This window comes from Nelusetta ayraudi, unplaced genomic scaffold (genome assembly GCF_046127955.1).
Source record: "Nelusetta ayraudi isolate G7.1 ecotype Tasmania unplaced genomic scaffold, CSIRO-AGI_Nayr_v1 ptg000070l, whole genome shotgun sequence".
Lineage (NCBI taxonomy): Eukaryota > Metazoa > Chordata > Actinopteri > Tetraodontiformes > Monacanthidae > Nelusetta > Nelusetta ayraudi.
This window is the reverse complement of record NW_027466120.1, coordinates 4802429-4940252: the sequence shown is the minus strand read 5'-3', so window position 1 is coordinate 4940252 and position 137824 is coordinate 4802429. Positions and strand designations below refer to the sequence as shown.

The 137824-nt window shown below is 42.0% G+C and overlaps 14 protein-coding genes and 1 long non-coding RNA gene across 23 annotated transcripts in view; 6 read left to right on the top strand and 9 right to left on the bottom strand.

The window, feature by feature from the left end:
• Positions 1–2244, top strand: part of LOC142898889 (uncharacterized) — a 2691-nt gene extending 447 nt beyond the window's left edge. Inside the window, exons 1-2 of the long non-coding RNA XR_012928656.1 lie at positions 1–365; positions 1064–2244. The exon at positions 1–365 is cut by the window's left edge and continues 447 nt beyond it. This is a non-coding gene — a long non-coding RNA (uncharacterized LOC142898889). The remainder of the gene's footprint in view (positions 366–1063) is intronic.
• On the bottom strand, positions 1203–4299 carry slc60a1b (solute carrier family 60 member 1b). Its single transcript, XM_076042161.1, has 10 exons — positions 3960–4299; positions 3666–3864; positions 3203–3433; positions 2965–3127; positions 2684–2799; positions 2358–2531; positions 2088–2235; positions 1922–1992; positions 1701–1821; positions 1203–1586 (listed from the first exon to the last, which is right to left on the bottom strand). The coding sequence occupies exons 1-10, from the start codon at positions 4187–4189 to the stop codon at positions 1492–1494; spliced, it is 1548 nt and encodes a 515-aa protein (XP_075898276.1). The 5' UTR covers positions 4190–4299; the 3' UTR covers positions 1203–1491.
• A 12234-nt stretch (positions 4300–16533) lies between these two features.
• Positions 16534–21492, top strand: lemd1 (LEM domain containing 1). The gene is made up of 11 exons (XM_076042267.1): positions 16534–17349; positions 18074–18179; positions 18266–18373; positions 18468–18529; positions 19318–19365; positions 19444–19599; positions 19789–19875; positions 19996–20073; positions 20229–20318; positions 20891–20964; positions 21156–21492. Exons 1-11 carry the CDS (start codon positions 17092–17094, stop codon positions 21490–21492), a joined length of 1404 nt encoding a protein of 467 aa, XP_075898382.1. The 5' UTR covers positions 16534–17091.
• A 771-nt stretch (positions 21493–22263) lies between these two features.
• pm20d1.2 (peptidase M20 domain containing 1, tandem duplicate 2) lies at positions 22264–26642 on the top strand. 2 transcript variants are annotated; one of them, XM_076042076.1, is made up of 13 exons: positions 22264–22535; positions 22667–22753; positions 22981–23216; positions 23346–23432; positions 23528–23661; positions 24128–24247; positions 24337–24412; positions 24498–24559; positions 24675–24753; positions 24858–24929; positions 25022–25187; positions 25813–25912; positions 26061–26642. In XM_076042076.1, the coding sequence occupies exons 1-13, from the start codon at positions 22289–22291 to the stop codon at positions 26188–26190; spliced, it is 1596 nt and encodes a 531-aa protein (XP_075898191.1). In that variant the 5' UTR covers positions 22264–22288; the 3' UTR covers positions 26191–26642. The 2 variants fall into 2 exon arrangements, with proteins under 2 accessions (XP_075898191.1, XP_075898192.1); XM_076042077.1 differs by lacking the exon at positions 24858–24929.
• A 1361-nt stretch (positions 26643–28003) lies between these two features.
• Positions 28004–32738, bottom strand: LOC142898954 (chitinase-3-like protein 2). Its single transcript, XM_076042266.1, has 10 exons — positions 32718–32738; positions 32077–32315; positions 31940–31996; positions 31539–31707; positions 31307–31425; positions 31088–31211; positions 30818–31000; positions 30557–30673; positions 29688–29815; positions 28004–28148 (listed from the first exon to the last, which is right to left on the bottom strand). The coding sequence occupies exons 1-10, from the start codon at positions 32736–32738 to the stop codon at positions 28004–28006; spliced, it is 1302 nt and encodes a 433-aa protein (XP_075898381.1).
• A 2516-nt stretch (positions 32739–35254) lies between these two features.
• On the bottom strand, positions 35255–38209 carry LOC142898953 (uncharacterized). The gene has a single exon (XM_076042265.1). It carries the CDS (start codon positions 38059–38061, stop codon positions 35482–35484), a length of 2580 nt encoding a protein of 859 aa, XP_075898380.1. The 5' UTR covers positions 38062–38209; the 3' UTR covers positions 35255–35481.
• Positions 38210–38305: 96 nt separating this feature from the next.
• Positions 38306–41552, bottom strand: LOC142898952 (uncharacterized). Its single transcript, XM_076042264.1, has 2 exons — positions 38434–41552; positions 38306–38359 (listed from the first exon to the last, which is right to left on the bottom strand). Exons 1-2 carry the CDS (start codon positions 41518–41520, stop codon positions 38306–38308), a joined length of 3141 nt encoding a protein of 1046 aa, XP_075898379.1. The 5' UTR covers positions 41521–41552.
• A 2003-nt stretch (positions 41553–43555) lies between these two features.
• LOC142898951 (chitinase-3-like protein 2) lies at positions 43556–46752 on the bottom strand. The gene is made up of 8 exons (XM_076042263.1): positions 46329–46752; positions 46184–46240; positions 45506–45671; positions 45273–45391; positions 45059–45182; positions 44583–44765; positions 44336–44452; positions 43556–43705 (listed from the first exon to the last, which is right to left on the bottom strand). Exons 1-8 carry the CDS (start codon positions 46559–46561, stop codon positions 43556–43558), a joined length of 1149 nt encoding a protein of 382 aa, XP_075898378.1. The 5' UTR covers positions 46562–46752.
• A 7889-nt stretch (positions 46753–54641) lies between these two features.
• Positions 54642–57359, top strand: LOC142898950 (chitinase-3-like protein 2). Its single transcript, XM_076042261.1, has 7 exons — positions 54642–54666; positions 55100–55301; positions 56069–56192; positions 56277–56459; positions 56619–56735; positions 57016–57148; positions 57307–57359. Exons 1-7 carry the CDS (start codon positions 54642–54644, stop codon positions 57357–57359), a joined length of 837 nt encoding a protein of 278 aa, XP_075898376.1.
• Positions 57360–58569: 1210 nt separating this feature from the next.
• LOC142898680 (acidic mammalian chitinase-like) lies at positions 58570–61318 on the bottom strand. Of its 2 annotated transcripts, none has more exons than XM_076041760.1 (11): positions 61188–61318; positions 61080–61106; positions 60778–60985; positions 60656–60712; positions 60401–60566; positions 60194–60318; positions 59984–60107; positions 59609–59791; positions 59404–59520; positions 59154–59286; positions 58570–59056 (listed from the first exon to the last, which is right to left on the bottom strand). In XM_076041760.1, the coding sequence occupies exons 1-11, from the start codon at positions 61210–61212 to the stop codon at positions 58788–58790; spliced, it is 1434 nt and encodes a 477-aa protein (XP_075897875.1). In that variant the 5' UTR covers positions 61213–61318; the 3' UTR covers positions 58570–58787. The 2 variants fall into 2 exon arrangements, with proteins under 2 accessions (XP_075897875.1, XP_075897877.1); XM_076041762.1 differs by having other exon boundaries at positions 60778–60982; positions 61188–61306.
• Positions 61319–61801: 483 nt separating this feature from the next.
• On the bottom strand, positions 61802–75968 carry nfascb (neurofascin homolog (chicken) b). Its single transcript, XM_076041758.1, has 27 exons — positions 75443–75968; positions 72527–72654; positions 72327–72432; positions 72038–72228; positions 71105–71227; positions 70722–70940; positions 69816–69927; positions 69529–69716; positions 69311–69442; positions 69069–69212; positions 68736–68847; positions 68442–68605; positions 68206–68353; positions 67975–68099; positions 67774–67875; positions 67480–67677; positions 66730–66800; positions 66426–66648; positions 65769–65884; positions 65120–65330; positions 64893–65015; positions 64317–64490; positions 64099–64230; positions 63945–64014; positions 63071–63082; positions 62843–62878; positions 61802–62755 (listed from the first exon to the last, which is right to left on the bottom strand). The coding sequence occupies exons 2-27, from the start codon at positions 72609–72611 to the stop codon at positions 62524–62526; spliced, it is 3549 nt and encodes a 1182-aa protein (XP_075897873.1). The 5' UTR covers positions 72612–72654; positions 75443–75968; the 3' UTR covers positions 61802–62523.
• Positions 75969–76110: 142 nt separating this feature from the next.
• On the bottom strand, positions 76111–80999 carry LOC142898679 (calcium-independent phospholipase A2-gamma-like). The gene is made up of 8 exons (XM_076041759.1): positions 79555–80999; positions 79314–79466; positions 79057–79214; positions 78651–78745; positions 78342–78513; positions 78023–78080; positions 77672–77866; positions 76111–77241 (listed from the first exon to the last, which is right to left on the bottom strand). Exons 1-8 carry the CDS (start codon positions 80917–80919, stop codon positions 76783–76785), a joined length of 2655 nt encoding a protein of 884 aa, XP_075897874.1. The 5' UTR covers positions 80920–80999; the 3' UTR covers positions 76111–76782.
• Positions 81000–83147: 2148 nt separating this feature from the next.
• On the bottom strand, positions 83148–86478 carry LOC142898753 (uncharacterized). Its single transcript, XM_076041931.1, has 3 exons — positions 86094–86478; positions 83570–83758; positions 83148–83396 (listed from the first exon to the last, which is right to left on the bottom strand). Exons 1-3 carry the CDS (start codon positions 86235–86237, stop codon positions 83196–83198), a joined length of 534 nt encoding a protein of 177 aa, XP_075898046.1. The 5' UTR covers positions 86238–86478; the 3' UTR covers positions 83148–83195.
• On the top strand, positions 85378–92615 carry slc16a7 (solute carrier family 16 member 7). Of its 3 annotated transcripts, XM_076041930.1 has the most exons (6): positions 85378–85527; positions 87923–88154; positions 88240–88383; positions 89601–90467; positions 90593–90792; positions 91081–92615. In XM_076041930.1, exons 2-6 carry the CDS (start codon positions 87938–87940, stop codon positions 91081–91083), a joined length of 1431 nt encoding a protein of 476 aa, XP_075898045.1. In that variant the 5' UTR covers positions 85378–85527; positions 87923–87937; the 3' UTR covers positions 91084–92615. The 3 variants fall into 3 exon arrangements, with proteins under 3 accessions (XP_075898045.1, XP_075898043.1, XP_075898044.1); XM_076041928.1 differs by having other exon boundaries at positions 90593–92615; XM_076041929.1 differs by lacking the exon at positions 85378–85527 and adding an exon at positions 86542–87816 and having other exon boundaries at positions 90593–92615.
• A 19781-nt stretch (positions 92616–112396) lies between these two features.
• Positions 112397–137443, top strand: LOC142898921 (chemokine-like protein TAFA-1). Of its 5 annotated transcripts, none has more exons than XR_012928662.1 (6): positions 112397–112566; positions 113964–114105; positions 134672–134812; positions 135975–136099; positions 136233–136327; positions 136486–137443. XR_012928662.1 is itself a non-coding variant. In XM_076042216.1 (5 exons), exons 1-5 carry the CDS (start codon positions 112492–112494, stop codon positions 136263–136265), a joined length of 519 nt encoding a protein of 172 aa, XP_075898331.1. In that variant the 5' UTR covers positions 112397–112491; the 3' UTR covers positions 136266–137443. The 5 variants fall into 5 exon arrangements, 1 of the variants encoding a protein (XP_075898331.1); XR_012928661.1 differs by having other exon boundaries at positions 113961–114105; XR_012928664.1 differs by having other exon boundaries at positions 112417–112814.
• The last annotated feature ends 381 nt before the right edge of the window (positions 137444–137824 follow it).

Below are 137824 nucleotides of genomic sequence, written 5' to 3'. Positions count from 1 at the left end.
TGTTGCATTCGCACCAGTCTGCAGCTGCACCCTGTCAAACTCCACCTACTGCCGTGTCATAACACCACAGAACGCCTTTGTTGTTGTTTTTTCTCTCCAGCAAATCAATACGGGTAATTTTGGAAACTAAAGCTGTCGTGTTCGGTGACAGTGATAACAGAGTGAGCTTGTTTATCACTGCCTCACAGACGTCAGATGAGCACTGCAGATGTGTTGTGAGGCTGTCATTAACACCGCTTTATGAAAATGCAGATCCTTTTTCCTCCAAATGGTGAAACTTGGGTTGAAAATGAGGCCCAGCATGTGCCAGATGCCAGCAAGAAAATCCGTGGGTGGAATTTAACTTCAACAGCCTTGAGATCAAGGTGAGAGAACAACAATTAGTTGTTTGAAAAGCTTAAAAATCTGTTGGGCGTTTTTTAATTTTCTCTGAGCTAAAATGTTTTTCTTTTTCTTTCACAATCTGTCAAGACTAAAGTCAAGTACTGTTCAATTAGAAAAACATCACTCAAGTCGTGTGCTGGAGACGCTTAATGATATGTGTCCTGACTCAACCAATACAAATCACTTTTGGAACTGTGGCACTTGGCCAGTGTGCTTTTAATCTAATCTTTAATATCAACTGTTATTGTTATTCTCGCACCAGGTTAAAGTTATAGATTGACTATTTGTCAATCGGGTTCAACTTTCTTTGAGCACGAAGTCCGACCTGCATCTCTCTACTGGATGAGTTTATTGAAAAGCAAAGAAAACGTTGGATGGAGGAGGATCTGCATTGATTTTTCTCTTCTTGATTACAGAAAGTTGTGGGACTGGTTGTGGGTAACTGGCAGACATTGTCGCCCCTCATTTGAAAGGCTTATTCAGTTCTTAAAGGATTGCTTGAGAGTCCCACATATTAAACCACCTGTGGGGAGCAAAAATACAAGATAGGATATTCCTTTATTAGTCTCACAGTGGGGAAATTACGGCAGCTTAAGTGGAAATTTTAGAAAGAAAAACCTACAGGCGGTCCTCAAGAGTACCCCACCCTATCAGAAAAGCTGTTTTGTTATGCTGATAGACTGACATCCACTGTCTGAGAACCTTCACAATCAGAGGTATGATTTCACCTGCACAACTATTTGACATATATATTTCAAAATATAGGCAAAAAAAAGTAAAGAGCACGATGAAGAGAAACAAGATAACACACAGCAAGCTAACGGTTGTGCATTCTCAATGCAATCTTTATTATAATACTTAATTTTCAACCTTTGATGTGATGTAAAACAGAAACAACAATCTGATGATTATTCTTCACCAAACTTGAAAAAGAATTCCAATACAATCTCCATCAGCAGGCCAATATTTACAAAACAATGTTATTTCAAGCACAACAACAGTAAGTCTGCTCAACGTCCGTTTGCGAGAAATTGGTCGCGAGTGTGAATTCTTTGCGGACAAACTGCAAGTGAGGAGCGACGACGACAAAGACAGCCGGGACGGACCTCAGCTGGTCGCGCTCTCCTCTTTCTGTTCTGTTCTGGCTGATCCATTCTGCTCCGTGACTTGCTCCTCGACCATGGCAGACTTTTTCGTCGTTCCTGTTGGGATTGCAGAGCGAGCGGGTTAGAGGGCGTGGAGGAGTATGAAATTAATGAAGGAGGAGGAGATTAGCGGCGGCGCAACGGAGGAGGATGCCGGTGCTAATGATGTACCTGCGAGGTAATTTCTGTGCATTCGATGGAACAGCAGGAGGCCAATGAAGAGGATAAAACCAATGCAGGCGATGATCATTCCACACAGCAGGAAGCTGTAGCTACCTTTTGTCTGCATAATCTTGGGAAATTAAATCGCACGTTAAGCTATGAAAAATGAAATCTTGCTTTCTAATCAGCTTTCTCTTACGCTTTCTCCCCTGAAAGTATTCCTCACTTACCGAGCCAACCAGAACCTGCATTACCATCTCTCCCATGCCGGCACTTGTTACCAGGACTGATGTGGCGCAACCTGACAAAAGAAAAGGATGGTCTCATTTCCCTTTACCTTCTGCATTTTCATTCTCAAAAAAAAAAAAAAAAAAAGGTTGGAATTCATTCACGAACCCTGGTAATCAAGGATGTCTTCAGTATAGGCAAGCATGCAGGGGAATATGCTGCTGAGGAAGAGCCCGCATAGACACGTCCCAACATACAAAAATGTAGAACTGGTGTAGAAAATAAGCAGCATCAACACAGTAACGATGGCACCCGCCTGTAAGAAGAAGAAGAAAAAAGATAGAGGATGAGCAAGGTGGATTTAAAATGGCAAAGTATTTAACGCTGTCATTAAAATAAATAAATAAAATGGCTCTCCATGTGTTGCATTGGCCTTACTAGATTGAACATCAGCAGTCTCACAGGCTGGAATCGGTAGGAGAGAGGAATGGATAACAGACGACCAGCAGTGATAGCCGCCCAGAAGATACTTGGAAGATAACCTGCCATCTTATGAGGCAGTGACAAGGGTGGCTGCGTCCCGTAGGTGTACACAAAGCCAGCATATGCGCCCTGCAAGACGAGGGTGTGTTTATTCATTGACGTGCTCCACTTTTTGTGGCGTATAATGCAAAAACAGATCTGGGGGTGCCCTCATAAATTCTTTGGCCGAATGTCGTCTGCGATATGCGAATTTTTATCACGTAACCGCACTCCTCACTCACCACTATACCATCGGTCATGAAGAGCACCATCCCTCCAAGGATATGAATCATAAAGAAGGACACTGGCAGCCCACGCAGGTTATCATTCTGACAGCAGCTAAAGATATTGCCGTGGCCTGTAATAGAGCAAAATGTCAAAAAATGACAGATTGTCCCGTGCAAAATGACATTTATTTATTTATTTTTTAAAAAAGGGCAAAAGCAGCACAAAGACAGGTTCAAATTATTCATCTCAAAATAAGTATCTTCTATTAAAAATAGTTCCCCTCCCCTCCTTTCACCTCCAGCTTCGTGGTTCTTTTGTTCCACATCGGGACCCTCTGCGCCTTGCTGGGTTTCCATGGCTAGTTCATCTTTGTCCAGGAGTCGGGGGGTGCCGCTGGGACAGCATGGGATCAGCTGTTCCCGGTACATCAGGAACAGGACGGCCATGGGTACAGGTAGCTGAGGGTGAACAAATAAGAATCAGCTTGAAATCGGGATAAAGAAACTACAACAGCGACTACAATATCGTCTTACATTGATAAACGCCATGATCCAAAATGCATACTGCACATTGGAGTCCTCATGGGACATGTGGCTCTGATTTATGTTGTGCTCCACAATCGGGCTGTTTCTCAGCATGTTTCGGAAATGATGTATGGTTTCGCTGGCGTTCTCTGTGTGGTTCCCGCAGCCTGTCTCCGAGAGGAAGGGATCTGCAATCAGCGGGCTCACCAAGGCTCCGAACCCGATGAAAAAATGGAGAGCCTGCAAAAATGCAGAAAACCAAGAGGCAAAGACACAACTTCCTTTATTATAGCATGAGAATGGCTCTCAACTATTGCAGTTATTCTGGAGCACATTCCTGTTAAGCTAATATGATGGGAGTAAAGGTCAATTCAAACAAGCCTGTTGCTATTAAAACAATCTCTAATATAAATGTATGAATGTCAATACTGTTTGAAAACTTCAGCTATGCAGATAATAAGAGATTCTTCACCTGCAAGAAAACAGCAGAGTCCCTCTGATAGATGGTCACCAGTTGAATATTAGCAATGGTATCAATGATCCCCATTGCCAGTCCGGAAACAGCCATGGCGATCGCAAGCAGGAGAACATTGGTGCACAGAGGGATGATGGCAAATATGACAGAGATGACAAGAGCGGAGACAAACAAAGCGGCAAGGGCACTGAACAGCCTTGGAGAAAGAAAGTAGACACATTCATTTATAATGAGACCGGGTTATTCAGAGTTTTGGTGATATCTGAGTGTGCACGCAAATCGTATCCTTACGTCCTCTTGAAAACGCCTCCTATCGAGCTGCCAATCAACAGGCAGAACTGCTGGGAGAAAAACACCCACGTTATCTGACTGAGGGTTGAGTTTGTTTGACACTGCAGGTCCAAAATTGTAGGTCCGAGAAAGGCAATGCAGAGTCCAAAGCTGAAGAAGACGCTCCAGTAGGTCAGTGTGTGATGGGCATTCCTTTTGAACAGAGTCAAGATCCGCTCGTCCACAAACATGTTGGCTCAAACGTCAATGGAACAGGCGTCAAGGATGTCGAGGATGTGAAGGCAACCTTGTGTTGCAGTGCAAGGCGTGACAACAGCTGCCTGTAGCTGTATGTTGAGTTCATTCGTGCTTTTTAAAGCCACTCACTCCCTCCTCTCTGGATTGCTTAACTGAAAAGTGAGTTCCTGAGTTAATGGGTGAAGTGACGATTCATCCAACAATAATATGACCATTTCAAGAGGGTCAATGATTAGTGGTGAAAAGACTCTGTTGAAATGCTACCAGAAAGCCTATATTTGTGGCTCGGCCCACCTCAAAAACCCATCAATGGAAAAGGAATCAATGACGCATCAACCCCTGCAGGACGAGATGTTTCGCACCTTGACAAACGAGTGGCCAATGCGTCAAAAGAAACTTTCAGGAGGACGATTAGTTGTTGTTGGGTTTTTTTTCATCAATGTTGCAAATAAAGGCCACTTTCAATAAGCAAGAAAACAAAAAATGTTGTTGCATTGTTCAGTGTGTGAATACATACACACACAACAGCTTTATTATATATTTATAATAAAGCTCTGGCCCTCTTGAGTTCTTTAAACATGTTCCATACAGTATATAGGATTACCATACATTTATTTATGAACTCAACAAAGTTAAAATATCTTATCATCTTGTCTGATGCAACAAAACAATACAATATGCATCGGGTCTAAAATCTGTATCAGTGAAACTTTTTTTTTTTTTTTTTTAAATACTAAACTAAAAGTGAAAAGAGAAAAAAACTTGTTGCAAAATGTTGCCTTCCTGCTTTACACTTGCAAAAAAGTATTCCCAAGTGAATGTGTCTGAAGTTCACCTCTTGAAACTAGACAGTACGTGCAATGTGCAGCTTCAGTTTACCTTGACCCCCTTTTGGAATGGAGGGTAAAAAAAAAGAAAGAAAGACAGAAGCTGAGCCTCTCCAACTTAATGCATGATTTACATACAGCACACACTGTTCTCTGGATTTAAAAAAGGGTGCTGACTACTGAATAATATAGACTGAAGTGTGGTATTACACTACCACATTTACATGGCTAGAAAATTGGATTTAATATCAAATCTCTGTAATGATTATGCGGAAGAAACCAAGCCAAATATGGGCTTCCGCCATTGCAGGGGAAGACAAAAAAAAAGAAAAGAAAGTGCGAGTACAAGCACAAGCTGTTGATTTCAAATGTCTATTAAGTCATGGCCACAGTTACATTTAATAAAAGACCGGGGAAACAAACGGGGAAGAACTTTGTCTATTGTGGAGTTGCAGGACGATGACTCAACATCGACTTTTTTTTTATTTTTATTAAATTATCTTCATAGTTGCAAGGCTCTAAGTTTCTACAGCGAGCCATTCGTCCCATTATGGATGGCTGGAAGTCACGCAGCGCGATGATATCTGTGCTAAATAAAATATGCTCTTCTGTCATTTGCATTGCATTTTCCTCTCCACAGACATCTGCCAGGATGCGAGTGCCAACAGGGCTAAGCTGTGTAACTGATTTGCCAACTCGCCATGCAAGGAAGAGATGCTTGTCAGGAAGCAAACTGAGGAATACAGCTGTTTATACAAAAGGCATTCATTAACATTCACTTCCTCCTCTGGAGATAGAGCAACACTCGACGGCTTCTCCAGGTAATTGTCAACTACCTGCGTGTGTGGAAGAGAGTGTTAACAATCAACACGAACTTCTAGTTACTGAAGTACAACATCAGTTAACTTTTTTCATATGGGTTGGGTTAAAAAAAAAAAAGAAGAAAAAAAAAAAGAAGTCCTTCATGTTCCCATTATATGGGAAAGATGAATCAACACCCGTGTAATGCGTTACTAAATGGACTGGAATAAATAAAACAACAGCAACTGCCAGTTGCAAAGATAATAATACATTAAAAAAAAGAAAAAGAAAAAAAAGAAGTGAACATTAAAGTCGTTCACAACACCGAACTGATCGAACTACTCTTGGGTTTGTTTCTAAAAGAGGCGTTTGCAGTCTTCAAGCAAAGCGCGTTGCTTTAAAATAAGTGAACTGGCGCGTTGCCCACACAGATTCAACACTAGATGGCAGACAAGTACCACATTGTGTTGCAATCGCAGGGAGGGATGCAGCCTGTGAGCTTGACAGGCACGCAATAATTACAGGAGCAATATCTACAATATGTCTCATTCCCCGTTAATTTCATTTGTGGATGAAGCCACAGCGGGGATCAGCGTTCGTGTTGGACGACCTCAGGCTATTTGTAATGCTGCACCAACGTGCAGCTCAAGTGATGTCTTGACATCAAAAGACCCGGGGGGGGTATTCCATTCCATTTTGTTCCCCTCTTTATAATTCACATGGTGAGAATGCAGCATATCCTTTAGGATGAGAGGCGTGCTTTGCAGCCCAGACATCCATAAGAGGGTCTCAAGTGCACAAAAAGAACATTGCGCAGCTCTTCACTCATCTCCATACCCTGACATTTACCCAAGTCTTTCAGTTGGAAGCCTGAGACAGAGCTGAGACAATGTGACAAGAATCATAATCTACTTCCCTTACACTTATCTACCCCTCTAAGATCTCTTCTTTGTAGAAGTCGCAATATGTTTATGGACTTATGTATATGGATTTTTTTTATTTTTTTTTTTACCAGTCATCTTAAGCAGACATATATTATGCAGCACAAATATGGGGGAGTTAACTAAAGTAGGCACGAGCTTTTCCTGGCGCAGTTAGAGATGTATCTGTCACCTCCCTGTAGACCTGGATTGGAATGCCCTGCCAAGCACCCTCAATACATATCCACAGGCTCAAAATAGAGACGGGGAGAGGTGGCACGAAAACCAACATCGCTGCTAGGCAAAACAGTATAGGGCACACTGGGAAGTTTTGGAACCTGATACTTGTGAAACTGAGAAAATGACAGATGTTTGAAAGGGAAGATGATATCTCAGTGTTATGATTCACATGAATTACCAATGATCAAGCCCTGATCTACCGATGTGCATTGTAGTCCATTCAATTCTGTAGGCGTCTAAGTCAACCCACCCATTGGTAACTGTGCACTTTGTCAAAATTATTAAATTTACGTTTCCTATTTCTCAGCATTATGCAATTAGCATTTCCCTGTTGGCAACAGGTATATCACACCTGTATGGATATTAATGTGTTGTTCACTGATGGGATTATTGACATCAACAATATCGCCAGTGTTTCTCTTCGAAGTATTAAAGCATATAATACCCGCATTAAGCTTGTTTTATCACGTGGCATCATGTTCTCCTCAACATATCTGGATAATAACATTTCCTGTTCAAGTTCTCACTTTTTAATCAATCTCAAAATCAAATCAAGTGTTATTTGATTAGATTTTGGCCCAGGTTTGCCTGTAAAGGGCTTTACATTCTCGACACATGCATCCCTTGAATGGAGTGAGGAAAAACCTAGATGGCAGACAGATCGCAAGCAAGACAGAGATGAGTAGTGCACTGCATACAATGAAAAAGAAGATTGTTAATGCTGGACGAGTCCCTATGTCCAAAGCCATGTATGAGTCCAAAAGTCTAGAAGCATGTGAGTAACGACAGCTGACAGCACAGCTGACACCAAACAAGTGTAAGAAGCCACAGCCTCAGTCTCAGCTAAATAAAATGGCTCATAAAACACACATCAACCACAAGAAATGCTGGAGAATTAAACAGAATTAAATATTATGAACACCTTCATAATCCATACAGCAAAGACTGTGGAACTAATCTGCTACAGATTTAGAGAAGAGTTAAAAAGTTGACAATAGAAAGGCAGTGGTTCAAAATAAGACTTGTGTGACTTGATGCAGGCTGGAGCTTACACTTCATCTCATAGGGTGAAAACAGGTAAGGTGCTTATTCATCACGACTGGCATATAGAGACACACAAGCATTCGCACCCACATAGTGGAGGAGCTTAATGACCTTGCACGTCGTTGGACTGGGGAAGTTGGGATACGCTATTGAGTGGTGAGGTTCAATATGCAAAATGCATTGAAAGCAAGAGGAAAAACTAATGAGGAAGTCAAGGGCTGGATGCAAATAGACTCTAAAGACAGGAGAGCCAGGAAACTCTGCCAAAAATATGGGCCCATCTCATTCTGCATTGTGTTGAATATGCAATTCGCTTTCATTACCATAGATTTCTCATTATGTTCATAAAAAAACAAACAGATGAAGCAACAGACAATCTTCAAACAAACAAGCATTATGTGTTGAAAATGAATATAATCAGCGATGAGCAGCAAAATAGGCCCAGTCTGCATGCCGGAGGAGATGTTATGAAGTACGACTTTTACGTCACCCAGAATCTCACACACCCACATTCAGATCTTAACTTTTTCCAATCCCGGGCTCCAATGGAGCATTCTTTTACAATGTATTATCCATGACAGAAAATATTTTTGCCTTTTCTTTTTTAGCAAAAAAAAAAAAAAAAAATGCTTGGCTTCAGCTGTCAGCTAAAACTGAAGCTTTGCTGTGCCTTCCACATCCACAAAATCTGGTGAGTGTTGTCACTAACCTGGGAGAGTCATCAGTGTCCTTTGCATCCATGGTTGTCTTTGAGCATTTTCTGCAAAACAGGGGGGAGCTAAAAAAAAAAAAAAAAAAAGTGATGGATGGACTTTTGTAACATATTGTTTGTAAACATCAAATTTTGCTAGAATGAGAATGCCCATTGATTAATGAAGACGGTGACACAACTGTAACAGATATCAATCAATCTGCCCAAATGTGACTGACAGTTTGTCCGATCACTTTCCAAGATTTGCCTCCGCTTTTCCCCTTTTCCAGATTTGTGTGCTCTTTTTCTCCAATGGATGCATGTCAGCGATCTCATGTATCCAGGATATGACACAGGGCCAAAAAAGAAGAAAAGCCAATGTCACACTTTCAGTGAAAAGATGAATGGAACTTTTCAAACAAACTTAATGTAGTCCAGGAAAGAAAGTAGTTGCCTCCTTTGAATGTTTTATCAAATTGTTTTTATAGAGCCATGAGAAAGAGCAGTGAGAGAGCAGTCACTCAAATGCAACAAACCCTTCTGCACTTAACAGTGAGGCCTACAAAGTAAAAAGGATCGTAAAAGTAATTCAAAGCCAAAACAAACACTCTTTTGGGCCTTTTAAAATTAGAAAATAGCTTAATGCTGATTCAATCCAAGTTAATCTTTCACAAGCAAACTGGTTGTTCTTATTCTGGCACTTCTTACACGACAGAGGCTAACACGTCATGTAAATTAAAACATAGAGCAAATTAAAAGCTCATTAGGGCTGTGTTTTTCAATTCTCAATATTTATTCACAGAGATTTAAAAAAAAAAACTCCACAAAGCCTACCTACACTCAAATTATGATTCTGAAGGTTGTCCCTTTGTATTATTTGTGAATATGCTTCACAGAGGCCCCAAAAATGAAAATTACATCTATAGTTTTTTTTCTGAAACAGATGCAAAACATGGTGCACGAGGGACATATGAGGACTGAAGAAAGACAGCGCCGGCATAAAAATGAAGCCCTTTGCCTATTTTCACGGATGAAATCCTTTGTGAGTCTATCAGCGCAGATAACGACTGTACGACCTCAGAGGGTTTAATGAGAAGCAAGTGATGGATCCACATCCCCACAAAGGGAAACAGTGCTTTTGTACCCACGGCAGAAGATGAAGATTTTTCTGCCAGGGGCCAGAGATAACACAACACAACACATGCAGCTGTCTGGTGATGTATGTTTGGACACAGAAAACACATCTGTGATTTATGCTCCTCTATCATGAGACATCTCGTGCGCTTCCCTTCCAATTCCCCCCCCCCCCTCCTGACACAGTTGTGGCGAGCGGCGCAATGATGCGTGTCCAAGTGAAACCTGGTGAATAGTAATGAACACAGCCTGTGTGTTTATTTGAGGGAAAGCAAGAGGAAGACAGGGAGCGGAGGGAAGGGTTTGTGGGAAAGGGGGAGGAGGGAGAGAAGGAGGAGGATGGGGGGGTGGTGGGGGGGGTAGACTGTGAGCGAAAACAGGGCTTCTCTTGCGGCACTGATGCAGCACGAGTGGCTGTGGGAAGCACGGCGGTGGCTGACAAGAGATGCTTTTAATTCTTTACGCCTCTATATCCCTGTAGCATTGTGTCGGGGCGCTCATCGGCGATTCCGCTCAGGGTCGCGGGCGGGCCCTCATTAAAAGGCCCTCATCAAACTGTATATTTTCCCCGGGTGTGATTGCTGTGCTTCATTATACAGTAGCTCATTCTCCCGTCTCGAACCGCCCTCCTCACATCAATGGCAGGAGGAGGCTTGTGTTAGTTGAGAAAACGGACTGGTGTGTGTGTGTGTGTGTGTGTGTGTGTGTGTGTGTGTGTGTGTGTGTGTGGGGAGGGGGGTCTGCTGTGAGTGAATCTGACTTAGAGAGGGGCAACAGCACCTGCTGTCTTCATCACGGATTCACCAGGAAAAACAGCACTCTTGCTTTACTGATGAGCTGCTCGGAGGACAAAGAGAGGAGAGGCGCAGGCAGAGACGGACGCACTGCGAGGCACCGCCATCCTCAGATGACGGCGAGCGACCACTTGGTATTTCAGTCATGTGACGCCACATTAAAACTTACACTCGGAGCGTTTGTGGCGTACGTACGCCCGCAACAAAGTTTGCGACATAGCAGGGAAGATAGGGGGGGGGCCATTCATCCAAACGTAAAAGGACTGAAAAGCGGGGCCCAGTGCGAAGTGGAGGAAAGGAAATATTCTGCAACTGGCTGCAAAGATCAACTAAAGTGCCAGGACTAAAAGGAAGGGAACAAACACAATAGAAAGCCCCCCTACCTCAGCCCCTCTTTTATCCTTTTCCATCCAGGGCCCATGGGCACTCTGCCAGCTCTGAATCTTAAGAACTCATTCAAAGAAAGACAAAGAAGGAGACTTGTTTAAAAGCAGAATCCATTTTCTCACAGTCCCTTGTTTTTCCTTACATTTCCCATGTGAAGAGGGAATTCTGGTTGCCGTTTTCTTGACATCGCAACTAAGGAAAGGGAGCGATTGGGGTGGGGGTGTGTGTGTGTGTGCTTGAGAGTGTTCAAGAATTGTCATTCATGTAACGTTTCGTCAGATTCCTGTATTGCAACTGAATGATCTCCCTTTTTCGCCCGGCCCCCCTTCCTCCCTCTCTCCCACCCTCTCCCCTCCAGTTTTCATTCTGCTTTTACTCTCTCCGTCTCCCCCACCTTTGCTCTGGCTCACATAGTAACTCCTCCCCCCACTATCCATTGTCTCTTCATACAGTATTAGGCTGAAGGGATGCCATACTCTTTCCAGCAAGGGACGGAGGAGGGAGAACAAGGAGGTAAGAGAGAGATTTATAGGATAGGAGTGCCCCCGGCACTAAATGCTGGTTACTGTTACTCTGAGAAGTGTAAAGTGAGCCGTATAGCACAACCATTTGTTTTAATCAAGACAGTGAAGAGAGGAAGATGCTTTGCTGGAGATTTCATATATTCTCTGCTTTGTGTGCATATGTTTTAATGTGTTTTGAACTGGAGGGTGCACCGGTGCTTTTTGTACGAAGGAAACGTAGGATAAGAAATCAGATACGTGGCATTTACATTTTTTCTTTTTATGTTCAATAAGTGTGCCTGTCATGAATTGTCTGATACACGCAATTTTCTGCATTCTTAAAGATCAAATGCACCGTCCTTACAAACAGAATACGTTCCACACGAGAAAGAAAGGGCATGCTTTCAAATGTGCAATAAACATCAACATCTAACGGCATTAAATGCTTTGGGCTACTAGAAGTGTCCTGCGTTGAGCGACCATGCACAATGCTTGGGGATTATCACAGATCCTCCCTGTGGATGAGAATCACCATCCTGTCTGGACTGAGTCTGACATAGGGGCTTTAGTAATGTATGCTGAGACATGCAAGCACACTGGCTCTGGGGAACATGGTAGCAGCAGTCTTTTTTTTTAAAAAGGTGGGGCGGAAAAAAACAGAAGGACTAACTCAGTTAACACTTTCCTTCAATTAGTAAGCAATGATCTTTGCCACCATCATCAGGTCGTGTCGATACCCAGTATATTTTGAGCCAGTATGCCCTCAGCATGCCGGCAGTTTGGTGTTTGGTGAGAAGAACAGCTTTGGAAAAAAAAAAAAAAATCAAGCCTGATCATAGTTTAAACTTCATGCACCATGATGGAAGCTGCAGCATTTGCTCGTCATGTGGTCCAAGGTATCATAAAGAGAGAGATACCAAGGGGCAGCGAAGATCAAATGCAAATAAAAAGAAATCACGTTACATCACCACATACGGATTGGACAAGTGGTTTTGTGACTGCTAGGTCTGTTGCAGCGTTTTCTTGCCTTTTTTCCCCCAACTTTAAAAGTAACCTGGTGCACCTGCTCAACTCAACTTGAGCGCAAATTGGGAGGCAACGACTCAATGCATTTTGACATGCAAATGTGGTCAAGATGACCTGCCAGAGTTCAAATTGAGCACCAGAATGGGGAAGAAAGGGGATTCAAGTGACGTTGAGTGTGGCATGGTTTGTTGATGTCAGACTTGCTGGTTTCAGTATTATTTCAAAAGCTGCTGATCAACTGGGATTTTTAAGCACAACCTCTAGAGATTAAAGAGAAATGTCAAGGGGGGGGGGGGGGGGGATGAATTGAGTGGAAGAATAGAAGGCTGGTTCAAGATGACAGAAAGGCAACAGTAACTCAAACAACTCCTGGTCACAACTAAGGTCTGCAGAGGACCATCTCTGAATGCACAACACACTTGAAGTAAATGGGTTACAGCAGAAGACCAGCAGGTGCCACATCTGATACCTAAGAACAGGCACATGCATTCGTCTCAACAAAATTAGGCAACAGAAGAATAAACTTGGCCGGCCTGTACACCTTGCCTTGCTGTGTGCTCTTCCAAGCATGTGGAAGGTAGAGCAAAGGATCAGCTTCAGCAGGAAACTGAAACCTCAGCTGTGCAGACTGAAAACAAAGGACTAAATCTCTGGCAGAGTGATTGGAAGTGTTTCAGTCTGCATCCAGAATAAAAAAAAAAAAAAGATACATAAATAAGTCTGATGTCAAACATTAAACTTCCAATGTCCGACTTCCAACATTGATGTCATGCCAAGTCCTTATTATTATTTTTTTTTTTGTAATGTTTGCTTCTCTATAAAGAGGAGTTGTCAAGAACACCTGGATTAATATTCCCTCCAGGGTTATCAGTGAAGTATTTGCCTGCCTCATGTGATTCACGGAATCAGCGCTAATTGGCTCCCACAAAGCAATTTTTCCCCCACTAAAGCTGCACATTGTAGACTTGTGCCGCTTGTTTTCCAAAGCATCTATTTGTCATGCCGGGCAATGTGTTCATCGGGTTCCCTGGAGTGATTACTCATCTCACCATGACTTTATACATAAAATGAATGAATTTCCCTCTGGAATGTACACTGCCAAAGAAAGTAGTTTTACCTGCACAGCAGAGCAAATTGTGCCTCAAACAGGTGCATCAAAGCACGGCCACATGTGGTTCCCTCAGTCTCGGACAGTTGCAGGCTAGTACAGGAAGCTTTGTGTGCTTGTTCTGAGAGAAAAAAAAATGGGGAGCCTGTCTCAATGGGGCTTTTGTTATTTGAGCTGGGGAGCACAAGAAACACAGACAAAATACCTGGACCCTCTGTGCCTCAAATACCTCAGCATTGCACTTGATACAATGTCAACACATGCCTCCTCTGTCTGCTATAGTAGCAAGCTTCCTTTCTGTCCGCAACATTTTTTTTCTTCCATAAAGGCTACTGTTTTCAGAGCAGACATTCGAGCGAGCTGCGTTTGCTTGTTTTGTCGCACTGCAAAATTTCTTTGGCTCATAAAAGTCAAAAGCACCTATGACAGTTTGGTAACTAAAACTCTGGAAAATGCTTAATTCCCAGTTTAATGGGTATATATAAAGATTTTAAATGTAGTCAATGTCATTTTTATTTGACCTAAGCATGATGTAGGACCGAAAGAGTGCTAATGAAATTGAAATCCATCCAGTGCACGAGCTGAATTCCACTGCCTAATGATGCTTTGCCCTTTAGCGTGATAGCTAGGACACAACACCGAAGGATGGAAAGTTTCTAACTGGTTGTTAAGTAGTCAGTGCCAGTGGTTGCATTAAAATGCTGAGGTAATGATCTACTTGGTGCATGAAAAAAAAAAAGTCAAGCAGGGGTTGCTGCAGATACAGGGACTTTACATAATCTGTTTTGAATTCAGAAACAAAATCCTTTTGATTAACATTGCACCTTTTCCCCACAGACACTGATTAAAAACTGCATTCTTAATCAAAGATTATTCTGCAAAACCCTTGAGGAATTGAATAGCTCGCAGTAAATTGCTGAGAGAATCAAGCACCAGGATAGGGGTCGATTTATTTGAGCTGGTGCTGTGCAAAGAAGCAATTCCTTCAGTCTAAAGACTCTCAAGACAGTTTCATTTTACTCCCTCTGGGCCAAGGATGAACACTTCCCGTCTCTTTGGTTAATTATTCATGTGGATGTGAGTTTTAAATCCTGCCTGTTGTCTGCACCCAGCCTCTGTTTTTTTTTTTCCTTTGTTGTTGAGCTTCAGTGTGTTGTTTCTCAACTGCATGGAAGACCAGTTTCCCCTTCCAAATCCAACCACAGCTGTGTCTTATGGCTTTCTATTCCTATGTGACTTCTCTCTAACATGTCGTGTAGGGTTTAAAGCCATTGGATGCACAGTGGGAATTCAACCAAGGAACCCTTTGAGAGACTCTCATGTTTATTGTTAGAAATATAATTTACTTATTAATTCAATGATATTATACATCACTTTCAAAGTATGATAATTGAAGCATCTACACTTTACTGCACTGTCATCAACAAAAGCCTGTGCTTATAAATCTGTATCATAAAATGTTCTAAGCATCAAACTTGTGGAGATGAGAGACCGATATTTGGCACGAAGATTATTTTTCTGCAGCTGTTTAGGGAATTGGTTTATTTTCATTAAAGCAGACAGATGGTCAAAGAAATAAAACGGTACTTTATCAAACAATCTATACGTTCAGAAACAGCTCGACGATCTCAGCACTGGGAGGCTGGAGGCAGAAGAAACAAAGCCATACAAAGATGTGTTCATTTTAAAAGGCACCACGTAATGCAAAAACGAAAAACTGACTGCGTTTTCAAGCATAAATGCACTTTATCTCCACAACAGCCTGCCATTTGACTTCCCCAAAAAAGAGAAAAGTCCAATCCTCCTTTGCTCCTCTGCCACTTATTTTTCAGAATGTTCTAAATTGCGGAGTTATGACAATGAGCCCTTTTTTGTTATCACAAGGGCAGATACCCCACTTAATACACAAGCCAGGTGTTCATGTCAGAGCCCTAATGTTCTACTAGTACCACAAATTAGAATGTGGGCCGGCAGCTGACTTTTCTTTTCATCTGAAAGTTGCTAAATATACAAGTGGGTTAAAATTCTGTAACCTGAAAATGAGCTGTTTATCAGCAACAGCGTAATATGGGAAACCACAAGATCAAATAGTGAATTACCTCATATAAAACTTTCAAATCAACTTCCAAATTCCCCCCCACCCCCTTATCTCTTAACATGAATCAAAGAAGTATTTGTTTTGTTTTTTATTCATCTTTTCACTTTGACAAGGCAGGCTACCAATTGTGCATTTCTCTCTCTCTCTCTCTCTCTCTCTCTCTCTCTCTCTCTCTCTCTCTCTCTCTCAAAAAAGCCCACTATGGATCAGTCCCTCCATGTTAAATAATGCATTCAAAGAAAATTAAATTGTTATCACGACAATCCTTTATAATTATTACTAATTATTTATTGTTACTAAACTTCTTGAGAACTTTGTCATAAATAACTTGCATTTAGTTTGTTGACCTTTCTGACACGTCTGACAGTATCATCATAGAACTGTGTATACAGCAAGCTTTATCTGATTGTACATAAAAAGCCCTTCAATCTTTTCGAGCCCAACTAGCAAACAGCATTGTGACTTTACTTCTTCTTTTTTTTAATCTTTTAACAGGCGCCATGAAGTTGTTGTTACTATCTATGCTATGGAAGCACGAGGGGAATGGATCAATGAAAGTTGAAATCCAGCAGCAGCACCACATCGCAATGGGCAAAAGCTCTGGTAAAACCTGAAGTGGAAGGTATTATTTGAAAAGGAGGAATTATCATTATTGTTGTTGTTGTTGTTGTTGTTGTTTTTTTCACTTTTGGACTCAATTTGAGGGATCAATCACCGGGCTCCTTGTCAGGATCATAGTTTTGATACAATGCTCGAAGTAAACAAACATTACTCAAACTGCTTTGGACAGTTTTCGAGATTTTGCTACTGTTTACTAGCAACCTCTTTCCTTCCTAAACAATTCAAATGGCCTTCTTCTTAATTAACTTTAAAATAAAAAAAATATATATCTATTTCGTTTTTTGGACGGTTTAACGTATAAAGTTACGACTTTATGTGTTTTTATTATCATATTGTATGCATATCTATTCGTTGTACAGAGTTTTTATAAAACAATGGAGACGATTCCCTTGTTAGCTAACGATGATTAAACTAGCCAAAATAAAAGCACGAAAGTCCCATGTTCTTCTTTTAAAATGAGGCTTTGAAGTTTATTACCTTATCAACTACGGCAGCCAAGGTTCTTCACACAAAATAATAATAAATATAGGTAAGTATGTTAAAACTGAGCAAGGAAAATTCCATACTTTTGGATGTGGTTCGTCGAAGCGAGGCTCATTAATGGGCTGTCAATCAAGTCGTTCGGTGGCAGCTGTCCCCAGTGCAGTCATTGAAATAGTCAGGACACTCGGCTGCAGAAGCTAGTCGAAGCAGTCCGGCTTATGAGGGCAGATACAGGTACAACTCTACATATCAAATTTGAGCTACTCCTTTACCTCTGTGTCAGCATGCCGCTGTTTGAAGACCCTGTTAACTTCTCTAAATCTAGATTAAAGTCCGATTTAATCGCTCACAACGTCCCGCTACCGCCAACCAAAAGTAAGAAGGAGGTTTACCTGGAGTTGTACTTGAAACACATCGGGCAAAAAAACGCAACTGATCTTTCCAGCGACGAAGAGGATCAAGTGAAGGATATGCCTGTGAGTTGAGCAGCGACTTTACATATTCGTAAATCTAAAAACACTTTTCTTTTCTTTTCTTTTTTTTTTAAAGGTAGGTAGGGCAACTTCGAGGCAACTTAATGTTTAATGGTGTGAACTACGTACATGATGTTTTTAAGTACATCTATCATATAACCTCATAAAAACAAGGATTCAATTGTTGTCAACAACACAAACAACAACAACAACAATAATCAAATCTATGTTTCCATAAGGAGAAGGAAGGAAACATTTGGGTCACAATCAAACATCAGCTCAGTTTTCAATAGAATTCAAGGTCCTTGACCACTGAGCTTGCAGTTGTATAGATTCACATCAGACGTGACTCTAGCTTGTTGCAGCCCTTGCACTCGTGCACACGTGCTTCTAGCACCTGTCACACTCATTTATGAATGTGTAGCCTTCCGTGCAGATCACTCGCTCCTCAGAGCTGGAAACTGTTTTCACACCAGATCATGGGATAGAAAGGCTTAAAAAAAAAAAGCTCAATGCAAGACAGCATCCTCTAGAACTTCCTCTTCAATAAATACATTTGAAGTACGAAGGGGCCTGCATGATCTCAAGTCCAAAAATTGAATTACATATCCAAAATGTGTTTGTGGAGGGAAGAGGTCAACTACATTTGGTCAAGATAATTCCAGCTATGTTGCTGCTTCATATCTCACACTTGTATTATTATTATTTATTCTATTTGTTTTGTAAGAACAAGAATAAGGTGATTGAAGATGAGCGGGACCCAAAATTTCTGACGGACGGTGACCTCAAGGCCGCTCTGCTTCGACATGGGATCACAGCGGGGCCCATTGTTGGTGAGGGTACAACTATATATGGAGCTTTATTGAAAACTCACTTTTTCAATACATGTAATATTTGTACTCTAAACTATTTCTGCTAGCTTCTACAAGGGCCTTGTATGAGAAGAAGCTAAGAAGACTACTTCGAGTTGGACGTCAAGATGGAATAGAAAATAAAGCGTACTCTGACAGCGAAGAGGAGGCGGAATGTATGACCAAATACTGCAATTTTTTGTTTGTATATATATTTTTTGTTTCTTTGTTTTTCCCTCATTTGTGCTTCTCTTCTTCTGAATTTTAAAGATCCTGAAACAGCAGAACAAGATGTTAGAAGACCTTACCGGTCCCAACAACAAAATAGTCAGGTGAGATTTGAGTGAAGCAATTTATTTTGGCTGTCAATTTATTGTTTTTGGAACTGAATACTAAACTGAAACTGAATTACTGAACGTTGTGACCATTCAGTATGAATTCTCTGTCTGTCACATTACCTAGTTTCCCACAAAATATACATTTAAGGTTGACTGCACATTCCTGTCATGATCGGCCTACGGAATCTATCAATCTGTCATTATCTGCCATAGATAGTTGACTATAAATGACATTTACTCCCTCAGAAGGCTTCCTTACACATTTCACACATTTAATAGTTAATTATCCACAATGTGGAAATTTGTCTTTGGCCTCATAAAACAACCAGCAGGACAGCAACACACATTTTCGGGTAAAAAGCAGGACAGCAGTGGCAATTACAATTAAAACGCATCAACGAGACATGGTATTCAGTGCTCCAGTGGCATTAGGAATGAAAGAATACAGTAATATAGTAAAATGTGGTACAGCAGTACTTTTATAAATCTAAAATTATCTTAATTATTACAAAGGAAAATGACAAAATGTAGGTTATAAGTACACAGAAGATTTAGATCTATTCATTTACCAACGAGAACAGTTTGATGTGATTTTATTAAGCCTATTTTGGAACAAAGAATTCATTGAAACTGCATCACTTTAGGTGGGACATAATTTCGAAACAGTGCCACTTGGTGGCTGTATACCACAACTACACAATTAAGTCTAAACGGAGCAAAGTATATAATCCCTTGAACACTCTTGTTGCAGTGAGTTTAAGGGTATGCATTTTCTTTTCCAGAATGGTGGTCTTTTTTATCCCCAGTGCTTTTTACTCTCATCAAGAATGGTAATCAACAAAGGTATTTATTTTTTCAAATTGTTAAAAAAAAAAAACACTAAGAAAAAGACTCTTTTTTTTTTGTAGCGTGCTCATGGTCCTAAAACCAGAGAACCTTCTCCAAAGAGGAATTTGGGGAATTCATTACAATCGGCAGACAGGAGTCAGTCTCGCAATTCCGAGATTCCAGCAGGAATTAGTAGAACATCCTTCGTAGATCAGCACTCAGGATTAAGACCATGGGTAGGCCGGTCTTATTTCTCATCCCTCTTGGATTTTGCATTCCCTGCATTCCTTGCTCTAACCAACTTCATTGTGCACCCTTTTCAATAGGCCTTTAAACTGACATTAGTATTTCACTGGTGCACAGTCGGCTGTGTGATGAATGATTCATGTTTGCTTTTAACATAAAAACACTACAAATGTTTGCAGGTTCCATCTGGACAACAGTCAGCTATGACTAATAGCTGCTCACCATTTTCTTCTCAGACCTTCAGTATCGCTCAAATGGTTGAGGAGGAAAGTTATTCCATCATGTCCTTAATCCCACAGTTTACATTGCGACACTTCGTAATTTGTCCTGAGTAATCACAGCAGAAATGCTCACTTAGCTATGTGCACTCTCACCCAAAACAACAGATGGAAAGTCGGGGATCGTACATAGAGAGAGAGTTGAATAGTAGCAATGTGCAGGAGCAGCAGTCACGCTCCAACAGGGTCAGTAGTGCTCACATTGTTAAGTCACACCTGAGGCTCTTTGGTTGTTGTTGGGAGCGTTGGAGAGGTTCACTTGAGGTGGAGGAAAGAGCACCATAAAGTGTGTAGCAGAGGGAGTTCAGCGTTTCATAACATGCTGCATCTCTTTTCCCCAGCTGGACACGCCATTAGGGGGCATGGATACCATAGAGAACAAGTCCTTCTACGCCATTCCTCAGGCCTTCACTTCTAAATATGAGAGAAAGGCAGTTATTTTTTCATGGTTTTTATTTCCCCCCTTGTCTTAAGGTCCCATATTATACACAATTTTATTTTCATGTTTTTGTCTTTCATCCTGATCATGAGCTCACATGATTAAGCCCCGATCTTCCTGTTTTGAAGGGGGATTAAAATCAAGGTGGTTTTATCTGTATCAGAAGTATCTGCTATGCTTTGTGCCATGACAAAGGGATCATCCTCAAAATTAAATGTTTTATCGCACACTTTCTGAAAGGTAGAAGTGAAGAATAGACTTTGGTCATTCACAGGGAGTTTACTACATGCTATATCTGACACTTGTATTGGCCAAGTCAAGTGACTTTCGCATAATATTGGACCTTTTTATTATCATCACTGTGGTGAAATGTGTTTGCATCTGCAGCTATCACATCATCTGTTTCTTGGGTGAAGGGTATTCTTTATTCTGCTCTCTTTTAGACCCAGGCTGTTTTTAGGCCAAATACACAGCTGTTCTCATGTATACAACTTAGAAAAGATATTTTATGCATTGGTTGTGTTTCTCTAGTTCATCTTCTGCAAATGTTGTCTTCTTTTACAGGTTCTTGTGAAGTGTGTAAATAATGTAATAGCAGATACAAACCCTGACACTACAGCCTCACCAGCAGGAATCTAGTAAGTGTAAAAATATTATAATGGAAAACCTGCTGTCTACTTATATAGGTTATTGGACACAATTCAAATGAAGCATTGGAAAGGTTGGTCATTTGGGACTGATGACACAAGGAAAACTTGCATGCTTGTAAAGCATTCCTGGCACGTTGTAGGACTTTTCTGATTGTAGCACAATACTTACTGTATTTCAGTGTTACAGCAAGGAGACCAATCAAGGGCGCTGCAGGGAGGCCCATCCAATATGTGCACCCAGACATTCCTACTAGTCCCATTCCTCCTCCTACCCCAGCTACTCCAACAAGTCCCACCACCATGGAGAGACAAGAGGTGGAGCGCCGCCTTGTGCCTGTTTATATACAAATTGTATTCTTCCTCTTTGTGGTGGTGGTCTTATATGTCAGTGTTTTCACTGAGGACGGTTCGCTTACTAATTTACTTGACTGTCTGGGCCTGTGGTCATACAGTGACGTGTGGCGATTGCCTCAGTCTGAGACGGAAGGCATATCTGCACCTAAAGAACTGGAGTAGTGTTTTTTGTTTGTTTTTTTAAGTCTTATATTGACTCACAATATGGATGCACTCGTGGATGGAGCACAGTTTACCTCCCACTGTGTTTCTGCAGTGACTGAAAGTGAAAGAATAATGAAGGCTTAAAATACTTAAATGTCCTACTTCATTAAGTGCTATTATAAAAATTAATACAACGTTTTTGTATTTCCGCTGAGATTTTACAAGATTGTGCCTTTTTATCTATAATTGGAACTTTTCTTTTTAACTCAATTTCAATAAAGGATGTCATGCTTAATAATTGTGGAAAATATGATTTTCAATAAAGGTAAACAAAACTATGCTGCTGTCTTTCTCACCAGATTTTTCAAGTTATATTGGCGCTTTGCCTTACACTTGGATTGATGTACAGTATTCTTTTTTAACATGTATTTCTGACTTGACGATTGGCTTGGATTTTGTTTTTGGGGAAACATGACACTAAAAAAAGAACTGTAACCCTGACCCTTGGTAAGTTGGAACAAGTTGATATAGGTTTATTATTGATATAAACAATGGTGAAGATGTAATGACACGTGAAGACATGTACTAAAATACAAACTACCACAATGAGATTGATTTTTGCTTAAAAAGTAACGTACACAATTTTCTACTCATTGCCGCTCCTGGGTGCCACTTGTGCTTGGTTGTAAAACCATAGCCATGAAGCCGCCAACTATTTCCCGCTGACGGTAGGTGAACGTGCACTTTCTGTCCAGCAGGTGGCTCTCATTCAACAGCCCTGAACTAATTCCGTCAGCAAACACGCCACACAGTGATGGAGTTCCGCTCTAACCAGACCGCAATGACAAACACGGGGCCAAAGTTCAAAATACTCAAGTTTTTAAAAATAATCTCCGTTAGCTTTGGAGTTTTACTCCTGGTGCTGTTCATCGTTGCAGCTCTCAGAACTCTTTCGCTGGACGTAAACGCGGAACTCCAACTCGCTCGCTGGGAAAAGAGGAGCAACATCTCGCTCGCCATAGACGACCGTCAGCGAGAGGAGCTTCTCGCGAATCTTAAAGGTAACACCGGCAGCCCTGCGGCTTGCTGAGACGGACAGGGACGTCGATGTGAAAAGCCGCTGATTGTTTAAAATGTGATGAAAACGCCGCCATTGACGGACGACAGGTTGACTGTGTGTGAATCCTTGCAGAGGCCGTGCGGATCCCCACCGTGTCGTTCTCAGAGCAGGACATCAACACCACTGCGCTGCTGGAGTTCGACGGGTTCCTCCGTAGAGGTAAGAGCACGTCGGTTAGAGCTCCTTGGTTTTGTAGCGTTTTTTTTTTTTTTTTTTTTTTTTTTTTTTTAGCGTGTGTGGTCACGTGACCCACCGTCTGACGTCCCAACATTCAATAATTCGGACTCACGTGACGTGACTTAGCCTGACAGTTGTTGCCCAAAACAGGGCAGTGTCTGATAACGCAAAAACACCTCATCTAATCGTCGCCATCACCGTGTCCCCAGTCTTCCCCACAGTTTTCTCCTCCAGCTTGGTCCGTCATGAACTGGTGGCCGATTACAGTCACCTGTTTTGGGTGCAAGGATCACAGCCAGACCTGGCTCCGTACCTGTTGCTGGCCCACATCGATGTGGTACCTGCCACAGAGTCGGATGGCTGGGAGGCTCCGCCGTTCTCCGCACAGGAGATGGACGGTTTCATTTATGGCCGAGGAACCATAGATGACAAGGGCTCGTTGATGGTATATGACCCCCCCCCCACACACACACACACACACACCTTTTTATTTTTCTATTTTACAATCCATGATGCACCTTTATACAACAGTCGATGAAAACAAAAAAAACAACAACAACACTGTTTCTTTCAGGGAATACTTCAGGCACTGGAATACCTGCTCATGAAAGGCTATGTTCCACGCAGGGGATTTTACATTGGTCTGGGACATGATGAAGAAGTACTGTAATTAATTGCTTTAACATACATATAGTTTTTTTCTTTTTGGCACTTATAAAATCTGAAACCTGCATATGTTGATGTGTGCGTTTATAGGTCAGTGGACACAAGGGGGCGATGAGTATTGTTCGTTTGATGAAGCAGCGAGGCGTGCAGCTGTTATTTGTCCTGGATGAGGGCCTGGCAATACTTGATGGAGTCATCAGCGGGCTTGAAGGACCTGCAGCTCTGTAAGAACCTGACTTACTCTTGAGCCATGAGCTCTGTTTGTCTGTTTTTTTTTTTTTTTTTTTTAAGTTTAGCCCTTTACTGATTTCTTTTCTTTTCTTTTACTTGTCTTGTCTTTTAGCTGTAAAGCCTATTGTCCTTGGGTTTTTAGATCATTTTATATTTTAGCATTTTGATTTCCATGCTTCTTAAATATGTTTTTACCCCACTGTCTTATAGCTTTGAGATTCTTTATTATATATACACAACAGCACTTCAGTTAAATGCTGTTTTTAATCTCTATTTTTTATTTTACTTTTATTTTTTGTCAAGCACCTTTGGTTGCATTTTATGTATGAAAGATGCTATACAAATAAACTTTGATTTGATTTAGTGTCTAAAATCAGATGCCTGATGCCACGCCGGTACTTTTATTCATGATGAATCAATGCAGAGTATGTGTTTCACTCTGTTTCTGATGTTTTCCAGGATTGGAATCAGTGAAAAAGGTTCGGCCACTGTGAAGCTGAGTGTGTCTACCGTTCCCGGTCACTCATCAATGCCTCCCAGCGAGAGCAGTATTGGGATTTTGGCTGCAGCCGTCAAACGGTGAGAAGAAGTTCTCAGCAGAATTTGGTTTCCTTATTCAAATAGTTTTTGTTTGATGTGACCTAAACTGAGAAATGTAATTTTCTCAGACTAGAGGAAAATCCAATGCCAAGATTGTTTGGTTATGGACCTGAACGCAAGACCTTCGAGCATTTAGCCCACAAGGTAAAGACAGCTCACTTTCTCTGTTTCATATTAATATAAGTAACATTGTAAGTCTCTCAATGCAATTAATTACATATTCTTTCAGTTCAGCCTGCCATTGAAGTTCATAATGTCAAATTTGTGGTTGTTTTCTCCTCTACTTGGAAGGTAATGGTATCATGTCACTCAACTTCTCTTCCCATAATTGCATCATGAATTAAATAATTTTCTTGTGATCATGTACTTTGCTGAGAGAATGGGTGTTCTTGCCAATATGTTGCAGGGTACTTGAGAGAAAGCCGGACACTAATGCTTTTGTCAGGACAACAACAGCAGTCACCATGTTTAATGCAGGAATTAAGGTAAAGATATTCTTATTTACTTCATATATGCCAGACACACTATGTAAGCTGCAATATTTAAATGCAGTTCTGCATAACTCCAAAGCATCTTTCCAAAAATGCAGGTGAACGTTATCCCTTCGCTTGCAGAAGCCTATGTAAATCTACGAATTCACTCTGCACATTCTTTACAAGAGGTATATCAACTTCTGTCAAATGGGTCAGTTGAATGACATGCCATGTAGATGAAGATGTTCAAAAGATGTTTCATTTTTTTTTTCTCATCCAGGTCATAGACCAAATTCACTCCACAGTGGCAGACCAGCGAGTGAAGATAGAACTCGTGGAAGGCTTTGACCCTCTGCCTATCAGCTCTACTGATGAAAAGGCCTTTGGCTTCCAGATTATTAAGAAAACTGTGTTGGATTTGTTTCCATCAGTAACAATTGCTCCAGGTAGAATTAAGGAAGATGTTGCTTTTCTTGTGTTCTTGCAAAACGTTTTTTTAGATTTATTATTTCCCATTTATTGTAAAATGTCTGGGATTTACTTTTTTTCTTCTTATATAACTGTATTACCCCATACCTTACTTGTGGGGTGTTATAGAAGTCTATAAGAGTGACAACCGAAGGTTTTTCTGAAATTCTGCATGGAAATTCTTTTTTTTTTTTTTTTTTCAAATAGTAATGGTTATAGATCCGTTCGGCCTGGCCCTGGCAATTCCACAGGTGCGCAACAAGGATGCACTCAAAAGCCCATGTCCATGCAGTGGCTGGAATTTCATAAATGCTCTTTCTTTATCTTTAACTAATTCTCCAACCTTACAAAGCCCAGTTGTATGACTGCTACCAGTCATAATAGAAAAGGGGAACAGAAACCGTACATAGCTGTTACTGTTGTGTTTAGAAGCAAAAAGAAAAACACTTGGCCCGTTTATCTCTCAAAAGTAAAAAAAAGAGAACAGGTGCCACCTGATGATGTTGCTCCTAGGTGACTCAATATACATCTTAAAGACACATTATATTAATTTGACTGTTAAAAAATGTACCCTTTATGTTTTGCTTTTTTAATCACATACAGGTATTTGTATTGGCAACACAGACAGCCGGCACTTCAAAGATCTGACCAGTGATATTTATCGCTTTGCCCCTGTTTGGTTTAAACCAGGTGATGCTCAGAGGTAAGAAGTATGCATTTATGTAAAGTGGGCTGATTATGTAAAAAAAAAAAAAAAAATGTCACTGTGATATTTGACAAACTTCAGGCACATAATTTGAAACATCAAGTTTGCTTTTGATTATAATCAGCATTCCATATCTTCTTCTTAGATTCCATGGCATCAATGAAAGGATTTCCAAAAAGAACTACGAGGAGCTGCTAATGTTTTACTTCAATCTTTTTCAGAATTGCGACATTCAGAGGCTCCCTGAGCCTCACAGCTCAGCTCATGAGCTCTAGATAGTAAATACACTGCACAAGCAGTGTAAAACAGAGTAGCTCAAGATATCATGTCATGTCAACGTCATGCATAAAATGAAATGCACTGCAACGAGAGAATCAGTTTTAATTATAGTCAATAAACAGTGACTGCCTTGTGAACAGACTAGGCTCCAAATATGAAGTAGAGTTGTCTGATTTATGGAAGCTATTTGGGAAGAGCTTGGAATGGTATCCTTATAATGTATAGTAATACTTGAAAAGTGAATTTAAACCTGCAATGGTTAACATTCCTCAATAATCAACATCGACTGCTTAAAATAGGCATAAAGTGAAACCTCCTTACTGTGAATGTGCAGAATGGCGAAGAAAGTAATATGGTGTGAAAATTTTACATAATGCTGCTCTATCAGTTAATCATCAAGAATAAGACTGATTTGTAGTGTTTCTTGAATAAAGTATATTTAATTCCATAGGTGTCATTTTTGTATTAAGACAAATCAACAGTTTCACAGCAAGTTACTTAATTTTATTCTCTAACTAAAATCATAAAAAAGGTATACATAGAGTTACAACCTTCTCGGGTGTAACACAACATTGCATTAGATACATCAAACATTACCCTTTTTAACATAACATTTTGCTATTGAAAGAGAACAAAGTGAAACTTAATTTCCAGACACTCAATCACCTATTGAAAACCATACAAACAGAAACTAATCCTTCGTAACTGTTGTTGCAGTATTTCTTGCTCCTTCCTTTCCTGCCCTCAATGTCTCCTACAGTTCCAGTTTTCTTCAGAAAAAGATACAATTGTTTATTTTTATTTTTTTGCATTAGTTCCTGTGCTTTGAGTGAGGTGAGTTTACACGAGACTGTGTGCACAATGACTCCTATGATGACTACTACGAGGCTGGGGGATATGCACATCTAATCATACACCAGGCCCTTGAGTTACCCTATGATATCCAGAAAGTCAAAATCTTTTGTTGTTTGCTTTTCATGTGTAGATTGAGATTGAGTTGAGAAAGTGTGAGGAACAACTGGTGGTGTTTGTGATGCTAAAGCTGTTGGGAGAGTTGTCTGAATCGTTGGTGGATTTGAATTTGTAGTTATTGGCTCCTGAAGCCCACTTTTTGTTGCTGCAGATGTAGTTGTGTTGAGTGTTGTATTGTGTTGTGAAGAGTTGGTAGAGGGAGCTGTTGACATGGTCATAGCTGGTTGAGTTGCCAAGAGAGATGATGAAGTTGTAGAAGGAGTTGGTGAATTTTTGGTTGTAGTCACTGATGTATATGCTGTAAGGGAGCTTGAGGATGTGACTGAGTGAGTTGTCCCAGCTGAAGGTGTAGATTTGGGTGTCAATGGGATAGATGAGGGAATTGGAGAGACAGTTTTCGACGTATCAAAAACACTTGTCTTTGTTGGTGATGTAGTTGTGTGAAATGTTGATGAAATGTTGAGCAACGTTGTGGGTTTCGCAGAGGAACTTGTCAGGTCATTTGAGGATATGGCTGATGGAGCTTTTGTCATTATAGGTTGAGTTGTGAAGAGTGTTGATAAAGATGGAAACACTGGCTGCAGACTTGTGCCTGTAGCAATGGGTGTTGAAGACATTTTGGGTAGAGATGTCATTGTTGTTGATTTGACTGGCGTGGATGGAGATGTAGTTATTGTTGTAGAGGCATAAAGGTTGGATGCAAATGGAGTCTTTGGCATTTCGGCACCATTTGTCTTTGCTGGAGATGTAGTTGTATCCAGAGTTGGTGAATCTTTAGTCATAGTCACTAATGATGTGGGTTTTTCCAAGGAACTTGATGATGTGTGTGTTGAGGGCCTAGTCAGTGGAATTGCAGTCATGGCTGGTTGAGTTGTCATGAGAGATGATGAAGTTGTCGAAGGAGTTGGTGAATTTTTGGTTGTAGTCACTGATGTATGTGCTGTAAGGGAGCTTGAGGATGTGACTGAGTGAGTTGTCCCACCTGAAGGTGTAGATTTGGGTGTCAATGGGATAGATGAGGGAATTGGAGAGACAGTTTTCGACGTATCAAAAACACTTGTCTTTGTTGGTGATGTAGTTGTGTGAAATGTTGATGAATTGTTGAGCAACGTTGTGGGTTTCGCAGAGGAACTTGTCAGGTCATTAGAGGATATGGCTGATGGAGCTTTTGTCATTATGGGTTGAGTTGTGAAGAGTGTTGATAAAGATGGAAACACTGGCTGCAGACTTGTGCCTGTAGCAATGGGTGTTGAAGACATTTTGGGTAGAGATGTCATTGTTGTTGATTTGACTGGCGTGGATGGAGATGTAGTTATTGTTGTAGAGGCATAAAGGTTGGATGCAAATGGAGTCTTTGGCATTTCAGCACCATTTGTCTTTGCTGGAGATGTAGTTGTATCCAGAGTTGGTGAATCTTTAGTCATAGTCACTAATGATGTGGGTTTTTCCAAGGAACTTGACGACGTGTGTGTTGAGGGCCTAGTCAGTGGAATTGCAGTCATGGCTGGTTGAGTTGTCATGAGAGATGATGAAGTTGCAGAGGATGAATGTGGAGTTGTGGGTGTAGAAGCTGGAGTTGATGACATTGTTGATGGTGTCATCCTAATCGTGGATTCTGGTACTGGTGTTTGAAATATAGATGTGGGCACTGTAGAGGTAATTGAGGTATATGGAGATGAGGGTGTTGGCGTTTCAGGTCCATGAGGAGTTGAGGAACTTGTGGATAAAGTTGTTGTCAGCAAAGGCACCGATGTATATGACATTTTTCTTGTTTCAGAGAAAGTTGTGGTTTCAAAAGTTGTGGAAGGTTGAAATAATGATGTTTTAGGCTGAAATGTGAGTGTTGCTGTGGCATTAGTTGTTTTCCTTGTTGATGTTATGAGTGGAGGATACTGAGCCGTCATAGGTGAAGTATTTGGTGTAATGGTGCTGGTTGAAGATATGGTTGTTAAAGTTATAGATGTATCAGGTGAAGCTAGGCGCATCATAATTGTTTGTGAGTTCATTATAGGTGTAGTACTAGCTGTAGTTGAAGCAGCTGTTTGTGTCAATAGTGAAGCTGTCTGTAGTTTTTGAGGAATATGTCTTGTGGGAACGAAAGATGTTGATTTTGGATCTGGAATTGTTGGTTTATTTAAAGATATCTTTTTGGTGGCCACAGGACTTGTAAGTATTGTTGGAGAAGATTTCATGGTAATAATTCTGTTGCTGCGGGTAGTAGGTGCCAATGTCTGAGAGTAAAATGGAGTGGTTGTTGAATTTACAATGTAAGGGACTCCTGAAAAATAGAATATCAAATATTTGTCACTTTTTGTTTTAGTAATGATTCTGTGAGTTTATCTACAAGTCAGGCACAATATATTGTTTCATAGAATACATTTGTTAGCTTTCCTAAATAAATAAAAAAAACAACCCTCAATTAAAGGATTACATTCATGAGAATCATTTTGTCAAATGCACTCTGAAAACACTGAAAGAATTGAATAGAAATAGATTCTATTTTGTTTCGAGGTTACCTGACTTCAGGAGAGCATGCAGGTGGCTGATAAAGGGATAATTGCCCTGTTGACAGAACCTTCCATGGAAGTCATCCAAATCCAGAGACCAGACATAGGCTCCCCCAAAGTTGTTAGTTTTTAGGTAACTGACCTAAATGAATGGTGGGAAAATATTTAATCAGCCACATTGGTGGATTCTCTTGGGCCCTGTTTGCACTTGGTCACTTGTAACTGTTTTGGGGGATTGGATCACGAGAACGGATCTCGAAGCATCTGTTCGCACGTAGCATTAACATGCGTCTCGAGCGTGCTATTTGTGATCGCATTACACCCCCCCCCCCTGCCGAACCTATGCAAATGCTACATGCGTCATTTCCGTTGACGCGCAAAACCACGTCGAGTTTTACATGACAGCGAATAAGAATCAACTTCCTGTTTGCGGACTATATCAAGTCACTCGTTTTAATTCTACTGCAGCTCGTATGGATCCGAACGAGGAGTAACAACTGGTGGGACAGAGTGGTGACGACTTTATTTTCGGATCAACAGTGGCTGGCAAATTTTCGGATGCAACGTCGCACATTTAATCTCAATGTTTTTTGCCGATCGGAATACGAAAAACGCATGAAATGACCAAGTGCAAACAGGGCCTGATGTTGTTTTACCAGCCGTGACACCTGACGACCAGTCCGGAGAACAAAGTTGAAAAGGTGAAAAAATATATACATATATCTTTTGAAGTACCGCTGTTGTTGTTGGGTCTCATTCTATTGCCACTTTTTGGAAATTCATATTGCAGGTTTCACAAGCACGCTACTTTGGCATGTAGCCATTATAATAAGTAATGATTTTCAAATATAATTTTTCCAAAAGCATGTTGATTTTGGCCTACCTTAGTATTAAGGCTCTCCATGTTGTCATATCCAACCCATTGATTTTCTGTGATGGCGTATGGAACCCTCTGATCATAAATAGCATGACTCCTAACATCTTTGAGATACAGGCAAACCTGCCAACAGGATTGAGGAAAAAAAAAATCAATCAAATTAAAATTAAAAACACGGAATTTGGCTTGTTGTATACAATAATCTTATCAATTGACGTCTTTGAAAATGTTGCTTAAGATTATTGTTATAATAGCGTTTCTCCTCACCTCATAGACAGCCCAGAATCCATCTTTTCCTGTGTAACAGCCCTCCTCACCAGCACCGCTGGCTGGTGCTCCAACATGAGTGAATTCAGAGGAGAGGGTGAAAGCTCGGCCGTAAGCGGCAAAGCCCATGTTGAGTTTGTGAGGCGGTGCTCCCAGGTTCACCCAGTGCTGCATGGCTGAATCCTACAAAGGTGAGGAGAAAATAATTACCTGTTAATACAAAACACAGCAAAGTATTTACGCTGTAAATATTTGGAACCTTGTTCTTACTATGTTAAGGTGGATACTGTCCCCAGTGTCCAGAGTCCCACGGTATAAAGGGCTATGATGTCCTGTGACACTTTCCCAGGGGCCGTGAAAGTCAAACGTCATCACATTCATAAAATCCAGGTACCTAAACACAACGGATGATGTTTGATCAAATGAATTCACAATTGATAATGAATTTAAAGTTGTTGGATTTTTTTTTTTTAATTAACCTAACTTTACTTTGCAATTTCTGGCACTTCATAACTGGCATTGACGGTTTTTCTTTCGGGAGAAACAGTAGCAGTGACGATGAGTCTGTCACAGTCAGTTTCCTCAGCCTCAAATGCCTCTTTGAGCTCCTGGACAATGCACCCATTGTTAAAGCTCAGTAAAAACTGGTTGTGATAAATTTGCTTCATAGCAGTGATAACATGGCATTCGTATGACTTTGTGGAAAAAATGAAAATCCAACCTTAATCAGTAGTGTGAAACTGAGTTTTTCTTTTTCTTGTTGGCATTCAGGGTCTCCATGGTTCCTCCAGTGAATGTTAATCCCATCAAACCTATATATCCGCAGTAATTTGATGGCAGACTGGATAAACTTTATTCTTTTTTGTTGTGTTGACATCATTGAAGTAAATCTATCAAGAAATTAATCAATACAAGGTCAACTTTATTGTTGAAAATTTGCACAGCTGCTCAATCTTAACAATTTAAGATATTGATAACATAAAACAATTTTACATGATCTTCAATGCCCATCTACACACAATAAAGATAAATCTGACTCATGGAATTAAGTGTTATTTAACTTATTCTGTTAGTTTTTTTATTTAACATTCAGAAAGACTAAAATATTCCCAATAGACTTACTTTCGTTTGTCCAGGGCTACACCACCAACAGCCAACAGAGTTTTCAGCTTTGGATTTCTGGGGTAGTATAAACATTTCAAAATTCACAATTATTTAGTCAGGGTATTTGCTATGAACACATTGGGCAAAGCACTAACCTGGTTTTGAGGCTATTAAAGGACCAATATTGCTGTCTGTCAGCCTTATGGGTGGGGACCAACTCGTGTTCCTCATTCATGTCCGAAAAAGCATAGACCAGGTGTGTACACTTATTTGGGTCAATGTCCGCAATGGTGAACCTCCCATAAAGCTCTCGATTCTCAGCCGAGCTGTCATAATAACACACCAGTCTGTAACAAGAGGCTGAAACAGAGAAAAAAAAAAGTGAAAAAAGGTTCTAAAAGCTTTTTTCATCTATTTTGTGCCAAACAGTGATTATGATGCATGCATGCCTTTAACATACCGAAACTGACGTAGATTATTAAGCCGAAACCTACAGGATGACAAAAAAGATCAGCATTTGCTAGTACAATGCTTTGTGTGGTTGCTCATGCAGAAAGCTTATTTTTTTGTGTCTTAAAGGCTTATTTATGTTTATTTATTTTTATTTTTTAACCAACAATTCTTCTTTATCCTTCTTATTTTGCTGATGCATATGTATATTAAAGAACACAAAAAAAATCTAAAAGAAAAAAAATGGCAAACAACAAATTATCGGCAAAACATATGTGTAGATTGTATGCAAATGCAAACAGAAAATCTGTGGAGAAACAATATTTCACTGGTATGCCTTACTGACAGTCAGCTTGAGGTTTGTCATGTTACTAAGTGAAGAAGAAAAAGGAGAAAGAGAAACAAATATTCAGTGAAGCCTGTGTAAATAGTAGTCTGTCAAAAACACAAAAGTTAAATAACTGCTCATTTTCATTTCTTTATTTAAAATGTAACCTCAAATATGCCGCTAATATTTGTCTGTTATTTGCATCTGTGAAATACCACATTGGAGCCAAGAAAAATAATAAATGGAATACTTACAAAAGTTGTGGCAACAGAGGAATCAATCTCTCCTACGTGAGTCAAGGATAATGTCTGGCCGAGCTGCTTCATTCTCCACAGATGGTTTTTAAAAGGTATGCAGTTACATGGGGCGTGTATAATGACTGTAATTTCCCCTAAATCCTAGGATTTAATAAAACAATTATAACACTCATTTAACTACGTTTTGCATAAAACAGACTAGCGTGACAAGATACAACTATGCTTCAAGGAGTGCTACAGACAAATGCATGCCCTATTTTGTACATTCCTATCACATTACAATCGCAACACAAATAACTTTGCGGTTTGCTCACAACACTTGTTGAATAGAAAACAGAAAACTTCTTTTATTTAGGATTTAACTTCATCGTTTGCGTATTTAGACAATTGATGTCACAGATGTCACAAGACTTTATTGTTACGTTGCACTTGAACAGAACACTGACAAGATATATGAAACAATGTTAGTATTGCCACCACTGCCTTAATGGACATTACCTAATGATAGCAGTTGATCATCAAGTGATCGATCTTGTTCAGGTCTTTTCTGTTTGGTTTTGGTCATTCCCAAACCTGCTTCCCAATAACCAGGATGTTTGATAATAATAATAAAAAAAACACATCAAGTCCTTCACCACTGGCATTTATTACTGTACATGGTTGCCCACAGGACTCTCATAATTGTTATTGCATGCTAAATAAATTGATACTTTGCCCAAGGTTACTAGTATGTTGCTGTTTTTTTTGTTTTTTGTCTTCTGTTTGCCTCGGATGCAGCCAAATTGTCTGTCAAAGATCTGGGTTGGGTATTTTCATGAGCCAGACAGGAGTGCTGTTGACAAGACAGAATGTGCTACGGTCTGGCGCTGACGCAGTCTTTCAGCTCCACTTAAGTAGCAGGCCAGGTCTGATGATTGCAGATGTTTTGCAGCTGGCTCCACCTCCTCCTTATACGGCTGGTGCTGGATATGGAATCAGACACAGGAGGAGGGGGAGAGAGAGACTTCATGGCAGGAGGAGCCACAGACCTAACAATTTTCATGCCTGGTCCTACCCTTTATTAGGCTGCGTGTAGTTTGTGATGTCATATATGTGCGACAGCGTTGCTTGTTGCGATCGATACATGCCCTGGAGTTTCGCTTGAATGGAGCGATCTCCCCACAGACTGATGAGGCACTAGTTTCCTCCTCTGTCCAGGGACTGCTGTTTCCTACTTCTTCTGTCCGCTCCATTACGTTACAGCTCCGATAGTCTCCCTCTTGAAAGTCGCTCTCTAGGTCTGGCGCATTGGGTGACGTCACAGACAGTCAAAACCGTTCTGTGTGTTTGGAGCTGTTCAGACTGAGACGCATCTGTCCAAATGCAATATGAAACTACCTCCCAAATTTGGTTTCAATCTGTCTTGCAAAAATCGGATTTCATGTGGTTTTTGACTGTTCAGACTACAAAAGAGCCATCCAGTTTCAATCTGAATGGGCGAAAAATTGGATTTTGGCTGGCAGTCTGAACGAGGTCTTAGTGTAAATGCTAAGGAACCAAAATGAACAAGTACTAACAGGTATTGGTCATATTTATGAATGAATCACAGTCACAAATTCCTGAAAAGGGATTTATTTATTTATTTTTATTAAAAAAATGTATTCATTAGTTACTGTACTTCTGAGCAAATATGGAAATGTGAAAAATGCAAATAGTGCCTCAGGATAACCTACGAACACATCAAAATGTCAAATATAATAACGAAACAACGATGTACACAAAGCAAGATGAGATTGCCTGCAAACAGAAATAGACAGGACAGAGCCATAAAGATTGACTATGAGATGTTTTCTCATAGACACAGGAAAGACAAGTAGAATTGCAAAAACACTGTCAGACCACATTCAATACAGGTTGTTTAAAATGTATGCGTTTATTTGAAAAATAAGAATACAACAAGACAATTGCAATTGTGACTTTTTTCACTTTGTTAGTTATGCTAGAAAGTCCAGCACAAGTGTGTGAAACAATCTAGGAATGTGTCAATTAACCCAGGTACTACATAGATTGGTCTACTTAAAGATGTGGAGATGAGTTGGGAGACCTATTAACGTGACCAGAGGGCCAATGGCTTCCCAATAAATATTGTGCTGAAAATGGAAAACCTTAATGAATGATAGATTGTTTACACGTGACGACACCGGGCTCAGATGGAGGGCAGGTTCCCGAGGATCTGTCATATAAAAAAATTCTCCACTTCTAGTTCCTGCCAGCCTCCATATGAATTCACACCACCTTCACGTGTCATTATAACCACATGGCTGAAACCCAACTATTGTGAATCCGTAACCACAGAGCTGTTAGCCCTCAGCTCAAAACAATTAATTTTAGTTTTTTCTTTTCTAAAAATACTGACCAGAAACTTAGTTCTGAGCTAACTCAGTTCAAAGTATTGAAACTTAAGGAAAAGGTCCAACAATAACAAGGGTCTGTATACTGGATCTAAATAAGAGGACAAAGTACAGTGTAATTGATGGAATCTACTATCACCCAACATACTGTCTATAATAATCCCAATAATGCCACCATGAGTTCCTTTTTCTATTGCTTAGTTTCCCTCTTTTCTTAGGCGGCCGCCGCCCTTTTTTATGGTGTCTTTTGCTGCTATGGTGAAATTTGCTTTTCTTAAAATGGTGAGTTTTTGTCGTGGAGATTGGAGAAAGAGAATCTCTTTCTGTGGAGGATTGAGAAGATGTTGAAGGTAGGTTAGACATAGTTGAGATTGTAGTAGCAGAAGTAGTGAGTGATGTGGAGGGCGTAATTTCAGTTGTGGGTGAAATTGTGGTCATGGATAATTGATTTTTTGGGGTGGGTTGAGGTGTGAGTAATGGAGATGTCCTAGTAGAGTTGGGGAAAGTTGAGAAGGTACGAGGTATAGTAGTAGTCTTCAGCTGTGCAGACTGAGGAGTTGCATTTGGCTGAGTTGTGATGGTTGTAGATGTAGTGGTGAAAACTGTCTGTGAAGTTGAAGATATTGTTTGATGCGCAGTGGGTAGTGAAGATGTGGTAGATAGAATTATTGTGGCATCTATAGTTGTCGATGTTGTATCGGGAGTAGGGGGACTGATTGTTGAAGTAACAATAGATTTAGCTGTGGAATTTAAAGTTGAAATGGTGGTGGTTACTTGAGGAAGAATATTGGATTGTTGACGATTATTTATATTTGGTGGAGTTGTTGAAGAAGATGCATTTGTTGAATGGATAAAGTTGTTTGAACGACTCATGGGTCTTGCAGTTGACAACGATGTGGATGGTTGAACTACCTTTGTTTGTGGTAATTCAGTTGTAGGAATGGTGGTTATTTGGGTTTTGGAAGTAGTTGGTATCGTTGACAACGAGGGGGATGATTCTAGTAGGTTTGTTGACACTGCTGCCATGGTAGTAAATGCTGTAGATGTTTTCTGTTCAGTTGCTATTTTTGGTGAAGTTGACAATTTTATAGCTGAAGTTATAGGCATAGTTGTTGATGTGGACGTTACGAGGATTGTGGATGTTTTTTGCATAGCCGATGCAATTGGAGCTGAGGTGGTTGTAGGAGGCTGATATGTCAGTATGGTAGACAGAGTGGTAGATGACAATGTGGGTGGCATTGTAGATGTAGTTGGTGTTTTTGGTGATGACATGGTAGGCTGGGTTTTTGTTGTCAACTGATCTGTCAACATTGTTGATGCTGTGGATTGCAAATGTGTTGGGGATGATTTTAGCATGGTTGTTGATGCTGTTGTATGTTGGGTTATTGTAGGGGGTTGACTAGTTAATGTTGGAGACTTACTGATAGAGTTTGCCTTTGTAACTGTAGATGTTATTAGCAAAGCTGATGATTTAATAAGCTGGTCTGTTGTAGTAAATGGCTTGGTCTGCATTGCAGATTTAACTGTTGGTACATTTGTTGATGTTGATGACATTGTGAATGTTGTTGCTGGTGTTGTAGGCAAGGTTGTCGTTTTTGTAGCAGGTGCAGTTAGTGTTGTTAATGATGAAGTAGTTTGGCTGGTTGAGGAAGACTGAGGGGTTACCTTTGTCGACAATGTCGGATTGTTGGTTGTGGGTGTTGGGGATGGTTTTAGCATGGTTGTTGATGCTTTTGTAAGGGGTTGACTAGTTAAAGTTGGAGACGTACTGATAGAGTTGGACGTTGTAGCTGTAGATGTTGTTGGCACAGCTGATGATTTCAGAATCTGTTCATGGCTAGTTATTCTTGTTTGTGTAACGGTTGATGTGGTAGTTGATGCTGTTGATGCTATGGCTGGCGAAGTGCTATGCTGGGCTGTCATAGTAGGTTGAGGTGCGAAAGTTGTAAATTCATAAGTGGAATTTGAAGGTGAAATAGTGGAGGTGTTTTGACTAGAAGTATTGGATTGTTCACCACTTCTTAGATTTGGATTCTGTGAAGCTCTTTGTAATGGAGAGGTTGTACTGGTGGAAAGGAAAAAGTTGTTTGGGCGGCTTGTGGGTGTTGTGGTTGACATGGACGTGGAGGTTCCTTTTACGTTTGTTTGTGGTATTGGCAGTGTTACAGATGTAGTTGGAGGAATGGTTGACATTTTTGCTGTGGATGAAGCTGGAATGGTCGATGACGATATATGTTGGGTGGATGTTGAGGACTGAGGGGTCAATTTTGTCGATGTTGTGGGATCTTTGGTAGTATGTGTTGGGGATGATTTTTGCAAGGTTGATGCTGTTGTAGGTTGGGTTGTTGTAGGGGGTTGACTGGTCAATGTTTGAGACATACTGATAGAGTTTGTCATTGCAGCTGTAGATGTCACTGGCAGAGCTGATGATTTCATAAGCTGGTCTGTTGTAGTGAATAGCTTGGTCTGCATTGTAGGTGTGTTTGTTGATGTTGATGAAATTGTGAATGGTGTTGCTGCTGTTGTAGGCAAGGTTGTCCCTTTTGTTGTGGGTGCAGTTGGTATTGTTAATGATGAAGTAGTTTGGCTGGTTGAGGAAGACTGAGGGGTTAACTTTGTTGACAATGTCGGATTGTTGGTTGTGCTTGTTGGGGATGGTTTTAGCAGGGTTGTTGATGCTTTTGTAGGGGGCTGACTAGTTAAAGTTGGAGACATAGTGATAGAGTTGGACGTTGTAACTGTAGATGTTGTTGGCACAGCTGATGATTTCAGAATCTGTTCATGGCTAGTTATTCTTGTTTGTGTAACGGTTGATGTGGTAGTTGATGCTGTTGATGCTATGGCTGGCGAAGTGCTATGCTGGGCTGTCGTAGTAGGTTGAGGTGCGAGAGTTGTAAATTCATAAGTGGAATTTGAAGGTGAACTAGTGGAGGTGTTTTGACTAGAAGTATTGGATTGTTCACCACTTCTTAGATTTGGATTCTGTGAAACTCTTTGTAATGGAGAGGTTGTACTGGTGGAAAGGAAAAAGTTGTTTGGGCGGCTTGTGGGTGTTGTGGTTGACATGGACGTGGAGGTTCCTTTTACGTTTGTTTGTGGTATTGGCAGTGTTACAGATGTAGCTGGAGGAATGGTTGACATTTTTGCTGTGGATGAAGCTGGAATGGTCGATGACGATATATGTTGGGTGGATGTTGAGGACTGAGGGGTCAATTTTGTCGATGTTGTGGGATCTTTGGTAGTATGTGTTGGGGATGATTTTTGCAAGGTTGATGCTGTTGTTGGTTGGGTTGTTGTAGGGGGTTGACTGGTCAATGTTTGAGACATACTGATAGAGTTTGTCATTGCAGCTGTAGATGTCACTGGCAGAGCTGATGATTTCATAAGCTGGTCTGTTGTAGTGAATAGCTTGGTCTGCATTGTAGGTGTGTTTGTTGATGTTGATGAAATTGTGAATGGTGTTGCTGCTGTTGTTGGCAAGGTTGTCCCTTTTGTTGTGGGTGCAGTTGGTGTTGTTAATGATGAAGTAGTTTGGCTGGTTGAGGAAGACTGAGGGGTTAACTTTGTTGACAATGTCGGATTGTTGGTTGTGCTTGTTGGGGATGGTTTTAGCAGGGTTGTTGATGCTTTTGTAGGGGGCTGACTAGTTAAAGTTGGAGACATAGTGATAGAGTTGGACGTTGTAACTGTAGATGTTGTTGGCACAGCTGATGATTTCAGAATCTGTTCATGGCTAGTTATTCTTGTTTGTGTAACGGTTGATGTGGTAGTTGATGCTGTTGATGCTATGGCTGGCGAAGTGCTATGCTGGGCTGTCGTAGTAGGTTGAGGTGCGAGAGTTGTAAATTCATAAGTGGAATTTGAAGGTGAACTAGTGGAGGTGTTTTGACTAGAAGTATTGGATTGTTCACCACTTCTTAGATTTGGATTCTGTGAAGCTCTTTGTAATGGAGAGGTTGTACTGGTGGAAAGGAAAAAGTTGTTTGGGCGGCTTGTGGGTGTTGTGGTTGACATGGACGTGGAGGTTCCTTTTACGTTTGTTTGTGGTATTGGCAGTGTTACAGATGTAGTTGGAGGAATGGTTGACATTTTTGCTGTGGATGAAGCTGGAATGGTCGATGACGATATATGTTGGGTGGATGTTGAGGACTGAGGGGTCAATTTTGTTGATGTTGTGGGATCTTTGGTAGTATGTGTTGGGGATGATTTTTGCAAGGTTGATGCTGTTGTTGGTTGGGTTGTTGTAGGGGGTTGACTGGTCAATGTTTGAGACATACTGATAGAGTTTGTCATTGCAGCTGTAGATGTCACTGGCAGAGCTGATGATTTCATAAGCTGGTCTGTTGTAGTGAATAGCTTGGTCTGCATTGTAGGTGTGTTTGTTGATGTTGATGAAATTGTGAATGGTGTTGCTGCTGTTGTTGGCAAGGTTGTCCCTTTTGTTGTGGGTGCAGTTGGTGTTGTTAATGATGAAGTAGTTTGGCTGGTTGAGGAAGACTGAGGGGTTAACTTTGTTGACAATGTCGGATTGTTGGTTGTGCTTGTTGGGGATGGTTTTAGCAGGGTTGTTGATGCTTTTGTAGGGGGCTGACTAGTTAAAGTTGGAGACATAGTGATAGAGTTGGACGTTGTAACTGTAGATGTTGTTGGCACAGCTGATGATTTCAGAATCTGTTCATGGCTAGTTATTCTTGTTTGTGTAACGGTTGATGTGGTAGTTGATGCTGTTGATGCTATGGCTGGCGAAGTGCTATGCTGGGCTGTCGTAGTAGGTTGAGGTGCGAGAGTTGTAAATTCATAAGTGGAATTTGAAGGTGAACTAGTGGAGGTGTTTTGACTAGAAGTATTGGATTGTTCACCACTTCTTAGATTTGGATTCTGTGAAGCTCTTTGTAATGGAGAGGTTGTACTGGTGGAAAGGAAAAAGTTGTTTGGGCGGCTTGTGGGTGTTGTGGTTGACATGGACGTGGAGGTTCCTTTTACGTTTGTTTGTGGTATTGGCAGTGTTACAGATGTAGTTGGAGGAATGGTTGACATTTTTGCTGTGGATGAAGCTGGAATGGTCGATGACGATATATGTTGGGTGGATGTTGAGGACTGAGGGGTCAATTTTGTTGATGTTGTGGGATCTTTGGTAGTATGTGTTGGGGATGATTTTTGCAAGGTTGATGCTGTTGTTGGTTGGGTTGTTGTAGGGGGTTGACTGGTCAATGTTTGAGACATACTGATAGAGTTTGTCATTGCAGCTGTAGATGTCACTGGCAGAGCTGATGATTTCATAAGCTGGTCTGTTGTAGTGAATAGCTTGGTCTGCATTGTAGGTGTGTTTGTTGATGTTGATGAAATTGTGAATGGTGTTGCTGCTGTTGTTGGCAAGGTTGTCCCTTTTGTTGTGGGTGCAGTTGGTGTTGTTAATGATGAAGTAGTTTGGCTGGTTGAGGAAGACTGAGGGGTTAACTTTGTTGACAATGTCGGATTGTTGGTTGTGCTTGTTGGGGATGGTTTTAGCAGGGTTGTTGATGCTTTTGTAGGGGGCTGACTAGTTAAAGTTGGAGACATAGTGATAGAGTTGGACGTTGTAACTGTAGATGTTGTTGGCACAGCTGATGATTTCAGAATCTGTTCATGGCTAGTTATTCTTGTTTGTGTAACGGTTGATGTGGTAGTTGATGCTGTTGATGCTATGGCTGGCGAAGTGCTATGCTGGGCTGTCGTAGTAGGTTGAGGTGCGAGAGTTGTAAATTCATAAGTGGAATTTGAAGGTGAACTAGTGGAGGTGTTTTGACTAGAAGTATTGGATTGTTCACCACTTCTTAGATTTGGATTCTGTGAAGCTCTTTGTAATGGAGAGGTTGTACTGGTGGAAAGGAAAAAGTTGTTTGAGCGGTTTGTTGTGGATAACATGGACGTGGAGGTTCCTTTTACATTTATTTGTGGTATTGGTACTGTTGCAGTTGTCGTTAGAGGCATTGTTGTAGTTTTCGCTGTGGATGTAGTTTGTTTGGTTGTGGTAGGTCTGGTCGTTGTAGTGGCCTGAGTGGTCAATCTCATTTGTATAATGGTAGATGTGGTAGTTGATGCTGTTGATGTTGGAGGCGCCTTTGTAAATGTTGCTGGCATAGTAGCGAATGCATTGGTTGGCTCAGTGGTCACTGTCTGCTGAGTGGCCAGCATTGTAGCTGTCCTAGTTTGAGTTGATGTCGCGGATGCTGTGTTTTGAAATGTAACTGTTGTCGCTGATAAAGTGATAGATTGTGTTGTTTTGGGTGGGCTTGAGGAAATTGTTGGTGTGGTATCTGATGAAGTGGAATTTTTGGTTGTTTGGGTGGTTTCAGTTGAAATTGTTGTCGATGTTGATTGACTTGTAGGTGTTATCGATGTAGCCACAAAAGTTAGCATTGAACTGGAGGAAGTTGTTGGTTGGGTTGCAGTTGTTGATGACTTGAAAGATTCAGATATTGTGACATTTGGAATTTTCAGTGATGTAGAGTCAGTTGTGAGAGTGTCAACAGAATTTGTGATTGTTTTAGGCTGGGTTGTTTGAGTGGCAGTTGTTGCTGAAGATATCGGAGTTTGAGTTATTGTGGAGGGATGAATTGTTCTGGTAGCGGAAGTAGGGGAGGAAGTTTGTCCAGTTAAGGGAGGCATGGTTGTAACAGGAGGTGCTGTGATTGAATTTGGGGTGCATCTTCTTAGCGGCGATTCATATGTTGGAGATGGAGCATTGGCAGAATTTCCGTTGCAAGGAAAACCTAAAAACAAAACAAAAGCAACTGTAATTCTTGTGGCTCAAAGATGTCACTGTTTAAGTTACCATTGTTGTTTTGTTTGATCAGTAGAACAGATCGTAGGTGCAATCCTGAGGGTTTCGCCTGCAGTCTTCTTTACAAGTGTCTACTGACAACTGCTAATGTGGCACAGGGGTTCAAAACAGCTGTTCACATCAGCGGCCGTCAGTGGACATTTGTGTGGAAGACTGCAGATGAAACTGTCGGGTAAAGACTGCAACTACTACATTACATGTCTGATCAAACAAAACAACAACACTACTACTGCTACTAATATCATTATTATTATTATTAATAATAATAATAATAATAATAATAATAATAATAATAATAATAATAATAATGATGAATTAAACTTGACAAACTTGACTATATTGAAGATGCAGTCTGCTATCTTCAGTATATACTGCAGTTTTAGGAGAATAATTTCAAAGTCACTGAAATCACATTGTCAAGTTTTATGTGTGTTTGTTGATTTAGGTTTCTCCTCCTAACACCTCAAGTTATTGCCAACAGTAAAGGATTAATTTCTTCTGCAAGATGTAATTGCACCAAACATACAGTGTTTAATTTTTAGTGTGCTCTTCCTGGACTTAAAACCAGAGCCGCTAGCCGCTCTTGTACATCTATTCTATTCTATTCTGTTCTATCTAGAATTTGCCCTTGTCTTTCACCACAAATTTGTACTGATCTGTCATCATTTTTACACACAAGTCAAAGTAGATGTTTACGCATGTCTCTATGTCAGAGAAAATCATTTATTAGGGTGGCAGATGCTTTATCATCTGCACAGCCAGAATTTGGGAAACCTGCTACACACGTCACTAATTAGACAAGGTTGTATCTTTGTGAACTATTAAGTGTCATTGTTGGCTGTATGTGTCAACACCTGCTTCAGAAATAATTGATGACTGCAGGTACTGTAAGATCAGGGGTTGTGGGCATTTGTTCATATCCTTTCATCAAAACATTTCAATTCCTCTGCAGACTTTTTACAACCTGGAGTTCCCTTTTATTTCTATGAACATTTCTATGATATTCAGAGAAACACAGGCCTTCTTGAGTAGCGTGACTGTGCAACGCCAACCCAGAAGCACATCTAAATCCCATGCCAGGGAAAGGAAGTCCAATATAGACAAGAGCACTTGGTTCCACATATAATTAGCAGACAGAAAATCAATGTATAGAGGCCATGTCTATTATTCATCACACGACTGACCGTAACACAGTGCTCCAGAAGATTATATACACATTTTATATGAACTATAATATATAATGTATATATTCATCCTTGCTTTTATGTTTGTATACTAGAATAACTCCTGTTAATACATTCAGGACAGAGAAGTTATGTTTGTTGAATGTGTTTATACAGTATGTATAAACTTCATAGATTTTTTTTAATGCTGCACTTAGACACATTATTTTGTGTTGTCACCTGACTTCAGAAGTTCATGCAGATGGCTGATGAAGGGATAGTTGCCCTGTTCACAGAACCTTCCATGGAAGTCATCCAGATCCAGAGACCAGACAAAGGCTCCTCCAAAGTTGTTAGCTTTTAAGTAACCGACCTGAATGAATTATGAAAAAAGATCAAAAAAGCTGTTGTTTCTTGTCATAATTATCTGAAAATATATTCCTTTGTGGATATTGAATTCTAAGAATATCTAAAAAAAATAAAAAATAAAAAAATGATTTTCTCATTTTAAAAGAAATGATGTGTAAAATGACAGTGAAAGCCATGCAAAGTGTCACGTTTGTTATAGATAGCAAGAGTACAAACTAAACTGATTACCACATTCCTTAACCAACGCCAATTCTACATACGGTTCAGCCTTCCGGCTCAGACCATTTTCTTCGTCCTGCCGGATTCTGTAGCCTGCTAAGGCCTTGTTGAATTAAAATACTTCTCTAATTTTTTGCCCTTGTCTCTCTATGCAAACTTGGGTCCAACCCAACCAGTTGCCTAATAGGATGTCTTTCAATTCTACCAAATCTTTTATCTCTAGGCATGTTATTGAGCCAGAGCATGCTGCTGCACCAACTGATAGACATCACTATTTCAGATTTTTTTTTGTTTTGTTATAAAGATAGGCTATGTCATTATCACTGAGGGAAGAGATGTAAAGTTGATAGGAAATGATAGAGATTCATCTGCACAGTGTAAAATAATTTTTAACCATAATGAAACAGGTGCTTACTTTGAGCTCCAGACTGTCTTTGTCGTCATATCCGACCCATTGATTTTCTGTGATGGCGTATGGAACTTTCTGCTCACAAATGGCCTTGGCATTAACACCTCTGACATACAGGCATATCTGACAAAAGAGTCAAATTTTCACATTGTACATGAAAATGTGTCACAGCACTTGCCCATTGACATGATGGTGACCACCATTTGACCAAAGATAGGTAGTCATAGATTCAAATTACACAGCTTACTAGTACCTCATAAAAAGCCCAGAATCCTTCTTGTCCCGTATAACAGCCCTCTTCACTGGGACCACTGGCTGATACTCCAACACAGGTGCTTGAAGAGGAGAGGGTAAACGCTCGGCCATAAGCTGCAAAGCCCACGTTAAGCTTTTGTGGCGGAGCTCCCATGTCCACCCAGTGTTGCATGGCTGAGAACTTGAATGTTTGGAGAGAAAAAAACAACAACATTGGTGTAATATCATGGTATCATGGCATCATGGTAAATTATTTTTCTCCATCTAACCCCATCCTCTGCAACCTCTTCTCTCATACCAGCTAACTTCTCTTTTATCACATCCTTTTATCACATTTCCTCTTTGGTCTTCTCCCAGTCTTCCTGCTCACCATTTCCAAACTCTATTACCTTCTACCTTCTTACATGTAACAATGACCCAAAAGGAAGAAAAAAAAATGTTTCAAGCATAAATATCCAACTTCCTGAAACTTACAATGTTAGAGTAGATACTGTCTCCAGTGTCCTGGGATCCACGGTATAAAGGGCTGTGATGTCCAATGACTGTTTCCCAGGGGCCGTGAAAGTCAAACGTCAACACATTTATGAAATCCAAATGCCTAGTCAAATGCAAAAGAGATTCTTTTAGATGAAACAAGACAACAGGCAATCACTGAAAAATTGATAACTTTACAATGACTTAGTTTTACATTGCAAGCTTTGCCACTTCATAACTGTTGTCGATGGTTTTTCTCTCGGCAGATACAGTGGCAGTAGCAATTAGGCGGTCACACTTGGTTGCCTCAGCCAAAAAGGCCTCTTTGAGCTCCTGTGGAACATGCGCACGTACATTACAGATTATGGCAGTCTAAGTAAACAATATATCATTCCACGATGTAACGTTTTTGTGGCTTTGTGCCAGTCGAAAGACTCCAGATCTGACCTTGCACAGGAGTGTGAAATTCACTTTATCATCCTGATGGCATTCAGTGTGTCTGGGGTCCCTCCAATCCAGGTTTATTCCATCAAAGCTATATGTTCTCAGTAGTGTGATTGTGGACTGAATGAACTTAATTCTGTTCTCTTGAGTTGACACCATTGAACTGAATCTGGTAAATGGAAAACAAAACAGGCTTCAGAACACAAATTACCTACACTGACAGACTGTATCAAAGAGTGATAGATTATTTTTTTTTTTTTACTGTGATATTCGTACTGCATATTTTTCTTTTTCTAAAATTTAAATTTACTTTATAAGAACTATTTGTAGCGCCCCTGGTACAGGACAGGACTCAACTGCAGGACTCTCAACAATAAATATATATTTTTAAAAAACAATAAGCAAACAAAAACAGCCTCAAGGGAGGGAAATGCTGGAAAGACAAAACACTTCTCAAAGAGAATCAAAAAGGAAATCCAAAACGAAGGAAAAGAAAAAGAAAGAAACAACTTTCCCACAATATGAGCTCTTGATAAATAAAGAAAGGTAATTTTATACTGTAAAAAAATGCAGGTACTCTATTTTTTTGTTTCTCTCTCTCTCCCCCTGTGTCAGGTATTTCTTGACCTTTGTTGTACCTAATATATTTTGTGATTGAACCACGTCCCACTGCTAACTTACTTGCTTCTGTCAAAGGTTGGGCCACCAACTGCCAACAGAGTTTTGAGTTTCGAATTTCTGTGGAAAATAATGAATAAAGTCTGTTCTTTTTACAGTCACAAGATATGACACTAATTACCACACAAACAGTGGCTGTAACGCTTACCTGGTTTTGAGGCGATTGAAGGATGGATAACGTTGTCTGTCAGCATCAGAAGCTGGGACCAGTTCGTGTTCGTGACTAATGTCGGAAAAAGCATAGACCAGGTGTGTACACTGGTTTGGGTCAATGTCTGACACAGTGAACCTCCCATAATGCTCTCGAGTCTCTGCTGAGCTGTCGTAGTAGCACACCAGCCTGTAGCAAGAGGCTGAGACACAGAAAAAACCCAACAGCATACTATGTGAAATTATTTTGTTTCTTCAGAAAGAGACTATTGTTTTTCTTTCTGATCTGAGAATTCTGCTGACTTTGTGTTATAAAAGAGTGATATTGCACATGAGGGAATGCTGTTGTAATAAATATTTATAGAAATTCAATTGAACATCGTAGTCCTTGGTGTGTTCTTTCAACCATTTACCATACCTGAGCTTGCGGCAATCAGAAAGATTCCTGGAAAGTAAAAGTGATGAGTTGGTTCAGATTTAAACTTGACTGACATTACGGAACATTGCGGATATATTTCGAGTGTGCCTTACCTGCGGTTAGAATGATGTTGAACATGCTTATGTGGACATGCCGGACTAGAAAGATTGAACTGAAAAAAAGATGAATGTGATAAATATGATCACAAGGTCCCTAATGAGAGGATTTAAAGATAGAAGAGTTGACTGTCGTTGCACCAATTTGCAAATGTGCAAACTCAGAATGATAAAGTGCCATTTTGTCATGCTTGTACATGTACCCTCGTACCTTTTCCACTTTCCCAAGAGCAACAACTATGACAAGTTAAAGTCCCCGTGATTGTCACATCCCGAAGGATGCGAAATTTGTCCTCCACATTTGACCCATCCCCTGAGGGAGCAGTGGGCAGCTGCAGTGCTGCACCCAGGAAACCATTGGGTGATCTAACCCCCCAATTCCAACCCCGAATACTGAGTGCCAAGCAAGGAGGCAATGGCACCATGTGTCTCTCACTACTGCTGCCCCTGGTGTTGCGATGATCAATGACATCTAAACTCGAGCTCTAATTTTTGCTAAATATATGATGTTGACTCCCACTGACTATATTTTCACAGAAATAATTGGGGTCACAAGTTTAGGCTGCAGTGAGACTGTCTGTTTTTGTCAAACATGGCAACAAGTTGCTTAATAGAAGTGTTGTACCTAGCTGCTGAAGTGAATGATATGACACCACCTTATATTAATTCCAATATATATGTTGTATATATATTTTGAGAGCTGTATTCCTCTTTACATTACAGAGATGATGCGTCTGTATGTATGTGTGTATGAGTTCCTTTGTCCTTAACATTCTTCTAAAAATGTGCATTGCTCCTTCAAGCTTGTAGTGCTTGACCTCTTAACAAGCCTTCTTTTCACCCATTCAATATTTCACTGTTGTTGTTTCCATAAAAAAGCAAAACAAAAAAAATCAGTTGAAGGCCAGTGTGACTTGTGACATAAGAAATGGTTTGGCCTTGTTGCCTTGTTCAGGCAAGGTCTAACGTTTGAGGAATATAAGAAAAATCCTGACCCAATTTAAAAATAATGTGTGACAATGAGAATGAAATGATTATGTGACAAAACATTTCCTTAAAAGTTAAAATACATTTCCCGTAAGAACTCAGACAAACTTTGGATCAGGATCTTAGATGTAGGAATGCATTGAGAGAGCCAAAGATGACAGAACGACAGAACTTTCCAGTTATTCAAGATAACTGGAATTCTCATGCAGGTCTACTGTCACTTCTTTTTTCTTAGACTAGGCTGAAATCAATGAAAAAAAAAAAAACTTTTTAAATCTATTCTCACATCACATGAGAGGGCAAAGTGCAATCCAACCTACAATCCAGTCCAACCTAATTTCAAAAAGCAATTATTACTGAAATTGATTAAAAAATATATTTTAAATGCTGAATAATATGTCACAATGCACCTGCAGTACCACAGCTGATGACCTAATGACCAACCCAAAGTCTGAATACAAACATTAAAAAAAAAAGACAACACAAAAATGACAGTAAAGCTAGCAAACAACACAGTTTGCTTCAGATTCTGGAAAAGTCTGAATCTGTGTCAGTGAAGTGAAATTGATTGACATACTCACAGAAGTCAGTGGTTGAGGAAGCATGCGCTCTGTCTGCTGACTGGTTGGGAACTGATGAACTTGGTAATGATGTCTGGCTGTGGGATTTTTTAATGACTATTAGTCGAGAGGGTGTGGAAAAATAAAATCATAGCTATGACACAGCTACACAACAATTAGTGTGCTTAATTGTTTGAAGGGTGGAGGCATTGAAACTTTAAAAAAATATATATATATTTTTTTTTTAAATATTTGCATTTTAAATCTTTTCAAATCGTTTTAAATCTTTTCTCAATTTTTGGTGTAATATTTTTTTTTAATTTACTTTTCTTGTGAAACTGACATGTTTACCTTTATGGTGGCAGATACTGTATGACCTAAACTCACTGGCAACGTTATGAGACACAATTGCTAATGTTGTTTTGTGCTACCAGAGGTATGTGGACATAGGGAAGACAAGTGGCTGAAGTTGAAAGTAGCTTCAGAATGCCAATGGCAGGGGGCTGAAGTGACTTTGAACGTGGTGTGATTGTTGTTGTGGGACGGGCTGTCCTGACAATCGGCTAACTGCTGATCTACTAGGATTTTCTATACTCACACAGCCATCCCGAGGGTCTACAGAACATAAAAAAAAAAATATTTGTTTATTTTCTTTTTAATTTCCATATGTTTTTGCAATATTGCAATTTGACCCATTCACGCCCACAGAAAACTGGTTTCTACCGGCCACTTTTACAGCAAAGAATAAAATCTAATCGACCCTGTGCTGGTAAAGTTAAAGTGAAAGCTTGCCAGGCAAACTGACACATGTAGGTTGTAGGTTTCAGTCAGTTACGTATTTACACCCAGGATTCAACAAACTGTTTTTACTGTGAATGGTGAATTGTTAGGCTATTTAACTCAGATGGTATGTGGCATTTTAGCCTTAAAAACAACATATGCCTAACCCTAACCGGAAACCATTGTCATAAAACCTTCATGTGCACTGTTCACAATAAAAAGCAATAAATCAAAGAATGTCATCACCCAGTGTTGTCAGAATCTCTCTCTGCAGAATGATGGATAGAAACACAGTGTCACACAGATGTAAACTCTCCATATTTCATCAATGGTAGCTTGTCTATTTTGTGCATGCAGTGGATCTTTGCAGTATGGTTGCAAACATGTCAAGTGCACTAGGTATAGTCACCTCCCTTGAACTAATTTGAATGAAATCCTTCACTTTGCACAAGAGCTTAAGGTAGATTACAAAGATTGAAAATTATCATCAATAATCATCAAGTTACAAATTATTAAATTGTCCATACAGTCTAACAAACAATAGAGTCATTAAAACTGAATAGACTTAATTTTATTTTTATTTTTTTAAATTTTACATTTGACAGCCTCTGCAAAGTTGAGGGACTTTTATTGTTTTAACAGAGAACATGACAAGGATTTTTTTTTTTTCATGCTTGATCTTTACTGGCAAACGACTACAATGTGAGGTTTCTGTCAGTATTGATATTACACAACAAACGCATAACACCATGATTTTTATGTAGTCGTCCTCCTGGCCACACACACTTCATTCTTCAAAATGTCAATGTCTACACAGGTGCAGCAATCTTGTAGTCTGTGCAAGACAGGCACGATAGTGAGCAGTTGTCTCATAAAATACAATTAGTGAATAACATAAATCTAGTAGTCCACACAAACACAGGTATTTTTCAAACTGTTGTTTGGCTTTTGGTTACAAGAGATTCCCGTCCACTCCAGTGGTGTGACCTTTATCCACATGTAACCGCAAAATCTGCCTCAAGCAAGATGTTATTGAAAGAAAGAAATTATTGCGGTTTTCCTCAGTTTTCCTGTACACACATGCCTACTATAAATAGACTTCTCGAAACAGTTCATCTTGGACTGCGGTTACAAAAAACTGTTCCTGTTTTAGGAGCCTACAACTGCAGTCACGTGTGGATAAAAGGTCAAACTGTGAAGAAAAACGCAGTTTTGAAAATAGCCGTGTTGGTGTAGACGGCCCCTTAGTGTTATGATATTTAACATTATTGTTAATGCAATACAATAACAATGATCAAACCATTAATAAAGATTTGTCTTCTTTCTTACACTTTTTTGTAAACATTTTTTTTTAAAATTTCTTTATGTCTTTTTAATTTACTCTTTGCACACTCTGATTGAAACTTGGCACAGATAAGAAGGAGCCATGAACACCTTTCCTTGGAAATAATTAAGCACATTCCTTTGTTAAGACACCACTTAATCATTTGTATGTCTTAGATATCAATGTAGCATGTCTGGGCACATTACAAGAGCACCCAGTCATCAAATGTTTGAACAAAGCCAGTAAAAACAAGGACAGTTTTGCAACAAAGTCATACTTTCAGGCTTAGATTATGACCCTCTCATTTTTATTTGACAGTAGCAGTTGTGTAAGTAAGCAAGTAAGTAAGTAAGTAAGTAAGTAAGTAAGTTAGTAAGTAAGTAAGAGTTTATTTATATAGCACCCCTCACTGCATGAATGCACAAAGTGCTTCACAGCAAATAATTATTATAAAATTAAAATAAAAAAGTCAAAATATCAAAGAAATAATAAGTAATAAAAGTGCAAACATGTTAGGACATGATACAGATAACAATTTAAAATACAGGCTAAAACTAGCTACCAGCTATCATGAAAGTAAAGTGCAGAGGGCTGCTTGTGCTCACTGCCAAATAATGAATCTGTTGAGGAAATACTTGTTCAGGAAATACATGTGACACGTGACAGTCAGAGGTAGGGTGAGGAGAATGTGCATCAGGGTGCATGGTGCACCATAAACCAACTGGGGTTCTGGTTGTAGCGCTAAAATCGCTACTAAAGTAAAGTAAGGAATACCAAAAGAAACTCATTTTTACTACTACTACTACTTCTACTGAAATTGTATTATAATCACTTCAACTTATAGTATAAAAATTGGGCAGAATGACCGTAAACCTTGTCCAGGGCCCTGTGGTTAGCTCTAGCTTGTAGCCTCAGTGTCTGGCTAAAACTGCGACAAAATGCTAGGTCTGTAATTATATAGTATTTTATTTTCTGAAATGTATGATCAGCTTTTAGTATATTTACTTTTAGTTTGCTTTCATTAGGGATGCAAAAGAACCAAGGCGTTTCTCAGAATCTTTGAGTCTTTGAGAAACTTTGTTTTACGCATTGAGGAAAAAGGGTAATGTCTTAGCCGTCAAGTAGTGCAGCGCAGAAAGGAGTGGGAACGACATTTCCCATTGGCCTTCGTGTAAACATCTACTTTTCCACTGGGATACTTCCAAGGTTGGGCAGGTGTATAGAGCAATCAGCAATCAGAATGACCTTAGTTTCCACAGAAAATGGATTGGCCCGCCGCCAGCAAAGGTGCTTTCAGAGTAGAATCTCCACTATGTTGGACGAGAAAAAAATGAAACCAAACAAACTGGAGTCAGCACCTAAGCGTGCATCGACCCAAGCGTATTGCACAAATAATTTTGTTTTTGATTGACAGCCCAATTATCTTATCATTGCTGGGAAATAGCAGCAGCTGCTGCCAGTTTTGAATCTGAAACAAGGAAATGTTTTAGTTTGACTTGTCAAGTAAAGAAAAAGTAGGTGACAGGATGAGCTTTGATGACAGTCGCTTGAAACAACAACAGTCAAACGTCAAGATGATTTATGTGAAAGCTTTCAGACATTGATGATGTACATAAAGGACAAACAATACAAACAGTACAGTTTGAAGCTGTTAGGGCTCAACAAAAATAGTGCAAGTGCAATGCCGCAATGATTCTGTGTAGCTGTTGTGGACCCTCTTTTTTGTTTAAAGCATGCCAGTGTTTGCATGTTTGCAAATAGCCTTGATACAGCTGCTGACGTACCAGATTACCTTAGGAAACAGGCTCATTCTGATGTGAATGCACCCTTATGGAGCTTTCCAAATCCAAACGTATGATATCTCCTTTTGCCAAGCACCCCACTTGTTCCACAAGGTCCCACAATGTAGAAGAGTTAAGTTGAGGCAACTGGATGGGTTTTCGCCTCTCATCCAAAAGGCTTCTTCAGTTCTTCAAAAAAAAGGATGAGCCCCATGTACTTAACCCCCAGGAGGAGGTAGTAGGTGGGCCTAAAGACTGTTGGTCCCTCCTATTGGCAAATGTCCTATATGCTAATAGGCATTGGCAATCAAGTGATTAAATACATGTGGCTCTCCAACTTTTTTTTTTTTTTTTCTTTCAGGACTGAAGAAGCCTCTCGAACGAGAGGCGAAACGTCTTGAAGTTGGCAAAACCAGTCCAGTTGTCCCAATTTAACCCCCTGGACAACTGAGATCCTTCACAGACGAAGGTTCCATGGTGCCCGTCAGAGAACTGCACCCCCTTTTTCCTTTCTGTGTTTACGGCAACAGGCCACCGGCATCCCGAACCACTGCAATCTGTTACAGCAAGGGTGCCAGATGTTCATACCTGCTAAACGGGATAGATTCAGCACCATGTACGTTGTCAATTAGATGCTCAGATTGCATAGAGAGTACGTACTTGAACAAATGGAGAATAATATTTGGCAATCATGGCCATAGTTGCTGCATTCCCCCAATCAAAAAATGCTTTGCGATGCAGTTTAGCTTTAATGCTGCCCTGTGCTCACACAATCGCCTCATCCAGAGATTGACAGAACATGTTATCCGGCTTTTGTCATGTCACCAGGCAACGGTGTTTTTCTTTCCAGAGTTTTAAGACGTCACGCTCACTGGGTGTGAACTGTTGGCAGGCTTCAGCTTTGCAAGGGCAGGATTAAGAGCATCTTTCATTCCGCAGTATATTTCTCCACCCTTCCCCCGGAGAGGCCTAGAGAGAACTGAGTGCACTTGACGCAAACTCCCATTCATGCATTCCAAGGCCGAAATAAACAATTGTTTGAGCCTTAAGTGCAGCAATTTGATAGATCACTAGATTAAAATGCATTTTTGAAAGTGCATCACCCACGTCACTGAAGACACTTCTTAACCATAGCACAGAAGTGAGTTTTTGACGTGGCCGTCGACTTTTAAGCATACTGGAGGGTAAAATTCTGAAACGTGTCGAATCTTCAGTGGTTTACCAGCTTTTTCCAAGGAAGAGATACCTGTCATCATTTTGTCATAGCCCTAGGTAGAGCGAGATTTGAGACGGGTGAATAATATTTTTCATCAGCCATCAAGTGTTAAAAAAAACGTATGGTATTATAATTTAACAAATCTGGCTCCACATAGACTCGATACCAGTGAAGACAACCAACCTGCAGGAGTCATTAAAATTTGTAAAGTTTAAAATGTTACCCAGAGTTCAAACACTGGTAGATGTGGAATGTTCAGGAGAAAAGAGAACTAAACTAAAAACGGCATATTTACAATCAGTTTATAGATCTGAAAACCTCTACATATTTTACACTTCCCCAATCACTAAAGGTTTATTTAAACTGTCTATAGTAAAACGTGTTGGCAAGTATCTGTATTGATATGTATTACACCATACATGTAGGCAGACTATACATGGGGATGTATGTCAGTCAGCCAGCAGTGGCCTGAAAATCATTTCAGGGCACTGCAATATCCAATATTCTCCGGTGTTCGTGTCTTACTGGTATCCTTTTTAATGTGAAAGTTAACCCAGGCAAGCAGAGCAGCAAGAATGTTTGCCGTTGTTAACCTATATTAGTTACCTGTGTGTGTCCTATTCTATTTTAATTGCATTGTTAAATCCTAAGACATTAAACACTGTGAGACTCATGGGAATTATCTCCACCCATACTAATTGCTGCAAACTGCTCTGCCTCTCCAGTTTAAAAGTGTCAATCACAGTGCTGTCATTTGCAAGTCACAGTAGAAAGACTCCAGTCACTTCAGCTACCACTGTCTCTGTAAGTATGACTTGAAAACTGACTTTTACTAGACTCTTTTGACCGACCTCGGTTTGATGGTTCCGCAATGTAATCAAGACTTGATACACAGCAGCTAATGTTGGAATAGCAAAAAGAAAATAAATACGCAGGAGGAAAAAAAGAACATCTGCTACAAAATAACGAAGAGCTAACTACACAATGTCTTTTAAGTAGAGTTTTAGATTAAAATATTATTAAGATAATTATTTTTAAGGTACATTGTTGGCAGTTTAACAAAGTATGACAATTATAACGACTTGAATTTAAGGTTGTTTTGCCTATTTTTGTTTTACATAGCTACAAGATGTACAAGTTAAGGCTGATTGCAGGTAAGACATGTTTATTTACAAAAAGATTCTAGTGTTCTAATTGGCTTCACCTACATATTCACGTATTCACGTAATGTTTCTTGAAGAACAGCGAGTAATGAATACATAGTGGCAAATCACCTGATCATTCAATACAGTCAAGAAACTGGTTCCTACACTTTGTAAAATATGATAAAGAAACTTATTTTGCAAGTGGCCTGAAATGTAATAACCATGTTTATATCTGATACTCTGCACCTAAATAAACACTAGGCATTTTTTTTTTCTCTTTAAAGGTTTCTGTTTGATCCTCGTCCACTTAGGTAGGTTTATGACTGAACATATACCATAGTACCAGAATTCTACTGTTCTTAACGCTTGTTATTACTCTTAATATGCTCATTTAACTGTAATTATGTTGTTGCTTATGTTTATTTATATGTTCCTATCTCAGCCTCCTGCTGCAGGCTGGTGTGCTACTATGACAGTTTGGCTGAGTCCAGAGAAGGGGATGGGAGGTTCACGATTGCAGACATTGATCCAAACAAGTGTACCCACCTGGTCTATGCTGCCTCAGACATTGAGGAATATGAGCTTGTTCCTTTTTGTCAGACTGACACACAGCGCTATTTGGCCTTCAATGAGCTCAAAACCAGGTCAGTGCAAGGGCTGTTAATGTTCTGCTGTTTCTACTTTATATTACAGTTACTTTTTTAATATATATAATTTGAATTTCCAACAGAAATCCAATGCTGAAAACCCTGTTGTCAGTTGGTGGTCCAGACCATAAAAAGTGAGTGACTGTTATATTTTCTTGTTTTGTACCGTTTTCCTCTTTTGAGTGCCCTGTGTGAGTAAGACTGGAACCTCTGATGCTGTTTGGCATTGTATCGTCATGCAGCAGCTTCTTAACAGAGCTGTTTTGTCCAACTTCTCACTAGATTCAGTTCTATGCTGTCGACAAAACAAAACAGAGCAAAGTTCATCCAGTCTGCCATCAAACTACTGAGAGTTCATGGCTTTAATGGGCTAAACATTGCCTGGAAGAATCCCGGTGACGCTGGATGCCAACAAGACGAGAAAAAGCTGAAATTTACACTCCTGATCAAGGTCAGTTGTCCGGTTTTAGCCGGAAAAGTGAGACGGCCACCTTCATGTCATGCACGCAAATAAAACCCTTCACATCTTACTGAGCATTTAAGTGTGTATGCTTGTACAGGAGCTCAAAGAGGCCTTTGTGGCTGAGGGAACTGACTGTGACAAACTCATCGTCACTGCCACTGTGTCTGCTGATAGAAAAACCATCAATGCCAGTTATGAAGTTGCGACAATTGCAATGTAATACTGAGTTCATTTGATAATTATGTCATAGTCCATAATCTTGTCACGTTTTAATCAATGTGATCTCCTCCGCACGAACCAGGCACCTGGATTTTATAAATGTGATGACGTTTGACTTTCATGGCCCCTGGGAAGGTGTCATAGGCCATCACAGTCCTTTATACCGTGGATCTAAAGATAGTGGAGACAGTATCTACTCTAACATTGTAAGTATACGGTTGCGTATATTTAGAACATGGACACTTTGCTGTACTTTGTATCGACCACAACTTGGTTTTCCCCTCTTTTAGGATTCAGCCATGCAGTACTGGGTGGACATGGGAGCTCCGCCACACAAGCTCAACATGGGATTTGCAGCATATGGACGAGCTTTTACCCTCTCTTCTTCAGATTCCTGCGTTGGAGTACGGGCCAGTGGTCCTAGTGAAGAGGGCTGCTACACGGGACAAGAAGGATTCTGGGCTTTTTATGAGGTGAGCAGCGAGATTGGCAGAAATTGATAACAAAAGCTTTATTATTGTACAACTGCACTAGAAAAGCACTATACGACTACGACCCATTTACCATTTGACTACTTTAATGGTCTGTTTGAGACTCAAAGTATAAACTGATATTCTTTTTTCAAATATCAGATTTGCCTTTATCTTGACGGTGCCACGACCAACATGATTCCTGATCAGAAAGTTGCATATGCCATCACAGAAAATCAGTGGGTGGGGTATGACAACACAGAAAGCCTGGAAACCAAGGTAAAACACAACTCTTTGTTAATGTATAGTTAAAGCTGACATACATACGCAGAACACCGTATTTACCTGCCAGTGGGGAAAAATGCTCTGCAGATTGATGATGCTGCACTACATCCATAAACATTTTCACAGTACAAGTATCTTGTTGCTTCACATCTTACGTTAGTCCATAATAGCTTGGAATGGTTGGACTGTTTTTTTCTTGTTCTGCTATCTCATTTAAAACATCTACTACTAACATTATTGCTGTTTCCTTGATTTTTTATTTTTTATTTTTTAGGTTGAGTACCTAAAATCTAAAAACTTTGGAGGAGCCTTCGTCTGGTCTCTGGACTTGGATGACTTTCGTGGAACAATCTGTAAACAGGGCAAATACCCCTTCATTAGCCGGCTGTGGACCAGGCTAGTTTCAGGCAAGCATATCTGACCGAACGCCATGTAATCCTGGAATAATTTTAGCACCGCATTTTAATTAATGCAGTCAGACCTTTGATCATTATTAGGTTCACTTTCCCGCAATACAAGACATAATTTCTTTTCTTTAGGTTGCTCTTGTGCTATGACTCATCAGAAAGCTACAACTACGACAACTACTTCAACAACTGCCTCTGCCCAGAGCTGTAATGAACACACAACTGCATCTACCACACTCCCTAAAACTACTGCACCTATCCATAACTGCAATAAAGATCCATCCACCACTACGACACCTACCACCACTTCTACTGCACCCATTCATATTTGTAATGAACGCAACACTGAAACTACCGAAACAACTGCATCACCCACTTCACCGACTCCTCAGTGTAACAAACACAATACTCCCACAGCTACCTCTAGTACACCCAGTACTATGCCAGCTGCACATATAACTAATTCTACTACACCCACAGCTTCTTCGAGTACACCCAGTACAGTGCCAGCTGCACATATAACTACTTCCACTACACCCACAGCTTCTTCTAGTTCACCCAGTACAGTGCCAGCTGCACATATAACTAATTCTACTACACCCACAGCTACAGTTACTACTCCCACTGCTACTTCTAGTACACCCAGTACTATGCCATCGAAACCCATAACTACTTCTACTTCTTCCGCAGCTACTTCACGTTCACCCAGTGCTATGCCATCTACACCCATAACCAATTCTACTACATCCACAGCAGCTACTAGTACACCCAATGCTATGCCATCTAAATCCATGACTAATTCAACTACATGTAACCAGTAGAGATGAACTCAGCCCCTTCCTGTTTTTTGATTGGTACGTGCTTATCCTTTACTCAGGGGAATCTGTGTAACACTATCAGTATGTATATACATATATATATATATATATATATATATATGTATATAAATATATATATATATATATATATATATACATATATATATATATGTATATATGTATATATATATATATGTATATATATATATATATGTATATACATACACATACACATATATATATATGTACTCTTCCTCAAGCATGTGTATTATTTCTTGTCTTGATGGAATTGTAATTTTATTATAGTCAATTTCTTGCTCTGTTTTTTTTTTTTTTGCCACATATACTTGTCTTGTTCAGTTGCAATTATTTATTCACATTATTCATTAATAAACTCCAAAGTCTTACTCTGTGTGTGTGTGTGTGTGTGTGTTTTTTATTGATAAAATGGCTTGAACAAACACATCCCTTCTCAAATTATGTTGCCCTTAATTGCATCACATGGAATCTCCAATGGGATGTAAAAATGAATTAGAATACACACACACACATCCACACAGACTCACACACACACACACACACACACACACACACACACACACACACACACACTAAAAGACCCTGGTTACAAGTAATTTATGTGACTTACATATACTCAACAGTTGAGACTAATTCACATATAGAAATAATTGCGTTATTTCAGATTAAAACATGACAACTCTCACCCTAATTGCAAAAAGAAGTCTGAATCTGCAATAATGAGGATCACTGTTGAAGCAACACGTTCAATCTGATTTCTTCAGGAATGGCATGCATTTCTCTCAAGGATAACTGCAGCAAAGGCAGCTTTCCAGAAAGACCAAATTGGCTGGGCAAGGCATAACCCAGGTAATTCCGTTGAAACAACTGTAAAAAGAGCCTGGGTCATCAGGTTTGGCGTAAACCCCTTCAGCCTTTGATGCACAGAAGTTCTCTGGGGATTGGGGTGGATATGTGACTGTCGGTCTGGGTTCAGATGTGGTGTGAGGTGGATCTGGGTTTGGAGACGGAGTCAGGACATTTTCTGCTGATGTTGGAAGAGGAGGAAGCTCTGCAGAACAGAAATGATCAGCAGTGGTATGATTAGTATTTTGGGTTTTATTACTTCATTGTTTCCACCAAATCATTGTGTACTGCCAAAGTTATACCTGAGGCTAAAAGAGAGCGGAGATAGCTGATGAGGGCATAATTTCCCTCCCCGCAGAATTGCCCTTTAAAGTCATCCAGAGCCAGACTCCATACAAAAGCTCCTCCAAATCGTTTTTCTTTCAGGTACTGAACCTGAGAAAGTTGCATAAATGAAAACAGTGGACACATCTTTGTCATGCATTGACCTTGACATTGATATTTTGGTGTTGGGCAAAGTCAGCGAAGAGCCCCTGTTGAAGCCGTGATTACCTTTGTCTTAAAACTATGTCTGTTGTCGTATCCAACCCATGCACCTTGTTTCACAGCATAAGGAACTTTCTGATCCTCAATCCAGTGGACTGTGGCGCCTTGAAGGAATGTGCAAATCTAAAAAGAGTTACAATAACTTTAGTTTAAAACCAATGCAAAAACAAATTGCTCCATGACGTGGCTCCATGATAAAATACGTCATTACCTCGTAATAGGACAAGACACCAGCCTCCCTGGTGAAAATACCAGCAGCAGCTGGGCCACTGATTGGTGCTCCTTGTTTGTCGGATTGAGTCGATAGTTGGAATGTTCTCCCATATGTTGCAAAGCCCATATTTAGTTTTTCAACTGGGGTTCCCTTGTCCCGCCAATATCTCATGGCAAAATCCTTAAATGTGGAATGAAATGCATGCACAGTAATTATCAATTATTTAAAGGCTCCATATTATGCAAAGCTGACATAACCAGTATTTGACAACATGTCGACGAGTCTATTGACCCCTAAAAATGAGGGTAGTCCTGCCATTACTCAAGTGAAAAAGAAAATTCTAAAAGAAGAAAAACAAATCCTAGTACTCACAGTGTTTGCATAAACATTGTCTCCAGTGTCTTGGGAGTTCTTAAACAAAGGGCTATTGTGTCCTGTCACTCCCTCCCACGTTCCATGAAAATCATAGGTCATCACGTTAATGAAGTCCAAGTACCTATATGCATTGCACGATACACCAGGGTTAACGTGGCACGGTCACAAATAATCTCAGGTTAACAAAGCAGCAATGTTTTAACTTACTTTGCAAGCTCTGCCACTTTATAACCGGCATCAATGGTTCCTTTCCCAGAAGCCACAGCTGCACTGATCAACAGCCTGGCTCGGCCTGTTGCCGTCCCCTCTGCCTCATATGCTTCCAGAAGTTCCTGTTCATGAAGGAATTATGGTAGCTGGTCCCAGTTCAGTTTCAAGGTGAACATCTGGTGATTATCAATTTGAGTTGGATACCTTGCACAAGAGAATAAATCGCTCTTTATCCTCTAGTGGACTTCCCCTGGCAACAGGGTACTCCCAGTCCAGGTCAAGTCCATCAAACCCGTATCCTCTCAAGAACTGAATGGAGGACTGCACGAATGTATTTCTGTTGGCCTGTGTCGACACCATTTGAGTGAATCTGTAAAGCACCCACGAAAAGAGCAGCGTTCAAAGGAGAACATCTGAACAAAACAATTGTTTTATACTCTTGTTTTGAATATGTCTTACTTCTGAGTTCCCATGGCCCAGCCCCCAACAGCCAACAGTGTTTTGAGGTTGGGATTCCTATGAAAGCATTGCATTATATTTCTCTTTGTGCATCAACAGTGGTTAGGAACGCTGGATCTTACCTTAGTTTGAGTCCATTGAAAGAATTGTAAAGGACTACATCATTCCATTCAACAGTAGCCAACTGGTTAGTTGCATTAATATCAGCAAAGGCATAAATCAGGTGAGTGCATAGATTTGGATCAATATCTGTTGGCAGAAACTTCCCAAGGCCCGGTCTGCTTTGGGACCAGTTTGTATAATAGCACACCAGCCTGGTTGATGAGACTTCTTCAAAGAAGAGAAATGCCACAAAAAGGTTTCAATTTAAATTGTATTTTTAAAAATAATTTTTAGTGTTATTATTTAGAATGAATATACTCACCCAGATAGCCAAAGGACAGACAAATACCTTAAAAAAATTAAAGGTCCAGTGAGAAAAAAAAGACCAAAAACCAACTTATTGAGAATTTCCTGCATTTTGATTACTTACCCGTAATCAACAGGAGCTTTTCCATTGTTGTTGCAGCAATAAGAACTCCGGGCTTGTCAAAGATTCAGCTATGATATGCTCCATTTTAAACCAAACAAAATGTTAACTATTAACCAGCGAGGAAATCTATCAAGGCAAAGGTTGGACCACCAAAATATCTCTCAAGCTTTTATTTAAAATTCTGACCTTTTATTTAAAACACACGCGTGTGTGTGTGTGTGTGTGTGTGTGTGTGTGTGTGTGTGTGTGTGTGTGTGTGTTTTTAAAGCATGAAAACCACACATATTAGGGGCTAGATGTGACTTTCATGTTTTGTTTGGTGGCAGTTCTGTCACCAAACAAAACAAGAATTAAGTCAGAATGTTTTTTTTTTGTGGATTATTTTTTATCAACTGTGTACAATATTTAAAGTTCATTTATCATGTTTTGATCATGTCCTGTGTCATATGGTAGGCACTTTTATGGAGGGTCATTTTAGTCTCATTGCACATAGTGGAATTTAATCTTTTTGGGCATTGTGCAATGACAAATAAGTATCGATTGATCACTTAGAACATAGTTTTTGCTCTAAAGACATTCCTCTCTAGTTGTTGCGGTCTCAATAAAGATGTATATAACGGAGACACGCTTTTGTTGTATTTGGAAATATTAAACAAGCCACTTCAAATGAAGAAACTATGATGGAAAAGAGTACAAAATTATATGATTAAAACACGTTACAAATATTTCTCTTTATTCACATTTCCAACGCATGTTTGTTACACACGGATGACATTAGTGGCTCAAGTTGTGAGAGCCAGAAAACAGGGAGACAAATCAAGCTAATCTATAAGCAACATAATGCTGGCTGTGTTGGGGAACATTCCTCCCATCTTAAACAGAGAAATCATTAGTCTTCCAAAACACTGTATCCTTAAAAAATATTTCATACTCACTTTGCTGGTTATGAAACAATGTTATGCTGTGTAAATTCAAACATTCACTTTGCAGAAATAAAACAAAGTTCATTAATTGCACTGGAGGGGGGAAAAATAGTTAATAACAACTGATCCTTGCAACTGTATTTATCAACATGATAAACTGATCCAACGTTTGTCTACTCTGATGTGCAGTCCGTCTCCACTATACATCTAATATGTCTTGGCACGAACAAACAGCAGTTTTATGTACACAAAATGCAATATGAAACACACCTGAAGGTAACGCTGTGATTTAATATGGCCCCGTCGTCTTCGCCATGCTGTGACCCAGAGGCTGACGTCTCTTCAGGGGGCAGGTGTGATGCCGCACAATTGACAAGGCAAAACAGGGCTGAAAGCACTTTGGCTCTCGGGACTTATGCCAAAGAGTAGATGGTATTCAACGGAGAATGGAGCTCCAGACTTGCACCAAAGTCCAGCTCCCTCACGTCTCTCCTGGTCCCTGTGTACTGGCCGATGAAGGAGCCGTCCTCATTGAACGGTATCTCTGCCCCGTCGCCGTAGTCGACCAGACTGTCGTCGCTGTCCGATCGCCTCATTATCGCCTCCGTGGAGGGCTGGCTCCGCTGAAGCCCCTTTTCCTCCTCACTTACAAAAGCGCAAAAGATGTGAGAGCGAATTTAGAGGAGCGAGAGGGTGATGTGAAAATCGGTCGCGAAATGTACTTGTACATACCGGCGAGGGTAGGGCAGGGTGGAGATGCGAGCGATCCTGCAATTCCGAGAGTATTAAGAACAAAGATGATTTATTTCTAAATCATATTCAGTTGTTTGCAGGCATTTGTGGAAGACACAAGTAAGGTTTTTATCGACCTCAAGTGCAATAACTAGCAATACGTCTTTCAGAACTTAATCAAGTTTGCAGTTAATGGTGCCAAGGTGTCAAAGTTTAGTATTTCCATACCTTTCAAGAGACCTTGAGTGATTCAGTTGAAAAGGAACAGGGTTGAGGATTTGGGGAGGGAAAGAGATAAAGTAGGAAAAAAAAAAAAAAACAGAAAAAAAAATAATGTTAAGTTAAACAAAGAGTTATCATTAAAGAAAAACAGAAAACAAGTCAAACAAAACAACACAATTTTCCATTTGTGAATGTTCCTGTGTGTCATCGTACTAAGTCTGACTCACGCTGTGGAGTACTGGTAATGCAGCAGACGTCAGCATTTAATACACAGTTTGATAAGCATCGCAAGGACACCGCAGGCAGAGAGCACAGCCAACTTGCAAATGCATGTAGTCCAGTTTGTCCAAGGGACCTCTAGTGTTCTTTTAATATATTGCAACAAGGCGTCTTCACTGGCTTTAAACATTGGTAACAAAAGATCAATATCTTGTCTTGTCTTGACGAGCGTTGAGGCAAAGTAAAATTAATTAAAACAAATTAGTTTCTTTCAGTTAGACAGAGCACAATGAGCTGTGAAAGCAGATAAATAATTTTGCAGATTGATAACTGAGGGACTTGGGCTCGTGTTTGTCAGGCTTCAACTTCTGACTCAGTGAGTGATATGAAGGTTGTTGGAATTTTTATTTTTATAACTCCACAGGGCAACGGGCATTTATTCGAGGCAACAAATAATGTATAGCTACATAGTATGACAGTCAATAAACATCCGCTGTAATAGTCTGTGTCAGTGTTTGTTGGACATTTCTAAGATAGAAGAATAAAAATAAGGCCTACAAAAAAACAACAGTATTTTTGGCTGTGGGCTTGAGGGAGCTAAAATAATGATGAGTGTGGTTTCCTGTAAATGTAACAGTAAAGTTTGTTCTCTCAGGCTCACCTGTAGTCAAAAGATCCTTCCTGATCTCTGTCGTCCATTGGCTCCAATGAAATCTCCTTCTTCTCCCGTACTGAAATGAAAACATACGGCATTGTCCCGAGGTGCAGGTCACACTGTTGTTATGCATCCGTGAAATACGACGTCACCACTCTACCTGGGTACTTCCCCCCTCGGCTCCTCTTGATAAAGCACACTATGAGCAGGATGAGAACAATGAGGGCCACCGCGCACATGATGCCGATCAACCAGCCCTGAGTGGAGACGTCCACCTGGTCCTGAGCATAAACTGACGCACACAGACGCTGACAAATTAGCGTGCACATCATCGGAACCTTGTTGAAACGACCGCCAAGGTGTGCTGCCGGGCATTACTTTCGGTGGTGTAGTGCGGCGACTCCTCTGTGTGCCATTCGCCGAGACCGAGCGCAGTTCTCGCGGCCACGGAGAATCTGTAGCGAGTGTAGCGGTCGAATCTGCGGATGGAGAAGCTGGTCACGTTGGGGGGGAACTCCTCGAGCTGCTGCTCCTCTCCTCGGGTCGCGTTCACTGCGCAGAGAGGGGACATTTCAGCTGCTCTGGAGGACACCCGAGTGCACACCACTGGGCCATTAAGTGCCCTTACCTGCTTCGGTCAGGGCCCGACAAGTGTTTACTACCACTCTTGAGATCACACTCCAGGGCTACTTTGGTTTCTGAGCGCATATTAGAGCGCACCATTACACGCCAATGGAATACCACCTTGAGAGTTGTGTTGAGCGCTTGAACGACTTCCAGGAAATAAAGCATTTCCTCTTCCATTATTCAAGTTTTGATGTTGTTTGTTTTTTTTGTTTGTTTTTTTGTTTTGCACTCACAGCACTGCAGGATGCAATATTATACTCTGAAGGCTCAGCTCGTAAGTCTCCCATTGGTACCTTGAGAGTGTTTCAGATAGTGAGGTCGACGTACCTGTTTGGTACTTGAGGGAATATCCCGTAATGATACCGTTGGGTTCTGCCGGCACGTCCCAGTCCACGTAAATGCTGTCCAGATGCCGCTGCTGAATCCTGAAGGACTTGGGAGCAGATGGCACTGCCGGCAAACAAAACAGCAGGAAATCACACGCAGGCCCGCGCTTTGTTTGCGCTAAATGGAGGACACAGATGTTGTCTCGCCTCCCGATGGCGACTCCCTACCTCCTTCGGGTGTTGAGAAGTGTATATGATTGCTGGCTGGGCCCTCATATCGATTGTTCGCCACCACTATGTACATCTTGTAGTTGCTATAAGGAAATAGGTCTGTCACGGCGCCTGAAGGTTCGGGATCGTTGTTGGGAAATGATTTGGACATCAGTGCCCTGTTGACCCACAGCCACCTCAGCTGGCTGCTGTCTCTCCAGTAGTACACCTGGAAGAGAGGAGGCCATGCAAAAGGCATCACAAACTCCAGAATCTGCTGATAACATCCAGGGCAGATGAAAAAGATTCTTTGTTTTTAACAAAGAGGCTATTTTGACATCTTCTGATGTTGTTTTTAGGCTTCATGCTGTTACAGATGTGCATCTGTTCTATCTATTTCTTTACTTCTTAGCATTTCAAATATTTTCCAGTCCTATGTGGTCCATGTCACCGGTTATAAAACATGTTGCAGAATAAAACAAAAGTGACACCTAAATATATTTGGATCCGCGCTGATTTGATGTCTTGGTCCTGAGACATTCTGTTTAAAAAATATTTTACAGGATCTCTTCTGAATATTATTCGCTTCTATCGTTATCTAAAATCATAAATGCTGCATCTCGTTCAATTCGAGTGTCTAACATGCACTTTTCCAGCGCACACAAACCTTGTACTCTTTCATTTCTCCCATGATGGAGTCGTATGACACCGCGTCCCAGTGCACAGTCACCTGGCTGCTCTCGATGTCGGACACTCTCAGGTTCAGAGGAGCTACTACAGGACCTAGTAAAGATGACAGTTTTGCTTTGAACAGTGAACATTTCACTGTTTAGTAGTAAATGTCAAGAAAAACAAGGGTGAACATAAAAAAAAGGGTAACACTTAAATTGAATGGGTGTGCATCAAGCCGACATGACACTGTCATAATCATGACACGACACCTGTCGTGACACACATGAGTGTCTATGACGGTTGTCATTAAGTGTCATTTGGTAAATTATCTCAATTATCTCGGTGAATTTGGCATTCAAATTCACCGATGACGCTTAATGACAAATGCAATAAAAATTCATAATTATATTTTCACTATTTTCACTCAGGTTTATGTCCACTGTGTGCACTGTATGAGTATGTATGAGTAGATGTATACTGCTGCTGCCAACACTGTGAATTTCTCCATTGAGGGATTAATAAAGGAATATCTATCTATCTATCTATCTATCTATCTATCTATCATTCTTATGCACACCCATGCAAGTGTTACCGAAAAAAAAAAATGCTTAAATGAAGCACACTTTAATTCTGTGTCTTTTCTTATACGTACGGTCCTCTCCAGAATAACCAATGACAACAGGAGATTCTGGACCCAGTCCAAAGTCATTGACGGCCTGAATTTTGAGGTCATAGGGAGTAAAGGTGTCTGCGTCGTATATGTAGTACTTGAGCCACTTGGTGGTGGCATTCTTCCACTCCTCCCTGGAGTCTCTTCTTTTCCACCACACCAGATACTTCAGGTGGGGCCCATTCCACTCTCGGTAGCTTACGGGCTGAAAGCGCAAGTATCATGTTGGCAGATAAATCACAGAGTCACAGAAGAAATGTAAACATAACACACAAGTGCCTGATACCTCCCAGCTGATCTCCATGTTGTTCCTCCAGGTACCGACACCTTTCAAATTCTTTGGAATGGCATCGGGAGCTGTGCAGATAAAAACAATGATCTTGAACATAAGAAGAGCAGTTCAGTTCTTTGCCATGTGCACCGTGCTTTCTGTGTTAAATATAGTAAAAGATGTAACGTTAAACCAAAAATTAAAACCTAGCCAAACCAATTCTGCACACATTTGCTGTTCCTACTGACATTATCAGTTGATCCGAGATAACAAATCAACGACCTTTGAAAAGAATAGATGGGGGAGCTTCGGCCAGTGTTTAGCTGTGATAGCAACATGAAGCTGGTGAGGGTCTGTAAACAACTTGAGCCACAGTGTGAAGGCAGCAATGACGGCAGCTTTATCAGCACTGATGAACATTATCTCGTTCAAAGAAGAGAAAAGAATGGCACAAAGGTTTTTCTCCACTCTTGACTCACTTTGGCAAGAATTCGATTAAACTGCGTGGCGAACCGTGGCCAGAGCCTCAGGGTTGCGTGCTCTTACGCCCACACACACATACACACACAAGCACAGCCGGTTCATTCATTTGTGTTCAACTGAATTCGGCCTCTTAGGTTATCAGGTTGCAAATGCTTCTATTCTTGCTGTTTTTCTCCCAATCGTTCCAATCATTTTTAAATGTTGAACACACTGGACTAGTCGACATCTCATAATCATCATCATGTCATTCACACAAGTGATGAAAGCTGTGATCAAACGCACGAGCACCGCTGCTCTGAAAGCGCATTGACGGGCGACTCGGGCGGCTCATTCCGATTCCGTTGATAGCCAGGACCCGGAACTGGTAGTATGTGAAAGGTATGAGATGCAGAATGACAGAGTTGAGGTTCCCTGGATACAGTGACAGGTTTTTCCACTTCCCCGGCAACCAGTCATCGTCATCAAACTGCACCAAGTAATCTGTAATAACAGGGTAATGAATAAAGACAATGACCATTTTCATTTCAGACGATAATAAAAGATCAAGAATGTTTCTCCATTGTGAACATGTCTTACCTGTTATAGGGTTGTGGTTGCTGTTTCCAGGAACCCAGCTGAGTCTCACGGTGCGTTCAAATGGGTCTGAAAGCTCCAAGTTAGTGGGAGGATCTGGACGGCCTACACAAAAAATATGGGACAATTACCAACGTTTATTATTATTTAGCATTATTAGATGAGATTATATCGTAATATCATAATATATTAATCCTGCCATACCCATCACCATTAAGCGAGCAGAGGCAGACTTCTCTTCCAGTTCGCTCTTTATGACACAAGTGTAATTGCCCTCGTCGCCTTTGTTTACATTTGTGATGATCAGATTTGATTCATCAAGAGAAATTCTGGGCACAGAAAAAAAAGGAGATAAAAGCGATGAGTTCGAGATACCCAGGTACTGTTGACCTTTGTGTTTTTTGTGTCTCCGAGCCAGTAACTAAAATCATGCACCTCCATCCGAGGGTGAGCAGCCTGTTGCCTTTCAGCCACGTGGTGGTGACAGTGGCTGTGGCATCTGCTTTCACTCCACACTCAAAGCGCACGTCAGTTCCATGGATGACTTTCATGCTCTTTGGTTTTGTAACAATTAAAGTGGGCTCTGAAAGGGAGAAATGCCAAAGGTCATGCAAACAACACGGTTCGTTTTCAAACAGCACAACACAGTTATGTGACAATGCGACCCCGACCTTTGACCTCCACTCGTACTTGGCTCTCTTCTCTTCCTGCCACATTGCTGACCACACACAGGTAAGTTCCCTGGTCCTCTGTCTGAATCCGTTTGATCTCCAGAGTCCCATTAGCGTGGGTCTTGTAGCGGTTCCCCTCAAGGTTCCCTTGGCCGTACCGAGACCTGTGTGAACAAACCCCGAGACAAAGCAATGCACACCTTGTCGCACAAATGCGCGCACGCACACACACACACACACACATAAAAACCAGCTTGAGTTTCAGCTTGCTGTCTGATACTCAATTTTCCTCACCATCTCAGCTCAGGCACTGGAGAACCAAAGAAGCGGCAGTCCAAGAAGGTGTTAGTGCCCTCAGTAACCATGACATGTTCCTTCCTTGGCCAAAGAATTCGGGGTGTTGCATCTAGAGAGTTAAAAAAAACAAACAACTGACAGTTAATTGTTGTTACAGTCTTGGTCTTTCTACAGACCTGTGCTGTTTAGTCTTTAGTCTATTTCAAAAAAGTCATATTACTGTTTTTATAGCAGGTCCAGACAATGTCAAGCATTTATTTTTCCAGTTGTCTCTATCTTGTTATTTACAAGCACCCTTCTTAGATAGATAGATATAGAATAGCTACTTACGAAGCACTATAACAAATGCATTGGCCAGTAGGTAGCCATGTTCATTGGATGCATTGCACTGGTAGACGGCGTTGTTTAGAGTGCTCACACCGCGAAAACTCAGTGTGTCTCCAGACACCTGTCTGTTCGGTTCTGGTGTTGCAGCTTTGGGGGTGGGGGGGGGGAAAGGACAAACTATAAATCCAGCAGGAGTTGACTCGACTTTGTTCTACACACAGTTTAGCATATCACCAAGAGCTTACACTCGATTGGCTCTCCATTGATGAACCAGTTGACTGTTGGACGAGGAGCACCGTCAGAGCGACACACCAGGCGTCCGCTCTCCTCAGGGGCTAAAACCAAATCAGTGGGCTTCTCCAACCAGAAGGGAGCCGCTGTCAGTTGCAAATACACAAGTCGTTTCGGCATCTCCGCACAGAGCGATGGTGAGAAAAAGGCAATCTCTGAAAATGCATCTCACCGTTGACTGAAACGGTTATTGTGTGCGTGATGTAGCCCCTTTTGTTGGAAGCAGTGCACACGTATTCCCCGGCGTCGTCAAAGGACACTCTTGGGATTTGAATCATCTTGTTGAAATTCTTCACTCTTGCGGGCGGTCGAACAACGAGATCCTCGCCATCTTTGGTCCAGCTGACATGAGGAGTCGGCCTTGATGATGACAAATAAGGCTTTAAACAAAATGGCTCTTATGAAATCAGAGTCGTTTTGCTGCGTTGTATGTACACGTATATTTTAATAGACACTCACACTCCAGCGGCAATACACTCCAGAAGGAGTTCTTCCCCCTGAAGGACCAGCATGGTGCTGGACTTGCCAGTGGGTGATAACCAGGTAGGGGCGGCCTCAACCACCGATCGAGCTGCGGATGAGGGAAAAACAAATCAGACCCAAACCTGCCACAATGGTGAGTGTGAAAGAAAAGTACTCTGCATTTGTGTACAACGACGCTGTTACACATGATGATATATGAAGACTTCTAAGTCTGTACGCTGTATCCTCACGCACACCAACTTCTTGTCCTCTTTCACTTCATCAATAAATCTCCTCTCTGCTCCCCCAGGCCTCCAAATCCTTCTACCTGACTCACTGTACTCACTGCCTCTCCTCCTTACATGTCAGAACCATCTCAGCCATTCTGGCTTAATCCCCACAACACCTAACATTTCCTTTGTCCCTTTGATGGACTCATTCCTGACCCATCATTGTTACAACCCAAAAAGAATCTGCACGTGGGGCAGTCCAGCAGTGCTTTTCCTCATGTCACTGATTGTAAACCAGACAATGTTCCTGCTTTCAACACTTTGTTTTCCTTCTTGCTGACACATCACATCCAAATTCTTCACCCGTTCCATCCTTCTTTGCACACCTGTCTTCACATCTTTGTCACCGTCTGCATTGCTCTCATTGTTCAGATTAGACTGCTAGGGGTGACAAATACACTATAAAAAAAAAGCAAGTAAAGTTGTGCAAATCAAGTGAAAACCCTAAAAACTTGAATTGAGTTGAAATTGCAAAAATCTTTCCAGCAATTCCCTCTTGAGACCGTGTTTATTGTTGACATCGTCCTATTCACTCATCTTTCTGCACTACTACATAAAAAACATGTTAATGTTAAACAGAGATTGAAACATGCTGTCACACAACCGCACTCACTTGTCACAACTTTCACAACCACGGGCATCTTCTGTTGAATGGCGTTTTTGTACGGGAATCGGGCGTTGCAGCAGTAATCGCTGACAGAGTCGTTGAACAGGACGTGAGAGAAATACAGGTCTCCATTCACACCCATGGACACCCTGCGGTCCTGCCGCACCGGCTGCATGGTGGGGGAAGCTGCCTGAATCGGCCAGTTAAACGGTCTCGCGTATGAGCCTGGAATCAAAACACAGTGTTCAGATTTCTAAAGGTGCGCTCAAACACGAAGACCCCCGTTTTTGATTATTAGTGTCAGTTGCATTACAACAGCAGCCTCTTAATCCAAATCACAACATAACACACGACACAACGTGTTTGACGAATCTAGTGAGACATATTACAGCTGGTCATCCAGTAGGTCTCAGGTTTTGGCGGCCCAGGTGGGGGGTCACAGGACAGGACCAATGGTAGACCGGCGCTGATCACCACAGGCTCCCGAATCTCCCGTGGCCACATAGGAGCTCCTTCACACAGACAGTTTAAACATGGATTAAATATCAGCAGTCAGCACATAAAGGTGTTGAGTGAAATGGAAATTATAAAAAAAAAAACACAGTAACTTGCACTTAACTTGTAATCTTGAATGTATGTGATTTTTATATTATATAGTTGAAATAGTAACCCATGTGATATTGAGGTGTATTTTAATCTACATGCATAATGTGTGAGTGTGCTAGGTCATGTTAACGTGCACTAATTAGATAACACTCCTAGTTGAGTGAGCACATTTTGAATAAGACAGTAATAGTAATAGTAGTAATAGTAATAAAGTAATAGTTAGTGTAGCGTCAAAAAATCAACATCAATAATATCGATAACAATAAAGTACATCTATCTATCTTCCTATCTATCTATGTTGTGGTGTGTGTTTGGTCTGGTGTCTGTTGCAACTGTTTGCAATTAGCTGTTGTTGTTTTTTTAGACCGGAAGACACAGTCAACAATGGTTGGGACAGTTGGTGTACCACAAATAAGTGTACTGCATTCAAGTACTACAATGTTAACAGCCAGTAATCACCAATAAAAATATTAGAATATTAGAGCATTTTATCTCTTTTAGCATGTCGAAAGTGTGAAAATGAGAAATAGGGAGTAAAACACAAACACAAAGAAGATATCAAATTCAATCAGCTGACAAGGATCTTTGGAAAACCATGACAGCAGAGTGCCGGGCTGGTGACAGAAAAATGTGTGTGCCACTCTGGACACTTGGGCCATTGTGTATTTGGTGTCAGTGGTGGTCAGTTGCTCTTGGAGCCTCTGCAGTGATCTTACTGTACAGCTGGAGTCTGATCTTGTTGGAGTACGCCGAGCCGTACTCATTGGAGGCGATGCACTGGTACTCGGCCTCGTACTGTTCTGGATTGTTCCAGGCATAGATGTCCAGCGTCCCTGAGCGCCTGCGCATGGACACCTGAGAGTCACGTGCCACGTTGAAATACTTCCCGTTTCGCCGCCACGAGAAACTTGTGGGAGGGGGCAAAAATATAAAGGACACATGTTAAAGGACTAGCACTGGTTTGTAAAACACAAGCTGTTAAAAATGTGCTTTGTCACTTCTTACATGGGATGAGGATTTCCTTTGGCTTCACATTCTATGACCATTGTTTCTTTGGGGCTGACGATGTGCTCCTTCATCGACTGCTTAATGATGGAAGGGGGCTGCCTGACTGCAGGCAGAGTGGTCCAGCTGGATTGTTAGTCACTCACATTAAGTGTAAAGATTTGGCTTTATACTGAATGACAGAGATTGTGGTGACTCACCTTCCAGGGGGATGTCCAAAGCCCAAACACCCTGCAACAGTAGCAGCAGCAGCAGCAGCTGAGCTGCTTTAATCACAGTGCCCATCTTAATGAAGCATGGAACCCAGCACAGCTTTCCCACACCAAGTCTATGGGACAGCCAGAGAAATGTCGAAATGTCCATGCAAGACACATCAGTGTAAAGGGAATACAAACCTAAGAGCTAATACTAAAATATCAAAATGTTGCTGTTGTTAAGATAAAAAAAAAACAAACAACAACTTTAAACTCCTTGCACAAGATAAAGGTGAACCTATGTTTTAAACTTCTTCATATGCACATTCATTTGGAAGTTTCCATATATTCTGTGTATGAAAACTACGCAGAAAATGTGCAGGACTCTTTTATAAATGTGTGATTTGTGGTGCAGTGGATAATCTTATCAGTAAGTGTGACATCTTTAAACGTAAACAACCTTGAAAAATGCTTCAATAGTTTCACCTTAAGGTTTTAATTCAGAAATCATTTGATACACACAAACAGGAAAGCACAGCTGTATCGATAAAATCAGACGTTAAAAGGTAGACAAGATAGTTGACTACACGTCTACTATTCACAATCTTTTTGTAAGAAGAAATGCATTCATCACAAGTTATAAGAAATACGGCAAAAAAAAAAAGGTATTCAGCACCAACCTCTCTGATGTAAAATCACATCCTTGCCACTTCTGTGGCTTCCCCTACGCCCCAATATTTCCAAACAATGTCCGTCATGAAATAATTTGTGTTTATCCAGTATTCCGATTAACGTCTTAGTCCTTCAAATATCAGGTCAAGAACCCCGGAGCGGTTGATACACTTCAGTAATAGAGTTTCTGTCTGTCGCTGCCACTTACATCCTTCCCACCCACCTCATGAATAATGCATGAGCGCCATACGCCGCCTACTCATCGCCCACTTTGCTGATCTGGCCGGGCTCTCATCAGCCCTCAACACACCAGTCATAAATCCTGAAGTTCCTCTAAATGGTACAGAAACAACAAAGAAAAATACACACGCACAGTTTTTCCAGATTTGTATGAGTAGCAGTTATGGATGTTTTACATCCCTCTCCACTGGATCGGGTCAGAACACGTGCAAACATCTTGTTACGCAAGCATTCAATCTGCATTCCGTTTTGACTTTGATGACATCAAAATGTGGGCTTGATTGTGGGACAGAGTATGAAAGCAATGACTGTTTGTGTCCGAGTGAATTTTACATGGGCTTAAGTCCCCAACCACGTGGCTGCAGCACAATCGCTGGCAAAGGATGGATATATCCAACAGGACCATTTCGAATGCTCACTTCTTTTTAAGTTTTTTTCAGGAAACAGTCTGTTATTCACTGAACCATTCACAAAAGGTTTTTAACATCCAGCTGAATGAGGAAAATTCTTTTTTTCTCGCTGAACAATGCCAAAGGCACATGAGAGGCAGCGCCTGCGAAGAACAAAAGCCATCTCAAGGCTGCGCGGCGGCGCTGACCTGTGTAGGTGGTCAGAATCCACACTGGGCTGCAATGGCTCCTCAGTGGGCTTGGAGAGAGCGACTGTAATCAACGACAGAACCATTTCAGACTCTTCTGAATCACACCACGAGTCTTCTCTCACATTAAACAAAAGCAGAAGGGGCACGTTCAGCCTCTTAGCTTGCAGTGGAGGAACTTTCCCCCTGGCAGTCCTGTACATACATGGACCCAGGGGAAGGCCTTGCAGCGAGTCGCGATCAGTGCCATGCACCAGATTGCACCTTGTAAAGGCAGATAGGGAGGACAGAGGCAGCTCAGTGGCGATAAGAGGGGTCTCTGTGCCGGCGGGTCTCCGCTGGCACGCGTGCCCAGTGCTTGGGTGAGAGCAGATGGAGCGTGAGAGGGAGCGTTCAATGGCACAAGCTGCCTGCTCAGACCCGCCGGGGCCACCTATCGTTTGCACTTTGACGTCACTGTGCCAGGGTGAGCACGAGAAGAGGCTGAAGGAAGCTCCTGCGCTCCCACATGAAGTCATCTGATGGGGAGAACAGCGCGTCTCTGTCTCACCAACCAAACTGCTGTCAGCCGCAAGCGTGTTGCCAAAGTGTCAAGTCTTGTTATTGTAAAAGGAATAAGGAGCCACAGTTGACAAAAGCAACATTGTAGGAATTAAGTAGAGTTTTTACAGTTTATACAAACAAACAAAGTGAGGCCATCATTTTCAAATTACCACTAAATGGTCAAACATAATAATAATAATGATAATAATAATAATTTATTATTATTATTAGTATTATTATTATTATTATTATTAATATTATTATTATTAATAATAATAATAATAATAATAATAATAATAATAATAATAAAGTAACATTAATGCACAAATGTTTGGTCCAAATTCTTGTTATGCATATACTTATACTTCTGAAACCAAATGGTAATGGTTTCAACAATCATTTACACCATCATTATCATCCCTGTTGGCTGTAATGCAAACTCTGATAGGCAAACATGGGTGGAGCTCTTTTATGTGAGGCTGCTTTATGTGATGTGCACGCATATGACAAAGGGCGAAATTCAAAATTTGCATGGGGGGCTGATAACACTTCATTTGTACAAATACTGGACCACACTGACATCAGGTTTATGCTTTCAGTTTAGCTAAAAAAATAATAACTTTAACATCGATAGAATTACCGTGGGAGCTCAAGGACGCACAACCTTTGATTGACACAGGTTAACTCTGCTGTCATAAAACTCTGCGTCTGATGCATTCGCAGACCCATCCCACTTCTCAACTCAGACTACGACATCAGTGAAAATTTGACTTGTACAGCTAGCTTTCATGATTGGTCCCAGGACCGTTGCACTCTTTCATTATGTGAGAAAAACTGCACGGCCATCAGTCATCAATAGGGTGTCCTACCTTTTAAAGATGTTCCCTCTGCTTTTTGGTCTCTCCTCCCGCCTTCTTGCGACACAACAAGCACCTACTTCCTTCTCATCTTCACTTGCAGTTGGTGTCGACCGTGCGAGAGTCACATTTCCAGCAACATTTCCATTTATGTCACTCCAGCATGTTAAAACAGTTCACGGGCGAGATAACGGATTCACATATGTCCCGTAGGGACAGCTGCCCCGGACCCGGGTCACATGTCTGGCAAGCAGGGCCTGAAAGGCTATGATAATAAATCCATTGTGAATTCCACACATAAACACGGTATCATCTCCACTTGGATGCTACAATGAATATAGTTGGGGCTGACAGCTCATGCACAAATGGTCAGAAGAGGATCTTCGGCAGCCCAGCTCCTGTTAGGAAACACAGCTTTTACAAGTGGTTTTGACATTTGTGTTTTTCTTTTCATGTGTGCACACGATTGTCAGCGCCTTACACAGGGGGAGTGTTGCTGGCCTTGTGTCTTCACCCTGGCTGGCACCAAGACACACTCGCAAGGACAAAGCCGTCGCTGTCGGGAACAAAGTCTCTCTGTTGTGGAAAGAGAGCGCACGACTTCCAGACATATGGGGGGGATTTAACCCGTCAAGTGATTGGATAGTTTCACACTCATTGATAAAGTCTCCTCCAAGACCTTCTTAGTTTTTTAAGAACCAGAGTTTTTAATGATGAGTTACAGGCGAGTATTATTTACACTTTATGTACAGTCAGCAGTCAGTATAAATTCAAAACTTTCTAATAAAGTGCACAAGTGCTGATCTATATGTCCAAACATTGTACTAATATATGTGTTGATACATATATAATTGAGGTAAAATGATAGGATGCTATAAAGACTAAATAAATAGCATATAAATAGCACAATACTAAAATTCCATTTTTAAATCTACAGAAGAGAATTAGGGCCACAAAATGAGAAAAAAAATACTAAGCAAGAATTTTTTTTCCAAGTTTCCTTTTTGAGAATAAAGTTTTGTCACTAAAATCAAAATTTCGAGAATAAAGTCAAAAGTTTTAGATCAAAGTCGAAATGTGAAAATTCTGAGAAAATTTTAATGATTAACGTGGAAATGTCAAGACTTGACTAAAGTCAATATTTCGAGATTACAGTCAACGTAAATAAAGTTGAAATTCCAAGATTTTGCCAGTTTCCTGTTTACTTCGACTTTATTCACAAAATTTCAACTTAAAACTCGAAATTGAAACTTAAAAATATTTTTTTTCTTCCTCTGACCCTAACAATCTTTTGTATAAATCACTTGGCTACACTGGCCCATGAATAAACACGAATGCACCTGCTCCGTTGTTCACAACCATGTCTGCTTCATTTCCCAGGCCTTCTCACTCATCCAGTCCTTCGTTCTGCTGACGGCTGAGCGCTCTGCCCCGAGCACCAAACACAGCTGGGCAAGTTTGGGCCGGTTTCTTTCCAGGTAGTCCTGAGTGTCCCTCTGCAGCTGGTCCAGAGCCTGCGGCCGACTCTCATCCAGGTAGACCATAGCGCTCAGCCTCGGGTTGAAGCGGAAGTACACGTCTGGGGCCAGCAGGTCATCCAGGAGCGTGTGGACCCCTTCGGTGTCGGTGGCGCTGCAGATGAGGTTGCTGATTTTGGCCCTGAGGCTGGTGGAGGTGGCGGGCGACTTCTTAGCATTGTCGTAGCGGCCCGTGCCGAGGGAGAGCACGCACTGGAAGGGCTGCTTGGGCCACAGGAGGCGGCTCTCGTGGACGGCCAAGGCACAGGGGTTGTTCAGAATGATACCTCCGTCCTAAAGCCGACCGGCAAAATAACAAACAAACAAAAAAATGAAGAATGTACTTTGTATTGCTGCTTTTTTTTAGCTAGCCTTTTTTTTTTTTTTTAAAGAAGCTTTTTGTAATTTTAAGTTGCCGGAGAACAGAACATTATCTCTTTTTGTTCTTTTTGTCAAGACAATGGTTTTTCGTTGGTCTTACCTTCTTGACATGTTTCTGCGGAGCTTCCACAGTGTCACAAGATGGCATCAATCATCATATGCCATCTTGTGACACTTCACTTCTGAGGAAGGCGGAAGCTCCGCCGAAACATATCAAGAAGGTAGGACCAAAGAGAAACCCTTGTCTTGACAAAAGAAACAACAAAATGTATGAAAAACAAAGACATAATGAACATAATTGATCTAGAACATCGTCACTTCATCAGCATCATCTTCAATTTACCTGGTGGATGTCACTCTGCAAGGGGAACTCCTGGAAGTACCCTGGGGCGGCTGACGATGCTCGAACTGCCTGCCACATCTGGCAGCCTGAAGCCCCTGAGTAGCGGCTGAGAGCTCCAGGTTTGTGGTTGTAGTTGCGGAAGACAAAAGCCTTTGGGCTGGTGCCCCAGTTCACCACCGCACTGACAGCTGAAACCTGGGGAGGCGCCATAACAAGTGGAATATGTTTTGTGACAGCTTGTCTCCATTACCGATATCTGTCTTTAGCAGCCTTAAAACTAAAATACTCTGAAATGAAACGAAATACTAGTCAGTCGACCTGAATGAGAGCAGTCATCCTTCGTTATCTTACCTTTGGACTTAACTCGTCTCTGGCTGTTTTGATGAGCACTTTATGTCCAAGCTTTTCTCTGAAACAACACAAAAAAATGAAACACAAGGGAGTGTCAGTCTGTTTGTATAGATGCTGCTGCTGCTGCTTCACCACCTTTGAGTATTTTCTGTTTTTTACAGCAGGGCAGATAAAAAAAAGTCTGATTGTTAAAGATAAATTAGTATGAAGTTCTCTTATATAACATATCATGTTATATAACATCTGTATATCATCTGTCACTACCATCACATACTATCAGTCCCCTCTTATACTCTAATAAAAAATATTGTGTGCGTACTGTAGAATTGCCTCCCAGATTTCAGTGTCGTAGTAAGAGTGACTCCATCCCATCTTCATAGTGCCGACCAGCCGGTTCTGCCGGAACACCTCAGAGCCGAAGCGACGATACATCTCGGCACATTCCTCCAGGGAGAAGTGGGCCAGACCCAGCATGAAGGCCAGAACAGCGCCTGGGGGGTGAAGACATACACAGGATGGGGTTACCCACACGGTCGAAGTTGCTGAGAATCCACAGGAATTATTGTGATTGCTAGTAGCAATACTACTCGTGGTAATGATTTTTGTGTTGAGTGCTGGTGTTTAGCACCTGTGCTCACTCCACAGATGTAGTCAAACAGTTGGTGGATCTTCTTGCCCGTCTCAACTTCCAGTAGTTTTAACACTTGCAAAGGCACCACACCTCTAAAAATGAGTGGATGAGTTGAGACAAAAGTTGAAACTTTTTTCTATTTTACCATTGTACTCTTTGAAAACACAGTTTAACACAGGTGTATCATTATACCATCATTACTGGATTATGTTGCCATCCCTGCAAGTAATGGTGTCTAAACCTGTTTGAGGTGAGCTTTTCTGACAGAAGCCAACAAATAGCTACTCCCATTGAGCCGAGTTCACACTTGACTCACTGGGGAGTCTCTGCCAGGCTGAATGTCACGAAACCCTGACCTACAGGCAACATGGCTGTGGAAAGAAAGGTATATTGGGAGCTTTACCTCGTGCCACCGCCATCTATGGAGAGCACCCTGATCCCTCGACCTTTGACCGGATCCATGTACCCGATCAGGGCTAAGGTTTCTCTCAAAGCGCTCTGAAGCCCCTGGTCGTCCCTGTAGACTCGTCGCTTTCTCAGCAGGGTGACTGCGGTCCTCTCCTGTGAAACAGACACCCTTGTTTTGTACGACAGGATTTAACCTTAAAATGTTTGATTGTGATCTTGATTGTGATCGTGATTGCTTTCCGTCCAACAAACCTGCCACAGTATGGCTTTGCACGGTGGGTAGCGGATGAGGTGCTCATTGAGAGCCTCCACGCAGGTGGTCAGGGCCTCTGCTGACGGAGCTTGTGAGAGGCCGCCGACCAATGCGCGCGCCACCTCCCCTGCTCGCCTTTGACTCAGCGTGAGCTGAGAAATGTATTGACAAAACTAAGTCAATTGGCCAAGCGTTGCTGAGAATTGACAAAAACAATCTATTCCTGTGACTTCCACTCACATTTTGACTTAGTGTCGCCCCGGGTGACATCATGGTTGGTTGGGCCTTGACAGTGTGGCTCCGTTTGATGTAGGAACCCAGCAGGTCAGGGATGGCACTTGTAGGATGGCGGAGGTAGTCCATGAAGGATGCGGTCTTCGGCGGGATGGGAACTCCAGGATGGGTCTCTGTCAGAGTGTCTCCATCCTGGTCTTTGTCCAAGTCACTTTGACCGTTGAAATACTGGTTGATGTGACTGGCCATTTGAAAGTGGTTCTCCCCAAAGCCTGTGGTGTTGTGGCTGCTGTGAAAAAGGCTCGTAGTTCCAGGGCTAACTTGTTCTTCCTGCTTTGGCTGGGACACGGCACATTGATTCAGTGAAGTAGGTCGTGTGGGAGTGCCATTCTCTATCCTCTTCTCATTCTGTCGGACTTCATCCGTAACCTTGGCACCAAAATAATGATTGACGTGTCTCGCAAACTGTCGGAAGCCATCCTCCCAACTGCTACTGGAGGTTTTGCTTTCCATTGGTGCCTGGTCGGCAGCTAATTTTGCACTTGCACCTGCGTCATCGGTTGAGCTCATGATGTATGTGCTTTGTATTTTTCTCTTTTTGTGCCTCCTGTGCGTCGTTCTGGGCTTAGCCGTTGTTCCTGACTCGTCCTGCCCCTGAACGGTGGCAGAACCGCGAGAGAAGACAGAGTTAATGTGATGAGAAACATAACTGTAACTCTCTCCGAACGTTGTCGTCAAAGCGCTGATGTGAAAGAGCTGCGGCCTCCAGTTTCCCTGCGTTGGAGGCGGTGACATCTCGCTGCCCTCCAACGTCTGTGTTTTGTCTCGACCCTGAGACGTTTTCATGCGTCTCTGCGCCCGGCCGAGATAGTCTGGAGTTGTGACAACAAGACAGGCGTTTTCCTCAAAGGGTGCAATGTCCTTTTTCTTCCTGAAGTAAATGTTAACGTGTCTGGACAATTGATTAAATGATTGACCGAGACGTCCTCCCAAGGAGCTCAGGTTAAGGCCACTCTTAGATTCCTCCATGATCCCAATTGGGGCTTCAGCTTTAAAAGAATTTCTGCTGGAAGATGAATACGTGCGCACAAACAACAACTGCTTCGTGTCTTTGGTATAACCTCTGACAAGGCTGTGTGGGCAGTAGCTTGTGTCACTGCAGCTCGTCTTTTTGATAGCATATTTTCTTGTTGGGCTTAAAGAGTTGAGGGGTGATGACAGCAACTTTTTTTGGTAGATGTCGAGGCAGAGTGGTGCTTTCGCCAGGCGAGGGTACTTTCTGAGGAGGACCATGAAGTACCTTATGTTGGAATACAACCTCAAGGACTTCCCACAGCTTGAATATAAGCTGCTGCTGAGGGAGCGACCCATTGTCCAAGTGCTCTTCAGTATCTCTTGATTCAGTCGGTGCTTTCAACAAAAACCTGGGAAATACACAAAACAAGGTGAGGGGAGTTGGACGTCACAGTGGGTCAAGACATCCAATTGTGTTTACGCGTTATTGTACCTGAGTCATACATTAAAAAAAAAAAAAACATAATTATAATAATATGCATCAACCTAAAAGGTGTAGGCTGAAGCCTTTGCTTATTTTGCCTAACCCTTCTTAGATTAATAAGACAGGTGGGAGAGAAAAAAAAAGACGAAATACAAGTAAGATAAATAATAGTAATAATGATGATTATAATTTGCAACCCCTCTGAGATGGTACTGACTTACTCTGACCTGAGCAAACGTCTGGATATTGTTTTCGTCACTTCAGTTAACAAAAGTTGACATGCCATGAAGTGGGCTTTGCAATTTCACAATGTACCATTAAAAATTAAAGTAATATGCAAATTTGCTGTTGTGAGCTTTAAATGTTAAATCTCAGTCTGTCAACATGTTGACAGCTCTAAACATTTGAAGTATGCAAAACCTGTAAAAGAAAAAAAAAAATCTCTATATTTCAGAGAAATCTTTCAATTAAGAGGAATTTAATTCACGACATGAGAACAAATGGATTCACTTGATTTGAGAAGTTGGGGTTGGGGGGTAAAAAAAAAAAAAAAAAAAAAGTTGTTCGTTTGACACCAAGACAGAGCATGAAATAGTCACACATTCACGGCTGCCTTCCCCTTAAGGCAGAGGTCATAAACCAAAGAAGCTTAGAGCCACACTGACCTTGTCTGAGAACGTCTGCTGTTTGTTTTCACAAGACCTACCTCAACCTCTTCACCCGTCACAGTTGCTCCTCTGTCATATTTCCTTGTGATAAAAGCTGCAACACTGTTGACAAACTGTGTCACGGCGGCTGCAGCTCTTTCCTGTTTTGACACTTAATGCCACTTTTCTCTTGTGCACTGCTTGAATCTCATTGGTCCAGCCAGCATGGGAGTGGGTGGGCAAGCTTGGCCAATGCTTTGTAAGACAACACAGGCTTAAGGTCATGTGCTGAACTGGAAGCACAAGTCTAAAATTAGGGAGGGGGGAGGAGGAGGGAGAGCACGAGGGTCTAGGGTAGCAGCTTCTGACGTCAGAACACGGCCCAGCGCACGCAACATGCCTCCCTTCAAAATAGACACAGCTATGGTCCTGCTGCGAGGAGTTTCTCAGAATTTGTGCACAGGCTCTGACATGTGATACATAGCAACAACAAGCACATACAGTGCGCCACATAAGGGTAATGGTTGGGGCACACAAGCCACTGGGTAAATATTTACTACAAATGGGCTACGGAGGAAATGCTCAAGTAACAAAGTGTGTGTCTGCATTAGTGAGCGAGAAGTAACAGTAGTTGCACTTGAAGTCACTGACACTGACCGACATGGCCTTTACATTTAAAATCATTGTTGAAATGTGCTGACCTGGAGTATATTCACACATTTAAAAAAAAAAGTTTTCAGTCAATGTTATTCTATTATTTTTATTTCTATTCTATTATTTTTGTAGGTCTAGCAGTTAACATTGAAGCAGTGTTAAATAAAAAAAGAATTTCCCAATACAATTAGAAAATCTATGTGGTTTCACATGACAAACGGCACAAACACCTTTGTGTTATCCAACATACAAGTTGCCTCTTTTTTTATTTTATTTTTTTAAGAACACATCAATCGCATGTGTTTCTTTCTCAATAGTTCTACATCAAACACGATACTCAATTTATCTTCTCTGCTATTAGTTAATTCGTATTGGTCCAGGCAACCTGGAGTGCAAAGGTCAACCACACCCCGAAAGCTCAATCTGTCTACCTGTCTAGAACCTTAACTACCTTTAACCACACCTATCACTTGAGCAGCAAATTTATATTCAAACGTCATTGTCACAGTGACATCTAGTGGTTGTTGCAAGACAGCTTCGTTTTTAAATCTACTTTTGACTGAAACTCAAAGTAAATTGTTCTATTTTTATTAATATTATTAATAATAATTAATATTATTATTTTTTTGTAGATGTCCAGACACCACTCTGGTGCACCTTTACAATTTATTTACACTTTTTATATTTTTCAGAAAACTGAAAAGATTTTATCATGCAAGATTACATTTTCCGAAAGGCATCACAGTCTTTGAACCGCCTCCAGATAAAACTGAGTTTACAAGACACGCAGAAGATTTTTCTTTTTGTTGTTTATCCAGTTCAGAGTTAAAAGTCTTATCAGATCAACGTCATTTTTTCTCCGATTTAATCTCACAACGGCCCGCCTTGCACTCGTCCCCGCGTCCAGTCCACTTCAGGCGATTCCTGGCAAAGACAGCATAGGACTTGTCCATGAATGGTCTCACAGGTGGCCACGTCATCAGGCGAGCCAACCAGCCGAGACCCACCGCACTGTACATCACTGCAAATGCTGGGACACCCCGATGAACCTGGCATAGAAGAGATCAGTCAGTTGACATCGCACAATAACACAGAGTTCTACATACAGCACATGTTAAACTTTTTTTTTTTATACTTCGTGAAACACTTTTTTTTTTCATATACATTGTAGTCAAAATGTCACTAAGATGGACGGTGAGAAAACGGGTCAATCCATGCTGACCTTGTCCTCCTTGTCAATCACATGCATTTCCTCCATGGCCATGTCATAGGTGATGTCCTTGTATTTCCTGCCATCATAGCCTGGCAGGGAGATATCAATGAAGTCAACTTTCTCAGGCTTTTTGCGTTGCAGGAACTGGAGGAACTGGATCTCTGTCACACATATTGGACAAAGTCCATCATACAGCACCTGAAATGAAGCAAAAAAAAAAAAAAAAAAATAGGTCACAGTGGCACTCAGAATTATACATAATGCAACTTTACAAACCAGAGTAATTCAGAGTGAAGGTTTACGTCTCTGTTTAGTTATTTGACGTTTTGTGGGTAACAAATACCTCAAGACATCTATCTAACAACCTTATCGTGCAAAAATGCCATGTCGGTCAGTGTAATTGCCCTTTAGACATGCACGTTCAATAAACTTTGATCGGTTCCTGTTGAAAGAAGTTCAGTGAAAGCTTGAAAAATGCACCAACTTACTGTCACTTTGGAAAAGTCTGCAATTTTATATTTTTTGCAGACATCAGTTCCACCTCAGAGGTTTACTTTCTTGATGCAAGTTGTTCCCAGCCTGTGAGGTCTATCTATAGTGCACGTGCACTGGAAGGTTCAAGTTTCCTGAGCACATGTATACATGGTGCACTTGACATTGGAAGCACTTAATGGTGTATACGTGGCCATTGATTATAGTTGTTTTGTCTTTCTAATTGTTTGTCTGTACTTGCTTGCTGCAACGTGTAATTTACCCAGGCTGGACTAATGCAGGTTTCATCTCCTTCCTCTTGAAGTGCCTCCAAACAGTTTCCAGTGGACACACATTAGATGCACATATTGTGCATATATTGAGCAAAAACAAAACAAAAAAATGAAAAGTATTTCAGTTTAAAACAAGGCTGATGGAAGGGGACTGGGACTGGACGGGAAAGTGTTGCACGGTGCATTTCAGTAGGAAATATGGAGTAAGCAATGCTTGTCCCAGTGACAGGCTGGGGTGTTATATTGCTACCTCTTTTTAGAGCAGCGGCTCTCACAGTGACACACATGAGGCAGAAGAGACACTCTTGATTGGGGATTCTGCACAAGGGAGGCACAGAGGTCACCTGAGGTGAGTGTGACGTGACAAAGAAAGTGATACTATCAGTTAAAAAAAACAAAAAAAAAGAGGATCTATTGTGCCAGTAATATAAAGGATTTGATGAGCTTATCCCTTTAGAAGTTAATAGGGGTGTGAATCTTTCACTCACAAAACGATCCGATTCAAATCTTGATTCACAAGCTACGATCCGATTCAGGGACGATTCATAAAAAATAGTTATTAATTTGGTATGATTAGATCCGATTCGGTTCAGTGCGATTCAATAACAATTTAACCCCAAGTGCTTATTTTTACTTTTCCGATCCAGGGCTCCATCAACCGATGCATTCGGATCTCATACGTCACAGACCGATACCCGATTCAAATCGGTTTATCTTTACACCACTAGAAGTTAACTTATAGCTTCTACCGTGCGCTAAAAATCTGAAGTTAATGTAAAAATATGTAAATTTTTATTAGACCTTGCATTCTCAGGAGTTTGAATGTTGTTTTAAACCCACAAAATACATACAACGAAACAAAGTAATGATTAACAATAATAATAATACTTTAAAAAAAAAACTGCCTCCAGAATACACAATTTGTCTACTAAATAGATTTGTTTTTATTATTATTATTATTATTATTATTATTATTATTATTATTATTATTATTATTTATTAGGACCTCAATCTGCCTGAACACAGGTGGACCTTTTATGGCCAGTCCTGCATGACATTCAGAAGGACATAGGAGGGCTCCGTGGGATCGATGACGATTCCATTCAAATGCGAGGCTGAAGTTGACAGGACTTTTAAACCGGACCGGCTACTTCTCTGCCCCGCTGGACACGGCGGAAATTCGCTAGATTCGCGGATTGCAAGGTGATAACCTCTTTTCTACCGACGTCTCAGTTTGTTGCATTAGTGTTAAAAGTTTTCTTTGACAGTTGGCGGCGTCGAGCGGTATCCGGCTATCGGCCGATTAAGAAACGGGAACAAAGAGGGCAACGTCAAGCGACCGTTTGGATGGACACCACCGCCGCAAAAAACAGAGTACTCTTACTCTAGAAACCATCTTTGATGTGATAGCTTTTGAACGGGGCGCGACGTATGGACGCCAACACACATTCAGCCGTATAACTCTCGAAATTGCGCCAATAAACATGTTAAGCCACCGCAAACAGTCAAACATAAACATTCTACAGACGAGGCGTCCAAACACGTAGAACCTCCGCCACATATTCGATAGCAATAGCAATGTTCTCAGACTGAAATACACGAGACATTAATGACAGCACGCCGTGGTGCTACAGTGACGCTGGGCTACCTCACACAGCACCATGTCGACCTCGTCAAACCACCAGACACTAATGCAATTCACTCATTTACTCGGTCGGTGATGCATGAGCGTGCTGAATCAACTTCCGAGAGAGTAAACTTCGTTTTACCTTCACACGTGCAGACTCGCAGCTGAAGGTCCGGAGCTGATGTCTGCAGTAACGGCCGGCTGACGTTGTCGTTGTCGGGCACAAAGCAGCACCGGACACTCTGGTTAAACCAGATAACAGTCTAAATCTGATGGGGTTCAGCATTTCAAACAAAACCCGAGCCCACTGTGTGGGGGAGAACCGACTCGGTGCTAACTGCGTGTGTAAGGCTATGTTGCCCTCCTCTGCTGCGGCTAACGCTGCTACCAAACACTGCGTTACACAAGAGGTTTGGTAACACAACAGGAGGAGGTCACCTGCCTCGACGGTGCTTAAAATTAATGTCTGGTTGATTCATGTGAAGTCGAACCGTACAACATTTCCTTCATTGCTTGTTTTTGTTTATGAAGAAAACTGTTTATTCGCCGACAAACAACGATTCAGAACTTTACTTTAAGCACATGACCACGCGACTCGAGGGAAGCGTGACTGTTGGGGGGGGCGTGGTCGACAGGGAGCGTGAGACAGAGAGATGAGGTCTCACTCTGCCGCTTTTTTCCAAGGAAGGATACCAGTCGAGCTAAGCGGGTCAATCTCTATTAATAGCTTGTCCTTCAAACGACGAATAGTATTTTTATTATTGTTACAAACATAAAACTTTCTTTTTGATTTGTAAGTCAGTGGTTACATGACAACTTTACTGGCTGGTGCCAGAATGTGCAGACATAGGTGACTTGAAATACTTTCCATAACTAAACTGTTTTACAAAATATGTGGTTGATAAATTTAGAGAGGTTTCTTTTGTATCAGTTTCGTTGCCGTGTTTGCTTTAATGTTCTAACTTGTAAATTTTGTTGTGACCCTTCACTTCATCATTTGGCATTTTATGTATTTAAATGGTCCATACTGTCATCCATCTACGTAATATATTAAAACATAAATGCTTCAAAAAAGGGACGTGATGTTTGTGGTGCTGTACAGTTTAACCTGAGTGATGCATTAGAGAGCGTACAAAGGAAAAAAAACGTATATAAAAAAACAACAACTGAAAGTGTCTGTGCTGATTTTAGGTTGTTGTTGCCTAGCATGTTCTTCTTGATAATAAAGACATTATATATCGGCAGTTGATCACGCTTTAAAAGAGCAAAAGGAAAAAAAAACAACTTTTGTTTGCCCTCAAAAGCTCCCACAAAGCTCTTGATGTGCCATCAAAATAGAGGCTCGAGGGATTCCATATGTTGCTGTGGAATGCTAACAATTTTTTTTTTTTTTTGTTTCAAAGTATTAAGATGGACCTCTCCCAGGGCGCAGCTGTGCGAAAGCTCACGTCAGGTTAGGGTTGGGGTTCCGCTTCTCCTCGGGGGGCCTCCACAGTGGGCTTTTTCTCACAGAGGCAGGGCAGCGCACGTCAGCGGCCGAACCTTTAAACACAACAACACAACTTTCTATTTCTCTTCTTTCATCCTGCACTTCCTTCCTTGCCTCATGTTGACTTAGCTTCTCTATTCAACTATACAATGGCTGTCTTAAGATTGCAGTCCCTAGCAGGGTTACTCCTGTTTTGGTGTGAGTGGTCACTTGTGTTTACCGCCCAAGCGTGCGTGATGGGATCAAAGGCCTTGGTGTAGTGGTTTTTTTTTTTCTTTTTTTTTCTGGGGGAGGTGACCACAGCCCACTAGAGCAGTGGGGTTCACAGACTTTGCAACACACTGCCAGGAACACTGCGGAGTCAAGCTCGTGCCATGTATGCTTTGAGTATTCATTTTGTGGTCATCGTGTTTGCCTCGAAAGTGTTAACTTGTCTAAAACTTTTTTTCTTCTTCTTCTCTCACCCGCTCTCCAACATCCAGCCAGGGAAAGACAACATGCCCCCAAAACCGGCTGCCAACCTTGGCTACACCCCACCAGATGGAGGCTGGGGGTGGGCCGTCGTCCTCGGCTCCTTCATTTCCATCGGATTCTCCTATGCCTTCCCCAAGTCCCTTACCATCTACTACAAGGAGATCCAGGAGTATTTTTCTGTTTCCTACAGCCAGATCGCCTGGGTCTCCTCAGTAATGCTCGCGTCAATGTACGCTGGAGGTCAGTGGCAAAGAGAGTCTCGGCAACCAAAATGCTGCGTGAAAGAATGCACCCCGACGAGTGATTGTTTCTCTCGTCTCCTCAGGACCTGTGAGTAGCATACTTGTCAACCGCTATGGTAGCAGACCTGTGGTCATGGTCGGCGGAGTCCTCGTCAGCACTGGCATGGTGCTCGCTTCTTTCGGGACCTCTATTATACATCTCTATCTTTGCGTTGGTGTAATTGGAGGTAAGGAAGGTGTTTGTTTTTTTTGTTTGTCAAATCAGCAATCTCTGAGGTTTGGTTGACTTTTGCTCCCAAATTTGCTGATGTCGGTCGTGATGCAGGAGCAGCGGTTGCACACAATGAGGAGGAGTTTTTGATTAACTTGTCCCATCCACTGCAATTGTGTGTATCCACGCCGGAGGTGCATGCAGGTCACACTGTGCAATACACAGCCGCTTAACAAGGCGGCCACAACAGAGTTGGTTTACAGTTTGTTTTCCTTGTAAATAGCTGACTAAATCGGACAAGACCTCAAATGCCTGGATGTAAGCCAAACCACATGAGGTTGTTTCGAACAGTTGGCAGTAAACCTCTCAGACTTTAAGCTGGCAGAGAATGTTTCCCTACTGTGGCCATTGACAAGAACGTGAAATCTCTCATTTTGTTCCGGAATTCATGTATTCAACCAATATCGGAATTTGTTATTTGTTACTTTTTACTTCCTGAATCTTTACTCATCAATTGGTTCGTGAGTGCATCATCTAGGTAACTTTCTTGTTTAAACAAATCTATAAAATCTAGAATCCAAGCATTTAGTTTAGTGCTACAATGAACAAACCATACACTTATACAATTAAATATTGACAACTAACAATAAACTAAGTTGTACCAACTCTTATTATGCTTGTTTTTTGACAAACTCTTGTGGCCACTTTATCTGCTACAACTGCTCAATTGCGTTGTTACACAGAGGGGTAACATCATTTAAGAAATAAGGTAAATGTAAATCGGGGATTTTATTGACGACAGAAATCCAATAACTGAGGGTCTAACCCCCTGAACTCAAAAACAATCTACTAAGAAGGAGGGACGGAACCAAGCAATCCGACAGGCAAGATTACACAAACACTACAATAAGTTAGGCTAAACGGCAGTTCAAAAGGCAACACAAAACCACTACAAACCAAACACGATAAGCACAATGAATGGGGTGATCACACGGCTCTCTCTCTCTTTCTCTCTCTCACTCTCCCTCTCTTTCTCCCTCCACATATTTCTACTCGACTATTAGATGCTAACAGAGGTGATTGCCTGTGTATATATTTGACATTTCCAGCGGCACCTCCATCAGCCTGAAGCCACACTTCAATGAAGTCTTAAATTTAGCTCTGTTATATAACCCAGGTGAAATACCTCATTCATTTTGCCACAAAGTTCACCTTTTTTTGTCATTTCAACAGGTTTTGGCCTGGCCTTCAACCTACAGCCGGCTCTGACCATCATCGGCACCTACTTCCAAGTGAAAAGGCCGATGGCCAACGGGCTGGCCATGACGGGAAGCCCCGTCATTCTCTTTACCTTGGCTCCCCTCAACCAGTTCCTATTTGATTCCTTTGGCTGGAGAGGGAGCTTCCTCATCTTGGGATCCATTGTGTTGAACTGCTGTGTCGCCGGCTCTTTGATGAGACCGGTGAACAAAAACGCCCTTCGCAAGCCCAAGACCGAACCACCAGACTGCAATGGAGGAGTGGCCGAGGAAGGTGCTGCCGCCGAGGCCAGCGCACAGTCTGAAAACCTGCTGACCAAAGCTGAGAGCAAAGCTGAGAGCAAGGGCCCCAGTTGCATGGAGCGATTCGTCGATGTTTCTCTCTTCAAACACCGCGGCTTCCTCATTTACCTCGTTGGCAATGTGTTCATGTTTTTCGGCTTCTTCGCCCCTGTGGTTTTTCTGGCCCCGTACGCCAAGCACCAAGGGATCGATGAGTATTCCGCAGCGTTCCTGCTCTCCATTTTCGCCCTGGTGGACATGTTTGTCAGACCGGCTACCGGCCTTCTGGGCAACACCAAGTGGATCAGGCCCCGGATCCAGTATTTCTTCAGCTTCGCCGTGTCGTGCAACGGCGTGTGCCACCTCTTGTGCCCTTTGGCGTCGGGATACACGGGTATGGTCCTCTACAGTGTTTTCTTCGGTGTGGCATTCGGGATGGTGTGCTCGCTGCTCTTCGAAGTTCTGATGGACCTGGTCGGGGCTCATCGCTTCTCCACAGCCGTCGGACTGGTCACCATTATTGAGTGTGTGCCGGTGCTTCTCGGACCTCCAATTTCAGGTTTGTCTGTAAAATTAGTGTTGTGATGCTGCCACTGCTGCTGCTGCTGCTGCTGCTGCTGATGATGATGATGATGATGTTGATGATGTCACCATGGGATTTAACACGTGACTCTTGTCTTCCAGGAGCCATGGTCGACGTTTTCGGAGACTACAAATACATGTACTACGCCTGCGGAGTGATGATGCTGGTGCCAGGCATCTTTTTCTTCGTCATGCATTACTACAACTACAAGAAGGTGGACGAAGAGCAGAACAAGGCCGCCGCTGTGGAAATGAGGACTTGCGAGGAGGCAGTGAGGCTTAAAACCAGCCAGGAGGACAAGGCGAGCCATGAGACCAAAGAATGAAACACGCTGATATCTGACTCTTATTTGCATCCACATCCATGGCTGTGGATGTGACTGGTAGACCGTGGTTTTTAACAAGACGTTTGCAAAAGCATTTGCAGATATATTAACAGTAATGGCAAAGTACATTACTAATGCTACGGGACACCTGTAGTTTTAATGACCTTTCTACACATTTCAGAAATACCTTTATTTGGTTTTACCTGTTTATTATTAACATCCCCGCCTTGTGAGCTAACAAGAGGCCTCTTCTTTTTTCTTCAGTGAATAAGCAACGACTCAAAACTACTTTCCCTGAGGGAGGGCGATTTGATGTCCAGACTGCACATCAGAGAGCTGCAGACACTAGGTGGCACTGCACACTGCCATGTCAAATGAGTCAAGAGCGTTTACCAGGAGACTTCATTAGTCGTGTAGTTCAGTATACACTGTATTTCCAAAGTGACCTCCTAGTTATAATGAATATTTTGTCTAGCTGGGTGCCGCAATTTACTATGTTTTAAAAGCTCCAGACTGCAGTCTCCCCATTCATGTCCTCCTTCACATTTCCTCTTGCCTCCAAGAAATTAAAATCCTAATTTAGGTGAAAAGTTATTTCCCTCTCTTTAGGCTTGAGTCAGGAAAAAAAAAGTCATTTTAAAAATGTTTCTTAATGATGTATAAGACTTATTTGACTTCAGGCAATTCAGTCAGAAGATATGGAAATGTTGTTGCCTCCAACTCGGATTGGGAGCCCTATGTGGGTTTAACGATAACGCTGAATTCGCATGCGTGGGCGACGTGCCATATATTTCTTCGAGTATCACTGACATATTTGCCAGCGCTAAATAAATAAATAAATTAAATAAAAAGCAGTGAGTTCAAGCTTTTTACCTCCTGCCGCAGCCAAGACTTGACCAAATCACAGACAAAACCCAAGCATGTACATGAAACATATGGGTTTTCTAAACAGCTCTTGTCTAGCCATTGGCCCAATGCACAGTAATATCAAAGTGTATTACCGCAGCCTTGAAGTGCACGGCCTCGGGCATCTGCAATACGACATATGTGCTGTAGCCATATTGTTCTGTTATTACAAACAGATGCCTAAGTGATCCATTCTTATCGTGTCCCTGCAAGGTGCATATTGACTTCTTTTATAAGATGAATGGAAATTGCTTAAGAGAGGAAATCAATAGAGTTATTTAAATTCTTAGCGACCATCTAAAAAAACAGATAAACTGCAGGCTTCATCGACTGTTGCCCGCTTGTCTGGGCTCTGACTTTTTTTTTTTTTATTGTAATAAGTGATTTTCTTGTGTACAAACTACACATATTTATCAGTACATCACTATAAAAAAGACACACATTTGAAGTTGTAATCAATTAATAAATATTAACTTAGGTATACTGTGAAATGTTTTTTTTTTTTTTCTTTATGTACTTGTGTGAGTCAAACTTTTATCCAAACTCCACTAACTATCTGGAATGTTAGTGTTCTATTTACATTTTCATTTGCTGCTCACAAAGTTTTACTTTGGTGTTTAATACGTCCTCTGACTGCAGCCCAACCCTGTGCAGAACTTTTTGAATCCAAAACTATTTCAGGGCTTCCAATACCTCAGTACCTCTCTATTCATTAAGAAACTTAGTATTTCTGCGCGTTTGCAAATAAAATGGATTCTGTACTAATGTAATTGTTTTCTGTTTATTTTTCTAACACAATCCTGTCATTTCAACTAAATTTGAAGTGTTGTGAAGTGCAAAAGTTAACATTTCTGAAAAATAAAGAACCATCAGGTGGAGACACTTGCACAAGCGGATGGTGTGTTTAATGTTGTTGCTTTATATTGATTTTAACCTTGTAGCTTCAACTATCACACAGAGAAGGACCTGAGACATGACATAATTAAAGCACTGAAGAATCAAAATGCACTGGTACGTTTATAGTAACAACAAGCATACACTTCCTTTTCAAGCACACAAACCTTTTCATTGTTTTGTTTCATGTCATCGTCCAGTAGAAGCATAGAGGAACAATGAAAACAACATAGAAAGAAAAACAAAGACACACAACATGTTTTTGGACTGTGGGAGGAAGCTGGAGAACCCACAACCTTCTTCCTTCTTGGTGTGAGGTGGCAGTGCCAACCACTTTACCACCGTGTTGCCAAGATGGTTGGTAACATCCTGCTCAATAGGGACAATTTCAGATATGTATGACATGCATGTATGACAGTAAATGAAAATGACATTTCTTCTGCTTAGGGCACAACTGCTCCCTATTTCTACCGCAGAGATGCTTCTTGTATGAAATGCCTTCAGCAGTGCATAGAACAGTTTGGTCTGCAGCAGCAAGAAAATACAGTTTTATATCATCTTTGAAGCGACCCTAAATGCACTCGCAGTGCATTTGTATGATAAAATAATGTTCACAAATCTCATTGTTTGACTTTATATCTCAGAATGTTGACCTGTTTAGCTCACAATTACAACCTTCTATCACATATTGTCATTTCAATCTTGTCACTTTGATTTTTCAAAGGTCATAATTGGAACTTTTGAATATACAGTTACAAATTGGAATTTCAGATTTTCAGCTTTTATCTCCTAATTACAACCCCTTTTAAATCTATCTATCTATCTATCTATCTATCTATCTATCTATCTATCTATCTATCTATCTATCTATCTGTGCACATATACACACAATTGTATGCAAATGCAAGATAGTTAAATAAGTGGACACAACATGAGAGTGTAGAAATCTCCAATTAGTTGCAGTTGCTTTAAAGATTCTGTATCAGCTCCCCATGAACAGTTTGGACATAATCACAATGATGAACTGTGACCAATGTCAGTAAATCTGATTTTAATTGGGACCAAGATGATCAGATGAAGGCAATGCTACGTCTAACCCGCTGTGCCGAGTCAGTGCTGCTGAAGGTTTTGTAGCTGCGGCCGTACTTCTTTCTTAAAACATATGGTTTGAACATCCGTAAAAAAAAAATAAAAAAAAACAGGGAGCAAAACTGTCTTTTATAATCCATCACGTTTGTTAATAATCTCCGCTAATCTCCTTTGCCCGCTGCAGCAGAACTAATCTGCCTTTGCGGTGTTTACACTCAGAGGGAGGGCAACGTCATGTGGACGCCACAGACTTAAGAGTTTATTCATCAGCCCTGTGGTCAGAGCTGTTAATGACACATCACTGGGCTAGAAAAAAAAAAGAAAGGAAGAGAGAAAAAATAAATAAATAAATAAATCACACATAGTCCTGGTAGCTAACGTGGACACGGAGGGCATCTGGGGTTGCAGCAGACGTAGGAGAAATTGCAACGTCTGTTCAAGGAGCTTTCAAGGACTCAATCACACCTTTCAGGGACTGGAGGCAGCGAGTCCTGCACTGTGTCCGAGGCGGCTGCCGTCCCTGATGGAAAACAAGATTTACCGAGATCATGTGGTGAAAACAAGGCACGTACTTCACTCTCAAAATCAATAATCTTTTCAAACGGCAGCCATCATTAAAGGTCACCACGATGTTTTACTGAAATCATCTTAGACACATTATTTTCAGCCCAGCCACTCGACACAGAGTGAGTGGAGAAGGATGTGGAGTGGGTGGGACAGAGGGGCAACAGAGAATTTCATAGTTTATTTATTTAAACACGATTTATTTGCTTCTTTGGGTTTTCGTCATTGTTTCCAATCCCTAGAGGGCAGCGTGTCTCTGTCAAACAAGAAGCTCACACAGCTCAGAGTTGAGCTCTTTTTCCATGTTTCATCTTTAACGAACATTTGTTGACGTTAGATGGATAAAATGCCCAAGGAGATGTGTGCTGCAGCTCTTCAGTTCACACAGAATTGTATTTAGAAGGAATTCAACTACTACTACAACTACTACTACTGTTACTACTACTGTTACTCCCTCATCCGAATGCCGCTGCGTAGACGTTACCGTGGCAGCATTTCCAAAGCTTGAATTCACAATGTTTTCTGTTATTCAGCAATAAGCAAACATTGGCACTGATGAATATTTTTTTGTTTGTTTGTTTTTTCTTTCTTTCTGTCTTTCCTTTTTCAAGGAACATCTAAGTAGCATTCAAGATGTTCTCTTTGCAAAAATCTTCCTCGAATCCCATCCACTCCAAAAATATTCATGTATTCTGGATTCACGACTTGTTGGGTTTAAAAAAAAAAAAAAAAAAAAACAGCGAAGGACAAATCGGCAGAAACCGACAGTTGAAGGCTGCCAATCATTCTAAAATAACTTTTTTTTGCCAGTGTGAACATTGTGTAAATGAACAGCCGACTCCTGAGGAGCAAGAATTTGTCTCCCCGCCAGCTAAATGTTCTGTTAAGTGTATAAGCAAGGTCGCGACTGTGTCTGCACACAGCAGAAAGCGTGCATAAGGTTTCCAAAGGCTGGGGTTTTTCAGAATTTGTGAGTAAAAAATAAATAAATGAAAAAAAACGAACAGGCATGGGCTCTCCAGAGTAGTGAGAGTTTAACAAGTTTTACAACAAGGCTTTAAGGTGAAAAACTGTGTTTTCTTTGGTGAGAAATCTCAGTCTCAGTCTCAGTGACGAGATCTTCATGTGCCGTAAGAATCATCCTCAGCCACTGCGTGTGTGGAGCAACCTGTAGCACAGATCATCGTGTCCTTCTGCCCTGTGAGCCAGCTCTTTGAAGCCAACACATCACTAATCCCTATAGAATATCAAGTGGACACCACTTTAGGATGTTCTGCAAAGCCAAGACAGCCTGGTGTTACAGATGCTTGACTTGGCAAACAGTGCTGCTGCTGCTGCTGCTGCTGCTGCTGCTGTTGTTGCTATTGCTGCTGCAGGACATCAGGCTTCCCCTGTGGAATCCCAACTCTACAAAGCAGAACCCTTTAGAAGACTTCGACAAAAGAGGAACTCTAAACTCCTCAATCATGACTAATGCCCGTGAAAGAAACTGAGTCGCAAAGCAAATGAGTTTATGAGATTACGCTACCCATAATTAACAATCCGCAGCACCCATTTCCCCAAACCGAGAGCTGAATGATGTTTTTGTCCGCTGTCAAGCCCAAGAATGTGTGAATTATCATCCAAATACACATTTACCCCACTTTTCGCGGCTGACAATGCAGAGCCCCCTGACCAATATCCTTAATCTGCCACTCAAAATACATTTAGCCCTTTGTGAGAACAAATGTGCGCGACTGAGACACTGGTTGTCGAGACCCTCTGCTGCCTATTACGGCCATTGTTCCTCTTTATCTGGTGAACACAGACAACCAGTGAAGCTTGTGCGTCGGAGGACGGGGGGTGCTGTTGTGTGCACATTACTGGAAGAATACAAGGATTGTCCCGCGGATTATAATCTATCCTCTGAATAACGCCCTGAATTAAACATGCCGTCTGAACAGTTTGGATGGGAGAGCAGAAACACTGCCACTCTTTGCTAAAACCAGCACGTTTTGCCGAGATGCAAGCGGTGGCATGCCAATGATGAAAAAAAAAAAAAGTAAGTGGGTTGCGTTATCAGTCCATCAGGGCAGCACACTTGAGCGACCAATTCGACCTGAGAGATAACACGGCAAGATTTCATTTAATTCCTCGGTTTGATTTGGAAAATTGTATTGAGTCGGAGATAGTTGCCAACTCCCAGGTGGGGCATGGCAGGAGATAGGTAGTGCGGAGTCACGTCCTCGGGGATTGACGCCCCGGCCCGGCCCGGAGACGGAGAGCATGACGGAGAGACAGGGAGAGGCATGAGAAAGGGAGCGGGGCAGAAATAATTATAAGAGTAACTGAGGCGTATCAGCCGGGGCCGGCCTCAAAATGAAAAGCAGGATGAGACATGATGGCACAAATCAACGGCGGGAGCATGTACTGAACCTGTCTCACCCCCTAACATGTGTGTAATTACAAATCAGGAACCTTGTAGTACCGAAACTCTGTTACCAAAACTGTCATCTGGACATTTGTGGCAGGCGGCCAGATAATTAATTGTATCATTAAACTGAGCTAAAACTGTTGACGACCGGGGAGCACAGATGACTACGGCTCTGTCTGGGAATGCAGAAGCCATTAATGACTCATTTATTTTGATACCCAGAGCACAATATGTCGCTTCATCGCCGCCTGTCAGCGCTGAAAAGGTTTTGGAGCGCTGGCTTTCAATTCCGTGGCTGAATTGAATCAATGTCATTGGGGCTCTTTGTGCTTCAAGGACAGTCTCTCCTCAGACCCGGGCCGACATGACGAGGCTGTCGACTGTCACAGTTGCCTTGCCGGGGCCTGCCATAGGTTGCGTGATAAAATCGCATTCTTTTCATAAAGTGAAGTGAAGTGATTTAAAAACCAATAAACCATATGGACATGTCCCTACAAGTGGGGCTGCGTTGGTTCTTTCGAGATGAAATGGCAAAATAATGAGGATTGTCTGCTGGAAGGAGACACCTTTAAAATGTTCAATACCATTCCTCCTTGTACTCCCATAGTTTGGCTCTTGGCGCTGCATCACAAGGAGTGGTGTTGGAGAACTACCCCAACAACATGGTGGAACAAGCTGTGTCAAAAGTTGCCTTTAGGATAGCAAATTTTAGATTTAATGTGCACTTTGACCTCCCAGTTTAGCTTGTGTCTGCTTAAGGCATTCTTTGATCATATGCTGTTACATGGGACAGCCGAACAACATTAATATGTCAAAATCTGTGTCAGCTATCCGTTTTAGCTTGATAGCCACTTTGACAACAAAACATGACTGGCAATATTTTCCTAATAACAAATTGTTATGAAAATTGACGAACAAACTTGGTCTTTGTGGTCAGTCTGGTCTCCAGCAAGTTTCCTGCACGACCCGAGTCCAGTGCTTGGGACTTTCGTTACAATGTTACAATGTTTCTGCATAGCAGAGTGACCTGGGTTCACATGTATGGAATATTTATGTGTATAGGAGTAGCAACAACAGTGTTGTATGTTGAAAGTGCTCCTCCTCCTGTTCAGGCTGCCATTCCCCCAGGGTTTGGCCCTCAATACATGTCTTGTACTCTCAATGGCTGCTGCTCTTCTCTGAAAACAAGTCTCAGCGCAGATATTTAGCGTGCTAAATATTTGACAGATGTGTCGGGGACAAATCCGCAAACCAATTGTCTTGCATATTTGAAGAGTTCACACTTTAGGCTCCAGCGGCGCCTTGCGAGCACCAAACCAGCTCTGATGTGGGCCTGTTATCATGAAGCTCATTCAACCCCATGAAAATGATTTGAAAAACAAGGCTCGAGTCTCGTAAAGTGGACAAGCCGTATGAATGTCCCTTGGATGTCAGAAGAACGCTGTTGTGTTCATCATAGTACTGTCGTGTGCGTTTACTCATTGAGGCCACAGTGGGATGGACGTCACGCTCACCGATGGAGAAACAAATGTTATTGATTCAGGTCCTTACAAGAAAACATCCAGCAAAACCAAGGTCATATTTTTCTCTGCTACAACTGTGTGTTTTGCAGAGACAAGTTTAACCTCCCTCTACATCTATTCTCTTTCATCACGGCTGAAAAAAAAAGAAATGTTTCAGTATTGCATGTTTTTCAAACATTGGTCTGTTTCTACCAAGGTCTAAAAATGATATTGCATTAATGTGTTGTCAGTACGTTAATGAGTTATTTAATATTTTTATGACTTCGGTGGCTGGCTGGATTTGAATGACATGATATATGTAACAGAGGCTTCAAATTTGCACAAATAAAAGTTGCTTCGCAGTTGCTGAGGCAGGATCCCTCAGACTTGAACTCTGAAACCATCCGCATGTCTGAGTATAATGAGACAAAAGTGAGGAGCACCTGCCTCTCAAGATGTTAAGAAACCACAGAAGAAGACCAGAAAGTCGAGGTGTTTCCTTTATCAGAACAGCATCAAAAAATGGCATTGGAGACTTTTCTTGGTGGACAGCATTGATTCACTTTACTCCATAATGACGCTGGCAAGAGTTAAACACTGCGGTGCATCATGGCCAGCCAAAGGGGCAGTGACACACGCCTAATGTTAGTTACATAATAAGATATTAGATTGGATGGCTGAATGTGATAGACATCAGATAAGAACTGTTTTTACATTGTGCCTCTTCTTAACACATGTTTTCTCATGATGTTCTCTGGCTTATTGCCAGATTTATGTTGTAAAGGATGCCCAGGGAGATCCAGTCTCCCATATGGTTATTATGACGATATGAATGTGAAATGACTATTGTTCTGACAAAGAAGTTGGTGGTTTGAATGAGAATGTTAAAGGGCTTTTTTGTTCTTTTTATGGGTGGAAATGATGCTGCTTCACTTTGAGATCTGTGACATTTTACATTTTCTCTGTTGTCAAAGATTAATTCCTGAACACAGATTTACCGAGATTTGGTATTTGCAGCAATCTGCGTCCTTGTACGGGAGCGGAGTTAAGACCAACCTAGCAGAATGACGAACTACATAACTCACACGCCTGTGCAGCCAGTCAGCTTTAATGTATTGTAATATATTCATAAGGTCGTTCAGTGTTGATGGATTGGCTGAGGTTCAGAAAGTAGGAAGCTAATAAACAAATTTGTTAAGTCTTTATCTTCCTTCACTGTTGCGGCTCAGGATGCTCAGCTCGGCTCAGTGCGAGTGCGGCGTTAAATATGTCACTCTGACAAATAATTCCTGACAATTTGCAGTGAAAGCAATTAAAAATAAAACACTGAATTTGTAATTTGGAATGTGAAAAGCGCAGTGCCTAAATTTAAATCAGGACCAATATGTACAAATCATCATATATATAAATACTGCTAGAAGCTTTACAATTAGAAATGGGCTTCCTTTTGAGGCAGAATTAAACCGCTGGAAAAACACACACAAAAGATTGAAATTAGCCTCATCATCAGAAGAGCATGATTGCGAGCGCAGTATTACACAATACCTGTTTGGGGGAGAGAGAGAGAAAAAAAAGCACTCAGCTGTCTAAATAGGATGATTGCTGCTGGTCTGAAGGGTCCTTCAGCGAGAAGAGCTTTGGAGGAGAGAGTCGAGCTATCGTGTGTAGGAGGTGCCAAAAAACACAAGACTGATTAACTTGTTTACTACTCTGCCTTAAAGCTGCGGAGTGGATGCGTGTACAGATGTCCTTAAAGGCACATGCTGCTACTTTTTGGGAAGAGTCGTATAAGGTACAGCACTTGTCAACAGTAAGTGTATCAGCCACAGAATTTGCCTGTCAACTTTGCCTTAGTTAGACTAGTTTGGCAGGCTCTGTTTACATCTGTTAAACAACTTAATAAAGTGCTGTTTCTAATGAGGCATAGTTGCAGAGAAGATCAAGTGTCATTTAGCCTGAAATGATCAATTTAAATAAATTGAACTGAGTCTTACACAATTAAATTTTTACCATAATTGGTTTGACATGGTTTATGATGCAACACATTGTCCATATCTTATTCCATTAACAGTGTACTGACTGGCACGTTAGGCCTGTGGATTGGTCCAATGGAGACAAAAAGATATTGTTGTGTCATACACAAATATTATCATGTATTAGATCCCAATCTTTTGGCTGAATGTACTGAACTGAATAACTTCCTGAAAGAATTCATGAGTTTCGGTGTTCAGTTGAGCGCTTAAATTTCATAACTTGGTTTTAAGTTTCTGCACCTTTCATGGTCCACCAAGTGTGGCTGAGACAGTCAGACACAGCGAGTGTGAGAAACTGCATGAAACTGCTTTGCTTCCTTCATGGAACACACTGTATTTAGGCGAGTCGATCATTAGAACATACGGTCGTTTCCTTAAACGTACTGACTATGTTGACTGAACGTGAAAAAAAAATCGGCAAAAGTCAAGTTCATTAATTGGAAGAAGAAAACCGAACTTGAGGTCAGTGGGAAAGAACTTAAAGAGCACACAAACTTGTAATAATGGTCCACATCTCTAAGAACCTTTAAAAGGAGATGAGTGTGTTCGTGAAAGTAACAGCACTTCTGTGTGAAGCGGTGGGGAACTGAACAATTCAGTGAACAAATCTTTTGAACGACTCATTTTATGGCACTAATTCTTGCAATTTAGTGCAGCAAAAAGAACTTATGACCCAATGTCATGACAAAATCCTCGGTGTGCACTGAACAGCATGTCATCCTCGCTTGATTTAAAAACTGCAAAAATTTTGTTGTTTGCCAGTTGAGGGTCACAGTGATTCAGCTTAGTGTTGAAGAAGGTCTTTGGGTAAGAGGAGACGTCCTAAACTTCAAAAGCACTTAAGATACCAGTTGTGGGTTGGGCTGTTTTTTGTGGCCTCAGAAAGAGCTGTAATTTCAAAGATGCTGCCTAGTGGCTCCAGGTGGCTTGAACAGATAGTTTAACCTTTTCTTATTGTTTCATTTATTTCAAATTTGCCTATTGCCATTATCTCTATGCTAATACAAGTAGTTAGAGTCCCTTTCAGAGCTGTTGTTTTGAGATCGGGGGTCAGCGACCCAAGTTACTCCACCAAGTCCAAAGCACTAAATTGGACAAGTCGTATATTTGTGTATTTGATGAGCTTTGAGGCAGGGAGATCGCTACTTCCATTTAGTTCACTGAGCTGAAAGCTTGTTTGTTGCATCACGCAGTAGTAGGCCTACACTGAAAGTTTCTGTAGGAAAAGTGAAGGAAAACTAATAGCATTCATTGAAACTACTTTTACTTATTTTCTCCCCCCCACCCACCCTCATAAAATTACATTGAGCAGTTGTATCAATATGCAGCCATTTCTTTCCAACGTTGAAGATCTGACTGACTTCTGTTGTTGCCATTGTACTTTCTGCTGACAAGCACACAAGCACACAACCCCGCCTTGCAAAAAAAGAGAATCGTCAAATATTCTTTCCAGGAGCAACTTCAATACCTTTGCATTCACACGTTGGCCTGCAGCTCCTGATGACAGATGAAAGATGGCTGCTCCTCGATGCCCCACTTTTCCCGCCTTCTCTTTGATCAGCCGCAGCGTTCACGGACAGGTGAAGGACGGTGTCGAAGAAGAACATCCTGTCTCGAAAAAGTGTCGCAAGCTCTTTGGCTCCACACAACATAATGTGATTATCTCCTCATGTAACTGCAGAGGATATTGCTTTATAGCAGCCATTTATCGTGGCATAATAATTAAAGCAGACACCCACAAATATTCAGTAATGCAATGCATTATTTTAATACCCCAAAGCTGTATTTTTTTTTTTTTTCGTTTTTATTCCTCGCGGGTGACTCAAACATCAGATTTGAATATCACATTTCATTTTTTCCTCAACAAAATTCAAAGAGGTTCAATGAGTTTAACTTCTTTTTTCGCTGTTTTTCATCTGCACAGTGGAAATGGAAAAAAATAAAAACCCTGACGGCCCCTGGTGTCTGACGGAGCTCCTTGTTGTCAGGAGATTTGCATACTCATTATAACCCGCACCTCCTCCGACAAACCTGGGCAAACTAGTTTATGACCCTGAGGTTAATTTAATAAGCCAAATACATCATTTGTACACATATATTTTCCAAATGGCATTGGATTCATTACTCTGAGTGTGAGTGGGTGTAAAATCTAAAAATATCTCGAGAGAAATATTGTGCGAGGGGTCAGACTTTTTGATCTGGTGTTTATGTTATAAACCCCTGTTTTACAAGGAAAAGTCCTTATCAAAGAGCATGAAATACAGTAGGGGGAACACTAGCGAGACTCCCACTCCACATCTGCCGTGTATGATGTTTTTTGTTCTTGATTTATGGCTGGAGTGCACAATGGATGATAGGACCATAGACTTATCAATAATGCATAAGATAGTAAGAGAAATGACAGGCACTCTGCTTGTAGGTTCTCTGTGGAAGCAAGCCATAAATTTGCAGGGCAATAATAATGACTCTTCTCAGGGAAATAAAGGCCACCCTCTGCTCCCCGTAGTCATAAACCTGACTCACTCTTCCATTGGTTGGAAGAAAAATGCCTCGTCTCTCACCACACAGGAATCACAGGCAGGAGGTACTTCAACCAGCCAACTTGATATGCAATCATCTCTCTTTACAGAGGAAAGAATACAATTCCGTCTTTTATATTAGCCATTTTCCTGTTATGCCTGTGGAGGTGGGGAGAAAAAGTGAGCGCGGTAATGGTGGGATGAAATTCAGCAGAACAGGTTGGAATATATTCAAGAAAAAAGATTTTCAGTTTCGCTTCAGCCCTCGCCTAATCCAGTTGTGACGGGCTGCACATTTGAGCGCGATAATCAAACGCGGTGCCATTTCTTTTAAGTTGTGATACCATTGAAGTCCTTATTCTTCTAAAATCTTGAGGAAAAGCACAGTGGGAAAAGCAAGCAAAGAGAAACACATTTTGCCTGCTTAAATTACTTAGAAGTACAGTGAACGGCTCCTAATGAGAGCCTGAATAAATATCTCACTAGCAGCCGAGCTCAAACAGCTAACGGCACGGTAACGTCTTGGAAACACAACGCGCTTCCCATCATTTTTCATGTCATCGAACTGTAAAATGCTTTGTTTTGGGGTTGTGTGAGTGTGCAGCGGAATAAACGAAAAGCAGAAGGAAAAGGAAAAAGGCCTTTCATAAGACTAAAATGAACATCCACCAAGGTTAGCGGGGTTGGGAGGGAAACTGCACATCAACGGGAGCAACAGACACTGAAGAGGAAGAAAAGCATCAGCAAAAACAGGAAGGAGGAGACGTTACAATAGACGGCTCAACTCTGCGTGCACTGACCTCGTGCATTTCCAATGCTTTATGTCTGAATAATAGATAAAGTCCACCATCGGCACTGCATGGAGAGTGATAATACTCTCATCCATGTTGGGAAAAAAAAGAAGAAAAAAGTACAATGGGGTTGATAAGAGCACACTGGCTGCAGTGATAACGATCAGGGAGAGCGTGTCGCTTTCAAGTGTCGCGATAACTCACTGAGGCACTTTAAGGGTTGCTGCTCGTGTTCTCAAACTAAATGGCACCTGCAAAACGCCAAAACTGACCAGACCGCCTTGCCCTTGAGAGTGCTCACAGCGTCGGCTGGTTCACCTGTCTGTCAACGCGTGTTTTCACTGACAACTTCCTCGACGGATCTACGGTTAAGGCAGTCCTGCAATCTGCAGTCTGCAACCTGCGGGAACTCACTAAACTGAACAGATTGATATGCGACAGGACACCGGGAGTCAATTCAATGAGGCGTGCAAAGTCAAGAATCAAAGCGCCATCGTGACGTTAACCCTCGAGGTGCTCTGAAGGTAAAAATTTAGGAACATTTTAAGAGACACATTAAACTACAACTGTTTTGTAACCCTGATTGATGTAAATACTAATTTCTTTTTACAATATCATTTTAAATAAGTCATACTATCCTTTAAACTTATCACATTACGTATGTATGTACAAACTATTAATGATTGTGGATTAAGCCCTATCCTAAATTTCGACAGGTACTGTTAGCGTGAAAAAAGAAACGGAGCCTCTTTTTACTTCATACACAATGGCAAACCTTTCCTGAGCATCGCTATATTCCAGGTTTTCTACAGAATGTATCGTCTGGTTTCAAAAGCGTGACATCAGACAAGTTTCTTCGGGTTGGAAAAAAAATGATTTTCCTGCTTTATCTGCAAACCTCCTGACTCCTCCAGCCCACCGTCTCCTATTCAGGAAACGCTGCAAGGAAGACAGTGTTTTCATGAGCGCGCGCCGTGGAGAAAGATATCCGCCTTGATTTGGGAAAAGGGAAGGTATCTCTTTCTCTCTACAAAGCCACGCCATAAAAAGTAACCAGACACTACGCAGAAAGCCTTTTTGACGGCCGTGGCCATGGCTGAATTGACCTTCACTGTAAAGATGTTATGGCTGATTGGATGATTCCTCTGACAAAGAGAAAATGGTGCAGTGCGTTCCAGTCCTTTGCTGCCGTTGAGCCTGTATTCCGTCTTCCATCTCATCATGCTTGGAACAGGGCGTCCAGATCTCTCCAGATGTAAAGTTAATTAATTCATTTTAGATTTAAGGCTGAAATGGTTGAAAAATAAATTGTGCAGTATACACTTACTGCACATTGGTAAATTGAACAATCCATCATCGGGTGAGGAGAGGCTGTAACGGCACAAACACAAACAGAACAATTGCGTCTTTGTAGTAACCAACTCCACAAGTCAAAAGGAAAAAAACAACATACAAAACAGTTATCCAAGCTGTTCTTTATGTGTGTTTGAAGTCAGACATTGCATCATTTTTATCTATTTTTATTTTTTTGCTTTGAGCTGACAGCTGGCAGTTGGTTGTTGCCGAAGTCATATTCGCTCACAAAGGCCCAGACCAGGGGTTGTGAATGGGGAGTGTCAGACTGGTTCTCAATAATCAACTCCAGTGAGTGGCCCTGCAAACCGCAGGTATCAAACAATTTAGCCTCCATTTGTGGTGATGACGAGTTTCGCGCGTGAGGTTGCAGGAGTCACTCTGACCTTGTTCGGGGAATCCACTGAGATTTTATGCTCTCGTCTTGTTCAGTCTGTGATGATTTGGTACATCTCTAAGTGATCAATTTCCCCTAGAAATACACACATTCAAAATGGTGTTCAAAAAAAAAGCTGAACCTCAGACATCAGCGATGTCAATCAGACTTCATGCTGAAGGACTACAAACAACACTGTAGTGGTGTCTTGGTGGAAACGATGTGGTTTTGTTTCAGCGACAGAATGGCTTTGGCAAGAGTTGTGCATCGTGTCTGCAGTGCACTCTGTTAGTGTTGCCATGCACCAACAGGAAGCCTTGAGTACACACGTTTCCATCACCAGCTTTTTATGGCGAAATTTAGGTTTTACTCAATTCTAGGGATGGAGGGTAATGGAAACGCAGCTATTGTCAACCATTTAGAATAATACTCACAGCTGTAATCATATCAGGAAGAGACAAACTCCCTCTGGTCGCCAACAAATTAACTTAACTTGCATAATCTGAAATGGAAATAAATAGACAGTTAAGTTTGACAAAACTTTCAGAATAACTTCATAACTTTAATACTTAACTTTTGAAGTATTGGATAAGTGAAAAAAGAGAAAAAATTGCAGTGCGCACCACGACAGTTTCGACAGGTGCGTAGGTGGAGCAGACTAAGACCGAGCAGGTTTTAGAGTTGAGCAGATCAAAAATAGGAAGACACTTTAGGCAAAACGTCCAGCACCTGCAGAAGCAAAGGATCAGTGAACACACAAGTTCAGTCGGGAGAAATGATCACGATTACTGTGTTGCTGTTCAGTTCACTGTAGTCATATTTCTAGTTTTCCTGTTGAAAGGCAGCGAAAAAGTCTGTCCATGAAATCTTGATCTGCTTCTGCTCAAGCAACCATAAGAATTAAAACCTTTGATTATGACATGTATTTTGAAAAATAGCATTTCTCTTGCAAGTTTTTTTTTATTAGTCTTGATATTATACTTCTATGCTGAATGCAATGCTTAGTAGTTTTTGTGTTTTTTATTGACTGGATTAACAGCGTCTTATACCGATGTCTGACGTGACCTAATTGTTGACTGACAGAGTAGGAGCTTCCTCGGATCCACAGGGTGCAGCCTGTTGACTACCAATGACACTCAGGTGTTGGTCGTTCAGGAACTCTGCTTTAAATGAGTTGGCTTTTGTCCCTCTTAGTCAGAATCCACAATGAATGTCCAAGTTGGAATTCACTCGATATTTGAGTTCTTATCCACTAATTCATGATTTCAGTTGTGAATGTGTATTTTTTTTTCTTTCAATCAATCTATCAGTTGTCTATTGCTGCTTCTCCTGCACAGGGTTGCAGGAGGAGGCTCGTTTTCAAATAGTACCGTAAATAAACATAATGATAACTAATAATATATTAAATTATTATGTTATAAAACATATAATAATTACTATAATTAGAAGCATGAAGTACATGTCTTGTAAGTCAATTTATCACATTTAGAAACCACCATATTTAAGGGTTAACTTACAAAGAGGGCATAGAAAGTTGCCAGATGAAGCAAAAAAGTTGCCAAGTTGGCCACCAACCAACAAACCTGACCTGTCAACTGACTGCTGTCAGATGCTACAACCAACACATGCTACAACTGTTTTCTGCCCTTTTGTACAATTCAGGCATGAACATATCTCTGCAGGACACCAATGTCTCCTATCAATCTCTGTAGACCCAGTTGCCAGCGTCCAGCAGGAACAGTGCAGACGGCCGTTCCCTCCTCGAGCCTGCGTGTCTGATGTGCAACATATGGCCGTTTGAGAGGACATGACCAAATTCCGTGCCCGAGCCTTTCAGGTGCTCATGTAAACATCTGAAGGGCGAGCGCGGTTTCATCTCTGGGGTGATGACCGGCGAGTTCAATTACACGCGTCGTCACAATTTCGGGACCAGTCATCACACAAACGCGATAGGGCCAACGCGACTTTCAATGCGGCCTCCGTCAATCGAGACATTAAAGCCAATGAAGATGATTGATTGTACGACTTTGGGGAGGAAACGTCTCCTCAAAAGATTACCTTTCGTTTTTTTTTTTTTTTCCAAATCCCCAAAAGAAGCTGTAATCTCCCCTTTTAACGTTTTCCTATCTGCTTTGGCAGATCTTGAGCGCGGCAAATGTGCGAGAACGCGCAGTACATCATCCGTGGCATATGCCGCGCTCTTAATCTCAATTATTAACACGGCGTTGCACATTTAGCGGCAATAACCGCTGATGGCTGATGACATTTTAAAGGCAGTGATAAAAGCCACTTATTGTATTAGTCCTTCCTCTCCTTCTTCACCTGGGTGGAAGGAGGGCGAGAGAGAGAGAGAGAGAGAGAGAGAGAGAGAGAGAGTGAGCGGGTTTTACAGTAGCGAATCTCAGGAGGCACAGGGGCAGTTAGTGGAACGGAACGGCGAAGCCCAGCCAGAAGGCAACAACATCTGCTCTCTCTGGAGACTGTCATCAGCAGTTTGGGCTTAAAGAATAGCTACTTATGTTGAAATGTCTAGGCCACATTATTAATCCCCCCACATCACCACCACCAACCTGCTTGTCATTGCAAGAGTGCAACGCTTCTCTGTTAATTTGAGAATTTCCTGACTCGCACGCGATGGCATTTGATTTAATGGCTGGATCAAATACTGCATTGCTCTTAAATGTCAATGAAATAATGGGGGCAGAAAATCATTTGTAGCTTGTAATTATAGTTTTTAAAAAATAATAAACGAAGACAGCTACAGCTTTTCCCAACTCCTCGCTCTTGCAGTCGCTTCTTTCATTTCCCCCCCCACACCTTTACATCACTCCTCGGGCGTGCAGAGGGTTTTTTTCCGCCTGGTAAGTTAATGAGTTGTTTCGCCTGACAGAAGTCTCATCCACAACAAAGCTGTGGAGGAAAAGATTAATATCCTTAAAAGAATCTATTAAACTTTTAGATCAACTGATGATGTGAGGAGGTGAGACACTCAATTTCCATTAAACCCGAGTGGCTCAGCGAATTGAAAGTCACACCACTTGTGACTTTGGTTATTTTAATAGCAGTTTGGGCAAGATTCTACCCGCCCGCCTCGCTACGCCGCTGAATAAGATTCAAAGGCCAAGTCCTCGCACTCCCCTTCTTTAAAGATAATCTCATTTCTTACTTGGCTGAACCCGAGAGTTGGCTCGGGCAGATAAAGCAGACACCGACCATTTCCCATTGACCTTTCCAGAAGGGATCAGAGGGAGGCACCAGAAAACAAAAAAACAGCCGATGAACATGCAAATGGGAGGCTTGAAAAGGCATCCCTCTCCATTTCACTGTAGCCGAGTGCTGTGATGCATCGATCGGAGAGGAGGAGATATTTGAGCTGCTCAAACGGCCAGCGGGACTGGATCTCCTTTCATTGTTTAATCTGTGCAGCCGCTATCACATGACTCTTTGTCGTGTCACAGCCCGCGCGCGTGTGATAGCGGGGGCGATTGGACGTTCATTAGATTACAGCAGAAATGCCTGTAGAAATAAATGACTTTTATCTACGAAATGCCCCATCTCCCTGTCTTATAGTTCAAACAGATTTGCGCGGCGATGCATGCTTAATCCACTGTACGTTCGTTCACTGCGTTCCGCAGGAACAGGCCTTCTGGGAACGCTGTCTTTGTAATCAACGGCAACATCATCTTAAAATGTCGCACGCTTTTTCAGGGCAGCTGAAGTTTTTGCGATTCTTATCGTGACACGTAGTCGGCGCCGCTCGGGGCGGATTTGAAACAGAAAGCTGCTCCATACTTCTTGCCGAGACATCGCCGGCTCTCCCACCCCGAGCGCAACACAATGATTTATTGACATTTTCACTCTGCTTAGCCACCCTCGGCTTTAAGTGTAGCAGCCAACGCCTCATCTTGTGGGCATGTCATTTGGAAAGGAAATTCGACATGGAGTCAGACAGGCGTTAAGAGCAGGCGAATATTGCTGCCATTATTTGTAAAATACATGACTTTGTGTTGTCTTCCTGCAGCTCCCAAAGTGGGAGCGCAATGTTTTTGGGAAGTGTCCCTGAGAATCCCGTCACTTAACGTATGTAGCATCCGGACCCAGGAGCTTACGAGCTGTCTTCTTCCCCGGCCATGTCCGTACCAGCCGTTTTAGATTCAGGAGACAGCTCATGTGAACGCCGCGCCTCAAAAAAAAAAAAGAAAGAGAAGAAAAAAAAATGGTCGTCTTTTCGGAGGCTGTTTTTCAGGGAGCAGCCGTCAGAATCTTTCAGGGAGGACTCAGGTGAATCAACAGTGCATGAACCTTTTTCAGACACTGACTGGTGGTGTGCAGGTCAGAGAAAAAAGCATTTTGATCTGTTTGTTGCACAGGGAGTCGGACAACCAGCGTGTGTTTTGCAACACTCCTGGTTTTTCTCTCTTTAATTGTTAAATTGAGAAGCGTGACTGGACAGCGCAGTGAACTTCTCCACATTCCGGTAGACTTTATTATTTGTAAGCACAGAGTGCATCTCTGCGGCTGCTGGAGTGAGTGAGGAAAACATTTTGAGCCTCTTGGTCTGTGCTGTTAACCTCCATCACAAATTACAAACAGAAATTGGCTGCAGTGCTGCACGGACTGCACACAGGCTGTTTGAGTGGGTCCTTCCCAAGGAATAAAGAACATACCATAATCCACCAAAGGATCCTGTTTTTTCCCGAGTCCCCCATAATCTTACTTCAATCGCATATTTATATGTAATTTTTTCTTTAAAAAAACAAAAAACAAAAAAAGATGTGACCCATTTAATGGAAAATTTAAAGGAAATGGTGAAATAAGGTTTGTTAACAAGAAAAGTCCAGTAAATTAGAGCAATGTTTTTTCTAATATGATGTTTTCATCCTCATCGACCATCTTTTGTGGTGAAGTACAAATTTTGTACAAGGGTCTGAAACAATTTTGAATTGTTTTGGATGACAAATGAAAGCAGCGATAAATACAGATCATTGCGTTTCAGCGCCCCCATTTGCGTATTTCACCTGCGATTTAATTCGTTTTTAATTCGATTGTGTTTCATTTTTTTTAGATGCTTCCACCTTATGAACCAGACTTATTGCAGCCTTCAAAGCCTTCAGCTTTTTAATCATCTATCCAGACTTCAGCGTTTTCAATCGCTCATGTCACTGGATTCCATAACTGGTTTGCTTCATTTAAAGTTTTATCCAAACTCTTTTGATCTGCTTGAGCAAAAATGATGATGGTACAGTCACCCCCTTAGCTTCCCATCTACCTTTTAAAATTTTGCACGTCAGTGTATCATCCATCCATCTATCCATCCGTCCATCCATCCGTCCATCCATCCATCCATCCATCCATCCGTCCATCCGTCCATCCATCCATCCATCTGTCCATCCATCCATCCGTCCGTCCGTCCATCTATCCATCCATCTTCATGCCCGCTTATTCCTGCACTCAGGGTCGCGGGGACCAGTCTATCTTATTGTCACAAAATAAAGCAATAAAAAGAAAATACAACCATTGATTGAGAGAAAAGACACAGAGGTTTTAGGGCAGGCGATTTAAAGGAAGGCCAATGTCCGTGGCTGACGGAAAAAAAAATATATACTCTGAAATGTTGAGTTGACTTCCTCTTTGTGACAATTGCAGCTGCCCTTTTCTAATAACCGGAGGTGATTCATCCGTATTGATTATCACGCTGCAGGGCTTAAAGCATTGTCGAGAAATAACAGCTACGGGCTCTACGGTTAAACACGAACTGTGAAAAGAAGCATAGAACAGGCCGTGACATCTGACTGAAATCATGCCAGAGCTGTGACGTTCTACAGGAATACCACAACATGAACCCACAAAAGTATTTTCCTTTTCCTGTCAGGTTTTTAAACTCCTGCACTTTATATTCCATCTATCAGGCCCCGCTGCCATCAATAAACATTGTCTCGGAACAAGCCCAGTCAACACGGCAGAACCTCTATTGAAAAATTAACGACAGCGAGGAAACTGTTGTTCCACTCAGAGCAACTCAGCAATTTATGATTCCGGGCTCCCTCCTCGCATGCCCCCTGCACCGGGTCGACTCCGCCACGGCTCTGACATTAATGCTGTATTGTAGTCTGCCAACATCTCCGGCAGTTTCTCGCTGTTCCTCTCACTCTGGGTAGTTTTTCACTCCCCGGCCTGAACTAAGAATGCACCCTGTCTTCCCGCGAAACCATCAAAATCAAACGCAAAGTCTTTATATGCTGCGGAATAGGCAGGGCGTTTGGGCATATACACTATACCTACATGTCAGTGATAAAATTAAATTAAATTACAAAAAAGCACAGATACAATGCAGAACGAGAGCTCCGGATAGCGAGCTTACACATGCACGCACACATTCACACACACACACACACACACTCACACACACACACACACACACACACACACAAACGCACGCTCAGCGTGCGGCTGATCTGCGCTGAGCAGCATCACTCACTCACTCCCTCCTCCTGGGCTACGATCACCAGAACGTCTCCATCACACACTGCAGAAGTCACCCACCGGTGTGAAGATTGTACCTTCGGCTGAACAGAGGATCCCCAACTCACCCCACCCCCCCAATTCCATCTTTGTTTTTACACTTTGAAACATCTGCTTTACAGTCTTCACCTCTTTTTTTGTGCAGCTTCCAGTCACAGTGTGCAGACTCCTCACGTGCGCAGTTCACCTGGCTGTTTGTACCTGACTTTTTTTTTTTTTATGTTTTTTTTTTTAACACTTCCCTTATCACCTCCCTCTATTTCGGGCCGAGGGGGAAACAAAACGAAGGTGAGGGAAGGATCAAGAGGAAGCAGTCGCCTCAGGATGTGGCTGTTAAAATCCACTCTGACTGAATGTAATTATTAACCGCCGCTGCCTTGCGAGCTGTGCCAGTTTTCCCTGATTTGCATTTATCAGGAGCTTTTGCGACGAGGTGGACTTCCAGCGCTGCCATCTGATCCAGAGGCAGTCTGGCTTGAAGACATGTGATACAGTCTTTACTCTGAGCCAGGCTGCACGGGTACATTTGTTTCTTGCTGCTCGCTGAGCGTGTGCGTGTGTGTGTGTGAGTGTGTGTGTGGAGGGAAGTGGGGAAGGGGGGGTGAGACTGAGAGCGCGAGCCGCTGCTCAGAGGCTGCCTCGCGCTGGAAGGATGCAGACGGTGAACGGAGAGATTCCACTACAGTTAATTAAGGAGCACTCGGCACGTGCCCATGAAATGCGACGGGGCAAATGAATTCCGTGTCAGCGGGAGCACGTCCTCGAGGAGAAGCGGTGATATTTCAGAGGTGGGAAGTGAAAGAGCTGTAAATCTATTTTCTGACTCTGACGCTTTGACGTTCCTTTCTGAATCACTGGACTGTTGCTATCAAAGTGCGGAGCGAGTCGGGGGGGGGGGCGGAAGGCAGCGTCCCTTTCCTTGAGCTGAATTCAGAGTTGTTGGATGGGGGTCTGACATGTGCGGCTTCATGGATGGATTTATGACGTTCTGCTGAGAAATCTTCACACTCTTTGTTGGGCTTTTATTTTCTCACAGGTAAGATTTTTTTTTTTTTATCTCTCTCTCTCTCTCTCTCTCTCTCTCTCTCTCTCTCTCTCTCTCTCCTGATTCTTTCGGCGGAAGAATTAATCCTCCTATTGTGACAGAATTCTCCTCCGTGCGAAACAGGAAATCTCTGCAAGGTGCTGTTGGCTTTGGCAGTCTATGTTTTCAGTTTGAGACAATTTCGAAAAGATGATTTTCAATTGTAATGTCATTCTTGTAAAAAAATAAAAATAAAATGCAAGCCTTTTTCATATGCATGTGTTGGTTTTTAGACTGTACATGACATTTAAAACTTAATAAATGAGTAGATTTGATGTATAATTTTAAGTCTGTTGTATGGGAAAAGTTTCATAGAAATCAATATCTTTTCATTAGTGACTGCATTTTAAAAAAAAAAAAAAAATGTTACCAGCAGTGTAGACACAATCAAACTGTCTCAAGGCCAAAACACTCTTTTCATATCGTTCAATGATTTCTTTCACAGCCACTCTGCTCCTATGACCAGGAGCACTTCTCACTTTTTTTCAGTTTTCTCTTTTTCCTCCCCCAGTTACCCTGTAACAGCATGGTGAAACATTACAAGCCTTTTGATTCCCATTACTGCTGTGTCACTGTCACATTATTCTGACAGATACAGAGAGGCATCGGCTGCCAGCTGCTTTCAGTTTTTTTTTCCTTTCAGTTTTTTTTTTTTTTTTTTTTTTTTACCCTCCCTTTTTTTGTAAGTTTGATTTTGGTTTTGAGGCAGGAGCACAGCTCAGGAGTTGAAGGGAGTCAGCCTGTCAGGGGAAATCTCGGCTGCATGGGGAAAAACTCCCCAGGGATCATTCCACATTTGCCGCGTCGTGGCTCAGGGACGAGACAGGGCAAAACAAGGAGACAGATAGCGGAAAAACTCATACTTACATAATGAAGCTAATGATAAATTCTGATGACTAAAAGCCCCTTTTTTCCCCCAAATGAAGCCAATTACAGATCAGACTGTTTGTGAAAAGTGTTGAATTTATTTTGTATTTACCCCTCAATTTTGCGCATGACTCAGGCACAACGTGCGTTGCGTGCTCACATGAGTTTTTTTTTTGTGAGGTCATAGGTTGAGAACATGATGTGTATTTTTTTTTGACTCCACCTCTTTAGCAGATGTGTCCTGTCATGTCGTGGTTGCTCTGCCTGTGCCTCTGGGTCAGTGTGACGGCTGTTCAGCTCTGTCAGGCCACTTTCTACGACACCATCCAACAGCATCCGGGTATGAGGCCCGGACGGACCACCATCCACATGATCGGTGAGGCCCCCTCAGGTTTTTTTCTCCCCGCCTCTCCTGCTCTCCTGCTATGGTTGCGACAGTCTTTCTCATCCACACTGGAGGTGAACGTGTTCTGGTATCAGCTTCTCACTGGCACCGGAACAGACTGGTCTTGGCTCCTCATGTGTTTGATTAGATTCGCGACAATTTGCTTTTGTCGCCCGTCACTAAATTGGTGTTCATTTCCTAAGTGAGCCATCATGCTTTTATTTCATATTTGCTGAGACTAGCGACCGAGTAATTAGTGAGTGCTCTGTACGCCGGCTGTACTCCATCCAGATCTGGCCTTGATGGCGGCACAATTACTGTAGCGGGGATCTCAAAGATAGATGATGAATGCCTCCGCCTTTTCTGCTTTACCTATTACAGTTGCCATTCATGGTACGCTGCTTCTTTTCAATTTGATCCGCGCAACCCGGACCCCCGTGAAAAATTGCACTGAAATAAATATGACCGCGGCGCTGCGGAGCTCAACTTTTGTTTTTTCATCAGGCGGATGCAGAGGCGCGGATATAGTAAATAATTATAATCTTCAGGAGGAAGTCGAACGCTGTCGTCACTTCAAAGAGGGTGTTAGTTTGGTGCACGAGCGTGCAGGTCCTCGCCGTGTGTTATTTCCTTCCAATGCGGCGGGTGCACCTCAACCGTATCAGCATGGGGTCCTTTCAATACTTTCAATATTGTGAGTGGGAAGACTTCCCGTTCCAACACCTTCATTTCATTACTCACGTCTGCGCATGTGTGTGTGTTGGGGGGAGGGCAGGGTGGGAGGGTGGGGAGGCAGGGAAAAAAAAAAAAAACGTGGCTGAGTGGCAGCGAGAAAAGACGATCACGAACAGGATGTCTCCCAGAAAGTGGTCTCTTGTCAACAAAGGGGAAATGGAATTAATATTTCAAACGTGCATTCAAGTACCTTTTGGGGCGGGGGGGAGCGGGGTAAGAAAACGAGCTAAAAGTGAACAATCGGAGTCTTCCGAGACCATCTGCCGCTAAGGGCGTAAATGCCCTGTCATTCCATTTGCCGTAGCGTGGCGAGTCCTCACCGCTGGATAAATGAGATGCCAGTTTTATGAGAGGAGGACAGGATGCCTGTCTGGATTGATTCTGACGCCGGGACATTTGTCCTGCGCCGTGTGTTGTGTGCCTGTTGGATTGGTGTTAGGATTGGGGTTGACGGGTCATGAATTGGTGGCAGGGAGGCCATCGACTGCAGAGCACTGGGCCAATCATTAAAGGCAGCAAAATGCCACAAGTTCACGGTGACTTTTATTACCGCAGGAAATCGAGATTACGGAGGGCGGAGGGGATCACTCGTGTCCTTGCCAATAAAAATTTAGATCCACGGGAGGTTGTCGTCCGGAAAAGTTGAGTCAATCAGGTGCAGTGACTTTGGGATCAAGTTCCGTTGCGATGCCATGCATGCAAAAAAAAAAGATGCCTCTACAAAGGATTGGTTTTAGACAAAAGGACCAGTGAGAGAAAAGAGGACAGGAAGATTACAGATTTATCTGCAAACATGTTCTCGGTAATGATCTCTTTTGAAAGCGCTCAAGCAACTCTTCCACTCACACATCGAGATATTGGCGTCCGCATCGGGAAGAATGTGTCCAGAAGTCCATTAGCTGAATGACCCTTGAGTAGATGCTTGTGTGTGTGCTCAGTGATTCGAGCAAGGCTCTCCGCTTTTCAGCCTGCAGCTCCGCGGGGAGATTGCTGCCTGCCACTCACGCAGATACTCTCAGGGCTGTGCACAGGGCTTCCTGGTGCGGCCAGTCTTGCTCTCTGCGCCGTGATTCACAAGGTGCGGTATTTATTTGCATCAAAGGAGGTGAACCGCACACGAGACAGAGCAGATTGCGTTTGTCGCGCACTTTTAATGTGCTCGACGAGGACACAGAAGGGAGGACGATGGAAGGTCAAGGTTGAGGCCTGACGTCCAGTTTGAAACTCCGATGGAAAAAATATTCTCCTATAATTTAACCCTGTTCTTCCTGCAGGCCTCAGCAAAGCCTTTTAATGTCTTAGTGCAGAGGGTATTGTTAGTTCTAATACTGTTAACTGTCTAATCATGTCCATTTGTTGGGTTAACCTATTAGGAATCAATGAGAGACTCTAATGTCTCCACTCCAATTGTAGTAACGGTACGTTCGCAACAGAAGTTGACGTTTTGAGGTTGAAAGGATGAGTGGTCAAGATTGGCAAGTGTATTTTTTTTTAAACTGTCCATAGAAACTTTATTTGTGGGGATGAAAGCTGTTGAATCTCCCTCAAAGAGAGGGAAAGCCAGCACTGTGTGGCAGCAGCTAGTGATAAAGGGCCTGGCTAATGCCTGCGATGTTTGCACAATATAACGTGACAAGTTTGAACGACCTCGTCACCACTTCTCAAGTTATGCTTCGCCACCTCAGACCTCACATGGTGGGACCTCACAATTAATCGAAATCAAATGATAACACAAGTAGCGACTTTGCTGTCATTTTCCTTAAGTCGCAAAATGCAAAATCATTCACATGGACATGCTGCCAAGTTACGCATTGCCTCGTTCAGTGGGAAATGACTCATTTACTAGTGTGTATTATGCGTATTTGGCTTAAATTTCCCATGTTCCCTACTGGGCCTCGATGTGTTATAGCCTTCAGGCGTCATTTGCTGAAGAATAAATCTTTTTCAGGTCAAATTTTGGAGAGTGACTTGTTGTGGGAGGCAATAAATTGTGTCTTTTGTGCAAAAGAAATGTTGTTTTGACGTTTTGGATCTCAAATTAGATTTGTTGAGGCCTTAAAAAGCATTCAGTTACACTTGGTCAAATCTGAAATGGTGCAAGAACCCATGAACTCACATCACTGCGTTGTACATCATTTGAAAGCATGTACTGAGATTTTGAAACATTTCCATATATTTCTGGACCGCAAAACGCGATAAGGACGAAGACATAAGCTCAGTGGCTCCAGCAAGAAACAGAGGTGCCCTGAATGTTTCCAGCGGGTGGGACTGTTTCAAGCGGAGGAAATGGTGCCATCGGGGATGCGGACTCGGGGTGTGGGGGTGTTAGCCGAGTGTACGACAAGGAGCAGATAGTGGCTGCCTAGGGTGGCCTTGCTCCCGCGTGAACTCACTCCCACCAACAGGCGGCTTTCGCAGGGTCAAGCCGTTCATAACTGGGAGGTCATCGATTCTCAACGCTGCGAGAATAATCTCCTACCTTGTGGCTGCGGCAGAATGTGTTGCTGCGAGCGAGCGAGCGAGCGAGCGCATGAGATATGCAGAGCCGCGGAGCCAAGGATACAAGCAGGAGTAACTTGCTTGTAAGTATCCGCCGTCTATTATAATTTATTCAGTCATCCAGTCATGAATACTTTACTTTGTGTGTTATTCATTCCGCTCTCCTCCCCTCGTACTGTTACCCGCGATGATCTTTTGTCGCACAGTTGCGGGTCTGCCGAAGACGCACTCCTTCATGAAAACGCTTTACCTCGCACACCCTGCGCCCCGCCGATCAGAATTTTCCTCCTGTTAGACGTTTCTCAAATGATTTGCGGCGCCGCAGCAGGACAATGCCGAAATCACCTCTTTGTAAGGATTATAGGAACTGATAACTAATTAGGTTAAGTTGGTGTAACTGTGAGACTCCTCGTCCCCCCCATAAAAAAAAAATAGCTGGAGGCATTTCCTGTTGACATGATGTGAAGTTAAACATTGGTGAGACAAATTTTAATGTTCAAAGTTTATCAGACAAAAGATTTATTTGGTTATTTTAGGCAAAACTTTAATTGTTTGATGGTTTTTTTCAGAATATCTTATTTATATCTTTCAGTTGATACATTACGTATTGCAATTCAGTTACGGTGACGCCTTTCTGTAAAAGGTCCCTTTCAAACGATCACTGCTGGTAACACTTTTACATTGGTCAGCGGCTTGCTCAACACCAGTCTCCTGGTAAACTGAAGAACATTATTCCGTTTCGTTTCTTTGCAGAGTGACTAGACCATTAGGCTCGACCCTGCCTGCGTTCCCTTCAGACGCTTCGCAATTTTGCGGAGGCTAAAATCGGGGGGGGGGCTTTCTTCTCCACGCACTCGGCAACAAAAGAAACCACTCACCGCCAAAGCTCACGATGAAACAAACATGAAACAAGAATGGATTTTTCTTCTTGCCACAAACAACGGTCGCGTCCTCCATGCGATGTCTCAGACGCTGACAATTTAATAGCCTTATATAATGCGTCCTGCAGGCACATTATTTTGACATACATCTTCCTCCTTTCCTCCGCCCCAGACCTCCTCTCAAGCATGCTCTCGCCAGTGCCGTAGCCGCCCGTTCGGCTGCAGCGCCAATGGGAAGTGGCGTGCAGCTGCGGCCCGGGGGCTCCTGCGCACATCTGGAGCTCGGGAAAAAAAACAAACACTTTGTTCTCATGTTGTTATACACGCCACGGTGATGTCGAAGCACCTCTGACCATGCCGGAAACCTCAGGAAACTTTCTTTCTTGTCCTCTACTGGCTTTACTCGCAGCACGAGGTCAAATTTATTTTTAATTATTATTATTTATTTTTTTTCACAGAAATAAAGCGTTGTTAAAAGCAAGTTTCTTGAGCCGGACGCAAAAGAAAAAAAAAATTCCAAAGCAAATGAATCTATGGGGCAATCAGCAGTCTAATTATTACTGTAAGCTCACGGCTTCAAGTAGGTTTTACACATACCAATATTTCCCATTTATTTTTCCTTCCGGCCAATGAATAATTCATGAGCGACGACTCCTCTGCCTGGTGGATATTTGTTTAAACAGCATGTTTAATTGAAGTCTTTCAGCCAGTTCTGTGCGGGGGCCATGGTTTGTGGTCACAACACTTATATGCAAAAATGAATTTCTGTGGCCCACAGCTTAATTAATTAGCCAGCCCCGTCTCTCAAGACTTCACCAGCTGTTTCATGTCTTAGCCCGAATCCCCAAGTATTAATAAAAAGGGGGGAGGTGGGAGGCGGGGCGGGGGGGGTGTGAACAGCAGCACAAGGTTCACAGCTCACTAGCACGTGTTGCAGAGATGAGGGGTGTTTTTCTTTGTTTGTTTTTTTGGAGGAAAGCATTTTCCTCCCCCAACCTTTCTTATCAGTTTTTTTTTTTGTTTGTTTCCTCCATTCCTTTGATGTTCATACCTACGCCGAATCGACGTCTCTGACAGGAATTAATTGGCACAATAATCAGCGATTACAGTCGGCGAGCCGCACCGTCGCTCACCTTTTGCACCATTAGGAGTGTAATCCCTTAATTGGCCGTGTCCTCATTTAGAAACGTGCTCCAATTAAAACAGGCCCATCAAAAAAGAAAAAAAAATAATCCCCGCTCCAGAGTTCAGCCCGAGCAACGTCTTCACACGCTGAAGATTTCTGAGTCTGTGGAGCGTGGAGCACATTCAAGCATGAACCTGTTTAGTTAACCGACCTTTTTGAGACAACAAAAAGACACTCAACATACTTCTGTCCTTATTTGGTTATCTCTAATATCGGACAATGTTACCTTCTAATAGATAGAGTGCAGGGCTTGTCTGTTTGAGCTGTTTCTCTGGCATTCCGTATGTGTTCCACATGCCGTCAGCCACACATACTTTCCAGACGGTTACGTAACAGGGCGGCGTAAAACACTGGAGATGACAGATGGTTGCTGTTGGATGGAAAAACTCTACAACTCCAATTTATTTTCAATTATCCGCTAGTTGTAAACAGTGGCACAAATGTCACAGTCAACACCTGAATACCTGAAAGTCTCAAAAAAGAAACAACTGAAAAAAGTAGCTGTTCATCTTTAAGACCATTTTACTGAATAAAACATTCTACTTGAATTTTTTTTTTTTTTTTTTGCATCATTTCACTTTAAAACTAAGTAATTACCAGACATAATGTACAATAGAAATATTCAGCACAACGCAATTAATGAGACTTTACAATCAGGAGGCTTATTGGCAACCTCCTTATTGGCAGGCTATATCAATGCTATTGAGTCCATTGATCGATCGATTAAGGATTGATCGTTGAGAAGACGTCATCCTTATTGTGAGGTAAACACAACACTTGTATTCTTCTTCTCCTTTGGGCTGTTCTCTTCAGGGATGGCACCAGCCAATCACCTGCCTACATCTCACCCCATCTTCCTTTTCTCTCACACTCACTAACGTCACGTTCTCTCTCACTACATCCACGAATCTCCTCTTTTTTTTTCTCTTCCTGCCGGCCTCGTCGTTAGCCTTCAGCTCAGATATTCACCGTCCCTCTTCAGTACATGTTCTAACCAACAACAAAAAAACAGATGGATCAATTATGAAGGACGGCTGAAATCCCGTCTTTCCCTTGAATAAGATGGGTGAAGAAGTCATTTAGGGTGACGCGCCGAATCCAGGCGGAGAAGACCGGGACACAGCGGCGAGGACTTACCCTTGGTCTATCAGTGCTGTCAGCAAATGACTCAGTGATGTCAGCTCCTCTCCGCCATGTGACTCATCGTTCCGGCTCATCCTGCGCTGGGGTAACTGGGTTTGCATGCACGTGGGACGCTTCGGTGCAAATTCTTTAACATGGAGATTAAACAAAGCCTTTTCACAGCAATAAAGGCTTTTCAGACGTGTGTGTGTTTTTCCCCTGGCCGCTATTCTCCATGTCGCCAATTCCGTTTCCTCAAATAATCAGCTGCGATGTCACACACTCCGTGTTGCCAAATGGCCACAGCGGCTGACGAATTCTCTTCTCAAGAAGCGTGACTGCCTGTGAAAGAACCCCCACCTTCCTTGCCCCCCACCCACCGTCAAAACAAGTCTATTTAATAAAAGGCACCCAGGACCCCGGAACTCATTCTGACCCCTGCTGGCATTATTAGCAGAACGTTTTAAAATTCACTCTGCGCCCTTTGTGTGTTCGAACCTGAGCATCCTCGCCGCTTCATTAGCGTTTTGGGTTTGTTTTTCTTTTTTTCTTTTTTTTTGGGGGGGGGGGGCTCTGTTTTGACATCTTTGTTTTGTAGTCGACAGCCGTTTCAGAGTTTGATGTTTCGACTGTTGACATAGTTGAGGGATCATCGGCTCCGAAATCCCCCCATCCCTGCTAAAATGCTTTATTCCACACAAGGGTCCCAAAATAGAACACTGCTATTACAAATACTGTTGTTTGTGCTGTGTGCAACCACCCACCCCAAAAATAATCACTTTTACTCAATTAGAAAAGCTTCCCTGCGCGTTCAACATTTGACACTGTCGCTAACTGAATGTGAATTAACAAGGCGCTTAAAAGAGTTTATGGATTGCATTAATATTTCATGTTAATTAATGTATAATGATGATGCTGGCTGTAATCAGTGTTAAACTTTCATGGGTGTAAATTATGAATCTTAATCAGCAGAGCTGGAAACTGGGAGCAGACAGTTTAAGGTTAAAAATGTCCTCACATGTTAAGTATCCCCTTCAGTTATATAATTTACAGGTGTATTGATTTATTCATTACAACAAATGGGCTGTCGACATGCAAAACCTTTGGTGAAGCACATCCAACTTTTCTTAATTTAACATTTTGTGTGCATTTATGGCAGTTTTGACACCGTGTATTCATATCCTGCATCTTGTTTGTTCCTCTGTGGCTCTTTGTTGTCATGTTACGTTGCCTTTCTGAGCAATTTCAGGTCTATTTGTGGACTTTCTGTGTCTGTTTGTTTATTTATATATATACATATATATATATATATATATATATTGCTCCCCCAAAACCCTCCCCACCTCTGCTTTGGTATCACATTGCATTACCTTTACGACTTTGTTGTTACTTTTGGTTGCGCTGCGTAGTTTAAAGATCGTGGAGATCTTGTACAGGATCTTATGCAAAGGGAACAGTCTGACCTTTATGTTTGGAGCCGGACTGACGGTGAAACCTTAACCCTGAGAGCAACCTTTTACTAATTAGTTAGTAAACTGAGGTATTTTTAACAAGAACACTTTAGTTTTTGTTTTTTTTGGTTGTTGTTTTTTCAAAGTCCTAACTTGTGTTTGAAATCTCTTTTTCTTATGTAAAGGACACTTCAATGCAGTGCATCTGTGTGTTGTGGGCTAATTTGACCTTGGTTAGTGTTATAGTCTTCATAAATAAAATCAAAAACACGCAGACCATACAACACAATGTACAAACTGCAAAGGCAGAACTGCAAGACAGTAACAACAACATTTTGTCACACCTGAAACAAATACTCACCACAAAGCTAGCGATTAAAATGCGCCACTGTAGCCAGGAGTGTGTCAGCAGTGGATACTAATAAGAGCTACCGTGCTTACGCCGCTTGTGCGAGGTCACTAATCAAGTGAGTGCGTTGCATGCATTGCAATTTTAAAAAGTCCCAACTGATGTGACAAATTGCACTGGAAAAGTACAGTGTCTCAGGTGTTCAGATGAGTCATTTCCTTCTCCCTTCCTGTCAGTCTCGTCTTAAGAGGTTTGACTGTAGCCTGCGACTGCCACAAACAGCAGCTGAAAGTGATCCATGCTGTTCGCACCCAGAATTCTGTCCAAGACGGAGAATGAAACTGCTGGGGAACGACAGCAAATTGGCACCAGAATTAGATATGTGAGAAAACAAGCACAGCTGCCTTGAATAATAACAAGGAGAGAGGAAAAGACAAGGGCGAGCTTTTAACAGAGGAGGCTAATAGCTTAGCTGTCTTGCTAAGTTTATGCTGTGGAACTTGCTTTGCTGTTTTGGAAGCTGGCTTGTTCTTAGTGAGGAGAGACTTTTTAAATATGATTTTTTTTTTTAATGCCATTTATTATATATCCAACACTTATGCAGTGCTTTGAATACTGCAGATCAAATCGGTACTCAGTCCTCGCATGGTCACTTTGAAAATCAAAAAAAAAAAAAATTTTTAGTTAATATTTGAGATTCTTTAGAAATTGAAACGGGCATGTGTGTTTACAGCAGAAGCTGATGGACTCAGAAACTGTGGGGGTGTCATCCTGGATGAATACCAATTTCTGCATGATGATTTAACAGCATGGAAGGGGGGTATGAAAAAAATCATTTTGTTCACATGCCAGACAATCAAAACAAGCCTTCACAATGGAAAGGATCCCACAATCAGCACACTTCACAGTAATTGCTGATGCCAGTGGCTGCTCGAGCCTTTATGGGTTCATGCAAGAGCACACGTTCTCTCCAGCGCACTGTTATCCCCATAAAATAAACCTTACAATCTTCTGATAGCTTTGTTTACCCATTAGAATTGGTCTTTTTGCGTTAACATATTCTTCCCACGCCAACATATGACATGATTTCACTTCCTGGTTCTTTTGGCTTATTTTGCGATACACTTTCAAGGTGTGGCGGACACATTTTGTGGTGGGTTCAGGTTTGAATGGAAGATTCTTGGACCCACTTGTATTGAACCAGCTAAAACGAGCCGTTTGGGTTTTTGGCACGACGCCTTGAGATAAACGCCCCTCCGTCGCTGACTGGCGATGGTGGATGAAGAAGCTCGGCTTGTATTGTTGTGCCCCCTGGATTGACAGAACACAGAAATGGCCTCTCGTTTTCTCATTTTTCTTTCATTCTCTCAGTGAATGCAACGGGATTCATGGTTGATAGATGATTTCATAAGGCGTCGCATTCACGGTTCCACCAGCCTCTTCTAAATGCTTGGCAAGAACATGAAATTCATTATCATTACTTAGACCTCATTAAGCTGAAAAGAAGCATCTCAACTTGCTAATTGGTTCCAAGGGGGTGGGTAGTATGAGAAATAAGTAAAGTAATTAATATTGAGCTTATCAGGCCCGATTGCAGATTCCTTTTCCCCAACTCCTCTCTAATATCTCCTTGGTGAGCCATAAGTGAGCTGACATATTTATGCTGCAGTCCTTTCTGGAGTAGATGAGAAAAAGGTGTCAGAAGAGATTTTTTTTTTGTTATAAATGAACATTACAAAGTTCTTTGTGGATGTTTCACATTTGTTCTCAACAGGGCGGAATTAAATTTCACCTTGAAAAAAAAATGTATTTCTTAGTATCCCCCGATGATGCGACACTCAAATCAAGCATTTGCAAGAAGTCTAATTTAATATTGCTTGCCTTGCTGTTGGAAGTATTCCTCAGCGAAGCAACATATGTTCCATACCTCCCTGGATTGAGGGGTTGGGGCGGAGGGGGGGGCTAAGACGTGATTAAAATGTAGATCACGTGACACAGTCTGCTGAATAAGACTCTCCCGTGGCAGCTCGCAGGTGCCGCAGAAGCCTCGGCAGACGCCCATTCAAGCCTGCGTGTCGGACAGCCAGCGCCAAAGGTCACCTGGCCTTTATGTTTTTGAATCATTGCGTGCCTTTAAATGTTGGGCGCCGGCAGTCCTGTCAAGCGACTCTCTTGTGTCGCCATTTTCTTTTTCGGCTCCCTGAGTCTAAAGTTTAGTCGAGGCCGTGGCCATCGTAACATTACGGAACAGATTCTGGGTGTTTGAATGTTAGAATGTTTGGAGTTAGAATAGCTGCGTTGCCATTGCAGTTTCTCACAAAATAAAAGTGATATTTCTAAAATCTTGACAAAGTACAATTACGATTTGCAGGTGTTTCCATTGATTGGTGTGAAGCGCATTAGCCGTACTTCTCTTAAAATCTCAACCAGAAAAGAATTACGAGAATTCTCACAGGACGTAATTACGTTTGCTTTTGTTTGTTCACTTTTGTTTGCTGTCAAGAATGATTGTTACAGTTTTCTCTTTAAATACTTGTAAAAAATATTCTGTCTCCTCCTCCAAATAGCCAAAGATATGGCACCATTTTCACTTGATGTGAACTGGTCACATGACCCCGTACGTCTTGTCCGGTGACGTGTAAATGCAAAAAAAAGTTTTTCCATGGCACTTTTGTGATATATTCTATTTTATTTCGATACGTCTAAAAAAAAAAAAAAAAACACCTCTTAAGAGCGTAAAAACCTTTTAGCGATAATTGAGAGGTTTTCGAAGTGTCAACATTTCCATGGCCAGTCAGTTTTTTCTTGCGATATTTAGGTTTTGCGCAATTCTAGGGGTAATGGAAACAGCAAATGGCAGGCAAGATCAGCTTGACATTAAAAAAGTGAGAGAGAGAGAGAGAGAGAGAAAGAGAGAGAGAGAGATCCAACTCGAAAAAGGAAAAACAACTCAATTGCAATTGTTTGTTTTATTTATTTATTTATTTTCCCCAACAACTCTGGACATAACGCGAGCCCGACGCACACCACGGCGATAAGAGCGCGGCTTTTTATATCTTTAACAGACATGAAAGCTAGCGTGTGATTGCGCCACCGCGGCGCCTCGCTGTCATGCTCAACAGGCCGCACGTCTCCATCATAAAGACCAAAACAACCACGGGTGTTTTATTTTTTATTTTTTATTTTTTATTTTATTTTTTTTATTCATGTGCCGGCTCCACATGCTGTGTGCGAGAGGCGGCATTAAATGCCCTTGATCAGGGCCGGCCGTGCCGCGTCCCAGCTCCGACAACGGAGACGACACACTTTGAGGGCTTGCATGCAAATGTGAAGCGGCGTCCTCGGCCACTCGCCGCTTCCTCTGTTCCGTGCACTTCTTTCTTTTTTTTTTTTTCATGCATTTTAAAACAACAGCCGTTCTGCACTGTGAGTAGACATTTTACATTTCAATAAAGTATCGCCCCCCCCCCCCGTAGCCCCCTCTTCGGCCCGCTGCACAGGACCAATCTTCCAGCCTCCTTGTGTGACGCGCTGTCAAAACCGCCAGCCATGTTTCATGAATTTCTATGCTTTTGTTTGTCATGGACGGGGGCGCTTATTTTTTTCTTCTTCTTCTTCTTCTCCTCTTCCAGAGATGCAGTTGGTAGTTTTGCCTTTGCTTGCAAATTGCTTTGATTTTCTTCGGTGGCAAGTGCAAACACGCGCGAGTGTAAACTTAAAACAGCAGCTTTAAAATGCTCGTGGAGGGAAAAAAAAGAGAGACATCCTGTTATGTGTTGACACCTCTTTGAATCGCAATGTTAACTCCCAAAGGGATTCTTAATTCCCCAGGTCGCTTTAACAACAAGCTTTAAATAAGTTGAGACGTCGGCTTTTTTGCCTCGAGACAAATTTGTCCCACAGTTTGCTGCTTAACGTCCCTCTTCTCACCGTGGTTGATGATGTCCGGCTTGATACCTCGGATACTAAATGTTTACCCTCTAAAATTGATTCCCAAATAAAAGTATCAATACTTTTGGTACTTGAGTATGAGCGGTAATGTATAACATTGATAGCAATGTAAGTGTCAAGTAATTCAACTCCAGAGACCTTGGTGAAATGATACACAGTTGGTGGGAACTACTTTTCCTTCCGCCTGGTTAAGTGTGTACTGGGCAAGACAGACGTCTCTGGTGGAGTCTTTCGGTACTGCAGGCAGGCACGCTCCAGGTATAGCGGGGGGAAATGTGCTAACAACTGTTGCTGTTGGAGTTGTTCAAATGAAAAAATATGGCTACAAAATAAATAGAAAGGATTCAGATTACACAGAGCAAAAATACAAACAAGAGATAAGATGGATAATAAAGTAAAATGTTATTTATAAAATGTATCTATTATTATTGACAATCTGTCTCATTTGCTTTTATTGTTTAAGGTGTCAAAAATACCTGTGCCATTATTGTGGTATTAATTGATTAACACCACAATAATTGATTAATTTACTGTCAATTTCAGCTTGAGTCACCCAGTATTTGAAAACAGCAAGTGTAAGACGTATGGAGAGACTAACATTAAGTAGTCATCATTTGTTTGTCCCAGTCATTTTATACACACACACACACACACACACACACACACACACACACGGTTCCAGAACAATATTGCCCGATGCCAGCCTCAGTTTGACTCAGTATCGGCTCGGGAGAGAAAATCTGCGTGATGGAACATCACGACTTCGGGGCGACTTCCGATATCGTCGCAGAGGAGAGGAAACAAAATAGCCTCTGAGTCTGACACCAGGCAGCTACATGCCCCGCGCCTCTCACTGTCTCCCATCTGCATTAATTTGACATCCTCTAATCTGCAGCGCCAAAATTTCCTGTCGGCAGACAGACCTTCCGTCGCCCGCTGGGTTCGGATGTCTGCGGAGAGCGAGCGCACGCTCGCTCAGAGAAAAAAAAAGATGTTGGAGCCCATTATGGGTCACCTTGGACGCATTTCCCATTAATAGGTGACAGGCGTGCTGCTCCAGAACACAGACCGCTGTGTTTTGGAGTTCTCGGCCTGCTGTCGCTCATAAATGATTTTTAAGCCGGTGGAAAATAATTAACGGCCGGGCATTGGGGGGGCTGGAGGTGGAGGAACAGCGGCTCTGGCGCTGGTGGAACCTCACTTATTTAATGTCTATTAACGGCGGTTTCATCTTTGCGCGCGACTTGCACGTGTTAACCGCGTGCGCACGTTTAGGACGCACGCTGTCACCGGCTGCCAATCACGTTAATCCCGAGGCCCCATGGGGGAGACGGGTCACCGGTTTAAATTGAATCCCTCGGGAGGTGGGGTGGTGGGGGGGGGGGTCCCTATTGCTGTCTCTACGCCGCGCAACTGGGACTCCCTCTGGCAGCCTTTTTTCGGCTTTGGATCATTTGTTTTCACCCAAATAATAGACTGTTGCGGATCCCCCTTCAAATTGCACATATTTTATTTATTTTTCCCCCGTTGGCGCTCACACGCGCAGAACGAACAGACGTTGGGATTGGTACGCTCGCTATCAGCATCTCCAGAGACAACAGCACAGCCCGAGCTCATTATCTTATAGACAGCAACTCATTGCCTACTTATTATATTGTGACATTTCTATTGAGACGGACTCGCCATTTTTCCCCCCGCCGCGATGGATGCTTCATCATGTTTAAAAGAACCATTTACTGCTCCCGCGTGGACCCCCGCTCACATTTATTAGGCAGGCTGAGTCGCAGATAAGGCGGGAATTCACGGGCAAGTTTTCATTGCGCGATTCCACGACAGTCGGTCGTCAGCCGAGGCCTCGCTCGTGCCAGGTGCTGTCATTCTTTTGGTTTGGATGAAAGCGCTAAGCGCTACGTCAGACTCGTACATGGCAAAGTCGTAGCTAACGACGACGCGGGTTCCGCACAGCAAGTGATGGCAATTGCGAGCGTCGGCGGGGTTTGTTAACGTTCGCAAAAGCCTCTTTCACTCTCGCCGTTGCCCCTGCGCTTGTTATTTTAAGTGACATGCGACTTCACGTGGCGGGTTCACTAACAAAGGCTCGAACGGGAAGAAAGGAGGCAGCAGCGAGAGCACAGCGACACAGCCTGATCGCGAAAGTCTGCGATTTTTTGCTATGTTTTGGTGCAAGAGAACAATGTCCCGTCGAGGAGCTTCCCCAGATGACAAAATCACATTGAATCCATGGAAGAAAGAAGAAAGAGCGCTGCCTGGGTCTATTAAATAAATTTTGTCAAAAAACAGGTCCTTGGTTGGCTTTGGTTGGGGTGCATTCATAGAAGCTGACAGACTCAGTTGAATCCATGTTGAGATGTTTGGATCTACGTTGATAACTGACATTGAAACCAAATTGAAAGCGCTCGTCATGATTGATGAACGCTTTCAACTGCAGCTGAGACTGAATCAACATTGATTCAAGACTCACCTAAAAATCTGTCTGCCGCTATAATGTAGATGTTGGTTTTTACATTGAAAAAATGTTACTGAATCAATGGTGAGAAAAGCCGGAGAATTTTCAAGATGGGGGAACATCAGAGCTAAAACTCCTCCTCTGTTTCGTCTGAGCTTTATGATCCACATTGTTGGCAAAAAATGAATACAAATGCACGTTACCTGTAGAGCGCCGAATTGTTGCTGCAGCTTCCAGCTGTGCGGAGCGGACGCAAAAGCAAAATACTTTGGAAGCACCAACAGGCAGCCAACACGTGTGTGTCTAATGCATGTTTATTACACAACCAGAGGAAGGAGGCCTCCACTGTGATGCCGTGTGAAATTTTCCCTTGACGTGACGTGGAGGGTGAAAAAAATAAAGACAGCCTGTCAGAGGAGTCAGACTGCATGCTTTCGCTGCTCCAGCCGAAAAGAAAAGGTGTGAGACAAGCAGACAGTATATAATGACTGGCATTAAGGTGCGCTTGTTATTCATTCTTGACCTTGAAAGCAGCGGTTGAGAAAACAAGCTCACCGGCGAGGTTCTATGTGATAGTCCCCCCCCCCCCCTCTCTGTTTTTTTTTCTTTCTTACGGCTGTGAACATTTCCCAACTCCGCATTTACAATTCAAATGACTGTGTTTAGACAAGTAAATAAACGGCGGTTATATCGCCGGCACTTGCTGGAGGTTTGTCACTCCTCCATCACTGCGCTTTTCTCTATCTTTATTGGCAGACGCTGGCTGCAGACTTGGAAGCGTGGAAGGAGCGCTAACAATGATGATATAATATATAATATGGTCAAAACACGCAAGAAGACATCGGAGATAATTAGTGTTTGGGCTGAGTTTTGCTATAACGATGAAAGCAAAACAAGAGGAAAATGTCAGTTTGGCTTTAATCTCCTCGAAATGCTTGTTATATTTTCGGCGAGGTTGATGGCTCGGATGCCGTAAATTTCCTCTCTTTTGTAAAACTGTGTGCGTTATATGAAGCTATGAACATTTTATATGCTCAAAAAGTTAAAACATCTGTCCATGTAGAAGATTGTGAATGATTTTATTCTCAAAAATTATTGGTTTTAGATTTTGTTCTCATGTATTGCACAATTTGATCGTACATTTCCAACAATTTTATAATTAATAGTTAATAAATGCACCCGTCAGGTCTGCGCCTATACAAACAGAGGGAAACGCTGGCCTTCCTACCGCATCATCGGAACACTAATCATCCACACGTTCACCTCCACTCTCGTGGCACAGCCGCTGGCTCGGCATTCATTGGCAGTTTAGGGTTGAGTGTCTTGCCCGAGGACACCTGCACACACCGACTGAAGGGCTCTGGGATCAAACTGCCGCGTCTCTGATCAGATAATAACCGAGTGCGGGCAGAAAAAAAACCCAAAAACAACATTTTCGCCATGGCCTGCAACAATAAATAGATCAAAACGTTATTGTGCAGGCGCTGTGTTGTATTTTTTATTTTTTTATTTATTTTTTTATTTACCAAAAAATCTCAAAGGTGGGGAAATAAATCAAGAGAAAGAAAACCAAATAACAGCAGGAAGATTGTGACCAAATCAACCTCTTATATTAAAGAACTATAGTGGCTTGGTTGTATGGTTTTTTTTTAAAGACCGAAAGAAAAAGAAGTCATCCTTTTCTCAGACCTCCTTAGAATAAGCTGGAGAATGTTGGGTTGCCGTTGTTCACCTTGTTTCCCGACAGCTCCTGTTTCCTGGCTCAGAGTAACAAACACCCCGCAGCAACAAAAGCAGGACAGTTCCAGTCTCCGGGTTCCCTGCCCCTGTATTTTTATTTATTTATTTATTTATTTGCCCTTTGACCCCACGAATAACAAGTTCGACTGCAACCTGTGCCGGCTGACCTCCTGTTCCCTGTCAATCAATCTGTGGTTTGAGGCGAGCGGTACACCCCGCCGCTTTTTAGTCGTTTGCAAAGCTCCCGGTCGTTCACGCTCGCTGATAATGGGGGGGAAATGGAAATACAGAAGACAATTATATCCCTGCGTGGCTCCAACCTCCGCCTGTCGAGAGCTGCTCATCTCCGTCCGTGTTGCTCTCCGTCTCCCTCTGAAATATTTAAAATGCAGAGAGGGGAGGTTTCGGGAAAAAAAAAAAAGCATGCGGCGCGTGGCAAGTCGCGGGCTGAAGCCACGGGCGGACCACGGTCGGGGCTTTTTGTTTAAAGGGAAGGTACCTGGTGCACCTGCCAGCTGGAAATACCACACTGATTAGCATTTTTATTTGGTTTTAATGTATTCTTCTGAGGTTGATGATTTCCAAATATAGAGCAACCCCGATTCTTCGCTCCGTTTGCGGAGCAACAAGCGACGCAAGTTAATTCTGTTGAGTAGTGTGTTTTTTAATAGATCAAAGAGGAAATCTGGGGCTGTCTTATGCAATTAAGGAGATGCATTAAGAAGAACAAACCCCTGTGGGCTGTTGTTTTCAAATGATGCCCCACTGCTTCCACTGGTACGTCTCGATTATCGTTGCGCGCGACGTGCCCTTTTGTTGGGAGAGCTAGACAGGGGGCGACGTCCCCCCCCCCCCCCGATACCAGCTCCAAGATCAGGACGTTTCGCAGGGGAACCGAACTTTGTCGACATTTTCTGAAACGGCGAGCTCGCCCCTCAAGTCGAGATAACCCTCAAGAAACCCCGCGCGCCGAGCGGAGGGCACGCAAAAGACAAGCGGTCTCAATTATTTCCTCCCCCGATACTAAAATTGGCTATTAATTTAGCATCTTAAAACTCACTTATCCAATCAACAACTCCACATTTGTTCTGTTTAATTAATGCTTGTCATTTATGTCAGCGCGAGCAGATTTCCAATTAGGCTCTGCACACACATCCACCCAGGAGAAACGATGACTCCTAAGTGCTTCTCACGCAGGCTTATTTCCTCTTCTCTGGAGGTTTTGTTGCGCAGACTAGTTACGATCTTTTATGTATGTGGCAGTATGGCTGACATAAGGGAATTTAATGTGGCTGAGGCCACTGATCTGGCTCTTTCCAGCAGGTCAACTGGGGCCGTGCTGGTTAATCTCCCCCCCCCCCCCCACAGGAGTTGCACATGATGGCTCAGTTTGGCACTGAAATAGACACGTCAACACCCAGCGCTAAATGGAAACAAATACTGAATGTCGACCAATTACACCAGTGAGACATTAAACACCAAATGGTTTTAGTAACCAACTAATTATGCTGTTCATTACTTCCTTTTTTTTGTTTGTGGTAAAATTGAACAAAACAGTAATGTGCAGATTACATTAGAAAACTGGACTTGGACAAAATGCTGATGTATAATGATTAAATTAACCAAAGTTAATGAGTTTTTGTTGATTTACTGTCAATCTGTTCTGAGTTGATGCAACGTTATTTTTTTGTGGTTTTAAGTTTTTAGGTGTATATATAGGTGTTTATTCATTATTTATTCATGGGTATTGTGCAGCAGTCTGTTCGAGGTATTTCTTTCTATAAATGCATGTATTTGGGTTTTCTCTGTGATAACTGAAGTTTGCCCAGCGCCACCGACTGAGGTGTTTTCTCAGACCCGTTCCTCCAGCCGCCCGCTCTTTCGATTGAACCCCTCGAGTTATAGAGTCTCTGCACTTCGTCCCCAGAGTGTTTTGGCTCCAGCCCACTGAGGGTCGACACAGAGGCAAAAACATTCTGTCGCTGCCCAAGCACTGCATGGTTTTATTGACGTCATGCTGCACGCCATGCTGCACCCAACTGTGATTGTTTGTTACAGCAGTAAAAAGATTCCTTCGTGTTGTATTTTAAGTGTAACTTAATGCATAAAAATGTTGTTGTGCCTTTATAAAAAAACAATGAATTGCCGCTATATGTACTGCAGAGTTGAACAAATTTGAGTTTATTTTTACTTATTTTCAATTAAACCATGAAATTGAAACAACGGGAAAAACAGTACATTGATTTGAACAGGAAAAAAAAACAATTTTTATGAGATTATAACTGCATTATTATTCTTTGCCAATTGATTCTCGAATTAATTAGGTGTCCCTGCAGTCATTGCCCTGGAACTGCAGTAATGTGCCGTTTCTCCGCTGCTTGTACATGCTGCTCAGCATCGCCATGGCCTCACCCAAAAATATTCAAATGTGGCGAAGCGATACATGCAAATGTGGCCACGGCACATTTCCCAAAAACCTGCTGCTCATTGTCAAACATTACTTCGAATCGCTTCCCCGGCAAAACACTCCGTACCCCAACCTGGCTTCTGCCTGTCCGACCCTTTCTCCCGACAACCTCCTTGATCTTGTGTCACGCTGACGGGTGTAATTGTCAGACGGTCCTTTGGTGGACGACTCTCATATGTGGAGGGTCTGAGCTCGGTGGGAGGGAGAGGACAGCGGCTGAGGTGGACTCGAGTGTGGGCCTCTCATCCTCTGGGCCACTGGCAGTAGTTTGCTAATAATTGCATGTTGGAGCCAGTGTTCATATTCATGATAAGCCTGAAGCGCAGCTCCCTACCTGCAAAGAGACGTCTCTCTTCTTCTCTTTCGCCCTCCCTCTCTCTCTCTCTCTCTCTCTCTCTCTCTCTCTCTCGCTCTCTCTCTCTCTCTCTCTCTCTCGCTCTCGCTCTCTCTCTCTCTCTCTCTCTCTCTCTCTCGCTGCCCACACTCTCACATCACCTCATCATCATTTCTGCATTCAACAAGCAGGTGTGTCCTCTCTGGCTGACAACATATAGAACACAATTGTGTTCTATATGTTTTCTCTCATGGATGTATGTTGGATGTATGTAAGTTTAGCATCAGATGCATCCTAGTGAGGCAGCAGCTTTAAGGTTGATGTGCTTGAAATCAGAGCAGAAGCCGCACAAATTTGTTTCCCTCCCCAACAATTGAAGTCAAATGAATGGGGCTAAACACTTGTTTTTCCTGTCCTCCACCTTAAGAGTTCCACATAATGGCATATAGGATGTAAAAAGCCTCCTATACGTTGATAACTAATAACATAATGAAAAGTTAAGGTTCACCGTTGGCTTCCAAAGCAGAATAACATTGACTGCCAAAAGTTAAAATGTAAAGCAGCAAAGGCTCTCAATGTCTCCAAAGACTACTAAATATAAAGTTCATTTAAAAAAAAATAAAAAAAAATAGCATTTACAGGTTAAACCTCCAAGCTTGGGCACCACCTTTTTGCAGTGCTAGTTAGGTGTACTTAAAAAAAGTGGCCGGCGAGTGCAAATTCCACCACAGAATAAATGTCCATTCCTCTTGCCTCAGACCATATTGGTCTAGACAATATCAGACTATATTGTTGTTACCTCTCATAAAATGAGTGTGACCATTAATTGTGGTCAGTTTACCTCATAATGAAGGCATTTCTTTGTAACTTTAATGTTTTTTTGCCTATTTTTCAGCCTGGATTAACGATTCACCTGCCTTACATGTTCAGTCGTGTAGGAAGTGTGACTTGTGGAGATTGAAGAGATGCTCAGGAGGGTTGGGCTAGAGTGTGCTTTAACAATAAAGACCCGTTAGTGTTTTATGGAAAATGAATTTTGCTGTGTGTGTTGCTGCAGTCGTTGCGTGTTGTGAATTTCGCTCTGACAACGAGGCAAACGTCACCGAAAGACTAAGAGGAAAGTTTTCCGCGTTAAATTCATCCCCTCGCTTAATGCAAATGGTGCGATGACATTAAATGGGGCGGAAAAAAAACAAACAAAAAACAAACGCTCCGGTGAAACATGATGCCGTGCGAGCTTGATTACATTTGTGTGTGAGAAGGGTTTAAGCAGCACTTTTGTCGGGCCCGGCTCCGTGCGTCGGCTCCGTTTGATCACGTCGAGATGCCGACTTAATTTGTTTACTCTTTTCCCTTTCTCTTCCTTCCTTATCAGAGGGGGGCACATGTGAAGTAATTGCTGCGCACAGATGCTGCAATAAGAATCGCATTGAGGAGCGATCGCAGACAGTCAAGTGCTCCTGCTTGCCAGGGAAGGTGGCTGGAACCACCAGAAACAGACCTTCGTGCGTCGACGGTGAGCATCTTTTTTTTTTTTTTTTTTTTGTTATTGCCAATGACGTCCTGAAGTTGCTCTGGGAATAAATATTTTACTTGAATGCGCTGGCACTGCAGGAAAATATTGATTCTCATTTTTTTTAATACATATATTTTGCAACTGAATATGTGTTCTACAGTAATAATAATAATAAAAAAAAAAAAAATCCTGACAAGGCTGCAGAGATACAGGAGATTTGGTTAATAAAAGGCCCTGTCACCCGTGCAACGACTTGTCCCCGATAAGATTAACGTTACCCGGGATCATTCGAATTTGCTTCGACGGTGGAAGGTATCTGCAGGGCTGAGCTCCATTCCGTTCGGTGAAAGGCGGCCGGTGAATGGAGCCCACCTCAGAGTAATTGCGCCAGGGGAAGAGGAAGTCTAACATAAAGCAGCGAGCTGCAGAGGAAAATGGCTGTTGATTACATACCTTGGACGTACTTTATGACGGCGCCGCCCACAACAGTCGGCTGCGAGGGGCTCGGATTGGCTTCGTAAGAAATGGATTTTGGCGCTCGGGCCCCTGATGCAACTAAAACGCATGTTGGCTTGAGGGGGAAGAAAAGAAAAATAAAAGGGGAGAGAGAGAAAAAAAACCTCTCGGCTGCTGCAGCTTTTATCTTAAATCCCTTTTTGCAAATATTGCCGCAATTTGTGACGCGGACGTGGGGGAATTTGAGGTCCCTTCGTGTCAGCGCTGACAGATTATTTTCCTCTGTCGCACGTTACAAACCATTTCCTATCAAGCTACCCTGTATTTAAAGCAATTTTCTCTCCCGTTGGCAGAAATGTGGCGTGCATTAAAGTCAAGCCGCGCAGTCACACATACTGATCCAGCGGCGCGGCTGAAAACGCTGCTGCTGCCGCCGCTGTGTTTTCCTCTAAACGAGGGGGCCACGTTTATCTATTTATTTATTTTTTGACTCGCGTCTGTCGCATTTTAACGAGACACACCTTCACTTCCACTCTGTCACCTCTGACGCCACGCGTTTGGCTAATTAGCGCTAACGCTTCCTTGCACAACGGCTGCCCCGAACGCAGGGCTTTTGCTATCTGGGGATTTTCTTCCTCTTTTTTTTTAACCTCCAGGTGAAAACGAGTCGCGTTCCCTCCATTTCTCTTGTCTTTGTTGCCTCCAGCGTCCATCGTAATTGGGAAGTGGTGGTGTGAGATGGAGCCTTGCCTGGAAGGGGAGGAGTGCAAGACCCTTCCTGACAACTCGGGCTGGATGTGCTACGCGGGCAACAAGATCAAAACCACAAGGGTGAGACAACCTCCCTCTCCCGACGGCGGGGAAACGAGACGTTCGGCCCAAGGCGGAGCAAACAAACGGTCGTCGTTTGAATCGCGCCCGCAAGTTGCCTCGTTTACAGCTCCTTCTCTTTCCCTCTTGTCAGAACACCCAGCCATACACGACGTCGACGTATTAACGCCGCGCTGGGGAGAAAGGACGCGGCGGAAACGCCTGTGGGTGCCGGGGGTTAATCTGCAGGTCAGCGCCTTCATTTATACTGGAACGCCAGCATGCTAATTACTTTCTCTTGGCTAATTCAATTGCCAGGCCGATGAAAAGCTGAGGACGCTGGTTTATTTACACCCTAATATCTCTCTCTCTCTCTCTCTCTCTGTCTCCTTCTCTCCCTCCCAGAGCACTGTCACAGGACCAATTATCACAGAGACAATGAACCCTCTTGTTGCTTTAAGAAACGCGAACACTTTCTGATTAAAGTGTACAAAGATGTAGAATACATGAAGCACATCCGGCTCAAGGCTACCGAAAAAGAAAAAAAAACATTATAAAAAAAAAAACACCGTTGCTCCGAGCTGCCTGCGGGGATCTTCATCATAACCTTGTAATGAATGCATTTTCATCGTTTCTTTGAGACGGGAGGCGAGCGGCTGAGCATTCGGATGTCTTCGCCCCTCCTCTCATCCCCCCTCCTGACGCCGGCGAGACAGATGTTCACTGTAAAGCACAAAGGCAGCAGGGAAATGCATCAGAGGACATGTGATAAGCAGGTACAGTGGTTTGACAGCCCTCAGGTTTTCCTTTTTTTAATATAGCAAGAAGATACCTGTACATAAATCATCTGCTCCTCGTGTACTTGGACTTTCTTTGTGGTGGTTGCTGGTGGTGAAACAATCACTCAAGTCCCCGAATGCGTTCTGGAGTTTGTTTTCTCTTTGTTTTTCCCCTTTTGTTGACTACAATTTCCAGCACAGCCAAAGTTCAAGGAAGCGGTGCGAGGACGCTGCGAATGCAACGCCAGAGGGATGTTTTAACTAGTGCGGCTTGTTTGTCTTGATACTGTACATTTTATTATTTGTCATTATTTTTTTTCTATGTGTGGTACTCGTTTGCCTTGAAATCACCTCTTAAATGGCTTTACCAGTTGACTTTGGTAACGTGTCAGCTTCCCCGGAACCGGTTGATCCTCCGACGAAAAACAGAAAAATTCCCAAAAAAAACAAAAAATGTGAAACTAGTATGTTGTTTCCGAAACTTTGAAATGCCTTATTTGTGTCAACCGTTGAGATGATGATACTGTACAGACGACAACATCGACTGATATGTGCTGAAGTTTCATTAAAGTCATGACTCGTGTGACTGATGCGAGGTCATTCTTGCTGCCACTCATCCTTAATGTAGGACAAGTTAAAAACAACAACAACAATCTCTCACATAATCAGTACAGTTGAACACAGTATAAGTTACAACTTGATTGAACGTATAAGTCTGAGAAAAAACAATATTATGACACTGGCGTTACAACAAAAATATGGGGGTTTTGTCACATCCAACAAAGTCAGGTACAAAACAAAGAACCTTGTGCTGAGAGAAATGAGGCACAACAACTATTCAGCAAACACGGTGCAAACTTCAAGGCAGTCCAACCTTTTAGTCGGTGGCCGAGCCAAGACCTGAAAACCACAGGCCCAGGTAGAACACTGATCTGCTAGAAAATATTTTTAGACAGAAAGAGGCACT

What these genes read in the sequence shown, in the direction of transcription:
- LOC142898954 (XM_076042266.1), bottom strand. Translation starts at nt 32,738, where the DNA reads ATGACAAACCTCAAGCTGACT. An exon ending in GTAGCCCTGGACAAACGAAA is followed by an intron (nt 31,708 to 31,939) that starts GTAAGTCTATTG and finishes ATTTCTTGATAG; the next exon opens with ATTTACTTCAATGATGTCAA. An exon ending in GTTTCACACTACTGATTAAG is followed by an intron (nt 31,426 to 31,538) that starts GTTGGATTTTCA and finishes TGCATTGTCCAG; the next exon opens with GAGCTCAAAGAGGCATTTGA.
- lemd1 (XM_076042267.1), top strand. Translation starts at nt 17,092, where the DNA reads ATGAGGGCAGATACAGGTACAACTCTACATATCAAATTTGAGCTACTC. An exon ending in ACTCAGGATTAAGACCATGG is followed by an intron (nt 19,600 to 19,788) that starts GTAGGCCGGTCT and finishes AAATGTTTGCAG; the next exon opens with GTTCCATCTGGACAACAGTC. An exon ending in AGCAGTCACGCTCCAACAGG is followed by an intron (nt 20,074 to 20,228) that starts GTCAGTAGTGCT and finishes TCTTTTCCCCAG; the next exon opens with CTGGACACGCCATTAGGGGG.
- LOC142898953 (XM_076042265.1), bottom strand. Translation starts at nt 38,061, where the DNA reads ATGTCTCCAACTTTAACTAGTCAGCCCCCTACAAAAGCATCAACAACC.
- LOC142898951 (XM_076042263.1), bottom strand. Translation starts at nt 46,561, where the DNA reads ATGCTGTTGGGTTTTTTCTGTGTCTCAGCCTCTTGCTACAGGCTGGTG. An exon ending in CCAACCTTTGACAGAAGCAA is followed by an intron (nt 45,672 to 46,183) that starts GTAAGTTAGCAG and finishes TCCATTTACCAG; the next exon opens with ATTCAGTTCAATGGTGTCAA. An exon ending in ATTTCACACTCCTGTGCAAG is followed by an intron (nt 45,392 to 45,505) that starts GTCAGATCTGGA and finishes CATGTTCCACAG; the next exon opens with GAGCTCAAAGAGGCCTTTTT.
- slc16a7 (XM_076041928.1), top strand. Translation starts at nt 87,938, where the DNA reads ATGCCCCCAAAACCGGCTGCCAACCTTGGCTACACCCCACCAGATGGA. An exon ending in TTGCGTTGGTGTAATTGGAG is followed by an intron (nt 88,384 to 89,600) that starts GTAAGGAAGGTG and finishes TCATTTCAACAG; the next exon opens with GTTTTGGCCTGGCCTTCAAC. An exon ending in TCTCGGACCTCCAATTTCAG is followed by an intron (nt 90,468 to 90,592) that starts GTTTGTCTGTAA and finishes CTTGTCTTCCAG; the next exon opens with GAGCCATGGTCGACGTTTTC.
- nfascb (XM_076041758.1), bottom strand. Translation starts at nt 72,611, where the DNA reads ATGGGCACTGTGATTAAAGCAGCTCAGCTGCTGCTGCTGCTGCTACTG. An exon ending in CAATGGAGAGCCAATCGAGT is followed by an intron (nt 69,213 to 69,310) that starts GTAAGCTCTTGG and finishes CCACCCCCAAAG; the next exon opens with CTGCAACACCAGAACCGAAC. An exon ending in AGTACGAGTGGAGGTCAAAG is followed by an intron (nt 68,354 to 68,441) that starts GTCGGGGTCGCA and finishes TCTCCCTTTCAG; the next exon opens with AGCCCACTTTAATTGTTACA.
- pm20d1.2 (XM_076042076.1), top strand. Translation starts at nt 22,289, where the DNA reads ATGGAGTTCCGCTCTAACCAGACCGCAATGACAAACACGGGGCCAAAG. An exon ending in ATGACAAGGGCTCGTTGATG is followed by an intron (nt 23,217 to 23,345) that starts GTATATGACCCC and finishes TGTTTCTTTCAG; the next exon opens with GGAATACTTCAGGCACTGGA. An exon ending in TTTTCTCCTCTACTTGGAAG is followed by an intron (nt 24,560 to 24,674) that starts GTAATGGTATCA and finishes AATATGTTGCAG; the next exon opens with GGTACTTGAGAGAAAGCCGG.
- LOC142898753 (XM_076041931.1), bottom strand. Translation starts at nt 86,237, where the DNA reads ATGCTGAACCCCATCAGATTTAGACTGTTATCTGGTTTAACCAGAGTG. An exon ending in GCGAGTCTGCACGTGTGAAG is followed by an intron (nt 83,759 to 86,093) that starts GTAAAACGAAGT and finishes GCTTCATTTCAG; the next exon opens with GTGCTGTATGATGGACTTTG. An exon ending in TGATTGACAAGGAGGACAAG is followed by an intron (nt 83,397 to 83,569) that starts GTCAGCATGGAT and finishes CTTCTATGCCAG; the next exon opens with GTTCATCGGGGTGTCCCAGC.
- LOC142898950 (XM_076042261.1), top strand. Translation starts at nt 54,642, where the DNA reads ATGTACAAGTTAAGGCTGATTGCAG. An exon ending in TTCAATGAGCTCAAAACCAG is followed by an intron (nt 55,302 to 56,068) that starts GTCAGTGCAAGG and finishes CGCACGAACCAG; the next exon opens with GCACCTGGATTTTATAAATG. An exon ending in GTGGACCAGGCTAGTTTCAG is followed by an intron (nt 57,149 to 57,306) that starts GCAAGCATATCT and finishes ATGACTCATCAG; the next exon opens with AAAGCTACAACTACGACAAC.
- LOC142898952 (XM_076042264.1), bottom strand. Translation starts at nt 41,520, where the DNA reads ATGCTGGCCACTCAGCAGACAGTGACCACTGAGCCAACCAATGCATTC. An exon ending in TGCCAATACCACAAACAAAC is followed by an intron (nt 38,360 to 38,433) that starts GTAAAAGGAACC and finishes CCTTTCCACCAG; the next exon opens with TACAACCTCTCCATTACAAA.
- slc60a1b (XM_076042161.1), bottom strand. Translation starts at nt 4,189, where the DNA reads ATGTTTGTGGACGAGCGGATCTTGACTCTGTTCAAAAGGAATGCCCAT. An exon ending in GGAGGCGTTTTCAAGAGGAC is followed by an intron (nt 3,865 to 3,959) that starts GTAAGGATACGA and finishes TCTTTCTCCAAG; the next exon opens with GCTGTTCAGTGCCCTTGCCG. An exon ending in AAAGAACCACGAAGCTGGAG is followed by an intron (nt 2,800 to 2,964) that starts GTGAAAGGAGGG and finishes GCTCTATTACAG; the next exon opens with GCCACGGCAATATCTTTAGC.
- LOC142898680 (XM_076041760.1), bottom strand. Translation starts at nt 61,212, where the DNA reads ATGGAAAAGCTCCTGTTGATTACGG. An exon ending in TCTGTCCTTTGGCTATCTGG is followed by an intron (nt 60,986 to 61,079) that starts GTGAGTATATTC and finishes TCTTCTTTGAAG; the next exon opens with AAGTCTCATCAACCAGGCTG. An exon ending in GATTTATTCTCTTGTGCAAG is followed by an intron (nt 60,319 to 60,400) that starts GTATCCAACTCA and finishes CTTCATGAACAG; the next exon opens with GAACTTCTGGAAGCATATGA.
- LOC142898679 (XM_076041759.1), bottom strand. Translation starts at nt 80,919, where the DNA reads ATGGGTCGCTCCCTCAGCAGCAGCTTATATTCAAGCTGTGGGAAGTCC. An exon ending in GGGCGACACTAAGTCAAAAT is followed by an intron (nt 79,467 to 79,554) that starts GTGAGTGGAAGT and finishes TACATTTCTCAG; the next exon opens with CTCACGCTGAGTCAAAGGCG. An exon ending in TGCAGAGTGACATCCACCAG is followed by an intron (nt 77,242 to 77,671) that starts GTAAATTGAAGA and finishes GGTCGGCTTTAG; the next exon opens with GACGGAGGTATCATTCTGAA.
- LOC142898921 (XM_076042216.1), top strand. Translation starts at nt 112,492, where the DNA reads ATGAAATGCGACGGGGCAAATGAATTCCGTGTCAGCGGGAGCACGTCC. An exon ending in GACCACCATCCACATGATCG is followed by an intron (nt 114,106 to 134,671) that starts GTGAGGCCCCCT and finishes CTTCCTTATCAG; the next exon opens with AGGGGGGCACATGTGAAGTA. An exon ending in ACAAGATCAAAACCACAAGG is followed by an intron (nt 136,100 to 136,232) that starts GTGAGACAACCT and finishes CCCTCTTGTCAG; the next exon opens with AACACCCAGCCATACACGAC.